The 144,179-nt window shown below is 44.5% G+C and overlaps 1 protein-coding gene across 1 annotated transcript; it reads left to right on the forward strand.

Moving 5' to 3' along the window:
- The first annotated feature begins 4,641 nt into the window (after positions 1-4,641).
- Positions 4,642-63,103, forward strand: fam83c (family with sequence similarity 83 member C). The gene is made up of 4 exons (XM_072279875.1): positions 4,642-5,172; positions 16,905-17,072; positions 41,010-41,134; positions 61,403-63,103. Exons 1-4 carry the CDS (start codon positions 4,642-4,644, stop codon positions 62,184-62,186), a joined length of 1,608 nt encoding a protein of 535 aa, XP_072135976.1. The 3' UTR covers positions 62,187-63,103.
- Positions 63,104-144,179: the final 81,076 nt, after the last annotated feature.

The raw sequence follows: 144,179 nt of genomic DNA on the forward strand, positions 1-144,179 counted from the left end.
GTACCTGTGAAGTAGGGTACTGTGCACAATCCTGATTTGATGGAGACAGCTGTGAGAAGCATGGAGGAACACCTGGAGAAACTTCTGAAATGCCTGCTTCGCTGCTGCTGCTACTGTGCGATCGAGAACCTCTGGAGTGGAAGGCCCCAAATCCTTGGCTTTGCCTATTGCCTGTTGCCGGGGCTGCGGTCGAAGCGCTCGGCAGAGATGGTGCTCAGTGCTCGGTGTCAGACAGCTGGTCAGAGGCTCGAAGTTTTCGGACAGACACAGAGTCGGAGTGTGGTCAGATGCTTCTGGGATGCTGCATCGGCAAGTTTGCGGCACTGGAGGTTTACCGCCTGTGTGAGATGATAGGACTTTCGAGAGACTTTGAGACTTTACCGTGCCCATGGTCTGTTCTTATCAAATTACTGTATTGCTTTGCACTGTTGTAACTATATGTTATAATTACGTGGTTTCTGTCAGTTTTTCAGTCTTGGTTTGTCATGTTTCTGTGATATCATTCTGGAAAAACATTGTATCATTTCTTAATGCATGCATTAATAAATGACAATAAAAGAGGACTGTGTGTCCTCATAATCTAATCTAGTCTAATTTGCCTTCCTCACCACAGACTCAACCTGTAAATTAACCTTTAGGGAATTCTGCACAAGGACTCCCAAATCCTTTTATGCCTCAAATTTTTGTATTTTCTCTCCATTTAGAAAATTGTCTACCGTTTATTTCTTTGCAACAAAGCCATCAATTCCATCATCCAAATCATTGACATATAACGTAAAAAGAATCATTCACGGCCAGACCTCTGTGGAATACCACTGATCAATGGAAGCCAACCAGAAAAGGCTCCTCTTATTCCCAATCCTTGCTCCTGCCAAACAGCCATTGCTCTATCCATGCTAGAATCTTCCCTGTAATAGCATGGGCTCAAAACTTGATAAGAATCCTCATGTGTGGCATCTTGTCAAAGGCTTCTGAAAATCCAAGTACGCAACATAAACCCAATCTTCTTTGTCTATCCTACTTGTTATTTTTTCAAAGAATTCCAAGAAATTTGTCAGACAAGATTTTCTCTTGAGGAAACCACAACCTTAACAATCGACTCCAGCATTTTCCCAACCACTGAGGTCTGAGTAATTGGCCTATAGTTTCCTTTCTTCTGCCTCTCTCCTTTCTTGAAGATTGGAGTGACATTTGCGATATATCAGTGCATTGAGCTAATTCACGGGAAAAGCAATAATAGAATAAAGAGTTAAGATTACAGAGAAAATGCAGTGCAGGCAAATGATGAAGGTAGGATGAGCTAGCTAAGGCTGTTCTCTATGAAGCAAAGGAAAATGAGAGGACCTCTACCACACAGGCCATACTCTCTTCACCTTGCTACCACCAGGAAGAAGATACGGGAGCCTCAGGACTCACATCACCAAGTTCAGGAACAGTTATTACTCCTCAACCATCAGGCTGCTGAACTAGAGGGGATAATTTCACTCGAGTTCACTTGCCCAGTCATTGAAATGTTCCCACAACCAATGGATTCATTTTCAAGGACTTCATCTCATGTTCTCAATACTTACTGCTTACTTATTTATTATTGTTATTTCTTTCTTTTTATATTTGCACAGTTTGTTGTCTTCTGCACTCTGGTTGAATGCCCAAGTTGGCTGGTCTTCCATTGATTCTGTTATGGGTGTTATTCTATTATGGATTTATTGAGTATGCCCACAAGAAAATGAATCTCAAGGTTGATCAGGGTGCTAAGCTGCTTTGGCACAAAGCGTATTAAGTCTTTGTAAAGAGCTGCCAGAGGAAGTGGTAAAGGTGGATAAAATTACAATGTGATGGGTTCATGGACAGGAAAGGTAGATGGGCCAAATGTATGGAAATGGAATAACTCAATCAGACAACATAGTCAGCATAGGTGAGTTGGGCTGAATAGACTGCTTCCATGCTGTATAGCTTGATGAATTTTTATTAACCGTCATGTCCCCTTTAAATCATTCTCCTCTCACCTTACAGCTCTGCCCTGTAATTTTACGATCCCCTACCCAGGGAAAAAGACTGTGACTGTTCACCTCATCAATGATTTTATAAACTTCTGTAAGGTCACCCCTCAGCATCCTACACTCAAAGGGATGGAGGTCATAACCTATCCAACATCTCCTAATAACTCAAGCCCTCTCGTCCCAGCAACACTGTTGCGAGCAACAGTTTCTCCTGTCCGCAGACCAGATTTCTGAATAGATGATGAACCCGTGAACACTATGTCATTATTTTGCTGTTTTTGCACTACCTATTTAATTTTTATATATATTTCTTATGTACTTTATAATGTATCTTAGGTATTGTACTGTACTTCTGCTGTAACACAACAAATTTCACAGCGTATGCCAATGATATTAAACACAATTCTGATCTTGATTTTGCACATTAGTTTTTTGTCAGTCTTTCTTCATGTATAATTTTTCATAATTTCTAATGTATTTCTTTATTTTTCATGTAAAGGCCTGCAAAGAATTGAATCACAGGATAATATATGATAAAATATACATACTTCGATCACAAATTTACTTTAAACTGAATTAAGTCAAGTTTATTGACATATGCACAGGTACAGTGAGTTACAGATACAATGAAAAACTCGCTTGTAGCAACATCACAGGTACGTAGGTACAGACAACACACTAAACATAAATTATACATCAATTTTTCAACACTGAAGAGAGAGGAAAAAGGCAATAAAAACAAGACCATAGTGCAAAAAAAGACACAATCAGGGACAAGTCAATTGTCACGGATCCCTCCCACCCGCCCCACAATCTCTTTGATCCCCTACCATTGGGCTAGAGTTACTGTAGCATTAGGACAAGAACTGTTAGGATGGAAAACGGCTTCTTCCCCCAGGCCGTGAGACTACTGAACTCCCTGCCACCACCTGGTCTCATCACGTATGAAGCACCAGTAGCATTATACTGTTTAGTTTTAACTTGTGACATGAATGCACCTTAGTATTTGCTAATCATTTGGTGGTGAACATGTACACAGCTGAATGCTAATAAGCTTGAAGAACTTGAAGTCTACAGTAATGGACTGTTGCTGAAGATTGGGTTTGGGTTGTGCAGGTCATTTGTAGCTGCTCCTGAACTTAGTGGGGTGAGACTTCAGGTGTCTGTCTGTACCTCATGTCCAAAGGTAGCAGTGAGAAAAGGTCACGGCCCAGATGGGGGGGGATCCTTGCTATTTCTTGAGGTAGAGCCCCTTGTAGATCATAAACAGGAGAAACTCAGCTGTTGCTGAAAATCCAAAGCAACAAAAAACAGGCAGCATCTATGGAAATGAATAAGCAGTCAATGTTTCTGTTCGAGTCTCTTCTTGCAGACTGGAAATGAAGGGGGGGAAATGCCAGAATAAAATGTCAGGGGGGAGGAGAAGAAAGACTAGCTAGAAGGTGATAGGAGAAGCTGGGTAGGTAGGCAAGGTAAAGGGCTGAAGAGGAAGGAATCTGATAGGACAGAAGAATGGACCATAGGAGAAAGGGGAGGAGGAGGGACCCAGAGGGAGATGATAGGCAGTATGATCTACCTCTTGTAGATGCTGTCCGTAGTGGAGAGGCCTGTGCCTGGGAAGTGTCTACTATTCTCTCCGACCTCTTGTGTCCCTGTGCATTGGAACTGCACCCTCTCCAACTTATTGTTATCTGGAGCTGGGCAAGCCACTGTCAAGACACAGGAGCCACCATCAAGGTCACCATCCAGAGGCTACCAAGAATGGTAGGTGCCGGAAGAAATAGATCACCACAGCTCAGTACAGGCCCTTTGGCCCACAATGTTGTGCCGACCTTTGAACTTATACTGAAATCGATCTAATCCTTCCCTCCCACGTACAATCCATGTGCTTATCCAGGTGCTTCTTAAATGCCTCTACCACCACCCCTGGCAAAGCATTCCACTCACCTTTCCCTGTGCAAGGACGCTGACACCCCCCCCCCCATACATTCCACCAATTACCTTAAAATTAGGCCATCTTGTAGTGGCCATTTTCACCCAGAGGACACTGCCTCTGGCTGTTCACTCTGTCTGTGCCTCTGATCATCATGTATGCCTCTTCCATGTCACATTTCATAACCCTTTGCTCCAAAGAGATAAGCCCTAGCTCACTCAACCTATCCTCATAAAACATGTTCTCTAATCCAGGCAGCCTCCTGGTCAAGCTCCTCTGCACCCTCTCTAAAGCTTCCACGTCCTTCCCATAATGAGGCGACCAGAGCTGAACACAATACTCGAAGTGTGATCTAAAGGAGTTTTATAGAGCTGCAACATTACCTCGTGGCTCTTGAATTCAATATCCCTAGTATTGAAGGCCTTCTTAACAACCCTGTCAATTTGTGCGGCAGCTTTGGGGTGTATCTCTGGACGTGGGCTTGCATTCACATAGCACCCGATACCTGCCCTGCGGTGGAGCTGTGATTGGCTGCTTGGGTAACAGGTGCAGGTGGGGCTCGGTGCCGCTCACAGCCATTGGTAGAGGAGCGAGTTGCTGGATTCTGGAGATGCTCAGACTGATCACCTGTCGAGGAAGTGACAGGTCTTCCCGGGTGGTAAGTCCTGGATCAGGAGCTGGAGGCATCAGGAGCCGCTGGTTTCCACGATGAACGTTAACGGTAGTTTTGATGCCACCTCGTTGCAGAAGCCCGCGTACCGCAAACCGCTGGGCAAACTGTGTCAGAGGCTAGAGGAAGTGAAATGTTCCTGGAGGCAGAGCTCCGCGCTGGAGCTCAGTCACAGTGAAGCGGCCAGACTGGCCACCGACGCGCTGCTGGAGTCCGGAGTCCCGGGTTACCAGCGAACGCTGGCTGACGAGAGGGAGCTGGGTTTCCTGTCCCAATTGGAGATCGACTACATAAGCCGGAGTGGAGCTGCCAGGCTGCCAAGCCCCACGGCGGAGCTCCGCGAAAAGGGCAGCCGCCAAAGCAACAGCGAGGGTGACGAGGTGTCGGAGCTCACCTCGGCCACCTACTTCCCCGTGCAGACGGACTCGGAGGCGCCGCTCCTCGACCTGGGCTGGTCCAAACCCCCGAGAGCTGTCTGCCTGCCCTCCGAGTCCCAGATCATCTTCCAGAGGGACAAAAGCCACAGCATCAAGGACACCATCCGGAGCCTGCTGAACAAAGCCAGGACGGTAGGTACACCATAGAGTGAGCATACTTGCATTCGTGTAGCACGCAGCCAGATCCCGGTGTGGCTTGGGTTCTTGTAGATCATAGGACACAGGAGCAGAATCCAGCCCATCGAGTCTGCTCCGTCATTCCATCAAGGCTAATTTACTATCTTTCTGAACCCCATTCTCCTGCTTCTCCCCGTAACCTTTGAGGCCCTGACTAATCAAGAACCTATCGACCTCCGGATTAAATACAGTATAATAAAACCACGAAGCTCTTTGGGCCATGGGGTTGACTCTCACACCTGTCCCATTCCCGCCCTCCCGAATCAAAATCAGATATTTTATCACTGACTTCTAGAAGGCTTTACAGAAAATACGTTCATTACAAAATACATTCTATAACAATCACAGAGACACCCATCACCCAGGACATGTCCTCTTCTCATTGCTACCAGCAGGGAAGAGTTACAGGAGACTGAAGGCACACACTCAACGTTTTAGGTACAGCTTCATCCCCTCTGCCTTCAGATTTCTGAACGGACAATGAACCCACTGCTTTTTTAAATCTTTTTGCACTATTAATTTAATTTTATTTTATTTACATATGTTATTGTAATTTATAGTTTTTTATTATTACGTATTACAATGTGCTGCTGCTGCAAAACAACAAATTTCACAACATATGCTGGTGATGTTAAACCTATTCTGAATAGCACAATCACTAATGCAAAACTAAATTAAAATGTTCCCAACCCTGTTAAGGATGGCATTTACCCCCTGTGGGTGCCCAACAGTCCCAGAATACCTCCATGGTACCCATGGACACCATGTGTTCCCTCTTCCACGATTACCCGGCCATGTACATACCCCTAGAACATCGCCAGTCAGTCTGATAGGCGGAACTCTCTGCTGCCCGCTTCTAGGACCCACAGGTTTCTATCTTTGCCAGTTCTGGGAGCACCCCTCCTCGCTAGCTGAAAAAATAATTGCTGTTTTGATGCAGCAGTATTTGTTTGTCTATTTTAAGATAATAATTAAATAAATAGAACAAATGAAAAGGAATGGTGAGGTAGTGTTGATGGACCATTCAGAAATCTGATGGCAGAGGGGAAGAAGCTGTTCCTGAATCACTGAGTGTGTGTCTTCGGGCTCCTGTCCCCCCTCCCTGATGGAAGCAATGAGAAGCGGGACGACCCAGATGGTGAGGGCCCTTTGCGATGGATGGCACTTTCTTCAGTCACCACACCTTGAATGTATCCTCAGTGGTGGGGAGGAGCTGGCTAAGTCTCCAATCCTCTGAACCTTCTGCAGTCTTGCTGTTGAAGAAGCTGTTACTGAAATGTTGAGTTCGTGTCTCCAAGCTCCTGTCCCTCTTCGTCGATGGTAACAATGCAAAGAGGGCATGTTCTGGTGATGGGGGTTCCTAATGATAGATACTGCCTTTCTGAGAATCACTTTTTGGAGGTATCCTCATTGCTGGGGAAGACTATTGCCCATGATTGACCTGGCAGAATTTATAACTTTCTGTAGCTTTTTTCCAACACTGTGCATGGCCTGTCCATACCAGACGGTGATACAACTAGTTAGATTGCTCGCCACAGTACCATCTATAGAAATTTGCGAGAGTCTTCAGTGACATACCAAGTCTTCTCAAACTCCTAATGAGACATAGACACTGATATAGAGATATAGCCTTCTTTGTAAGTGCATCAATATATTAGCCCCAGGGTAGATCATCAGAGATGTTGACATCCAGGAATTTGAAACTGCTCACCTTTTCCAGTTCTGGTCCCTTGGTGTGTGTGTTCGCTCGACTTCTCCTTTCTGGTCCACAATCAATTCCTTGGTCTTACTGACACTGAGTGTGTCGTTGGCAAATTTATAGATGGTATTTGATCCGTGCCTGGCCACAGAGTCATGAGTGTATAGAGAGCTCTACAAAGCAGATAAAAGCTCTTCACTCAGTTAGCATGACAATAATAAGCACTTGACAGTGACTAGTTAACCATTCACCTTTGGGATGTGTGAGGAAACGAGAGCACCCAGAGAAAAAACACAGGGTTGCAGGGAGAGCGTGCAACAGACTGCAGCCAAGATAGGGGTTGAACCTGGGAATGCTGGCGAGGAGAGATCACAAATTTAACCGCATGTGTCACCACGTCACTCCGGTGCAGTTCTTCCCACAAATGAGCCCATTCTGGACACTTTTTGAAAGGGTTTTAAAGTTCAAGGTAAATTTTATTATCAAAGTACCTGTATGTCACCCTGAGATTAATTTTCCTGTGGGCACATTCAATAAATCTATAGAATAGTAACTATAACCGATCAATGAAAGATCAACCAGAGTGCCGAAGACAGCAAACTGTGCAAATACAAATATAAACAGACAGTGATAAGTAACAAGAACATGAGATAATGAGATAAAGAGTCCTTAAAGTGAGATCATTGGTTGTGGGAACATTTCAATGAAGGGGTAAATGAGTGTAGTTATCCCCCTTTGTTTAAGAGACTGATGGTTGTGGGGTAGCAACTGTTCTTGAACCTGGTGGTGTGAGTCCTGAGGCTATTGTACTTTCAACTTGATGGCAGCAGCGTGAAGAGAGCATGACTGGTTGGTGGGGACCTCTGATGATGGATGCTGCTTTCCTATGACAGCATTTTTAATGTAGATGTGCTCAATGGTCAGGAGAGCTTTACCTGTGACGTACTGGACTGAATCCACTACCTTTTGTATGATTTTCCATTCAAAGGCATTGGTGTTCCCATACCAGACCATGATACAGCCAGTGGGCATAATCACACTCTAACATCAAGCCTCTTGCTCGGTAAGCTTTCCCAGTCTAAATCTGCAACTCCATAACAACAGATCTCTGGGAGCATCTTCTCTATGACTGTGGTGGATATTGTGAAATCTGTGTACTGTCAGGTCAGCATAAAAGGTCTTTGTCTGCAGTCTACAATCACTGCAGGACTTGTATGTGTCCAAGACAAAGAAGGGGGCAGGAAAAATCATTGCAGATATTACCCACCCTATGAAATGTCTTTTCCAAATGCTCCCTTCTGAAAAGTGCTACAGGGCTCTTAAAACAAAAACTTTACACCATCTTAAAAGTTTTTTCTCCCAGGCAGTCAGTCTGATCAATCATTCTAGTTAACCCCCTCCCTCACCCCCTCTATTACCCCAGTCACTGCACTGTAAACACTTCAAATCCCTTCTTATAATACTGTTTACACTGCAAATAGATGCAGGTATTTAGGCACGTTTTATTCCATAGCTATACTTTAACCTCTAACTTTATCTTTCATGTGAAACCTTAACCTTTCGAATTGCTGAATGTTGCTTTTTGCTGTATATCGCAGCAACACACCACAGCAAATTCCTGACATGTGTAAAATGTACACGATGAATAATGATGATCCTTCATCCTCGATTCGCTTTCATTGCTCAATCGGTGGACACATTCCACATCATCATTTCACACCTTTGATAAATCCAGTTGCAAATTCTGCGCCTGCATTGAACTGTAGACCAACTATTCCAGAAATTCAACATAATAGGAAACTCCACCATACGTTGACGTTGGCGAAAGTATGTGACATACTGTATTCAAAAATCTCCCCAATGCATACTTCTCTTTGATTGGATTTGACTGTGACATTAACAAATTCTATCAACTCGTGGGATGAAAGAAGTAGGGTAATCCATACCTCCACCCACCACCACTACTTTATCATTTCCTGTCAGGCGATCTTTGTACAGTGCCTATGAGAAGTATTCACCCCCCTTCGAAGTTTTCATGTTTTATTGTTTTACAAAAGTGATTCACAGTGGATTTAATTTGGCTTTTTTGACATTGATCAGCAGAAAAGACTCTTTCATGTCAAAGTGAAAACAAATTTCTGCAAATTTGTATAAACTTATTATAATTATTAAGCACAAAATAATTGATTGCATAATTACTCAGCCCTGTCAAGTCAGTATTTAGTAGCTGCACCTTTAGCAGCAATTACAGCCTTGAGTGTGTGTGGAGTCTTTGCACATCTGGACACTGCAGTTTTTCCTCCATTCTTCTTTACAAAACTGCTCAAACTCTGTCAGAATGCATGGGGTTCGTGACTGAACAGCCCTTTTCAAGTCCAGCCACAAATTCTCAATTGGATTGAGGTCTGGCCACTATAGGATATTAATTTGGTTGTTTTTAAGCCATTCCTGTGTAACTTTGGCTTTATTCTTAAGGTCATTGTCTTGCTGGAAAACAAATCTTCTCCCAAGTTGCATTTCTCTTGCAGACTGCATCAGGTTTTCCTCCAGGATTTCCCTGTATTTTGCTGCATTCATTTTACCATCTACCTTCATAAGCCTTCCGGGGCCTGCTGCAGTGAAGCATCCTCATAGCATGATTCATGGTAGGGATGGTCTGTTTTTGATGATGTGCAGTGTTTGGCATACACCAAACATAGTGCTAGTTTGATGACCAAAAAGCTCAGTTCTGGTTTCATCCCTCTTCCAACTAATCTCAGAGTCTCCCACATGCCTTCTGGCAAACTCTAGCCAAGATTTCATGTGAGTTTTTTTCAACAGTGGCTTTCTCTTTGCCACTCTCCAACAAAGCTGTGACTGGTGAAACACCCGGGCAACAGTTGTTGGATGCGCAGTCTCTCCCATCTCAGCCACTGAAGCTTGTAACTCCTCCAGAGTTGTCATTGGTCTCTTGGTGGCCTCATTCACTTCTTGCACGGTCGCTCAGTTTTTGAGGATGACCTGCTCTAGGCAGATTTACAGCTGTGCCATATTCTTTCCATTTCTTGATGATTGACTTAACTGTACTCCAAGGGATATTTAGTGACTTGGAAGTTTTCTTGTATTCATCTCCTGACTTGTGCTTTTCAATAACATGAGTTGTTTGGAATGTTCTTTTGTCTTTATGGTGTAGTTTTTGCCAGGATACTGACTCACAAGCAGTTGGACCTTCCAGATACAGTACAGGTGTATTTTTACTACAATCAATTGAAACACCTTGACTGCACATGGGTCTCCAAAACCAGATCTCCACTTAAATAATTACGTGACTTCTAAGATCAATTGGCTGCACCAGTGATATTTGGTGTGTCATATTAAAGGAGGGTGAATACATATGCAATCAATTATTTTGTGTTTTATATTTGTAATTAATTTATATCACTTTGTAGAGATCTGTTTTCACTTTGGCACAAAAGAGTCTTTCTGTTGATCAGTGTCAAAAAAAGACAAATTAAATCCATGGTGATTCAATGTTGTAGAACAATAAAAGATGAAAACTTCCAAGGTGAATACTTTTATGGCACTGTATATAAAGCTATCACATGTAACTATATTTTTTCATTATTGTGCTTTTTATCTTTTATTATGCTGCATTGGATCTTGAGTAACAATTATTTTGTTCTTTACACTTGTGTACAGGAAATAACCTCAAACAATCTTGAATCTCGAACCTTGAATTTCTTAGCAACTTCCTCAAGCAATGGGGTTCCCAACCTTTTCTAAGCCTACCATTACTCATTGAATGTTGAAAGGCCTCCATAGAGTGGATGTGGAGGGGATGTTTCCTATAGTGGGGGAGTCTACGACTAGAGGACACGGCCTCAGAATCGAGGCGCATCCTTTTAGAATGGAGATGGGGAGGAATTTTGGTAGCCAGAGAGTGGTGGATTTGTAGAATATGTTGCCCAGGTGGGTGTGGAGGCCAAGTCATTGGGTATATTTAAGGCAGGAGTTGATATATTCTTGATTAGTCAGGGTGTGAACAGATACGGGGAGAAGGCAGGAGATTGGGGGCTGAGAGGGAAATTGGATCAGCCATGATGAAATGGCAGAGCAGACTCGATGGGCCAAATGGCTGAATTCTGCTCTTATATCTTATAGTTTTATTAACCATGCCGTGCGTGGACTTCAGGTTGGGAAGGGAACCCCTGCTCTAACATTTCAAAGTCATATGTTAGTTTCAGACATCCCACCCTGCAAAAACTCATTTCAGGGAGGTAGTGCCATCAAATTGCGGAAGACTCCCGGAACTTCCGGGAGAGGTGGGATGTCTGCAATACAGTAGCTCCTTAGCAACTAGCCGGCTAGTTTAAATAACGTTAGCAATGCTAATGAACAAATGACACCTGTTAAACTCACCTCAACATGTCTTTTACAGTCTTAACTCACCATGGGCAATAGAAAAGTCACTGTTGCAAACAGTGCAGTGAGCAACACTGTCATTATTTTTGACCCCTATTAGGCAGAGGTACACTTTAGTGTAGTCTGGGGTGACGTACATTTTATATTTTCTCTTTTTGGAACACTCTGCCATGGTGTGTGCTCTCTCTGTCTCTCTGCCTCTGTCTCTCTCTCTCAAAAAAAATCGATTTACGGGATATTGTATATAATTTGCGGGCATCAGGGAGCCACTATCAATATGCGGGAGACTCCCAGAACTTCTGGGAGAGGTGGGATATCTGTAGTTTGCTCACCATTAATCATGTTACATTAACCTAGGAGAGAGCCTGTGAAATTAAAGTACAATGGATATTTATTTTGAAGGGCAGGTTGCTGGGTAGTGTACAGAAACATTCAGGAACAATGACTTCCCTTCAACCGTTCGGCTCTTGACTGACTGGCTAAACCCTAATCAACCATTTCTTTCCTCTCCATAGACACTGCCTACCTTTTAGAGTTCCTCCAGCGTTATGTATCTGTTAAACCCTAAACATTACCGTTCAGCAACACCGTGATCACTTTGGACAAAATAGGCTTTTTCTGTACTCATTGTGTGTTCCGTAAAAATTGTGTATAATTTATGATCTTCTCGTGAATGCGGTTTAAATAATGTTGTGTGCCTGTGATGCTGTGGCAAGTAAGTGTTTCATTGCACATACAGTAAAACAGTCATATAGAGTCATCGAAACAGGCTCTTCAGCCCATCTAGTCCGTGCCAAACTATTCACCTTCCTAGTTCCATCGATCTGCATCCGGACCAAAGCCTTCCCTACCCCTCCTATCCATGTACCTATTCAACTTTCTCTTGAGAGTTGAAATCGAGCCCCCATCCACCACTTCTGTTGGCAGTTTGTTCCACACTCTCACCACTCCCTGAGGGAAGAAGTTCCCCCTCATCTTTCCCTTAAACATTTCACCTTTCTCCCTTAACCCATGTCCTCTAGTTCTAGTCTCACCCAACCTCAGTGGAAAAGGCCTGCTTGCAGTTATCCTATTTATGTCCCTCATGATTGTATACATCTTATCAGATCTCCCCTCATTCTCCTACGCTCTGTGGAATGAAACCCTAACCTATTCAGTCTTTCCCTCTAACTCAGGTCCTCAAGTCCTGGCACGATCCTTGTGAATTTTCTCTGCACTCTTTCAATCTTTTTTATATCTTCCTTGTAGGTAGGTGACCATTGCACTGGGCACTGTACAAAAACACACAAAGTGCTGGAGGAACTCAGCAGATTAGGCAGCATCTATGGAGGGAGATGGGCCATTGACGTTGCAGGTCGAGACCCTTCCTCTGGAACCCTTCATCCGTTCAGGTGAAGAGTCTTGACCGGTACGTTGTCTGTCTGCTTCTTTCCACAGATGCTGCCTGACCTGCCGTGTTTTGTGTGTTATACCAAAGAGTGACAGAGCAGTACAGCATGGATACAGGCCCTACAGCCTAACACAGTGCACTCCCACTCCTGTACACGGCCCATAACCCTCTGAGCCCTGTGCCTCCATGAGTCTGTCCAGGTGCTCCTTAACTCTTACTGTTGTATCTGCTTGAACCACTTCCTCTGCAAGATCAACCCATATGTTAACCAAAGTTCAAAGTATATTTATTGTCAAAGTATATATAAATTATACAACCTTGAGATTTGTCTCCTTACAGGCAGCCACAAGACAAAGAAACCAAAAAGAACCCTTTCAAAAAGACTAACAAACACCCGATGAGAAATAAACACAAAACGCGCAACCTATCAAAGCAGGCAACAGCATTCAGAGCGAAAGTGAGTCCATAGACACAAAGGCCAGAGCAGCTGGAGCAGGCCACAGCCTCCCCTCAGGCCTCATCCTCCCCTCAGGCCTCAGCCTCCCCTCAGGCCTCATCCTTCCCTCAGCCTCATCCTCCCCTCAGCCCCACCCTCCCCTCAGCCTCACCCTCCCCTCAGCATCCCCTCAGCCTCAGCCTCCCCTCATCCTTCCTTCAGACTCAGCCTCCCCTCAACCTCTCCCTCCCCTCAGCCTCCCCTCAGCCTCAGCCTCCCCTCATCCTCCCTTCAGACTCAGCCTCCCCTCAGACAGCCTCCCCTCAGCCTCAGCCTCCCCTCATCCTCCCCTCAGCATCCTCATCCACCCCTCAGCCTCACCCTCCCCTCAGCGTCCCCTCAGCCTCAGCCTCCCCTCATCCTCCCTTCAGACTCAGCCTCCCCTCAACCTCTCCCTCCCTTCAGCCTCAGCATCCTCCCCTCAGTCTCCCCTCAGCCTCACCCTCCCCTCAGCCTCAGTCTCCCCTCATCCTCCCCTCAGCCTCATCCTCCCCTCAGCCTTAGCATCAGCCTCAGTGCTGTGAGAGTGCTCGCCTGACTCTCCATGGAAAATTTGCCTCTTGGTCTTTTTTAAATCATTGCCTTCTCACCCTAAATCTATGCCCCCCCCCCCCCAGTTTTGGTCTCCCCTACCCTTTGTTTACTCCCCTCGTGATTCTATAAGCCTCTGTAAGGTCACCCTTTGTTCTCCTGCTTCCCAGGGAATAAGACCTAGCCTCTCCCTTTAACTCAGGACTTCTAGTCTGGGTAGCTTCCTCCTAAATCTTTTCTGCACTCTTTCCATTTTAACCACATCTTTCGTATAACAGGTGCATAGTGTGGCCCCACCAACAACTTAAATAACTGCGATGTAATGTCCCTACCCTGAACTCGATGCCCTGACTGATGAAGGTCAGCATGCTAACTGACTATTTCAAAGGTCTCAAAGGTACATTTAATGTCAGGGAAATGTATACAATATACATCCTGAAATGGTTTTGCTTCACAACCATTCATGAAAACAGAGGAGTGCCCCAAAGAATGAACGACAATTAAATATTAGAACCCCAAAGTCCCCCCCCCAGCTCTCCCCTCCCGCATGTAAGCAGCAGTAAGCAACGATCCCCCTCTCCCCACCAGCGAAAGAAAAGCATCGGCACCCCCCACCGAACACTCAAGCATGAGCAAAGACACAGACTTGCAGTACCCCAATGACTACTTGTTCACCCAGTATTTGACATACCACAGGCTCTCTCTCTCCCTAATAAGGGAGAAAGAGGCATCTCCATTTCACAGCGAGAGGGGAGATATAACAAACAATTCGCTGGGATACGATGTTAAAAGTCCATTGCATTGCTTTTTCCAAGCTCTGTGCCCAAAGATCTTGGGTCTCTGGGCACACAGTCTTAGACCTTCCATCTCCCACAACACACCAGTCTCCTGCCCGGACACCGACCTTCGATCCGCCCGTCTCCAGAGGCATGAAATCTTGGCCCTCCGAAGGCGAGCTGAGCTCTCAGGCCGAGCCCTTGGCGTGCCGAGTAACAGCCAGTCGTGAAACCCCGAGAGTGGGTCCCATTCCCGCAAAGAGCCGTAGTCAGCGTGTAACTCCAGGTCAGGGTCTTCAAGAGAACCCTGAAAGGGAAAAATAGAGATATTAAAGATGGAAATAGAGCCGTTTCTGAAGACACAAGCAAAAGAGTCGCTGTTCACCACTCTGTTTAACTGTGGTGCCTCGTTCAATGAACTATGCATTTGCACTCCTAGGTTCCTCTAATCTATAATACTCTCTATACCCTGCCATTTATGGTGCAAGTCCTGCATTGGTTTCATTTCCTGAAATCCAACACCTCACAGTTACCTGTATTGAAACCCATTAGCCTGTCCTCAGCCCATCTCCCTAACTGATCAGACCACAATCTCCTCATCATCTATGATAACCCTCTTCACTATCAACGATACACAGAGAGTGATGAGTGGGAAAACTCCCTGCCAGGGGTGGTAGTAGAGGCAGATAAGTTAGGGACACTTAAGAAAATCTTAGATTGGCACATGGATGGTAGAAAAATGGAGGGCTATGTAGGAAGGAAGGATTCGATTGATCTTAGCGTAGGTTAAAAGGTTGTCACAACATCGTGGTCTGAAGGTCCTGTACAGTGTTGTACTGTTCTATGACCTATGGTCTAATGTGTCATGTCACAATTTATCAAGGCTTGTGCATTTGCATCTAAATCATTTGTATAAATAATGAATAACAAGGGTCCTTGCCAAACACTTACATTCCATTGCGTTCTTACGAAAGGCCACAAGGAGAGGAAGAAGAGGGCAAGGCAGGGGCGGGGACAAGGGGAGACGGTGGCAGAAACTTGGTGTGGTTCAAGGACTGTGTTCTGAGACCGTTCTCTGCTTCAAAGAGAATAAAATCCATCAAGAGTTCTGAGGATGTTTTCTCTGTGTTGCTGCAATTGTCTTATCGTTGCTCCCTTGTATTGTTTTCAAACGGACAGAGCCCATTTTGTTCCAGATACATAGTTGGAAACTATTCAGAAACATAGAACGTAGGACATTGCAGCACAGTACAAGCCCTTCAGCCCACAATGTTGTGCTGACCCTTTTAACCTACTCTTTAAGATCAACCCAACCCTCCCCTCCGACATAGTCCTTCATTTTTCTCTCATCTATGTGCCTTACTAAGAGTGTCTTAAATGTTACGAATGTATCTGCCTCCATCACCACCCCGGCAGAGAGTCCATGCACACACCACTCTCTGTGTAAAAAAACCTACATTTGACAACTCCCCCGCCATACTTTCCTCCAATCACCTTAAAATTATAGCCCCTCATATTAGCCATTTCCACCCTGGGGGAAATTCTCTGGGTGTGCACTCAATAAACGTTTATTTAAGGGCCCTGATGAAGGGTCTTGGCCCCAAACGTCAGCTGTTTATTTCTCTCCATTGATGCTGCCTGACCTGCTGAGTTCCTCCAGCATTTTGTGTGTCTTACTAAAAATTTCATTGCTGGATACACTGCAGAACACGCCTCTACTTTCCGTAATAATATTTTTCTTTCACCAGAAGAACATGCAAATATTAAAAGGATGCAATACTGAGGCTTTGTAAAGCCTTGGTCAGGCCACAGATGGAGTATTGTGAGCAGTTTTGAGCCTGTTACCTGAGAAACGATGTGCTGGCATTGGAGAGGGTTCAGAGGAGGTTCGTAAGCATGATCCTGGGAATGGAAAGGTTAGCATTTGAGAAGCATTTGATGGCTCTGGGTCTGTACCTACTGGAATTCAGAAGAATGAGGGAGATCTCATTGAAATCTATCGGACATTGAATGGATGGAATGGATATGGAGAGGATGGTCCTACACTGAGAAAGTCTAGGACCACAGGGCAGAGCTCAGAATGGAGGGACATCCCTTTAGAACAGAGATGAGGAGGCATTCCTTTGGCCAGAGGGTATTGAATCTGTGGAATGCATTGCCACAGATGGCTGTGGATGCCAAGTCTTTGAGTATATTTAAAGCAGAGAGTGATAGGTTCTGGGTTAGTCAGGTTGTCAAAAGTTGGAGGGAGAAGGCAGGAAAATAGGGTTGAGAGGGAGAATAAATCAGCCTTGACCAAATAGTGGAGCAGAGTTGATGGGCCGAATGACCTAATTCTGTTCCCATGTCTTATCACCTTAATATAACAACGGCTTCCCTTTCTATCGTCCTCAGCTGATTGCGATTGTGATGGATCTATTCACTGACATAGACATACTCTGTGATTTGCTGGAAGCTTCCAACAAACGAACAATCCCTGTCTACCTACTGCTGGATGAAAGTAACCTGGAGCATTTTATATCAATGTGCGATCAGCTCGACATACGAAAGGAACACATTAAGGTAAGTCCTGCTGAGTTGGCTGCTGTGTGCAAGTGAGCAGTTCAAAGGTCAAAGGAAATTTACTATCAAAGTACATATAGGTCACCATATACTACTTTGAGATTAGTCTTTTCCATGTATTCACAGTAGAACAAATAAATACAATAGAATCAATGAAAAAACTGACAAAGAACCAACAAACTGAGCAAATAAAATAATAATAATAAATATCACCGAAATGGCAGAAGAGATTAAAAAACAAAATTGGAACTTTAAGAGCAGAAATAGCTTGCCTAAGTGAGTATAAAAGTATAACCCGAGCAAGAAAGTTAAGAAAAAAATTAAGGAAATATAAGGTCCATGCAAGATATGATCAGCCTAACGAAAGCGTGATAGAGTTTATAGATATCACTGAAATAAAAGCTTGGTGCATACAAAGCCAGACTAAGTGGATACATGAAATGCACCAGACAGAAAAACAGAATTATCAGTTCAGAAAGAATGAAAATGGTTTATATAGGATATTGAAACTATGGCTATGTCCACACTACACCGGATAATTTTGAAAACACCGGTTTCGAGTAAAAACGACAGGCGTCCACACTAAGCATTTTTCAAAATATCTCCGTCCACATCAGGCGGCTATTTGGGCGAATCTCCTCCTACTGGGCATCCGCAGGACACACAGAAAACAAGCGAAGAGGAAACAGAATACTTAGTGCGCGTTTGTCCAGTTACAGAGTAGAAAAACTTTGAAGGAATTGCTCTTGGCTCTCTCGCAGGAGGACTTAAATCTTAAAAAAAACAAATACTGGAGTGTATGGAGGCAACCGACAGGGAGTTCACGGACAGTATAACCCAGCTGACGACGAACATTGAAAAACTGACTAACTCTGTTGCATTAATAAAGCACCTTGTTAAATGTATAAAACGTCTGCATCAGCGTTATCTTGTATTTCCATACAATGTTACATTAGGCTGTTACACATCTATTGTCAGAGAAGTACTTGCATAAATAGGTAAACCACCATACAAGCAAGGACAGAAAACAGGACGAAGTGAGTATACTTATTTATTCAGTAAGCTATGGGTCAAAGTACTTGGTGAGTACATTTCTAACCCTTCTGGTTTCAGTCTCGTCCGTCTGTTCTGAAATTGTTAGGTGGTGGCGTTCAAGAAAACAACAAACATCTGTTCCGGCACGTCATGACAGCGTTTTTAAATAGTCAAAAAAGCTCACTTTACAATTTAACTCTCACGCCGTTCACACCGACTGCGCGTTATAACAGCTTGCGCAGTACCAAGCAGAAGCAGAAAAAGCATTGTTGTGGTGTTGTCATTGACAACGTTTTTAAATCTCTCCGTTTACCCCGTACACACTACGCCGGATATTAAGTGTTTTCAGATTTATTCACTCTGGATAGCGTTTTCGAAAATCTCCATTTTCGGGGGCTGAAATCGCCGGCTCAGTGTGGACGGGAGGGCAAAAGGAAGAGAAAAAGCTTCGTTTTCAAAATTATCCGGCGTAGTGTGGACGTACCCTAAATTCAATGCACAAAAGCCTCACCAACCCGAGCACAGAATTACCAGCAAACACAGAGATAAGTGCTTCTGATCTAACATCCGGTCAAACAGGTTACACACAATCAACAAGCCAGTTGGATTGGGGAGGGAAAAGAACGCACTCACACAATTGAAGAAATGCAAACACTTGAAATTATAATGGATACACTGAAAGGCGTTACAAAAAATACCCACAACTGGAAAAGTACCAGTAGTGATAATATTGATAATCATTGGCATAAAAATTATTTGCCTTCATCTGTACCTATTAATATATATCAATACTTTTCTTGAAAAAGTGCCTGAACTTTGAGAGAAGGTAAAACATATCTCTTACCTAAAGGAGGAATCACAAAAGATCCATCAAAATGTCATCCTATCACTTGTTTAAAAACTATATATAAAATTGTAACATCGTGTCCTAGTCATAGTCATAGTCGTAGTCGTGGTCGTAGTCATGGTCATGGTCGTAGTCATGGTCGTAGTCGTGGTCATGGTCGTAGTCGTGGTCGTGGTGGTAGTCGTAGTCGTAGTCATAGTCACAGTCATACTTTATTGATCCTGGGGGAAATTGGTTTTTGTTACAATTGTACCATAAATAATAAATAGTAATAAAACCATAAATAATTAAATAGTAATATGTAAATTATGCCAGGAAATAAGTCCAGGACCAACCTAGTGGCTCAGGGTGTCTGACCCTCCAAGGGAGGAGTTGTAAAGTTTGATGGCCACAGGCAGGAATGACTTCCTATGACGCTCTGTGCTGCATCTCGGTGGAATGAGTCTCTGGCTGAATGTACTCCTGTGCCCAACCAGTCCATTATGTAGTGGATGGGAGACATTGACCAAGATGGCATGCAACTTGGACAGCATCTAATATCTTGTAATTAATCACCACTCACTTAGATAATCACAATATAGACCATAAGACCATAAGACAAAGGAGCAGAAGTAGGCCATTCGGCCCATCGAGACTGCTCTGCCATTTTATCATGAGCTGATCCATTCTCCTATTTAGTCCCACTCCCCCGTCTTCTCACCATAACCTTTGATGCCCTGGCTACTCAGATACCTATCAATCTCTGCCTTAAATAAACCCAATGACTTGGCCTCCACTGCTGCCCGTGGCAACAAATTCCATAGATTCACCACCCTCTGACTAAAAAAATTTCTTCACATTTCTGTTCTGAAAGGGCGCCCTTCAATCCTTAAGTCATGCCCTCTCGTAATAGACTCCCCCATCAAGGGAAACAACTTTGCCGCATCCACTCTGTCCATGCCTTTTAACACTCAAAATGTTTCTATGAGGTCTCCCCTCATTCTTCTAAACTCCAAGGAATACAGTCCAAGAGCGGACAAACGTTCCTCTTATGTTAACCCTCTCATTCCCGGAATCATTCTAGTGAATCTTCTCTGTACCCTCTCCAACGTCAGCACATCCTTTCTTAAATAAGGAGACCAATACTGCCCACAGTACTCCAAGTGAGGTCTCACCAGCGCCTTATAGAGCCTCAACATCACATCCCTGCTCCTATACTCTATTCCTCTAGAAATGAATGCCAACATTGCATTCGCCTTCTTCACTACTGACTCAACCTGGAGGTTAACTTTAAGGGTATCCTGTACGAGGACTCCCAAGTCCCGTTGCATCTCAGAACTTTGAATTCTTTCCCCATTTAAATAATAGTCTGCCCGTTTATTTTTTCTGCCAAAGTGCAAACCATACACTTTCCAACATTGTACTTCATTTGCCACTTCTCTGCCCATTCTTCCAATTTATCCAAGTCTCTCTGCAGACTCTCCATTTCCTCAGCACTACCAGCCCCTCCACCTATCTTCGTATCATCAGCAAACTTAGCCACAAAGCCATCTATTCCATAATCCAAATCGTTGACGTACAATGTAAAAAGAAGCGGCCCCAACACTGATCCCTGTGGAATACCACTGGTAACTGGCAGCCAACCAGAATAGGATCCCTTTATTCCCACTCTCTGTTTCCTGCCAATCAGCCAACATTCTATCCATGTATGTAACTTTCCCATAATTCCATGGGCTCTTATCTTGTTAAGCAGCCTCATGTGTGGCACCTTATCAAAGGCCTTCTGAAAATCCAAATATACAACATCCACTGCATCTCCCTTGTCTAGCCTACTGGTAATTTCCTCAAAAAATTGTAATAGGTTTGTCAGGCAGGATTTTCCTTTAAGGAATCCATGCTGAGTTCTGCCTATCTTGTCATATGCCTCCAGGTACTCTGTAACCTCATCCTTGACAATCAACTCCAACAACTTCCCAACCACTGATGTCAAGCTAACAGGTCTATAATTTCCTTTTTGCTTCCTTGACCCCTTCTTAAATAGTGGAGTGACATTTGCAATCTTCCAGTCCTCCAGAACCATGCCAGAACCTATCGACTTTTGAAAGATCATCGCTAATGCCTCTGCAATCTCCACAGCTACTTCCTTCAGAACACGAGGGTGCATTCCATCTGGTCCAGGAGATTTATCTACCTTTAGACTATTCAGCTTCCTGAGTACTTTCTCTGTCATAATTGTGACTGCGCACACTTCTCTTCCCTACCACCCTTGAGTGTCCGGTATACTGCTGATGTCTTCCTCAGTGAAGACTGATGCAAAATACTCGTTCAGTTCCTCTGCCATCTCCTTATCTCCCATTACAATTTCTCCAGCATCATTTTCTATCGGTCCTATATCTACTCTCACCTGTCTTTTACTCTTTATATATTTGAAAAAGCTTTTAGTATCCTCGTTGATATTATTTGCTAGCTTCCTTTCAAAGTTAATCTTTTGTCTCTTAATGACCTTCTTGGTTTCCTTTTGTAAGGTTTTAAAAATTTCCCAATCCTCTGTCTTCCCACTAATTTTTGCTTCCTTGTATACCCTCTCCTTAGCTTTAACTTTGGCTTTGACTTCTCGTCAACCATGGTTGCATCCTTTTTCCACTCGAAAATTTCTTCTTTTTTGGAATATACCTGTCTTGCACATTCCTCATTTCTCGCATAAACTCCAGCCACTGTTGATCTGCTGCCTTTCCCGCCAGTGTCCCTTTCCAGTCAACTCTGGCCAGATCCTCTCTCATGCCACCGTAATTTCCTTTACTCCACTGAAATACCGACACATCGGATTTCGGCTTCTCTTTTTCTAATTTCACAGTGAACTCAGTCATGTTATGTTACATAACTGTTTTTCAAGAGTTAATTATAAAACCAGGACCTAGCCATTATCATTAATGCCCAATATGATGAGCCTATTTATTCCTTTCACCTTCCTCAGCAATGTCATGTTGCAGGTGCCACTTGTGGTTACCATTGCTTTGGCACACTCAGTTTGAGGTTTATAATATGAGAAATCACAGACCCCTATGTTAGTCATGTTAGTTTCTTAACTCAACCCACAAGCATTCAATATCTTCCGATCCTATGTCACATCTTTCTACTGATTTGATACAGAAGAGCAGAAAGGATGCTGTAAGGGTATGAAAGGATGTAAAGAACAACTGTTAATAGATTCTTTAATTCTAAGTCAAGCCCAGTGGAAAAGTAAAAATCTTTCAAGTTGTTATATTGACTACTAAAAGACATTTGACTGTCCCAGTTTCATGGTTAATAGAAGTGGTGGTGGCATCCGTTAGTCTCACGAGACCGTGAAGGCGGTCCGACGTTGCCTTCAACCTGGTTAATAGAAGTTGTTAAGATATATAAACTACACCCAATATTGTGAAATTTCTACAACATCTAATGAAGCATTGGTGTACTGTACTCATCCTATCTATTATCGACCAAAAAGAACTTTTATCAAAATAAGCCGAGCATTTTCCAGGGCACGCTCTCCACCATCTATGGTTTGTCTCGCTTTAAACCTGCTCTCTAATTTACTGAATCGGGACAAAAATAGGATATCAATCACAGACAACCAAACAAATTATACCTTGGCACACCACCTGTACATGAACCATTTGAAATTCTACGCTCCCTTCATCAGTAAAGCTAAAGCAATTAATTCAAGTAAAACTGGTTTCTAAAGATATAAACACGAACTTTGAACTAGATAAATGTGGAACATTAAACATAAAGGAAAGTGTAATTGTGCTAGTAGAGCATAAATCAGAGCAGCAAAATACAATACAACCAATGGATGAATATGAAACATATAAGTATCTGGGATATCAACAAGCAAAGAAAATAGATCATAGTGCAATAAAGGGAAAACTCAACAGAACTTACTTCAAAGCTCAAGAAAATCTGCCAAACAGAGCTCAATAATAAAGATATAACAAAGGCAATAAACACTTTTACTATACCTATATTAATGTAACATTTTGGCATAATATCTTGGTCCAAAACTGATCTGGAAAATTTACCATACTTTACTATAAATACCAAGCCTCCCGGACGTCTACATCTGCGCCAAGTGCATCAAGATGCAGCTCCTAAGGGACCGCATTACGGAACTGGAGCTGCAGCTCGATGACCTTCGTCTGGTCAGGGAGAGTGAGGAGGTGATAGAGAGGAGTTGCAGGCAGGTGGTCACGCCGGGGCCACGGGAGGCAGACAAGTGGGTCACGGTTAGGAGGGGGAAGGGGAAAAGTCAGGTAATAGGGAGTACCCCGGTGGCTGTGCCCCTTAACAACAGGTACTCCTGTTTGAGTACTGTTGGGGGGACAGCTTACCCGGGGGAAGCGACAGTGGCCGTGCCTCCGGCACAGAGTCTGGCCCTGTAGCTCAGAAGGGTAGGGCAAGGAAGAGGAGGGCAGTTGTGATAGGGGACTCGATAGTAAGGGGGTCAGATAGGCGATTCTGTGGACGCAGTCCAGAGACCCGGATGGTAGTTTGCCTCCCTGGTGCCAGGGTCCAGGATATTTCTGATCGTGTTCAAGATATCCTGAAGTGGGAGGGTGAGGAGCCAGAGGTCGTGGTACATATAGGTACCAATGACATAGGTAGGAAAAGGGATGAGGTCCTGAAAGGAGAATATAGGGAGCTAGGAAGGGAGTTGAGAAAAAAGACCGCAAAGGTAGTAATCTCGGGATTACTGCCTGTGCCACGCGACAGTGAGAGTAGGAATGCGATGAGGTGGAGGATAAATGCGTGGCTGAGGGATTGGAGCAGGGGGCAGGGATTCAAGTTTTTGGATCATTGGGACGTCTTTTGGCGCAGGCGTGACCTGTACAAAAAGGACGGGTTACACTTGAATCCTAGGGGGACCAATATCCTGGCAGGGAGATTAGCGGGGGCTACTGAGGTGACTTTAAACTAGAATGGTTGGGGGGTGGGAATCAAATTAAAGAGGCTAGGCGTGAGGAGTTTTGTTCACTACAGGGGGATGGGAACCAGTGCAGAGAGACAGAGGGGTGTAAAGTGAGGGTAGAAACAAAAAGTACTATGGAGAAAAGTAAAAGTGGCAGGCCGACAAATCCAGGGCAAGCATTAAAAAGGGCCACTTTTCAGCATAATTGTATAAGGGCTAAGAGAGTTGTAAAAGAGCGCCTGAAGGCTTTGTGTGTCAATGCAAGGAGCATTCGTAATAAGGTGCATGAATTGAAAGTGCAGATTGTCATTAATGATTATGATATAGTTGGGATCACAGAGACATGGCTCCAGGGTGACCAGGGATGGGAGCTCAACGTTCAGGGATATTCAATATTCAGGAGGGATAGACATGAAGGAAGGGGAGGTGGGGTGGCGTTGCTGGTTAAAGAAGAGATTAACGTAATAGAAAGGAAGGACATAAGCCGGGAAGATGTGGAATCGATATGGGTAGAGCTGCGTAACACTGAGGGGCAGAAGACGCTGGTGGGAGTTGTGTACAGGCCACCTAACAGTAGTAGTGAGGTCGGAGATGGTATTAAACAGGAAATTAGAAATGTGTGCAATAAAGGAACAGCAGTTATAATGGGTGACTTCAATCTACATGTAGATTGGGTGAACCAAATTGGTAAAGGTGCTGAGGAAGAGGATTTCTTGGAATGTATGCGGGATGGTTTTTTGAACCAACATGTCGAGGAACCAACTGGAGAGCAGGCTATTCTGGACTGGGTTTTGAGCAATGAGGAAGGGTTAATTAGCAATCTTGTCGTGAGAGGCCCCTTGGGTAAGAGTGACCATAATATGGTGGAATTCTTCATTAAGATGGAGAGTGACAGAGTTAATTCAGAAACAAAGGTTCTGAACTTAAAGAGGGGTAACTTCGAAGGTATGAGACGTGAATTAGCTAAGATAGACTGGCAAATTACACTTAAAGGATTGACGGTGGATATGCAATGGCAAGCATTTAAAGGTTGCATGGATGAACTACAACAATTGTTCATCCCAGTTTGGCAAAAGAATAAATCAAGGAAGGTAGTGCACCCGTGGCTGACAAGAGAAATTAGGGATAGTATCAATTCCAAAGAAGAAGCATACAAATTAGCCAGAGAAAGTGGCTCACCTGAGGACTGGGAGAAATTCAGAGTTCAGCAGAGGAGGACAAAGGGCTTAATTAGGAAGGGGAAAAAAGATTATGAGAGAAAACTGGCAGGGAACATAAAAACGGACTGTAAAAGCTTTTATAGATATGTAAAAAGGAAAAGACTGGTAAAGACAAATGTAGGTCCCCTACAGACAGAAACAGGTGAATTGATTATGGGGAGCAAGGACATGGCAGACCAATTGAATAATTACTTTGGTTCTGTCTTCACTGCGGAGGACGTAAATAATCTTCCAGAAATAGTAGGGGACAGAGGGTCTAGTGAGATGGAGGAACTGAGCGAAATACATGTTAGTAGGGAAGTGGTGTTAGGTAAATTGAAGGGATTGAAGGCAGATAAATCCCCAGGGCCAGATGGTCTGCATCCTAGAGTGCTTAAGGAAGTAGCCCAAGAAATAGTGGATGCATTAGTGATAATTTTTCAAAACTCGTTAGATTCTGGACTAGTTCCTGAGGATTGGAGGGTGGCTAATGTAACTCCATTTTTTAAAAAAGGAGGGAGAGAGAAACCGGGGAATTATAGACCAGTTAGCCTAACGTCGGTGGTGGGGAAACTGCTGGAATCAGTTATCAAGGATGTGATAACAGCACATTTGGAAAGCGGTGAAATGATCGGACAAAGTCAGCATGGATTTGTGAAAGGAACATCATGTCTGACGAATCTCATAGAATTTTTTGAGGATGTAACTAGTAGAGTGGATAGGGGAGAACCAGTGGATGTGGTATATTTGGATTTTCAAAAGGCTTTTGACAAGGTCCCACACAGGAGATTAGTGTGCAAACTTAAAGCACACGGTATTGGGGGTAAGGTATTGGTGTGGGTGGAGAATTGGTTAGCAGACAGGAAGCAAAGAGTGGGAATAAACGGGACCTTTACAGAATGGCAGGCGGTGACTAGTGGGGTACCGCAAGGCTCAGTGCTGGGACCCCAGTTGTTTACAATATATATTAATGACTTGGATGAGGGAATTAAATGCAGCATCTCCAAGTTTGCGGATGACACGAAGCTGGGTGGCAGTGTTAGCTGTGAGGAGGATGCTAAGAGGATGCAGGGTGACTTGGATAGGTTGGGTGAGTGGGCAAGTTCATGGCAGATGCAATTTAATGTGGATAAATGTGAAGTTATCCACTTTGGTGGCAAAAAGAGGAAAACAGATTATTATCTGAATGGTGGCCGATTAGGAAAAGGGGAGGTGCAACAAGACCTGGGTGTCATTATACACCAGTCATTGAAAGTGGGCATGCAGGTACAGCAGGCGGTGAAAAAGGCGAATGGTATGCTGGCATTTATAGCGAGAGGATTTGAGTACAGGAGCAGGGAGGTACTACTGCAGTTGTACAAGGCCTTGGTGAGACCACACCTGGAGTATTGTGTGCAGTTTTGGTCCCCTAATCTGAGGAAAGACATCCTTGCCATAGAGGGAGTACAAAGAAGGTTCACCAGATTGATTCCTGGGATGGCAGGACTTTCATATGAAGAAAGACTGGATGAACTGGGCTTGTACTCGTTGGAATTTAGAAGATTGAGGGGGGATCTGATTGAAACGTATAAGATCCTAAAGGGATTGGACAGGCTAGATGCAGGAAGATTATTCCCGATGTTGGGGAAGTCCAGAACGAGGGGCCACAGTTTGAGGATAGAGGAGAAGCCTTTTAGGACCGAGATTAGGAAAAACTTCTTCACACAGAGAGTGGTGAATCTGTGGAATTCTCTGTCACAGGAAACAGTTGAGGCCAGTTCATTGGCTATATTTAAGAGGGAGTTAGATATGGCCCTTGTGGCTACGGGGGTCAGGGGGTATGGAGGGAAGGCTGGGGCGGGGTTCTGAGTTGGATGATCAGCCATGATCATAATAAATGGCGGTGCAGGCTCGAAGGGCCGAATGGCCTACTCCTGCACCTATTTTCTATGTTTCTATGTTTCTATTTTTCTAATACAAGCCTGATCAAGTTTTTGGAGTCAGAGTACTACATATTATATTACAACAGACCCATTATTACAGATAGGACAATACATAATAACCGTCAGGATGTAATATTACAGGATAAACAAGCAAGAACAACTTACTTAATAGATCTAGCCATTCTGAACACATATAACTTGCAGAAATCAATAAGCAAAAACATTAGAAATATGCTGAATTAAAAGAGGAATCTGAAAGACTATGGAACATGAACAGGGTACAGGATACATTGTTCCGATAGTAATATCGGCCACTGGTATCATCCCAAACTTACTACACAATAGCATTAAACAATTATGCCTCCACAGCAATATTTATGTGAATCTTCAGAAAGCTACTAGAATAGTCCAAACATTCCTAGCAATTGGCAAATGAGCGTGCTTGGCTATGACTGTACCTCAGGTTTTACCAGCTTCAGCTGAGAAAAAATAAATAATAATTAATAGTTACACAGGCCAGCCAATCACAGGCAAAGCCCTCCCTACCAGTCAGCACATCTACAAGTAATGCAGCCACGAGAGAACAGCATCCATCATCCAGGACCCGCACTATCCAAGTCATGCTCTCGTATCGTTGCTGTCATTGGGAAGGAGGTACAGGAACCTCAGGTCCCACACCACCAGGTTCAGGAATAGTTTTACCCTTCAATCATCAGGGTCCGGAACCAGTGTGGATAAATTCTCTCACCTCAACTCTGAACTGATTCCAGAACCTATGGACTGTGGGGTGGGAACCGGAGTGAAGGGATGGGACGGATAGTAAGAAAAGTAAAGATAGCATGCAGTCAGATTGTCAGGAAGGGCAAGCAGGTGATGGGACACAGTCATAGCTAACAGGGTGAGTATCAACTCATTAGGGATGCAGAATCAAAGACGGTACTCAGGGTGTTGTATCTAAATGCACATAGTATAAGAAATAAGGTGATAATCTTGTTGCGATATTACAGATTGTCAGGTATGATATTGTGGCCATCACTGAATCATGGCTGAAGGATGGTTGTAGTTGGGAGCTGAATGTCCAAGGTTACACGTTATATTGGAGGGATAAGAAAGTAGGCAGAGGGGGTGGTGTGGCTCTACTGGTAAAAAATGGCATCAAATCAGTAGAAAGATGTGACATAGGATTGGAAGATGTTGAATCCTTGTGGGTTGAGTTAAGAAACTGCAAAGGTAAAAGGACATTGATGGCAGTTATATTCAGACCTCCCAACAGTGGCTGGGAGGTGAACCACAGGTTACAACAGGATATAGAAAAGGTGGGTCAAAAGGGCAATGTTATGGTAGTCATGGGAGATTTTCACATGCAGGTCAATTGGGGAAATCAGGTTGGTAAAGGATCTCAAGAGAGTGAGTTTGTTGAACACCTAAGAGGTAGTTTTTCAGAACAGTTTGTCATTGAGCCTACTAGTGGATCAACTATACTGGATTGGGTGTTATATAATGAATCAGAAATGATTAGGGAGCTTAAGGTAAAAGAAACCTTAGGAACCAGTGATCACAATATGATTGTGTTCAACTTGAAATTTGATAGACAGAAAGTAAAGTCTGATGTAATTTCAGTGGAGTAAGGGAAATTACAGTGGTATGAGAGAGGAGTTGGCCAAAGTAAATTGGAAGGAGCTGCTGGCAGGGATGTCAGCAGAGCAGCAATGGCGTGTGTTTCTGGGAAAAATGAGGAAGGTGCAGGACATGTGTATTCCAAAAATGAAGAAATACTCAAATGGTAAAATAGTGCAACCGTGGCTGACCAGGGAAGTCAAAGCTATTGTAAAAGCAAAAGAAAGGGCGTACAACAAAGCAAAAGTTAGTGGGAAGATAGAGGATTGGGAAGTTTTTAAAAACCTACAGAGAGCAACTAAAAATCATTAGATGGGAAAAGATAAAATATGAAAGCAAGCTAGTAAATAATATCAAATTGGATAGTGAAAGTTTTTTCAAGTATATTGAAAATAAAAGAGAAGCAAAAATGGATATAGGACCACTAGAAAATGTGGCAGGAGAAATAATAACGGGGGACAAGGAGATGACTGATGAACTAAGTGAGTATTTTGCATCAGTCTTCAATGTGGAAGACATAGCAGTATACCTGATGTTGTGTGTAAAGGAAGAGAAGTGGGTGCAGTTACTGCTACAAGACAGAAGGTGCTCAAAAAGCTGAAAGACCTAAAGGTACAAAAGTCACCTGGACCAGAGGAACTGCACCCGACGGTTCTGAAAGAGGTAGCGTTAGAGATTGTAGTGGCATTAGAAATGATCTAATTTGTGGTTGCATTAGACAAAGATTATACAAAGTCAGCATAGTTTCCTTCAGGGAAAATCCTGCCTGATGTACCTGTTGGAATTCTTTGAGATTACAGGTAGGATAGATAAAGGGGGAGCAGTGCATGTTGTATATTTGGACTTTCAGAAGGCCTTTGACAAGGTGCCACACATCAGGCTGTTTACCAAGTTAAGAGCCCATGGTATTACAGGAAAGTTACAAACATGGTTGGACCATTGGCTGATTGGTAGGAGGCAGCGAGTGGGAATAAAAGGATCCTATTCTGGTTGGCTGCCAGTGACTAGTGGTGTTCCGCAGGGATTGGTGTTGGGACCACTTCTTCTTATGCTGTATATAAACGATTTAGATGATGGAATAGATGGCTTTTTTGCCAAGTTTGCAGATGATATGAAGATTGGTGGAGGGGCAGGTAGTGTTGAGGAAACAGGTAGGATGCAGAAGGACTTAGACAGATTAGGAGAATGGGCAAGAAAGTGGCAAATTAAATACAATGTTGGAAAATGCATGGTTATGCATTTTGGCAGTAGAAATAAATGCGTGGACTATTTTCTAAACAGAGAGAAAACCCAGGAATCTGAGATGCAAAGATATTTGGGAGCCCTGGTGCAGAACACCCTGAAGGTTAACTTGCAGGTTGAATCAGTGGTGAGGAAGGCAAATGCCATGTTAGCATTCATTTCAAGAGGTCTAGAATACAAGAGCAAGGATGTGATGCTGAGTCATAGTCATAGTCATAGTCATACTTTATTGATCCCGAGGAAAATTGGTTTTCGTTACAGTTGCACCATAAATAATTAAATATTAATAGAACCATAAGTAGTTAAATAGTAATATGTAAATTATGCCAGGAAATAAGCCCAGGACCAGACTATTGGCTCAGGGTGTCTGATCCTCCAAGGGAGGAGTTGTAATGTTTGATGACCACAGGCAGGAATTACTGCCTATGACGCTCTGTGTTGCATCTCAGTGGAATGAGTCTCTGGCTGAATGTACTCCTGTGCCCAACTAGTACATTATGTAGTGGATGGGAGACATTGTCCAAGATGGCATGCAAATTGGACAGCATCATCTTTTCAGACACCACCGTCAGAGAGTTCAGTTCCATTCCCACAACATCACTGGCCTTACAAATGAGTTTGTTGATCCTGTTGGTGTCTGCTACCCTCAGCCTGCTACCCCAGCACACAACAGCAAACATAATAGCACTGGCCACCACAGACTCGTAGAACATCCTCAGCATTGTCCGGCAGACGATGGAGCTCAGTCTCCTCAGAAAATAGAGATGGCTCTGACCCTTCTTGTAGACAGCCTCAGTGTTCTTTGACCAGTCCAGTTTATTGTCAATTCATCTCCCCAGGTATTTGTAATCCTTCACCATGTCCACGCTGACCCCCTGGATGGAAACAGGGGTCACCGGTACCTTAGCTGTCCTCAGGTCTACCACCAGCTCCTTAGTCTTTTTCACATTAAGCTGCAGATCATTCTGCTCACACCATGTGACAAAGTTTCCTACCGTAGCCCTGTACTCAGCCTCATCTCCCTTGCTAATGCATCCAACTATGGCAGAGTCATCAGAAAACTTCTGAAGATGACAAGACTCTGTGCAGTAGTTGAAGTCCGAGGTGTAAATGGTGAAGAGAAAGGGAGACAAGACAGTCCCCTGTGGAGGCCCAGTGCTGCTGATCACTCTGTCCGACACACAATGTTGCAAGCACATGTACTGTGGTCGGTCAGTCAGGCTTTATAATGCACTGGTAAGCCCTCACCTTGAGTATTGTGAACAGTTTTGGGCCACTCATCTTAGAAAAGATGTGCTGGCATTGGAGAGGGTTCAGAGGAAGTTCACGAGGATGATTCCAGGAATGGAAGTGTTATCATACGAGGAATGTTTGATGGCTCTGGGGTCTGTACTTGCTGGAATTCAGAAGGTTGAGGGAGGATTTCATTGAAACCTTTCGAATGTTGAAAGGCCTAGACAGAGTAGATGTGGAAAGGATGTTTCCCATGGTGGGAGAGTCAAGACGAGAGGGCACAGGCTCAGGATAGAGGGGCGCCCTTTCTAAACAGTTGCGGAGAAACAAAGGGTGGTGAGTTTGTGGAACTTGTTGCTACATGCAGCTGTAGATGCCAGATTGTTGGGTGTATTTAAGGCAGAGATTGATAGGTTCTAGATTGGACATCAAAGATTATCAAAGGATGTCATCAAAGGTTACGGGGAGAAGGCCTGGAACTGGGGTTGAGAAGGAGATAGAAAAGGATCAGCCATGATTTAATGGCAGAGCAGACTCGATGGACCAGATGGTCTAATTCTGTTCCTATGTCTTATGGTCTTATGGTCTCATGGATTCACTTTCAAGTACTCTACAACTCATGGTCTCAGTATTATCTATCCATTTATCTATCTGTCTATCTATCCATCTATCAATCTATCTATCTATCCATTTATCTCTTTATATTAGTTGCATGATTTGTCTCCTTTTGTACATTGGCTATTTGACAGTTTCTCTATGGTTAGTTCTTTATAAATTTTATTGTATTTCTTTATTTCCTGTGTATGCTCAAAAGAAAATGAATCTTATGGCAGTATATGGTGGCATATTCTGTGATCTTCGATATAGGTCATGCAATTTGTTGTTTTGCAGCAGCGGTCCGGTACAATACATAAAAATTACTACAGATTACAATAAGAAATACTTTTTAAGTAGAGAGTACAAAAAGAGGGCAAAGTGGTGGGGTAGTGTACATCAGCTAATGGCCCATTCAGAAATCTGATGGCAGAGGGGAAGAAGCTGTTCCTAAAATGCTGTGTATGGATCTTCAGGCCCCTGCACCTCCTCCTTGATGGTAGCAATGAGACGATGCCATATCCTGGGTGTTGAGGTTCCTTGGTTATGGGTTCACTAGAGGATTCACAGCCAGGGATATCTGATGGCAGAGGGGAAGAAGCTGTTGCTAAAACATTGAATGTGTGTCCCTAAGCTGCTGTCCTTCCTCTCTGATGGTAGCAGTGAAGGTCTATGGACCTTGGCCATGGCCCACTGGCAAAAACTATATGCATGAGAGGCTTTTCACTGTATCTCAGTACGTGTGGCAATAGTAATCTATGCCCCTGTCAATTCCCGTTCCACTCTTACTCAAGATCCTCTGAACCTCAGTCATATCTTTTGCTTGCCATCTTGGTCAATGTCTCCCATCCACTACATAATGTACTGGGTGGGCACAGGAGTACATTCAGCCAGAGACTCATTCCACCGAGATGCAGCACAGAACGTCATAGGAAGTCATTCCTGCCTGTGGCCATCAAACTTTACAACTCCTCCCTTGGAGGGTCAGACACCCTGAGCCACTAGGCTGGTCCTGGACTTATTTCATAATTTACTGGCATAATTTACATATTACTATTTAACTATTTATGGTTCTAATTACTATTTATGGTACAACTGTAACGAAAACCAATGTCCCCCGGGATCAGTAAAGTATGACTATGACTATGACTATCTTGATTGCAAACACTTAAAGGCAAATCTATCCCCTTTACTGTGTGGTGCCCGGAACTAGTGCAGGGCTGAATTCTTTTGCATAGCACCATGGCATTTGTACACCAGTGTGTTTTTAGATGAGCTGAACAAGAAAACCCTGTTATTGTTAACCAGTTTGCATATGGTGATCAGTTTGCTACGTGTTTAAATATGATGTCAAATAACATGACAGGCACACTTTTTTTCTCAAATTCATTTGGATACACAGTATGTAGCCAGTGCCTGCCAAACATGCAGAAATACTCCTTTACAATACGAGGCTCATCAGTGTAGCCTGTGGGACGGGTGTCAAACAAGGCTCATTTTAGTGGAGCTCTCAAACCACAAACAGTTAGCACCAACTGCCATAAGCGTGACTTCCCAGTGGACAAACGTTTAATTCCGATTCCCTTCCTTGTTCCAATGTGTCGATCCATGGCCTCTTCTAGTGCCAAGATGAGGCCACCCTCAGCGTGGAGGAGCAACATCTTATATTCTGTCTGGGTAGCCTCCAACCTGATGGCATGAATATCAATTTCTCTTCTGGTGAATTAATTTCACTACCACCTCCTCTGTTCCCCACTCTAACCTTTTACCTCTTCTCACCTACCGATTACTTCCCGTTGGCTCCCCTCTTCCTTCCCTTTCTCCTATGGTCCACTCTCCAATCCTATCCGATTTTTTTCTTCTCCAGCTCTTGACCTTTCCCACCCACCTGGCTTCACCTATCACCATCCATATAACCATATAACAATTACAGCATGGAAACAGGCCATCTTGGCCCTTCTAGTCCAGCCAGCCTCTTTCCCAACTCACCACTTTTTTATTCTGGCATCTTCCCCCTTCCTTCTCGGTCCTGAAGAAGGATCGAAACATTGACTGTTTACTCTTTTCCATAAATGCTGCCTAACCTGCTGAGTTCCTCCAGCATCTTGTTTGTGCAACTTTGGATTTCCAGCATCTGCAGACTTTCTCATATTAACGGTTAGGACAGGCCCTTGTCCCATTACAACCATTGAGGAGGAGGTACAGGAGCCCGAAGGCATATACTCAATGTTTTAAGAGCAACCCCTTCACCCTGCCATCAGATTTTTGAATGCACCATGAACAAACCTCACTTTTTGCTCTTGTTTTGCACTACTATTTATATAATAGACACATATTTCTTACTGTAACTTATAATTTTTTTATGTATAGCACTGTACAGCTGCCGCCCAAACCAACAAACTTCACGGCATGCATAACCGATAATAACCCTGACACTGGATCTGATTGTTTCTATTTCTGACCTCCTTCCTGAAGCAAGACTCGAAGCTAATAGGAGGTGGCGCTGTCATTTTTTTCCTCCCAGTCTCCTGTTAACTGCAACCAGGCCCTTCCCACATACTCCGCAAAGTTAGACTGATGGAGTGGATGGTGCAGGAGGCTGATACTGTCGCAGATATGCCTTGTATTTATTGAAGTTCTTCGGGTCGGAGGCGGGCATGCATGTGACACCATGCGTTTCTGGGTTAACTTGTCTTCCTGATGCTGCAATGCTCCAAACAATCTTTGATCAGAGTTGTTTTAACTGGGCTGAAACACATTCCCGATGTTTGAGCCCTCCAATCAAATGGAGGCTGAAGGTTAGCATTACACTATCCATGGCCAATCTTTTTCTGTATCTCACAACAATGTTTTAGTAATTTTTGTCAATGGCTTTCCTATTCCTAGACTTTCAAGTACTGGTAATCCAAAAGATCTGCAGAAACTTGGCTTTTTTTTTGTTCTAATTGTGTTCAAAGTTCAAAATTTGAAGTAAATTTATTTCCAAAGTACATAAATATCACCATATACTAACTCTGAGACTCATTTTCTTGCCGGCATTCACAGTAAGTACAAAGAAACACAATAGAATCAATGAAAAACTGCACAGAGCAAGATGGACAAACAACTGATGTGCAAAAACAACAAACTGTGCAAACACAAAAGGGAAAGATAATGAATAATTAAGCAATAAATATTGAGAACATGAAGTAAAGAGTACATACAGTTGAAGTCAGAAGTTTACATACACCTTAGCCAAATAAATTTAAACTCAGTTTTTCACAATTCCTGACATTTAATCGTAGAAAACATTCCCTGTCTTAGGTCAGTTAGGATCACTACTTTATTTTAAGAATGTGAAATGTCAGAGTAATAGTAGAGAGAATGATTTATTTCAGCTTTTATTTCTTTCATCACTTTCCCAGTGGGTCAGAAGTTTACGTACACTTTGTTAGTATTTGGTAACATTGCCTTTAAATTGTTTAACTTGGGTCAAATGCTTTGGATAGCCTTCCACAAGCTTCTTACAGTAAGTTGCTGGAATTTTGTTCCTTTCCTCCAGAGAGAACTGGTGTAACTGAGTCAGGTTTGTAGGCCTCTGTGCTTGTGCATGCTCTTTTAGTCCTGCCCACAAATTTTCTATCGGATTGAGGTCACAGCTTTGTGATGGCCACTCCAATACCTTGACTTTGTTGTCCTTAAGCAATTTTGCCACAACTTTGGAGGTATGCTTGGGGTCATTGTCCATTTGGAAGACCCATATGCGACCGAGCTTTAACTTCCTGGCTGATGTCTTGAGATGTTGCTTCAATATATCCACATACAAGAAAGTACACCAGTCCCTCCTGCAGCAAAGCACCCCCACAACATGATGCTGCCACCCCCATGCTTCACGGTTGGGATGGTGTTCTTCAGCTTGCAAGCCTCACCCTTTTTCCTCCAAACATAACAATGGTCATTATGGCCAAACAGTTCAATTTTTGTTTCATCAGATCAGAGGAAATTTCTCCAAAAAGTAAGATATTTGTCCCCATTAGCACTTGCAAACTGCAGTCTGGCTTTTTTATGGCGGTTTTGGAGCAGTGGCTTCTTCCTTGCTGAGCAGCCTTTCAGGTTATGTCGATACAGGACTCGTTTTACTGTGGGTATAGATACTGTCTATCTGTTTCCTCCAGCATCTTCACAAGGTCCTTTGCTGTTGTTCCGGGATTGATTTGTACTTTTCGCGCCAAAGTACGTTCATCTCTGGGAGACAGAATGTGTCTCCTTCCTGAGCGGTATGACGGCTGCGTGGTCCCATGGTGTTTATACTTGCGTACTATTGTTTGTACAGATGAACGTGTACCTTCAGGCATTTGAAAATTGCTCCCAAGGACAAACCAGACTTGACATCATTTTCTGACCTCAGTCCAATAGAAAATTTGTGGGCAGAACTGAAAAAGCGTGTGCGAGCAAACCTGACTCAGTTACACCAGTTCTGTCTGGAGGAATGTAACAAAATTCCAGTTGTGTACATACATCTATTGATGCTTCTGGACACATCTTCAGTGATGTTCCTGGAATCATCGGGTGTTTCGGGTCTTTCAACATCATACAACCTCCTCCAGGTGACCCAGCCGGGGCTGATCAGACCCCAGCTTGTGTCCAGATGGCTAGCTACTTATAACTCCATAGCTCCCCTCTTTTGAGCCACAGCCATCTTGAGGCCCTCTCTGCCGCATCGGTGGTACTGTGGATGGCTCTCCTCTTCCTCTCTCCCTCGATGTCCAAAATGCTGAAGGCCCTAACTAAAGAACGGGCTGTGAATCCCTTACAACAAACCTCCACTGGGAGACACCTCGCTCTCCATCCAGCCTGCTGACAGTTGCTGACCAGTCCTGCGTACTTGGAGAGCTTCCTTTCAAAGGCCTCCTCCAAGCTATCTTCCCATGGGACTGTCAGCTGCAGCAGCACCACTTGCTTAGTAGACTCAGACACTAGGACAATGTCTGGTCGCAGGGTGGTGGCTGCGATATGGTTGGGGAACTTCAGCTGCCCTTCAAGTTCCACCAACAGCTGCCAGTCCCTTGCAGAGGTCAGAATGCCTGCAGATGTTCTTTTGGCAGGTATTGGCTGCTCCCCAGCTCTGACAAAGGCAATGGTCTGCTTGGAGGGTCGGGACCGCTTCGCCCACTCAACTGCTGCGCTGACGACTTCAGCGATGGTCTTCAGGACCTGATCATGCCTCCACCTGTACCGTCCCTCACCACGTGCCCTTGCACAGCCGCTGAGGATGTGCTCCAGAGTTCCTCGCTTGGAGCACAGTGGGCACGCAGATGACTCTGCCTTACCCCATGTGTGCAGGTTTGATGGGTTGGAAGCACATCATACACTGCCTGGATGAGAAATTGGATGCGGTGTGGTTCGGCTTTCCAAAGATCAGCCCAGGTCACTTTCCTCTCAACCGCATTCTCCCATCTTGTCCAAGCTCCCTGTTGCTTCATTCCCACCGCCTTGCAGGCTCTCATCTCCTCCACTACTGCTCTCACCTCCTCCTGAACTAGACGACGCCTCTCCTTCCCTCTGGTGTCCATTTGGGGAGTTGGAAAGGATCCTAGCCCGGCTCGGCCTCATGTGACCACTCCCACCAGCCTCCTGTGACGCAGCCTCGCCTCTGCCTCCTGAACAGCTTTCTCTGCCCTCCACTTCCTGCCAGTACTTACTTGGATCCCTGCTCTAGCCATCTTCGGGTCACTTGAGTCCCTATACTGTAGCACTTCTCTGGCTCTTGTTACCTTGAATTCTTCCTCCAAGGATTTGAAGGGCAGTTGCAGTTTGTTGTGGTGTCCATAGAGTGCGATGCTGCTCAGGCTCTTTGGCAGCCCCAGCCATCTCCTGAGGTGGTTGCTAACCCTCCTCTCTAAGGTTTCGACTGTCAAGATCGGAACTGCATAGACGAGGAGGGGCCACAGGGTTCTGGGAAGAATGCTATGCTGATACACCCAGGCTTTAAACTTCCCAGGTAGGCCAGACTTGTCCACAGATTTCAGCCAGCCATCCAACTCAGTGCAAGTTGCCTGAATGGATGTTGTGTCCCTTAAAGAGCCGTCAAAAACTTTGCCTAAGCTCTTGACTGGCTTTTCTGTGCTGGTTGGGATGGCTGTGCCTACGATGCTGAACTGGAACTTGTTCTCTACCCTCCCTTTCCTCAGCACCATCAATCTTGATTTGGCAGGTTTGAAACGCATCCGGGCCCACTCCACCAGCTTTTCAAGCCCTTGCAGAATCCTCCGGCAGCCTGGGACTGATTCTGTGGTGACTGTGAGGTCATCCATGAATGTCCTGATAGGTGGTTGCCGTTGAGCGGAATTCATTCTGGGCCCTCCGGACTCTAGTTCAGCAGACTTAGTGAGCATGTTCATGGCTAGGGAGAACAGTGTCACTGAGATAGTGCACCCTGTGATGATGCTGATCTCCACCTTGTGCCAGGTTGATGTAATTGCTCCTGAAGAGACCCTCATCCTGAAGTTGCTGTAATAATCAGCGATAAGGTCTCTGATTCTGCTGAGGACGTGATATTTGGTCAGTGTGAGCTGCACCAGCTTGTGCAGAATGGAGCCATATGCATTTGCCAGGTCGAGCCACCACACTGACAGGTTGCCCTTGTTCTCTCTGGCCTCCCTGATGAGCTGTGTCACCACGCCGATGTGCTCCAGACAGCCCGGCATCCCTGAAATGCCACCCTTCTGGACTGATGTATCAATATAGGTGTTCTTTGCTAGGTAGGTGCACAACCGGTTGGAAACTGCACTGAAGAAGATCTTTGCCTCGACACACAGCAGGGAGATGATGCGGAACTGATCTATCTGGGTGGCACTTTCCTCCTTCAGGATCCACACCCCTTCAGCCACTCTCCACTGTTCTGGGATCTTCCCCCTTCTCCAGAAGATTCTCAGGATCTTCCACAGACGCAGCAGGAGTTTGGGGCAGTTCTTGTACACTTTGTACGAGGTGTTGCTTGGTCCTGGAGCCGAGCTTGCCCTTGCTTTGCGGACGACCTCTCTGACTTCCTTTAGTTGCAGCTCTGACATGTCGAACTGCACATCCTGTTCAGGTGGGTCTATTAGGATGTCGCACTCTCCCAACTCCTGCTCTCTTTCAGGATCATTATATATCTTCTTCAGATGTTGGTCTATGTCTTCCTGCGAACAGGCCAGTTTCCCACTGTGCTTCTCCCCCAGCAACTCCTTGGTGAACTTGAAGGGGTTGGTGATAAAGGCAGCACGTTTTCGAGCCCTTTCACGACGCCGCCTCCGATGCCACTCTGCCCGGCGGAGGACCCTGATCTTCTTTCGTAGTATGCACATCAGCTGGGCCAAGCCAATGCGCTCCTCTTCTCCAGCCTCCTTGTATTGGGACTTCAGTGCTTTCATCTCCTGCCTGATGTTGTGGATCTTCAATGCTCTTTGGTTCTTCGAGTAAGATGTTTTGGAGCCTTCCTTCTCCTCTTCTCCGAACTGTTCAGCTGCGATACTGACAATAATTGTTGTCATGGCTTGCAGCTTCCTATCAACCCCTCCCTTTGCCGTTGCCTCCAGAATTTGGTTAACATCGTCATCAAACTGCTTCCACAGTGAAGTCCTGTTAGCTGCAGGCCATTTGATCCACCTCCTGTTAGACTTCATGTTCGAGGGATTAGTTTGCAACACTTGGAGGTTCCGGGCACTATGGGGTGACTCCGGGCCTGGAACCTCCTTCGTCTCACCAGGTTGGACACCTGCGCGTTGTGCTGCTCCTGCTCCCACCAAACACATCATCCTCGCTTGGTGGATCTTCAAGCCGCGATCGTTCTTGCAGATTTTGCCACATGCACACTGCTTCCTCGTCGTTTGTTCGTTGCCTGGGTCTGATGTCGTTGTGTCCACCCGACTGGGGTGGTCATCCTCCCCCCCTCTCGGGCACCCCTGGGGGTATGTTTTCCTTAGATTCTTTAACTTGCTGTGAGAAGTTTGTGGAAGGCTACCCAAAGAGTTTGACCCAAGTTAAACAATTTAAAGGCAATGCTACCAAATACTAACAAAGTGTATGTAAACTTCTGACCCACTGGGAAAGTGACGAAAGAAATAAAAGCTGAAATAAATCATTCTCTCTACTATTCTGACATTTCACATTCTTAAAATAAAGTAGTGATCCTAACTGACCTAAGACAGGAAATGTTTTCTAGGATTAAATGTCAGGAACTGTGAAAAATTGAGTTTAAATGTATTTGGCTAAGGTGTAAGTAAACTTCTGACTTCAGCTGTAGATTGTGGAACAGATGGGGCAATGAAGTTGAGTGAAGTTACCCCTCTGGTTCAAGAGCCTGATAGTTGAGGGGTAATAACTGTTCCTGATCCTGGTGGTGCGAGTACCGAGCCTCTTGTACCTTCTTCCTGATGGCAGCAGTGAGAAGAGAGCGTCTCCTGGGGGGTGGGGGTCCCTGATGATCTGTTTTCTAATTGTATAAAAGTTGTGTTGAATTTATGTTTTTCTTGTGAACGCTGCTCACCTGACCCTTTGCACCTACTGCAAGCTCGTTGTTCATCACACCTGACCAGACATGTCAGATTCAGATCTATTGATCACATGTACATCCAACCATTGAGTGAGATGTGTAGTTTGCGTTAACAACCGATGATGCAGGTGTTGCCATGCATTCCGGCGTCAACATGGCATGCTCACAACGTTCAGCAGAACAACACAAGCAACCACAGCAAGGTAACACCCACCCACTCCCACACACATTCAGGCCTCAAACCTCAGGACTGGCCACCTTCGGCTCTCTGACTATCGGCTCTTGGCCCCAGACTCTCAGACGCGCTGAAATGTAAAACATGTAACATGCTCTGTTGCCACAGGCAGCTGCAGAGGCCAAGTCTTTGGGTGTATTTAAAGCAGAGGTTGATGATTCTTGATTGGACAGGGCATGAAGGGTTACAGGGAGAAGGCAGGAGATTGGGGCTGAGAACAAAATTGATCACCCATGACAAAATGGCGGAGCAGGCTGGATGGGCCAAATGGCGTAATGGTCTTATGGTAAAAAGGTCAAAGTCTTGGTACATTTTTACCACCTTTATGGTCATTGTTTTAATGCACGTTTTTATGATACTAGCTCATTCCTTATAAATGCTTAATTAGCATTGGTTAGTCTAATGGACAGAGCTAGCAAGTGTTTTCACTCGGAGACTGACTGGTTCTGAACCCATTCAACATTCACCACCCTAGATAATAGCAAATCCGACTGACAGTGTGTGGTACTGGCTCAGTCACCTCTCTGCTCTCAGCCCAGGTAAACATACTGTTGTTTTCTTTCTCCCTCTCTAGAACATGCGGATCCGGAGTGTGGTGGGAGACACCTACTGTACAAAGTCCGGGAAGAAATTTAGTGGTCAGGTCCTGGAAAAGTTCCTGATAATTGACCTGGAGAAGGTGGTGGCTGGTTCATACAGGTAAATATTTAAAGTGATTTAAACTGAACCCTTGAGCAATGCAAACAAAATGCTGGGGGAGCTCATTGCCAGAGTTTTATGGCTGTCCTCCCCCAATGACTCCCATTTTAATATACATTCAATGGCCCTTATTTGATACACCTAATTAATCCAAATATCTAATCAGCCAATCACGTGGCAGCAACTCAATGTATAAAAGCATGCAGACATGGTCAAAAGGTTCAGTTGTTGTTCAGACCAAACATTAGAATGGGGAAGAAATGTGATCGAAGTGACTCCGACCGTGGAATGATTGTTGGTACCAGGCAGTGTGGTTTGTGTATCTCTGCTGATCTCCTGGTATTTTCATGCATTACAGTCTCTAGAGTTTACAGAGAACCGTGTGAGAAACAAAAACATCCAGTGAGGGGCAGTTCTGTGGGTGAAAACGCCTTGTTAACGAGAGAGGTCAGAGGAGAATGGCCAGACTGGTTCAAGAGGACAGGAAGGCAACAGTAACTCAAATAACCAACAGTGGTGTGCAGAAGAGCACCTCTGAATGCACAGCATGTTGAACCTTGAAATGGATAGGCTCGAGCCGCAGAAAACCATGAACATACACTCACTTACTTACTAAAGCCTATCACCACTACAGGGGTACAGGCTGCTGACACCCTGCCTGAGTCCTGTACCCTGGGCCAGTCTTTCAGTTTGTCCCGGATGTAGCCAATCTTCAATGATCATTCCTCTCCATGGAGCTTCTGTTGGTGTTTCTGTAGCCCTGGGTTTTTACAGGGATCGCTCCCTACATGACTCCCTTGGGTCCATTTGTCCCCCCCATCCCTCCCCACTGTTCTCCGTCCTGGCACTTATCCTTGCAAGTGGAACAACTGCTACACCTCCTCCCTCACCAGCATTCAGTGCCCCAAACTGTCCTTCCAGGTGAGGCGACACTTCACCGGTGAGTCTGTTGGGGTCATTTACTGTGTCTGGTGCTCCCGGTGTGGCCTCCTGAATATCAGTGAGACCCGACATAGAATGGGAGACCACTTTACTGAGCACCTATGCTCCATCCGCCAGAAAAAGCGAGATCTCTCAGTGACCATCCATTTTAATTCCACTTTCCATTCCTATTCCAATATATCAATCCATGGCCTCCTCTACTGTCGTGATGAGGTCACACTCAGGTTGGAGGAACAACACCTTATGTTCCGTTTGGGTAGCCTCCAACTTGATGGCATGAACATCGATTTCTTAAACTTCTGGTAATGCACCCCCCCCCACTTCAGCTTTCCCCACCCCCTTTTTCCTCTCTCACCTTATCTCCTTGTATGCCCATTGCCTCCCTCTGGTCTTCCTCTCCCCTTTTCTTTCTTCCATGGCCTTCTGTCCTCTCCTATCAGATTCCCCCTTCTCCAGCCCTGTATCTCTTTAACCAATCAGCTTCCCAACTCTTTACTTCATCCGTCTCTTTCCCAGTTTAACCTTTCACCTTGTGTTCCTCCCTCCCCTCCCCCACTTTATAAATCTACTCCTCATCTTTTTATCTCCAGTCCTGCCAAAGGGTAATGGCCTGAATCGTTGACTGTACTTTTTTTCCATGCTGCTTAGCCTGTTGAGTTCCTCCAGCTTCTTGTGTGTGTTGCTTTTTATGGGATGGGGTTGCTAACCCCATGCCTAACCTTCCCTCTTTCGTGGCCAGGCTTGGGACGGTCCGTGATGGAGTTGAACATACGCGAGGTGTCAAATAAAGTGGCCACTGAGTGTATGCTTCCTCTGCATCAACCTCACATTCCAAGCATCCAACATTCCCAGGACTTCCTTGTCCCTCCTACTCTTTCCCTGTCCTCCATGCTTCTGAGCATTGAGAATGACATTGGTCAGACCACATGGAGTATTATGAGCAGTTTTGGGCCACTTATCTAAGAAAAGAGATGCTGCTGTTGCAAAGAGTCCAGAGGAATTTGATGAGATTGATCCTGGGAAGGAGAGGGTTAAGGTATGAGGAGTGTTGGATGGTTCTGAGCCTGTGCTTGCTGGAGTTTAGAAGAATGAGGAGGATCTAATTGAAACCTAGGGAGACGACAAGAGAATGGGGTTGAGAGGGTTAATAAATCAGCCATGATGGAATGGCAGAGCAAACTGGATGGACCGAATGGCCTAATTCTGTTCCTATGTGTTATAGTGGCTATCAGGAGATTCATACTTCATTGTGTCTTATGTTTATTCAAGACATGAGAACAAGAAATAGGAGCGGGAGTAGGCCATCCGGCCCATCGAGTCTACCCCACCATTCAATAAGATCATGGCTGATCTGTCCGTAAACTCAGCTCCATCTACCTGCCTTTTCCTCATAACCCTTAATTCCGTTACTATGTAAAAATCTATCTAACTGTTTCTTAAATATATTTAGTAAAGAAGCCTCAACTGCTTCCCTGGGCAGAGAATTCCACAGATTCACCACCCTCTGGGTAAAACAGTTTCTCCTCATCTTCATCCTAAATCTTCTCCCCTGAATCTTGAGGCAATGTCCCCCAGTTCTAATCTCACCTACCAATGGAAACAACTTTCCTACTTCTATCTTATCTATCCCTTTCAAAATTTTGTATGTTTCTATAAGATTCCCTCTCATTCTTCTGAACTCCAGTGAGTATAGTCCCAGGCGACTCAATCTCTCCTCACAGGTTAACCCCTTCATCCCTGGAATCAACCTGGTGATCCTCCTCTGCACTGCCTCCAAAGCCAGTATATCCTTCCTCAAGTATGGAGACCAGAACTGCACACAGTACTCCAGGTATGGCCTCACCAGTACCCTGTATAGTTGCAACATAACCTCCCTGCTCTTGAATTCAATCTTTCTAGCAATGAAGGCCAACATTCCATTTGCCTTCTTAATAACCTGTTGTACCTGCAAGCCAACTTTTTGTGATTCATGCACAAGCACTCCCAGGTCCCTCTGCACAACAGCATGCTGCAATCTTTCACCATTTAAATAATAATCTGCTCTTCTATTATTCCTTCCAAAGTGGATGACCTCACATTTACCAACGTTGTACTCCATCTGCCAGACCTTGGCCCACTCACTTAACCTATCTATATCCCTCTGCAGACTCTCCACATCCTCTGTACAATTTGCTTTTCCACTCAGTTGAGAGTCATCAGCAAATTTTGCTACACTACACTCAGTTCCCTCTTCCAAATCATCAATGTAAATGGTAAACAGCTGCGGGCCCAGCACCGACCCCTGCGGCACCCCACTCACCAAAGACTGCCAACCGGAGAAACACCCATTTATACCAACTCTCTGCCTTCTATCGGTTAAGCAACCCATTATCCATGCTAATACACTTCCTCCGACTCCATGCATCCTTATCTTATTTATAAGTCTCTTGTGCAGCACTTTATCGAATGCCTTCTGGAAATCCAAGTATACGACATCCACCTGTTCTCCTCTATCCACTGCACTCATTATGTCCTCAAAGAACTCCAGTAAGTTTGTCAAACAGGACCTGCCCTTTCTGAATCCATGCTGCGTGTTTAATGGAACCACTCCTTTCTAAATGTTTCACTATTCCTTCCTTAATGACAGCTTCAAGCATTTTCCCGACTACAGATGTTAAGCTAACTGGCCTATAGTTGCCTGTCTTTTGCCTACATCCTTTTTTAAAAATTGGTGTGACATTTGCTGTCTTCCAATCAGCCGGGACCTGCCCAGAGTCTAGAGAGTTTTGATAAATGATTACCAATGCGTCTACTATAACCTCCGCCAATTCCTTCAGCACCCTGAGATGCATCCTATCAGGACCAGGGGACTTATATACCTTCAGGCCCTCTAGTTTGCTCATCGCTATCTCTTTAGTGACAGTGATTTTATCGAGGTCCTCACCTCCCATTTTGTCCATAACATCCTTCTTTGGCATATTAGACATATCCTCCACCGTGAAGACTGACACAAAATAGTTGTACAATGCCTCAGCCATTTCCTTATCACCCAATATCAATTTCCCCTTCTCGTCTTCCAACGGACCTACGATGACTTTAGCTGCCCTCTTCCGCTTTATATATTTATGAAAACTTTTGCTGTCTGTTTTTATATTTTGTGCTAATTTACTTTCATACTCTATCTTCCCTTTCCTTATTTCTTGTTTAGTTGTTCTCTGTTGCTTTTTAAAGTTCTCCCAATCCTCCAGTCTCCCACTGCTCTTTGCGACTTTGTACACATGAGCTTTTAATTTGATACTATCTTTTATTTCCTTAGTTATCCAAGGCTGGCTCTCCAAACACTTACTGTCCTTAATTTTGACTGGAATATACTTTTGTTGAGCACTGTGAAAAATCTCTTTGAAAGTATTCCACAATTTCTCAACTGTCCTACCAAGGATGAGCAACTGTGCTCCCAATCCACATTAGCCAACTCCTCCCTCATCCTGTTGTAGTCTCCCTTGTTCAAACATAATACACTAGTTTTAGATCTAATTATTTCATCCTCCATCTGAATGCACAATTCAATCATACTACGATAACTCTTTCCAAGAGGATACCTGACTACAAGATTGTTAATCTTACCTGTCTCATTGCACAGGACTAGATCTAAGATAGTATTTTCCCTTGTAGGTTCACTGACATGCTGCTCAAGAAAGCCATCACAGATGCATTCTATGAAGTCCTGCTCAAGACTTCCTTGACCAACCTGATTCACCCAATCTATGTGGAAGTTAAAATCCCCCACGACCACTGTTCTTACAAGTCTCAGTTATTTCTTGGTTAATCGCCTCTGCCACTGCAATATTTTTATTGGGTGGCCTATAGACAACTCCCACAGTGATTTTTTCCCTTTACTATTCTTAATCTCTACCCAGATGGACTCAACATTCTGCTCCGTAGATCTTATATCATCTCTCACAATCGCCCTGATCTCGTCCCTAATTAGGAGCGCCACCCCACCTCCTCTGCCTTCCTGTCTATCTTTCCGTATTACCTGATACCCTTGGATATTTAATTCCCAGTCATCTCCACCTTGCAACCCAGTTTCTGTAATGACCACTAAATCATATGCCTTGGTACTGATCTGTGCCACAAATTCACTAACCTTGTTTCTAATACTACGGGCATTTAGATAAAGTGCCCTTATACTCATTGTCCTTTTAGAATCTAGTGACCTGTGCGATTTTTGCTTTTTACTTTTCTGCACTCTACTCTTACTTTTTTCTTCACTAGCTCTAGCTTTGGTCTCTGCATCACTTCCCTCTTCTTTTCTGTGTGGGTTCCCATCCCCCTGCCATATTAGTTTAAAACCCTCCCTAACAGCACTATCAAACTATCTCCCTAGGGCATTGATCCCGGCCCTGCCCAGATGTAAACCATCTGGACTACATCTCCCCCAGAAGTGGTTCCAATGCCCCAAGAATCTGAAACCCTCCCTCCTGCACCACCGCTCAAGCTACATATTCATTCTAGCTTTCCTGCTATTCCAACTCTGGCTAGCACATGGCACTGGTAATAATCCTGAAATGATTACCGTTGAGGTTCTACTCTTTAATTTATCTCCTAGCTCCCTAAATTCAGCTTGTAGAACCTCATCCCACTTTCTTTCTATATTGTTAGTACCTACATGCACCACAACAGCTGGCTGCTCACCCTCCCCTTTCAGAATGATCTGCAGCCTCTCCGAGACATCTCTGACCCTTGCACCCGGGAGGCAACACACCATACGGGAGTCCCATTTGCGGCCACAGAAGCTCCTCTCTACTCCCCTTACCATGGAATCCCCTACCACAACAGCTCTGCCACTCTGTAGCAGTTTTGTTTGATCAGTCAGGGTTGTTAGCCCTAGGCTGAACCTCCGAACCTGGAGGACTGGTGGGTCACTCATAGTCTGCCCTCTACCCTTTGACCTGTTTAGGTGGCCCTACCAGGAGCCAAAGCATAAATGCCTGACTCCAGCCATCATGGCTCTCTGGGTCATTGAGGTATGCAAGCCTCCAGACCACAACATGGTTGTGGTCCTCTTGGAGAGTCTGTGGAGAGTAGAGCAGAGTTAATATTCCAGCTTCAGTAACAGGGGAGAAAAATACAGAATGGAAATGATTGCAAGGGTAATGGTGCAGACTAAGAGATTGTGATGGGGCAAGTAAAGAAGTAGTTTGCGTGTGAATGGTGTTAAAGTGGAACTCCTCAGTGAGCTGCTTCTGGATTAATTGTGGATCAAGAGAGGAATGCTATGATTTATAGAGTAATATAGCACAGATACAGGTTCTCTGGCCCAACCTGTGCATGACAACCACGGTGCCTGCAGTCAGGTCATTTCACTCCAAGCCACCCTTCCACGTACCTATCCAAGTGTTTCTTAAATACACCTACTGTACTTGCCTCAATCACTTCCTCTGCCAGCTTCTTTCATATACTCCCTATCCTCCCCATTAAAAAAGTTGCCCCTCAAGTCCCTTTCTGGTCTTTCTCCTCTCACCCTAGCTCTATGCCCCCTAGTTTTAGACTCTCCTGCGCTGGAGAAAAGATTGTTACCATCCACTTTACTTGTGTTCTGATGAAGTGGCTTTGCCTGAAATGTCGACTGTTTATTCCTCTCCATAGATGCTGCCTGGCCTGCTGAGTTCCTCCAGCATTTTGTGTGTGTTGCTCTGGATTTCCAGCATCTGCAGAATTTCTTGTGCTTACGGTTTGCTGATCTCATTCATTTCAAAGACTGAAGACCAGCCTGGCCAATCTCTCCTTATAACTTAGGCCCTCTAGCCCTGGCAACATCCCCATAAATTTTTTCTGATTTCTCTCCTGTTCATAGGTGGCAGGGTGGATAGAGTTGACTCCATCATTGTACTGTGTCTGTTGGGCACACCCATCCTCTTCAAGAATGTTGAGAGTTCAAAGTAAATTATTAAACTTCGAAGTAAATTTATCAAAGTACATATGTGTCACCATGTACAGTCCTGAGATTTATTTTCTTGTGGGCATGCACACTAAATCCAAGAAATACAAGAGAATCTCACCCAACAGGACAGACAAACAGCCAATGTGCAAAACCAACAAACTGCAAATCTGACAGAGGAAAAAAACATATTAATAATAAATAAGCAATAAATGCTGACAACATGAAATGAAGAGTCATTGAAAGTGAGTCCATTGGTTGTGGGAACGGTTCCGTGACGGAGTGAGTGAAGTTGAGTGGTTATCCCCTCTGGTTCAAGAATCTGATGGTTGAGGGTGTAATAGTCATTCCTGAACCTGGTGATGTGAGTCCTGAAGTTCCCGTACCTCCTTCCTGATGGCAGCAGTGAGAAGAGAGCTTGACCTGAGTAGTGGAGAGTCTTTGATGATAGAAGCTGCTTTCCTACGGTAGCACTTCATGTAGATGTGCTCAATGGTGGGGAAGGATTTACCCGTGATGGACTGGGCTATATACACTACTTTATGAGGTATCTATGATCCAGGGCATTGGTGTTTCCATAACAGGTGGTGATGCAACCAGTCAATAAACTCTCCACCACACATTTACAGGTGGTTTTTAGATAAAATTTTGGATATGCTGAATCTTAGCAAACTTCTAAGGAAGTAGAGACACTGCTATGCTTTCTTCATCATTGCACTTACGTGCTGGGCCAAGGGAAGATCCTCTGAAATGATCACAATGAGCAATTTAAAGTTGCTGACTCTCTCCACCTCTGATCCTCAGTGAGGACTGGCTCATGGATTTCCGGTTTCCTCCTCCTGAACTCAATAATCAGCTCTTTGATCTTGCTGACATTCAGCCAGATTTTCAGTCTCCCTCTTATATGCTGATTCATCACCACCTTTGATTCGGCCTACAACAGTGGTATTGTCAGCGAACTTAAGTATGGCACTAGAGCTGTGCTTAGCCTCACAGTCATAAACAGAAAGTGAGTAGAGCAGTGGGCTATGCACACAGCCTTGTGGTGTACATATGCTGATGGAGACTGTGGAAGAGAGGTTGCTGCCAATGCAAACTGACTGGCGTCCGCAAGTGCAAAAGTTGGAGATCCAATTGCACATGGAAGTATTGAGGCCAATGTCTTGAAACTTATTGATTAGTTCTGAAGGGATGATGGTATTGAACGCTGAGCAGTAGTTGATAAAGAGCATCCTGATGAATGCACCTTTGCTGTCCAGATGCTCCAGGGTTGAAGAGCCAATGAGACGGTATCTGCAGTGGACGTGTTGCTCCGGTAGGCAAATTGGAGAGGATCTAAGTTGCTTCTCAGGCAGGAGGTGACATGTTTCATATCAGTCATAGAGCCATAGGAAAGTACAGTTCAGAAGCATGTCCTTCGGCCCATCTAGTCTGTGCTGAAACCATTTAAACTGCCTAACTCCCATCGACCTGCACTGGGACCATAGCCCTCCATACCCCTACTGTCCATTAACCTATCTAATCTTCACTTAAACATTGAAATTGAGCTTGCATGCACCACTTGTGCTGGTATCACGTTCCACACTCTCACAACCCTCTGAGTGAAGAAGTTTCCCCTCATGTTCCCCTTAAACCTTTCACCTTTAACCCATGACCTTTTGGTGTAGTCACCTAACCTCAGTGGAAAAAGCCTGCTTGCTTTAACTCTACCTATAACCCTCATAATTTTGTATGCCTCAATCAAATCTCCTCTCAGTCTTCTAGGTTGTAAAGAATAGAGTCATAACCTATTCAATCTTTCCTTATAACTCAGGTCCTCCGGACCCTGCGATATCCTTGTAAGTTTTCTCTGTACTCTTTCAAGCTTATTTACATCTTTCCTGTAGGGAGATGACCAAAACTGAGCACAGTACTCCAAATGAGGCCTCACCAATGTCTTATACAACTTCAGCATAACTGCCCATCTCCTGTACTCAATACTTTGAGTTATGAAGGACAATGTGCCAGTGAGGCAGGTTACCATGTTCTTCTCAGGCACGGGCATAAGGGAAGCAGGTGGGTACCTCAGACTGCTGAAGCAAGGATTTAGAGGTGTTAGTGAGCACTCCAGCCAGTTGACCAGCACAGGGCTTCAGTGCTCAGGTGCCAGACTCCTTTCAGCTCAGGCCTGTTCTGAAACTGGCTTAGAGACAGTTTTATATCAACTGGGAGAGCAGGTTTCTCAGCTTCCTTTCTGAATTGGTTTATCGTCATCACCTATCAACTTTGTTTTGCATGCCATGCATGCGGATCATTTCATTACAACAGTGCTTTGAGGAAAAGCAATAACACGATACAGAATAAATCGTTACATTGCCAGAGGAAGTGTGGTGCAGGCAGACGATAAGGTCTGGATGAGGAAGACTTTCAAGATTCAGATTTGTTTCATGTCATTTCCAGTCCACAAGTGTAAAGGAGAACAAAATCATTGTTCCTCTGGATCCGATACAGCACAAAAACACACAATAAGATAAAGAACACACTAATAATAAAAAGCATAATGAATATAAATATATACAATATTGTGCAAAAGTCTAAGGCACATAAATATGGCCAGGGTGCCTGAGACTTTTACACAGGACTGAAATAATTTTATGTATTGCACTGTATTGCTGCCGCAAAACAAGAACAGATTTCATAACATACCTGATTCTGATATGGTGCTCTATTGTGGACTGAGAGTGGGAAGGGGGCAGAGAGAGGGGAATCATGGTTGGAAGAAGGAAGGGGATAGGGGAGGGAGCAAGGAGCACCAGAGAGACATTCTGTAATGATCAATAAACTAATTGTTTGGAATCAAATGACCTTGCCTGGTGTCTCAGGGCTGTGTGAGTCTGAACCCACACTACACCCCCGCCCTATCACTCCTTCTCTGCCATCTGTCCCACACCACTCCAGCGACACTCCACCCTTGCCATTCTTAACATTCTTTGCTCCTGTCAGGTTTACAAACTCGCTCTCCGCTCCACGTTGACAAATACAGTACTGTGCAGAAGTCTTAGGCACCCTAGCTATATAAATGTGCCTAAGACTTTTGCACAGGACCATAAGGTACCTTACATACATAGATGGATTTTATGTCCATGAAGTGACACTAGGCTCAGGAGTGTCTGTACATAAGGTGACGGAAAAGAAATGATAAATTTGTGTTGGTTGGGAGTGTGGAGGGGTGGGAGAGTGAGTGGAGGGGTTGATTCGCCTTACAACTTGGGTAAGGAAACTGTTTTTGAGTCTGGTGGATTGACGTGGATGTGAGGTAGCCTCCTCTCTGATGGGAATGGGACAAACAGTCCATGAGCAGGGTTAATTTTACCTAATGAGGTCCATTCCAAAATCCTATAACAGTGGGATAGAATCTGTCCTTGGGCCTGAAAGGTTGAGTTTTCATGCCTTTCTATCTCTTCCTGATGGTAGGTGGGGAGAAGAGATGTGAGGGGTCTTTGATTAGGTTGGCTTCTTTCCTGAGGCAGTGAGAGGTGGAGGGGTGGTTGCTTTCTGTAATGTGCTGAGCTATGTCCACAACTCTGCAGAGTCTTGGGGTCATGGGAGAGCAGCTTCTGCCCCTTCTCCTGATGGTAGTAGCAAGAAGAGAGCATGGCCTCGATGGTGGAGGTCTTTGATAATGGATGCTGCTTTCTTGTGGCAGAGCTCCTTGTAGCTGTGCTCAGTGGTGTGGAGGGCTTTTCCTGTGATGGACTGGGCTGTATCCACCACAGTCTGTAGAGGAACTGGTGAGCTTTCTTGGGCCTTGCATCTACAGGGTTGGACCAGGCCACGCTGTTGGTTACATTCATACCTAGGAACTTAAAGCTCTCAGACATTACCAAGACTAAGGCAGGTGATTTTTGGTTGAATGAAGCAACGTGAATGGAATTCATAAAGTGGCAGCACACAAGACGTCCGATGCAGGTTCAGGAGCAATGAGCAATCCGTTAGAGGATCCTCAGCAGCATCTGTTGAGGGAGAGGAACTGACAACATAGTACAGCACAGAAAGAGGTCCTGGTCCACAATGTTGTGCCAAGCTGATTAAATCAGTAATCAAATGGCAAACTAAAGCAATCCTTTCTGCCTGCACAATATCAATATTCTTACGTTTTCCTCACATCCATGTCCATATCTAAACTTCACTTAAAAATGCCTAATGTACTTGCCTTTACCACTACCCTAGGCAGTGAATTCCAGGCACCCACCACTCTCGTACAAAAAAATTACCTCTCCTTTGAAATTACCCCCTCTCACCTTAAATGCATGCCCTCTGGTATTAGACATTCCAACCCTGGGAGAAAGATACCGTCCGTCTACTCTATCTATCCCTCTCATAATCTTATAAACCTCTATCATATCTCCCGTCAGCCTCCGCCACTCCACAGAAAATAACGCGTTTGTCCATCACATACCCTCTAATCCAGGCAGCATTCTGGTAAGCCTCTTCTGCACCCTCTCCAAAACCTCGACATCCTTCCTATAGTGGGGTGACCAGAACTGTGCACATTACTCCAGATGCTTCAGGTTGAAACCCTGAGCAGGACTGAGATAGGAGGCTTGGGGTCCAGAGAAAATCATGTTAAGATAAGATAAGATAAATAATACTTTATTTATCTCGAAGGAAATTATTGTTACAAGGTTGTTCAGTCAGAAATATATACTTTAAAATACAAAATGTAAGCATTGAGGTACGGGAAAAATACAAAATGTGCATTAAAAAGTAATAGTGCAAAATGCTGATGTGCAGTAAAACCACATACATATATACTTAAGGAGGAGGGGTTGTAGAGTCTTATAGCCATGGAGAAGGGATCTCCTGTGGCATTCAGTGGTGCATCTCGGTGTACAGAGCCTCTGCATTTTTAGTCCAGTCCAGTTTCTTGTTTAGGTGAGTTCCCAGGTATTTGTAGTCCCGGATGACTTCCACATTGATGGAGATGGGAATGCAGGGTGTTTTCACCTTCCTGAAGTCCACCACCCACTCCCTCGTCTTAGTGATGATGAGCTGCGGGTGATTCAGCCCACCACTCGACAAAGTTGTCCACCTCTCTTCTGTACTCAGCCTCTTGGCCCCGGCTGATACAACCCACAACTGCCGAATCGTCGGAAAACTTCTGCAGGTGGCAGGACTCTGAGTTGTTTCTGAAGTCCGAGGTGTAGATGGTGAACAGGACGGGGGACAGGACAGTCCCCTGAGGAGCCTCTGTGCTGCTAACCACTGTATCTGATGCACAGCTCTGCAATCTCACATACTGTGGCCGTCTGAACAGGTAGTCTGTAATCCAGGACACTAGTGGAGCGTTCACCTGCATCCCCGTGAACTCACTCCCTGGTAAAGCAGGTCGTATGGTGTTGAAAGCTCTGGAGAAATCAAAGAACATGATTCTCACAGTGCTGCCTGGCTCATTCAAATGGTGTCAGCCCATTGAAGCAGGAAGATAATGACGGGTCCAGTGATTTTCGATGGTCAGGACCAGTCTTTCTAATGATTTCAAACATGTGAGGTCAGTGCCACTGGTCTGTAGTCACTGGTCGTGGTGGGACATGTCTTCTTGGGTACTGGAATGAGGCAGAATGTTTTCCACAGCACGGGGACCCTCTCCAGGCTGAGGCTGAGTCTCAGATTAAAGATGTATTGAAAGACTGCACCTAGCTCAGTAGCACCCACCTTGAGTGCCCTTGGGCAGATGCCGTCCAATCCACAACCTGGCCTGGGTGAAGTCCGCTGAGCTCTCCCCTTACCTACTCAGCAGTGACAGGCCGTGTGTCTGTGGTCGTTGGCTCTCCGGTGTCCCTGGAGAGAGGCAGAGGAGGCTGAACGGTGACAGCCCATGTGTCTGTGGTCATTGGCTCTCCAGTGTCTTGGGAGAGAGACGGGAGAGACGAAGGGTGAGGGGTGAGAGGGGAGGAGCTGGGGGCGGCAGACGGGTTGTAGAGGGATGAACAGAAGCCTCCTCATCAAACCTGTTGAAAAACCCGGGGGTGTGTGATGAGATGGAGATTGAGGGATTGGTGGACTGAGGAGGGATGAAGATTGAGGTAGGGGAGGGGTGGATTGAGAAGTAGGGGCAGGTAGGAGATAGATGGAGGTAAACAAAAAAAAGCATGGAGTGAGGTGGGGAAGGCACTTACTGCTGCCCCTGAAAAGTAACAACTTGTCCCACCCCAGACAATCTTACTTCTTCCCTCTTCCATCGGGCAGAGCACACAAGAGCTTGGAGTCACAGAGCACTCACCATCATCATCGTGATGTGCATGTTGTATGACATAGGAAATCATGGACCCATCACCATAACTGTTCTTGGCAAATTTTTCTACAGAAGTGGTTTGCCATTGTCTTCTTCTGGGCAATGTCTTTACAGGACGGGTGACCCCAGCCGTTATCAATACTCCTCAGAGATTGTCTGCCTTGTGTCAGTGGTCGAATAACCAGGACTTGTGATATGCACCAGCTGCTCATATGACCATCCACCACCTGCTCCCATGGGTTCACGTGACCCTGATCAGCGGGCTAAGCAGGTGCTACACCTGCAGGCTAGCGGAGGGAAGGAGCAAGTTACACCTCCTTTGGTAGAGATGTACCTCCACCCCACCAGCCAACTCTGTACCTGTGGCAATGAAGGAACAGAAAGGACTATTGAGGAATAAACTGAGAGGAGAGGCTGTCTACTAGATGGGTCAGAGCCGTCTCTATTTCCTGAGGAGACTGAGGTCCTTTAACATCTGTTGGATAATGCTGAGGATGTTCTACAAGTCTGTGGTGGCCAGTGCGATCATGTTTGCTGTTGTGTGCTGGGGCAACAGGCTGAGGGTAGCAGACACCAACAGAATCAACAAACTCATTCATAAGGCCAGTGATGTTGTGGGGATGGAAATGGACTCTCTCACAGTGGTGTCTGAAAAGAGGATGCTGTCCAAGTTGCATGCCATCTTGGACAATGTCTCCCATCCACTACATAATGGACTGGTTGGGCACAGGAGGACATTCAGCCAGAGACCCATTCCACCGAGATTCAACTCTGAGCATCATAGGAAGTCATTCCTGCCTGTGGCCATCAAACTTTACAACTCCTCCCTTGGAGGGTCAGACACCCTGAGCCAGTAGGCTGGTCCTGGACTTATTTCCTGGCATAATTTACATATTACTATTTAATTATTTATGGTTTTATATTGCTATATTTATACTCTATTCTTGGTTGGTGCAACTGTAACGAAACCCAATTTCCCTCAGGATCAATAAAGTATGACTATGACTATGATTATGACTAATAATGGGAGCGATTAGGAGGGAACTGATTGGCATACGGCACCAACTCAGAGGGGGAGAAAGAAGGAGGAACCCATCTGAGAGGGAGAACATGTCCTTGCTACATTTCAGTTTCTTTACTGGAAGGAGTCGCTGTCCCGAGCACTGTGCTCATCTTCGGTTAGTGTTCAGTGTCCTGTAGATGCAGTGATACATGCTCGCTTTCCTGCCTACTCCCATCACACACCTTAATCAAAGTTCAAAGTAATTTCTTTTAATCAAAGTACATATATGTCGCCATATACATTCCTGGCAAACTGATTAAATCTAAGAATCATAATGCAATCAATGAAAGACCTCACCCAACAGGGCGGACAAACAACCCGTGTGCAAAAGACAACAAACTGTGCAAATATAAAATTCAAAAAATAATCAATATGGAGAACATGAGATGAAAAGTCCTTGAAAGTGAGTTCATTGGTTATGGGAACATTTCAGTGATGGGGCAAGTGAAGTCAAGTAAAGTCATCCCCTTTGGTTCAAGAGCCTGATGGTTGAGGGGTAATAACTATTCCTGAACTTGTAGTGTGAGTCCTGAGGCTCTTGTACCTTCTTCCTGATGGCAGTAATGAGAAAACAGCTTGGCCTGATGATGGGAGTCCTTGTTGATGGATACTACTTTCCTGTAGATATGTTCAATGGGGAGGGCTTTACTGATGTTCAAGGGAATTAGTGTTTACATGCCAGGCTGTGATGCAGCCAGTCAATATACTCTCCACTATACATCTATAGAAGTTCGTCAAAATTTTAGATGTCGTACCAAACCTTAACAACCTTCTAAGGAAGTAGAGGCCTGCCATGCTTTCTTTGTAATTGCATTTACAAGCTGGGCCCAGGACAGATTCTCTGAAATGATAGCACCAAGGAAATCAAGGTTGCTGACTCTGTCCACCTCCAATCCCCCAAATGCGCATTGGGTGTTGGTCTTTATTTTAATGGGTTCTTTCGAGTTTCTTCTTTTGTGACTGCCTTAAGCAGATGAATCTCAAGGCTGTACGATTTATACATGCTTTGATAATAAATGTACTTCGAACTTTGGTGAGGTCGGGTTCATAGACCTCCAGTTGCCTCCTCCCAAAGTCAATCATCAGCTCCTTGGACTTGCTGACATTGAGTAAGAGGGTGTTGCTGCCCCTCTCCACCGATGAAGATCCTTCCAAGCCTTCAAATACATCCGTATCTTTAAGAAACAGACAGCAAAAGACTTGCACATGACGTAGAGGTTAGCATGTCACTATTACAGCTGGGAGCATCAACCTTCAGAGTTCAATTCCGACACCGTCTGTACGATCTCCCTGTGACCACCTGGGTTTCCTCCAGGTGCTCCAGTTTTCTCCCACAGTGGAAAAATGTACTGGTTGGTAGGCTAATTGGTCATTGCAAATTGTCCTGTGATTAGGCTGGGGTTAAATTGGTGAATTGCTGAGCAGCGCAGCTTGTTGGCCCAGAAGAGCTTGTTCTGTGGTGTAACTCTAAATAAAATAAAACTAAACTAAAACCAAAACATTAAAAAAGGTGCTAGAATACCCAATAGTACACTATATTTCACCTCCATAGATGCTGCCCAACCTGTTGAGTTCCTCCAGCATTTTTTGTGTTGCCCTCGATTTCCAGCATCTGCAGAATCTCCTGTGTTTAAAAAATATCCAAAAAATCTTCTAGTGGCAAACAGTGAAGTGTTTTTCAAAATTCTGGAGGAACTCAGGAGGTCAGACAGCATCGAAGGAGAGGAGTTGATGTTTTGGCCGAGACCCTTCATCAGGACTGGAAAGGAAGCGGGAAGATGCCAGAATAAGAAGGTGGGGGAGGGGTATGGGAGGAGAAGGAGCACAAATTGAAAGGTGACAGGTGAAACCTGTGAGGGGAAAGGTGGGTGGGTGGGGCAAGGGGGGATGAAGTGAGAAGCTGGGAGGTGATAGGTGGAAAAGATGAAGGGCTGAATAAGAAGGAATATGATAGGAGACAAGAGTGAACCATGGGAGAAAAGGAAGGACAACTGTGGGAGACGATAGGCAGGTGAGGAGAAGAGAAGAGGTGAGAGGATGCCAGAATGGGGAATGGAAGAAGACAGAAGTGGGGGCGGGGTGTGGAAAGAAATTACGGGAAGTTAGAGAAATCAATGTTAATGCTGTCAGACTGGAGGCTACCCAGTCAGAATGTGAGGGTATAATGGATTGGTTAATCTTTAATTTTATTTAAGTTAATTGCTCTTGCATCATTACGGAAACATCAAAGGAGAGCCACTTCAACCCCAGATCCCCATGCCAACTCTCTGAAAGGAAGTCCAATTAGTTCCACCTGACCTTAGCTCCAAAATATTCAAATCTCTTTTTGAACGTTGCGACTGAATCTGCTTCTAAGCAATATATTCTTGATCACAGCAAATCACTGCAATCAGAAATTAAACAAAAATGTCCTCCTGTGCTTTTCCCAAACACTTTGGCCCTCCTGGGAATATGGGCTGGAAGATGGCAGCTGGAATTTAACTCAGACAAGTGTGAGGTGTTGTGCTTTAGGAGGTGAAACCAGGGTGGGACTGAGGAGTGCCCCAGAACAAAGAGATCTGGGAATATAGATCCACAATTCCTTTAAAGGGGTATCACAGGTAAATGAGGGTTCTAATGACAGCTTTTGGCACATTGGCCTCATACATCAAATCATTGAGAACAGGAGCTGAAATTGTTTAAGACATTGGTAAGGGTGAATTTGGAGTTGTATGTAGTTCTGATGAACTACCTACAGGAAAGACGTCGATAAGATTGAAAGAGTACAGAGAAAATTTTCAAGGATGTTGCCGGAACTTGAGGGCTTGAGTTATAGGGAACGATTGAATAGGTTAGGACTTTGTTTGCTGCAGTGTAGGAGAATGAGGGGAGATTTAGCAGAGGTATACAAAATAATGAGGGATATTGAGAGAGTAAATGCAAGCAGGCCTTTTCCCCTGAGGTTGGATGAGACTAGAACTAGAGGTCATGGGTTAAGGGTGAAAGGTGAAATATTTAAAGGGAACCTGAGAAGGAACTTCTTCACTCAGAGGGTGGTGAGAGTGTGGAACGAGCTGCCAGCGCAAGTGGTGGATGTGGGTTTGATTTCAACATTTCAGTAAGACAAGTTGGGATAAGTATTTGGAGGGCTAGGTGTAGGTATAGGTGTAGGTTGGTGGGACTATGTAGACTAACAGTTTGGCATAGACTAGACGGGCCAAAAGGCCTACTTCTGTGCTGTAGTGACCTATGACTCAAGCCCCATCCGCACCTCCCGCCCAGCTTATATCTAATCGATCTGCAGTTCCAATAAAATTTGATGTTGGCAATCAAGCACAGAAGGTAAGCAAAGCAGTGTGGTGATAAGGACTGGAGGGATAGTGAGTGTCTGTCAGTTAAGGATATGCAGATCAAGAACATTAATTAATGTGATTGGAACTATCTGTCCAGGAGTTTGTGCTGACTCGTGGCTGTGCCTTTATGTATATTTAAAGCAGAGGTTCATAGACTCTTGTTTGGGCAGGGCGTGAAGGAATATGGGAGAAGACAGGAGATTGGAGCTGAGAGGGAAATGGATCAGCCATGATGAAATGGGCCAAATGGCCTAATCCTGTTCCTATATCTTCTGGTCTTATGGATGATGTTTCTTCTTCTTCTTCTGAAGCCCGTCACCCCTACTGGGGCATAGGCTGCCGACAGCAGCTCACCAGAGTTCTCTGTCCTGGTCCGATAGGAGGTTGATCGACTCGGTGGCTTTCACTCACCACACAACTTCACACGCCTTCTAGGTGAAGATCCTTCTTGGAGCTCTAGTTGGCGTTTCTGGCCCCATGCCCAGCCCTCCTCCTTTTACATCTGGGCTTGGGACCATGCATGGCGGAGTTACTGGATGGAATCATTTGGGGAGAGATGTCAGCTGCTTGCCACTTATGCCTCAGGCTCATGTCCGTATTTACAAGAAATGGATGGGTCATTCAAAATAGGTCATGCTGCAACTATACAGGGTACTGGTGAGGCCACACCTGGAGTACTGTGTGCAGTTCTGGTCTCCATACTTGAGGAAGGATATACTGGCTTTGGAGGCAGTGCAGAGAAGGTTCACCAGGTTGATTCCAGGGATGAAGGGGTTAACCTATGAGGAGAGATTGAATCACCTGGGACTACACTCACTGGAGTTCAGAAGAAAGAGAGGGGATCTTATAGAAAATACAAATTTTGAAAGGGATAGATAAGATAGAAGTAGGAAAGTTGTTTCCATTGGTAAGTGAGACTAGAACTAGGGGACATTGCCTCAAGATTCAGGGGAGAAGATTTAGGACGGAGATGAGGAGAAACTGTTTTTCCCAGAGAGTGGTGAATCTGTGGAATTCTCTGCCCAGGGAAACAGTTGAGGCTTCTTCACTAAATATATTTAAGATACAGTTAGATAGATTTTTACATAGTAGGGGAATTAAGGGTTATGGGGAAAAGGCAGGTAGATGGAGCTGAGTTTACGGGCAGATCAGCCATGATCTTATTGAATGGTGGGGCGGGCTCGATGGGTCAGATGGCCAACTCCTGCTCCTATTTCTTATGTTCTTATGACTCATAGAGCGTGACTGCACAGATACAGATGTTTGGCCTACCAGTCCATGCTAATAACAGTGCCCACCCAGCTAGTCCTACCTTCCTGCCTTCAGCCCACATCCCTCCAAGTGCCTCTTAAATGAGCACACACAAAATGCTAGAGGAACGCAGCAGGTCAGGCAGCACCTATGGAGGAAAGTAAACAGTCAGCATCTCAGGCTGTGACTCTTCATCAGGACCTCGGCCTGAAAAGTCGACTGTTTACTCTTTTCCATAGGTGTTACCTGGCCTGCTGTGTTCCTCCAGCATTTTGTGTGTGCTGCTCTGGATTCCCTGCATCTGCAGATTTTCTTGTGTTTGTGCCTCTTAAATGATATTATTGTACCTGCCTCAGCCATTTCCTCAGGCAGCTTGTTCCATATACTCACCACCTTCTGTGTTAAAACAATATAAGGGGTCTCTTATAAATTGTTCCCCTCTCACCCTCAGTCTATGTCCCTGGAAGCTAGCCTCCCCTCTGTAGACTCTATCCACCCTTCTCACTGCCTCAGTAAAGCAGGCAGCCCTGGCTTTTCTCTCCACTCCCGTTGGACAGTAGATACAGAGGCCTGGAATCAAGGACAGCTTCTAACCAACTGTTGTCAAACTAATGAATGGCTGCTAGTACGGTAAGAAGGACTCTTGACCTCAGAATCGACCTCTTCATGTCCTTGCACCTTGCCAACCTGCACTGCACTTTCTCCTGAACTGTAGCATCTCATTCTGCATTCTGTTATTGTTTTCCCTTCTACTGTCTCAATGCGCTGTGATGAAATGATCTGCTGTATATAGAGGGCATGCAAAGCTAAACGTTTCACTGTATGCACTCAGTCTCCACTTTAGGAGTGGAATTCTGGTGTGGTCATCTGCTGCTGTAGCCCATCCACTTTAAGCTTCAATGTGTTGTGTGCTCAGAGGTCCTCTTCTGCACACCACTGTTCTAACACGTGGTTATTCAAGGAGTTACTGTCAGATTGAACCAGCCTGGCCATTCTCCCCTGACCTTTCTCATTAGTAAGGCATTTTCACCCACAGAACTGCCGCTCACTGGATGTTTTTTACTTTTCACACCATTCTCTGTAAACTCCAGAGACTGCTGTGAGTGAAAATCCCAGGAGATCAGCACCCTGATATTCAAACCACCCTGTCAGGCAACAACAATCATTCCATGATCAAAGTCACCTTTCTTTCTCATTCTGATGTTTAGTCAGAGCAACAGCTGAACCTCAACGGTATCTGATTGTTTTATGCATTGAGTTGGCTGGTTAGGAATTTGAATCAATGAGCAGGTGTACAGGTGTACCTAATAAAGTGGCCACTAGTGTATGTATATATAGTGAACTGAGTTACTAATTTAAATAGTGTGGAGCGACCACAGAGCTGGTTACCCATCTGTTACCATATGTGCAGGTCTGACGAGAAAATCCAGAATATCTGAAGATTTAGTTATGCAAGGAAACTGACTCTCTGTGTTCTCTCTTGCAGTTTTACCTGGCTGTCAGGACAGGTGCACTTCAACTTTGTCATGTTACTGACGGGAGAGCTAACCCAAGAATTCGATGAGGAATTTCGGAGCCTTTATGCTATGTCAAAACCAATCGATCGATTCTCCTCCTCTGCAGACGATGACCTTTCTTGTTACACATCCAAGCTCAGGATTGCCGCGAACCACCATTTCGCGAAGGAAAGGCTGGCAGACGTGGTCCACTCCAACCCGTCAAGCAGCTTATCTGGGAACAGTCGTCTCAGCAGCACCCAGGCAGCCACACCTGCGGCTCTGGTGCTGAGGGAACGCAAGCGCACCAGCCCGTGCACTTCCAACAACTGGAAATTCAGAGAGAGTGAGAGACTGGGCAATGGCTGGACTCCTGACACACTGTCCAGAGCAAGTCCACTGGGCCCCAAACCAAACCACATACCAGGTTTCCCCTTTGTACTCAATGCCCACCTTGCAGACCCAGCATTTGGGAACACGCTGCAAGGTCCTGGAGTCCCATCCAGAAACAAAATATCAAAAGATGATTCGGAGGACGAAAGCACCGTCTCTCTGCCATCACCTCCCATTATACTCAATCGTGGGGAATTACTCTATCAAACAGAGGAGGATGAAGGCTGCAAAGATTTGTATGACCCTCCGAAGGAGTTTATGAGAACAGGAGCGCGAATGACCCTCGGGCATAGTAAGCTAGAAATGATGAAGGAATACAATGATAAGATGAGGGCCAGGAACACTTTCAGCCGCTTTCAGTTGGTGAAGCACAACTCCTAAGGGTGGCTTTGTCGAACTGGCAGTGAGTCTGCGGAGTATGGCGTGGTCGGCGGGCAATCCAATCATCAAAGTCACCGTGAAGAGCCATTTCTGACATGGAGCCGCTGCCCGGAGTCTGCCAGGATTCTGCCTCATGGCAGAGTGGGGTCCCTCTGTGCTGAAATGCCTCAGAGCCCCGTGTGAAGATCTGAGATGCATGTGTTGGACCTTGGGTGGGAGGATGGCAAGAGAGACTCCGAAACACAGTGTACTGAGAACTACTTTTGAGAGCTAGATTAGTGATTGTTCAGTGGCAGGTGAGGACAAAAGTATCTTACACTTGCTGTTTGCTGACAGAGATGAAGAATTACTGTTCATTTTTATTTCCTCCCCTAAGTCTGCTTTGCAGTGTCAGCCATGGCTGAGCAAAATTTACACATTTGGTAGACATCCTAGCCGAGAAAGACACTCAGTTGCCACTTTATTAGATACCTCCTGTACCGAACGTGTGGTTATTTGACTTACTGTGTCCTTCCTGGCAGCTTGAACCAGTCTGGCCATTCTTCCCAGACCTCTCTCATTAACAAGTTACTTTCACCCACAGAACTGCTGCTCACTGGATGCTTTTTGTTTTTCACTCCGTTCTCTGTAAACTCTGGAGACCGCTGTACATGAAAATACCAGGAGATCGGTACTGTCTGAGATATTCAAGCCAACAATTATTCTACGGTCAAAGTCACTTAGATGACATTTCTTCCCCATTCTGATGATTGCTATAAACAGCAACTGAACCTCCTGACCATGCTTGCACGCTTTTATACATGGTATTATTGCCACGTGATTGGCTGATTAGAGATTTTGCATCAATGATCAGGTGTACAGGTAACATAGAAAACCTACAGCACAATACAGACCTTGCAGCCCACAAAGCTGTGCCTAACATGTCCCTACCTTAGAACTACCTAGGCTTACCCATAGCCCTCTATTTTTCTAAGCTCCATGTATCCATCCAGGAGTCTCTTAAAAGACGCTATCATTTCTGCCTCCACCACCATTGCCGGCAGCCCATTCCACACACTCACCACTCTCTGCGTAAAAAACTTACCCCTGACATCTCCTCTGTACCTACTTCCAAGCACCTTAAAACTGTGCCCTCTCATATTAGCCATTTCAGCCCTGGGAAAAAGCCTCTGACTATCCACATGATCAATGCCTCTCATCATCTTATACACCTCTACCAGATCACCTCTCATCCTCTGTCGCTCCAAGGAGAAAAGGCCAAATACACTCAACCTATTCTGATAAGGCATGCTCCCCAATCCAGGCAACATCCTTGCAAATTAGGTATACTAATAAAGTGGCCACTGTGTGTACATTTTGTTGGAATACACACAAAATGCTAGGGGAACTCAGCAGGTCAGGCAGCATCTACTGAGGAGAATAGTCAATGTTTCAGGACAAGACTCTTCATCAGGGCTGGAAAGGAGAAGGGAAGAAGGCAAAATAAGAAGGTGGGGGGAGGGGAGGAGCATAAACTGGCTCTCTTTGTCAAACATTCGATTGGACCGTGTACTGGCCTCACTTAAATAGGAAATATTGTGTTCCATTAAGAGATCTCAAACGTTCAAACAAAATGCAAAATTACTTACCATATTAAACCAGGCTAATATTATCAGAAATATTTTATAAATTATTCTTGGGAAGTGGGAGATGGCTCAGTACCTATTGTAGAGAGAGTTATTATATGTACATTGTGTAGAAGACGATGAGAGGCACAGAGGGAGAGAGGATAACCAGAGACTTTTTCTCAAGGTGGAAATGGCTAATATGAGGCAGCATACTTTTAAGGTGATTGGAGGAAAGTATCAGGGGATGTCAGATGAAAGGTCTTTATGCTAGAGGGTGGTGGGTGCATGAAACGCCCTGCCAGGGGTAGTGGCAGAAGCAGATACATTAGGGACATTTATCAGACTCTTAGAAAGGCACATGGATGATAGAAAAATGGAGGGCTATGTGGGAAGGAAGGGTTAGATGGATCTTAGAGAAGGTCAAAGGATAGGCACAAAGGGTGTGTATTGTGCTGTACTGTTCTATGATGTTTTTGGGAGCTTTATATTTGCATACTGGTTACTCTAAACACTGGTAAAGTTTGACTGAGGAAACTTTAATGTGCATATAGAAATACTATGTCTTGTATTTCTAACTTTTATCAGCCTAATCCTGTATATAGTGTCAATTCTGTAATTTTACAGCAGATCTGGTTGATGTTAAAATCTTCCACAGTTCACAAACATGATATAATTCTGTTCTGAATTTCAAGCTGTAATCCAATATTCTTTTGCACACTAGTTCTTTGTCACTCTTGTAGTTTTTTTTTAACTCTATCGCATTTCTTTATTTTTTTAAGTGCAAACAGGAAAATGAATCTCAAGGTAACATATACGTACTTTGATAATAAATTTGAACTTTGAATTTTGAATGAAGTCAAGTTCACTGCTATGTGTACAGGTATGTTAGCAGAGACTATATTGACTGACTGCATCACAGCTTGGTAGGGAAACACCAATGAGCTTGAACAGAAAATCCTTCAAAAGGTAGTGGATATGGCCCAGTCCATCACAGGTAAAACCCTTCCCACCATTGAGCACATCCACATGATATGCTGTTGCAGGAAAGCAGCATCCATCATCAGGGACCCCCAACGCCCAGGACATGCTCTCTTCTCACTGCTGCCATCAGGAGGAAGATACAGGAGCCTCAGGACTGACACAACCAGGGTCAAGAACAGTTATTACTCCTCAACCATCAGGCCCTTGAACCGAAAGAGGTAACTTCACTCAACTTCACTTGGCCCATCATTGAAATGTTCCCACAGCCAATGAAATCACCTTCAAGGACTCTTCATCTCATGCTCTCTATACTTATTGCTTATTTATTTATTAATTATTATTATTTCTTCTTTTTGTACTTGCTCAGTTTTTGTCTTCTGCACTCTGGTGGAATGCACTAATTAGGTGGTCTTTCATTGATTGTTATGGTTATTATTCCATAGATTTATGAGTGTGCCCACAAGAAAATCAATTGCGGGGCTCTATATGGTGACATATATGTAATTCAATAATAAAATTTTCTTTGAACTTTGAGGTACAGGGACAACAAAATACTTGCTTGCAGCAGCATCACAGGCATGTAGACACAGACAACACTCAGAACATAAATTATACGAGACTGAAGTGAGGGGGGGAGGGGGTGGAAGCAAAAAACACGATGAGAGAAAAAAGAAGATAATAAATTTACTTTGAACTTCAAAAGGCAGCCTGACCGGAGACGAAACTTCCTCTGAAAGTAGAAACTGTGAGCTTTTTCTGTGACAGAACCTCCAACTGAGATTAAATCTTAACTTGTGATCAGAAATGAATTGGCATTTTTAAGTAAAACTTGTCAAAAGAACGACGCAAAATATTTTAATTTTTTTCTTAGAGATACAGCACGGTTACAGGCCCTTCTGCCCAAAGATCCAGCGTGTCACCCAATTGCACCTATGGTTTGGTGCAGACTAGATGGGCTGAAGGACAAACACAAGGAAATCTGCAGATGCTGGAATTTCAAGCAACACATATCAAAGTTGCTGGTGAACGCAGCAGGCCAGGCAGCATCTCTAGGAAGGGGTACAGTTGACGTTTCAGGCCGAGACCCTTCGTCAGGACTAACTGAAAGAAGAGCTAGTAAGAGATTTGAAAGTGGGAGGAGGAGGGGGAGATCCAAAATGATAGGAGAAGACAGGAGGGGGAGGGATGGAGCCAAGAGCTGGACAGATGATTGACAAAAGGGATATGAGAGGATCATGGGACAGGAGGCCTAGGGAGAAAGAAAAGGGGAAGGGGGAAAGAAACAGAGGATGGGCCAGGGGTATAGTGAGGGGGGACAGAGGGAGAAAAAGGAGAGAAATAAGGGATAGGGTACGTGGGAGAGGTGGGGGCATTAGCGGAAGTTAGAGAAGTCAATGTTCATGCCATCAGGTTGGAGGCTACCCAGACGGAACATAAGGTGGTGTTCGTCCAACCTGAGTGCGGTTTCACCTTTACAGTCAAGGAGGCCGTGGATGGACATATCAGAATGGGAATGGGACATGGAATTAAAATGTGAGGCCACTGGGAGATCCTGCTTTCTCTGGCTGAAGGGCCTGTTTCTGTGCTGCATTTTTTCTATGACTCTGACACCCAGGGGAATCCCGTGGAGTCATGGGGAAAACATGCAAGCTCCTTACAGTCAGCAACGGGGAGTCACTGGGTCACAGGCATTGTAACAGCATTAGGCTAACCACTGCACTACTGTGCTGCCCTGAATGCTTCCAGGCAACGGAATAAAAACTTAAGAGATGACAGTAGAGCCACACAACATGAGCCCTTGAAACTGTATATACCATTCATTAAGTATGAATGGTAAAGCTGTATCAATTGGGGAGCCAAGGTACATAGCAATTACCATGAACGCTATCGTGCCTCAGGGAGTTCAGAGTTCATTTCCGGCATCCTCTGTAAGCAAATCTGTACATGCTCCACATGACTGCGTGGGTTTCCTCCAGGTGCTCTGGGTTCCGTCACAGTCCAAAGAAGAACCGGTTCGTAGGTTAATTGGTCATTGCAGATTGTTTTGTGATTAGCCTAGGGTTAAATATGTGGGTTAAATAGGTGGTGAGGATCAAAGTGCCAGAAGGGCTTGTTCCACTCTGTCTCTCCAAATGAGTAAAGTAGAATGTGGTCAGCCTGTACCTCAGATCTATGTTCCTGCTCACTGCCCCCCCTCCCATTCTGATCCACCTGAGATGCAGTCTCAACAAGTGAGGGGATTCACCCTCATTCGGAGTAGAGAGTTCCAAGGATTTACAGTGAAGCTCCCAGCCAAGGAATATCTCCTGGTTTCAGTACATGATGGAGTCTGTTCTGGACCCCTGTCAGACCACACAAAATGCACTGTCTGAAACGGACAGTGGAAGATATTCGGTAGTAACTTGCAATGGGAAGAGGAAAAACCTGGGAAACGTCAGGGAGTGGGGTTATATAGTTAACTACACGAAAGCTGGGCATATGCAAAATACACAGAGTGACTGCAGGCAGCATCTATGGAGAAAAGTAAACAGTGAATGTTGTCTGGTCCAGAAACATCGGCTGTTTTTGTTTTGCTCCATAGATGCTGCACGACCTGATTAAAGTTCACAATAAATGTATATGTGTCATCATATACATATAATCCATAATAGAATAACATAGAATCAACGAAAAGCCGCACCCACTAGGCGTTCGATCAGAGTGCAAAAGACAACAAAATGTGCAAATACAAAAAGAAAGAAATAATAATGATAATAAATAAATAGCCAATAAATATCAAGCATGTGAGATGAAGAGTGTTTGAAAGTGAGCCCTCCTGATGAATTCCTGCAGCATTTTGTGTGTTTCACATAAACCAAGGTGTTCACCCTTTGTGCTGTGTCGTCGATGCCACGCAGGCAAGGATTCATAATGGCCATGTTCAGAGACAGGGAGCATGGCAGTGAGAAACTTAAGTGATTTTTTTCAAATAAAGTAAGTTAAATTTGTAAAACATAGGGAAATAGTAAAAGTTGAGGAATGCATTTTTTCAATGTTTCTGCAGAATGCAATTGGAAAATCCATTCCTCGCAATGGGGGAGTGCAAACCAATCTGTGTGTTAAATGTTTTGCTGAAGGCGTTCCATTTTCAGAACAGAATCAGTTTTAAAATGCAATAAATAAGAGCAGGGGAGCACAGTAGCATAGGGGTCAGCATGACACTATTGCAGCTCAGGGCATTCTGGAGTTCTGAGTTCAATTCCAGCACCTCTCTGTACGTCCTCTTGAAATGAATAGGTTTCCTCCAGGTGCTCCGGTTTCCTCCCACAGTCCAAGGACTTACCGTGATTAGGTTAGGGCTAATAGGGGTTGTGGGGTAGCTGGGGTGGTGTGTCTCGTAGGGCTGGAAGGGCCAACTCCACATTTGTTGCTAAATAAATGAAACTAAAAAAAATTAAACCTCATTCAAAACTTAACTTTAAGCTTCAAAAAGACACAAGAGACTGCAGGTGCTGGACTCTGGAACTATAGGCAAAAGTATCAGCGGGTCAGGCAGCATCTGTGGAGAGAAGTGGACAGTCGGTGTTTCAGGCAGGACTCTATCCTGAAAGTTAAGAGCAGACAGCCGGTACAAATTCCCTGCTATGAGTCATGGTTCTGGTTCATCAGGGTATTTGAGGGCCAGTTTAGATGTGAAGAAAATGAAAATAAAACAGTGATTTGGCATGGGTCAATATTTATTTCTGCTTTGCACTGCAACATGAGACTAAAGTGAACACCAACATTTGACACCTTGGAGCAGGTCCCCCTGAATAATTCAGGAGAGTAATGAACTGAAATGAAAGGAGACTCTCTCTATGATTAGCCTTGCTCTTCAGAACTAGATGGTTGTGATTAAATTTTTGGCTCTGCGTTATGAGTAGCTGTTGATGATAGGGTAAGAAATATCGCCATGTGCTTGAGAAGTCAAATGAAGCTGAGAGGCTGAATGCACATCCACAGCTGACACTGAACCTTCAGGCCCAATGACAGCATCTTTAGTAATAAGTCAGCTTGAGCAGTAATGCCCTTCAGCCAGTTCTGGTGTAGATTTGATCAGGAAAATCAGATTGTTAAGACCAAAAGACATGAGAGCAGAAGTAAGCCATTCGACCGGTCGAACCTGCACTGTCATTCCAACATGGCTGACTTAGATTTCCCCTCTCAACCCCACTCTCCTTCCTTCTTCCCATATTTCACCTTATGTTTCAATGTACATGTGATTAATAAATAAATTTAATCTAATCTAAATAGTTTGCATAGACCAAACTCCTAGAAACAGTAATAATAACCTAATCAGTAATAGTCATGTTGGTCGAGGGTAAACATGGACTAAGACACCAGGGAGAACTCAACTCATCTTTGAATAATTCCATGAATCTTTTCCATCAATCTGAGGGAGCAGCCTGGCCTTGGTCAGCATCTCCAACACTGCAGCTTTCCTCTCCAGTTGCACTGAAGTCTCTGGAGCTGGTCTTGTCCTCGGAAGTGCACAGTGAAGGAGTAATGGAGAAGCTTATGAGGGAATCAGATGACATGGGAGGCAGGAGCTCAAAGCTATAGCTAACTAGGATGTGTCGGAGGCCAGAGCTGAAGGCATGTTGAAATCCCAAATGACAAGGTTATCAAGAGGGGGATATGAGTTCAATTACCTTTTCAGTCTTTTTTTTCTTTTGTACTTGTACAGTTGGTTGTCTTCAGGACATTAGCTGTGTGTCCGTCTTGTTGGGTGCGATCTTTCATTGATTCCATTCTGTTTCTTGGACTTACTGTGTATGTTCACAAGAAAACGAGAGTATCTGGTGGCACATATGTTCCTAGATAATAAATTTACTTTGAACTTTGTATTTGCTCTCTATTGTAGATCCTGTTGTTCCCATAAGCATTTTGTATCTATTCTATATAAAGAAATTAAAGATGAAAGGTTAGCTGTATTTGTCACATGTTCATCATAATATATAGTGAAATGTGTTGTTTGTGTCAAGGACCAATGCCTCCGAAGATATGCTGGGGGCAGCCAGCAAGCTTCACCATGCTTCCGATGGCAACATACCACTCGGACTCATACGTCTTTGGAATGTGGAAGGAAGCCGAGTACGAGGAGGAAACCCGCACAGTCGTGGGGAAGACACACAGAATCTTTACAGGCAGCCACAGGACGGCCGATCACCGGTGCTGTAATCGCATTGCACAAACCACTACACCACAGTGAGGCTCGATTCACCAAGGAGGTTCCAATTCCTTGTCTCCTATCGAAGTGTGTGTCATCGGCTGCAGTCTACCATCACTGTGTGTGTCCAGGACAAAGGTGTAGGCAGGAAGAATCATTGCGGACACTACCCACCCAACAAACCCTTTTCCTGAAGTTCCCTTCTGCATAGCACTATAGGGTTATTAAAACAAAAACTACATGCTATTTTAAAAGTTTTCTCCCCCCGGGAGTTAATCTGAAGATCCATTCTAGTTAGCCCCTTCTCCGTCTCTCTCTGTCACTGCACAGTGCTGTAACCACTTCAAAACACTGTTTATAAAGCTATTTACATTGTAAATACATGCTGGTAATTATGCATATTTATTCCTTATTTGTATTTTAACCCCTAGCTCTATCACTTTTTTTTATTCCATGTTACATCTTGACCAACACACCACAGCAAATTCCTAAAACACATGAACGCATATAACCATATAACAATTACAGCACGGAAACAGGCCATCTCGGCCCTTCTAGTCCGTGCCGAAATGGTGAATAAGGTTGAGTAGTTTCAAGTTCCTCGGTATACACATCACCGATGATCTCACCTGGACTGTACACACCTGTTTTGTGGCAAAAAAGCACAACAGTGTCTCTTCCAACTCAGGCGAACTGAAGAAGTTCGGCATGAGCCCCCAAGTCCTCAAGACCTTCTACAGGGGCACTATTGAGAGCATAATTACTGACAGTACTCACCTTTCCCCCAGTACGGTAACTTCACCAGCCTCAATCACTGGGCACTGCAAAGAGTGGTTCAGATGGCCCAGCACGTCTGCGGATATGAACCTCCCTCCACTGAGGACATTAATAGCAGGTGCAGAAAGAAGGCCTGGAAGATCATTGGGGACACCAGTCATCCCAACCATAAACTACTTCAGCTGCTTCCATCTGGCAAACAGTGCCACGGCATTAAAGCCAGGACCAACAGGCTATGGGACAGCTTCTTTCTACAAGCCATGAGACTTTTAAATTCATGTGTCTGTACATTACAACAGAATCATAACGCAAAGATTTTTACTCCCTCACATTGTGGGACGGATGTAAGATTTAAATAAATTCTAACTCCTTTTCCTAAAAAAATCCTTGACAATATCCATATCTTCTCCTCTTTGAATGTCTCCCGTCATTCAGTTACTAATTCCCTGAGTAATTTTTTTTAAGCAAACCAGCAGGACTTCATCTATCTCCATCTCACTGAAGATAAATAGAAGGTTAAATATTTTATGCTTAATCAGTCCCATCTTTTGTCAGAAAATTTTCGGGCCCATGGAGCTCGTCAGCCGTGGTTGGCAGTTCATCTAGGAGAAGGAAAACTGATCACAAATCTTAGCTGCCTTGCGGCTGTACCTACTCATGAGGAAGGTTTTTGGAGTGCACCCTGAGGAAAAGTCTGGAGCTAGAGCTCCTAAGGCATCCCATGTTGAGTTCAACACTGACTGCAAATTCCTGCAACATCACCGGTGTCAAATTGTATCAGTCCCTGCCGTACTTTGGGTTCTGTCTTCTGAATCAGGTCTAAAATCACATGGGATTGTATATCACATTAATAGGAATATTCTAGGGTTTTTGACCAGCTGTAATGTGTCATGGTAGACTATTGAGTGAGTAGCTTCAAGTTCCTGGGTGTCAAGATCTCTGAGGATCTAACCTGGTCCCAACATACTGACGTAGTCATAAAGAAGTCAAGACAGCGGCTATACTTTATTAGGAGCTTGAAGTGATTTGGCATGTCAACAAATAAACTTCTATAGTTGTACTGAGGAGAGCATTCTGACAGGCTGCATCACTGTCTGGTATGGAGAGGCTACGGCACAGGACTGAAAGAAGATGTAGAATGTCAGCTCCATCTTGGGCACTAGCCTACAAAGTACACAGGACATCTTTAGGGAGCGGTAGCTCAGAAAGGCAGCGTCCATTATTAAGGACCTCTGGCACCCAGGGCATGCCCTTTTCTCACTGTTACCATCAGGTAGGAGGTACAGAAGCCTGAAGGCACACACTCAGTGATTCAGGAACAGCTTCTTCCCCTCTGCCATCAGATTCCTAAATGGACATTGAAGCTTTGGACACTACCTCACTTTTTTAATATACAGTATTTCTGTTTTTGCACATTTTTAATTATCTATTCAATATACATTATTTATTTATTTATTTATTTATTTATTATTATGTTTTATTTTATCTATTATTATTTTTTCTCTCTCTGATAGATTATGTATTGCATTGAGCTGCTGCTGCTGCTAAGTTAAAAAATTTCACATCACATGCCGGTGATAAAAAACCTGATTCTGATTCTGATTCTGCATGAACATGGTAGGGTTGAGTTGTTCTCCAGTCTTGGCAACTTGCAAATGTTTCGTAACCATGAGAGGAGACATCATCAGTGGGCTGCTGATTGTGGTGTGTCCTCCGAATGCTTGCCCTTTATATACTTCTCAATCAGCTGACTGGACATCATTTCAGAAACTCGTCGTTGATTGGCTGTGTGGCAAACTTTGTGCGTTGTGGTCTGGCGTTTTGGCCACATCGGCTGATAAATAGGATCAAGGTCTACATGTTTGTTTCTGGAATTCTCCGCATAAAGCCATGCTTCTAGGAATTCTCTTGTACGCCAGGTGTTCGCTTGTGCCATGACTTTCATTAACACCCAGTCGAATTTGTGATCTTCTCAGTCTCCATGGGTAGAGACCAGGGAGAATTGGTCATGCCGTTTTGCCGCCAGTTGATGTTTCTGGATCATTATCGATAGTTTTCTCTCAGTGTGGCTGACGTAACACTTGCTGTGGTCCCACATTGGATTTTATAGACCACGTTGGTCTTGTCTAAAATTCCATTCAGAGGACACAGCACAGTCAACAGTGCACTGATGATGTCTCCTCGCGTGGTGACAAAACGTTTGCACGTAAATAGCCAAGATCAGAGAACAACTCAGCCCAACTATTAACCACTCAAGTACGCACCTTCCAAGTTATTTCCCTGCATGGACATGTTATTGTTGTTATGTGTGTGTGAGGAAGTATCAATCGGAGATTGTACTGAGAATTTTAATTTCATTTGGACATTCTAGCAGTTTCATTACTAATACTACCTTTTATTACAGATTTATTTATCAAATATCAAAACAGATTAATCATCAAAGCATGTATATGTCATCAAATTCTACTCTGAGATTCATTTTCTTGCAGGCATTCACAGCAGAACAAAGAAATACTTCTGGTTTAAGATGGCACTGGTGAAGCCCAGCAACTGCTTACCGGCGGCAAACAAAACGAAGAAAACAACTAAATACCTTATTAAGCAAAAGCAAAATGCTGGAGGAATTCAGCAGGCCAGGCAGCCTCTATAGAAAAGAGTAAACAGTCGATGTTCCGGTCTGAGACCTTCATCAGGACTGGAGATAAAAAGATGAGAAGTCAGAGTCAGAGCATACTGAAGCAACAGGGCCCGGGTCTGAGAGCAAGATACAACCTGATGTTTGGGTGATTTAAATGTTGGGCCAGACTGAAAAGGTAGGGTGTCAGGGCTAGAGGCAAGGGACAGGCTGGTTCTGCTCACTGCCTTGCCACGTTTACTCGGCTCTGTGCTGAACTGAGGCTCTGGCCTGTGGCCTGCTCTGGCTGCAGTGATGCCAGGCTTTGTGTCTGTAGATTCTGAATGGCATTTAGCTTACTTTTAATGTTTACACAATTTGTTTTTTTTTCTCTGCGCATTGGGCATTTGTTGTTGGTCTTTTTAATGGGTTCTTTTGGGTTTCTTTGTTTTGTGGCTGCCTGTAAGGAGACGAATCTTAAGGTTGTATATTGTATACACACTTGAATAATAAATGCACTTTGAAATACAATAGAATCAATAAAAAACTACAATGTACAAAAGAATTAAACTGTGCAAATACAAATAATGTTAACAATAATAATAAATTAATCATACTGAAATCATGAGTTGTAGAGTCCTTGAAAGTGAGTCTGTAGGGTGTGTTCAGTGATCCGTTCAGTGTTGTTGTGAGTGAAGTTATCCACTCGGGTCCAGGAGCCTGATGGTTGAAGGGTAGTGACTCTTCCGGAAGCTGGTGGTGTGGGCCCTTCCTGGTGGAGGTTGCAGTCAGCACCAAGCATTCAGAAGAGGGCATGTCCTGAATGATGGGTGCTGCTTTCTTGTGGCAGTGGTGATCAGTTGCCAGCTGCTCCTGTGTCAGAGCAGCTGATTTTCAAAATGAATTTACCCTGTGACCGATGGTTACTTCAGCCAATTTTCACTGATCGGCAGCAATTCTTTCTCTTCACCGTGTGGCTCCGTCACTGTTTGATTGGCTCTTTAAAAAGGGTAGCAATTATGTCTCATTCTCCAGTCATCTTCTCCTCTTTGGCATCAGGAGTGATTTGCTTCTGGCCAGTTCTGCAGCTTCTGAAGGCGACTGACGAGGGAAATGGAGACTGTCCCACCAGAAGGTGGCTGACGAGGCAGGCGGGTGGGTGGTTTGTGACACCGTGCCTCCCTTCTGCCACTTACACAGGGCTTCTGTGTCTGAATCAGGTTCAGATTTATTATCGCCGACATGTGACGTGAAATTTGCTAACTGCTCTCAATCGCCCTGAGCTTCCCAATGCCCATCCAGACTAATCACTTGCAATCGTGCACTCCATTGATCAAAGGCTCTACCACTGTCCAAACAACTTCCCTTCATTCACTGCCAACCTTGGTACGTTTGACAAACAAGATTCCAAGCAACAATTCAGATTTGAGAGCTGATGAAGGGTCTTGGCCTGAAACAGACAGCGGGGGGATTTGAAGTCTGCAGAACTGGCCAGAAGCAATCTTGTCCATAGATGCTGCCTGGCCTGCTGAGTTCCTCCAGCATTTTGTGCGTGTGGCTCTGGATTTCCAGCATCAGCAGATTTTCTCTTGTTTGTAATGCGTACTCCTGCAGCTTGCCAATTGTTATTTGAGGATGAGTCACATGAGAGGTGGATAAACTGGTTATTCAGACTATAACTCAGCACAAACAGCGAAGCTATTCTTTATTATTGCTTATTAACCGTGCCACCATACAGTGAAAAGCTTAGCTTTGCAAGCCAAAGTAGCATCATAGTTAGTGTAACAGTACAGCGATCAGACTTCAAATCCCCCCGCTGTCTGTAAGGAGTTCGTACATTCCCCTCGTGACCACATGGGTTTCCTCCAAGTGCTCCACTTTCCTGCCATAGTCCAAGGTTAGTAAAGGTTAAGGTTAGTAAATTGGTGAGCACGCTTAGTTGGTGACACTTGCAGGCTGCCCCCAGCACTTCCTTGGACTGTGTTGGTCATTGATACAAATGACGCATTTCACTGCCTGTTTCAATGTTTCAATGTATATGACTAATAAAGTTAATCTTTAGATTTTCTTTAACTTTATCTATTGGATAAATCCACAGTTGATCTCTATCTCAAGGGCAAGAGGGATGAATAAGAAATACTGGCTCTGTGAGTCATCCTAGAAATTAACTTACAAGTTAGCATCTTGGAGATAGCATCATTTCAGGTGGCACAATTAAGAAACAAGGAAAAGATCCAGAAATCAGAGGTGCAGAGGGACTTGGGAGTCCTCGTGCAGGATTCCCTGAAGGCTAACTTGCAGGCTGAGTCAGTGGTAAGGAAGGCAAATGCAATGGTAGCATTCGCTTTAAGAGAACTAGTATATAAAGTCAACCCAAGTCATCAGATGCCGAGGTGATGTCTCTACCAAAGAAGGTGTAAGGTGTTCCTTCCCACTGCTAGGTTGCAGGTCACATCTGGGCAAGGTGTAGCACCTGCTTAGCCCTCCTTTCCCCGATCAGGGTCAAGTGAAACCATAGGAGCAGGTAGTGGATGGCCATACGAGTAGCTGGTGTATATCACAATTCCCGGTGATGCAATCACTGACATCAGGCGGACAACCTCTGAAGGGTATCGATAATGGCTGGGGTCACCCGTCTTGTAAAGTTACTGCCCAGAAGAAACTACTTCTGTACAAAAATTTTCCAAGAACAATCATGTTCATAATATCATGACCATCCACATCATAAGACATGGTACATATTGGTGATGATGATGAGGATATAAAAGCAAGGATGTTATACTGAGGATTTATTGGAAAGACCACACTTAGAGTACTATAAACAGTTTTGGGTCCCTTATCGAAAGAAAGATGTGCTGGCATTGGAGAGGGTTCAAAGGAGGTTCACAAGAATTATCCCGGGAACAAAAGGGTTCATATATGAGGAGCGTTTGATGACTGTGGGCCTGTATTTGCTGGAGTTTTCAGAATCAGAATAAGGTTAAATATCACTGGCATGTTGTTAACTTAGCAACAGCAGTTGAATGCAATACATAATCTAGCAGAGAGAAAAAAATGAATAAAATAAAACATAATAATAAATAACAAGTAAATCAATTACATATATTGAATAGATTATTAAAAAATGTGCAAAAACAGAAATACTGTATATTAAAAAAAATGAGGTCGTGTCCAAAGTTTCAATGTCCATTTAGGAATGGGATGGCAGAGGGGAAGAAGCTGTTCCTGAATCGCTGAGTGTGTGCCTTCGGGCTTCTGTACCTCCTACCCGATGGTAACAGTGAGAAAAGTGCATGCCCTGGGTGCTGGAGGTCTTTAATAAAGGACACTGCCTTTCTGAGACACCGCTCCCTAAAGATGTCCTGGGTACTTTGTAGGCTAGTGCCCAAGATGGAGCTGACTAGATTTACAACCTTCTGCAGCTTCTTTCAGTCCTGTGCAGTAGCCTTTCCATACCAGACAGTGATGCAGCCTGTCAGAATGCTCTCCATGATACATCTATAGAAGTTTTTGAGTGTATTTGTTGACATGCCAAATCGCTTCAAACTCCTAATAAAGTATAGCTGCTGTCTTGCCCTCTTTGGCAACATCAACGTGTTGGGATCAGGTTAGATCCTTAGAGATCTTGACACCCACGAACTTGAAGCTGCACAGTCTCTCCACTTTTGATCCCTCTATGAGGATTGGTATGTGTTCCTTCGTCTTACCCTTCCTGAAGTCCACAATCAGCTCTTTTGTCTTACTGACGTTGAGTGCCAGGTTGTTGCTGCAGCACCATTCCACTAGTTGGCATATCTCACTCCTGTACACCCTCTCATCACCACCTGAGATTCTACCGACAATGGAGTTTTGAAGAATGAGGGGAGATCTCATCAAAGCCTATTGAATCCGCAAAGGTCTAGATAGAGTGGATGTGGAGAGGATGTTTCCTATCGTGGGTGAATTTAAGACTAGAGGGCACAGCCTCAGAATAGAGGGACATCCATTTAGAACAGAGATGAGGAGGAATTTCTTTAGACAGCGGGTTGTGAATCTGTGGAATACATTGCCACAGATGGCTGTACTGTACAGGCCAAGTCATTTGATATATTTAAAGCAGAGGTTGATAAGTTCCTGATTAGTAAGGGTACCTAAGATTATGGGAGAAGGCAGGAGACTGGGTTTAAGGAAAATATATCAGACCAGAGCCTGAGGAAGGCACACATTAGGAGAAAAGGTCTGTGCCCTGATTGTGAATGGTCTGTATTCTGATAGTGAAAGGTTTGTATTCTGATAGTGAAAGGTTTGTATTCTGATTGTGAAAGGTCTGTATCCTGATTGTGAATTCTGGAAGTTTAAAGGCTAATGTCTTCAACACATGAACATAATCATCACAACTAGTGCTAGTTAATTAAAATTCCTTATTAATTCACCAAAAAAAAACTTTTATTCAGTAATATTTAGCATCCAAACCGACTCCTCCTGAGGGCTCAGAGGAACAGCATGAAGGAAACTAGTATGAAGCCCATTAGCACACGAGGTTCTGCAGGTGATGGAAGTCCAGAGTAACACACACAAACTGCTGGAGGAACTCCAGCCTCAGCTGTTGAGTTCCTCCGTCCTTTTGTGCATCGCTCTGGGATAAACCCAGTAAAGACTGCCATATGGTAGGACTTTTGAATATTTTATTATGTCTCTTGAGAACATTTAGTGTATCATTGATATAAATATTTAACCGGGGCAAGAGGCATCAACCTACCAGGTGCCTTGGTCTCAGTTTATTTCCTTAAGGCAGTGGATTAAGTGAAAACTTCACAGTAATATCCTAAATTTATTTCTTTTTGTTTTTTATTAATTTTTATTCAGAGAACAGACCCTTCCAGCCAAATTAGCCATACCTCCCAGCAGTCCATCCATTTAACCCTAGCCTAATCACAGAAAAAGTTACAATCACCTACTAACCAGCACGTCTTTGGGCTATGGGGGCAAGGGTGGGACTGGACCACTTGAAGGAAATCTGCACGCTAACAGGATGGATTGAAAAACTTCCTACAGACGGTGTCAGAATTGAACTCAAAACTCCAACTCCCCAAGCTGCAGTGACATCACGCTAACTGCGACGCTAATTATTGTGGATCTTGACATAGAACTCCACTAGTGTCCACTATGCAGTGTCAAATGAGCATATGTTTGCTGTTATCTACTGCAGTGGCCACCTGTAACCATCTCAAGGTTCGACGCGCTCTTCTGCACACCACTGTTGTGACATGTGCTTATTTAACTTTCGCCTTCCTGTCAGCTTGAATCAGTCTGGCCAATCTCCTCCGACCTCTCTCATTAACAAGGTGTATTCACCCACAGAACAGCTGCTCAACAGATTTTTTTTGTTTTTCACACCATTCTCTGTAAATTCTAGAGACTGTTGTGCGTGAAAATCCCAGGAGGTCAGAGGTTTCTAAGATACTCAAATTATCCCACCTGGCACCAACAATCATTCTACAGTCAAAATCACTTAGATCACATTTCTTCCCCATTCTGATGTTTGGTCTGAACAACAGCTGAACTTCTTGACCATGCCTGCATGCTTTTATGCTGATTAGATATTTACATTAACAAGCTGGTGTACAGGCATAAAGTGGTCAGAGTATCAAAGAGCACAGCACAGAAAATGAATCTCAGGGTCGTATACAGTAACATATACATACCTTGATGATAAATTTACTTTGAACTTTCTACTTTAAGCTTTGGAAGAAGAGGGAGGTGTCAAGCATTCTTCCTTCGAATTTGAAAGGTGATCAAATAAATGTAAGACTGTCGAGAGGGTGGTTGGAATGGAGAAAAGAGAGGGAATGAAAGTTAACAAAAATGAAGATGAGAATCAGAATCAGGTTTATTATGTTGTCAAATCTGTTGTTTTGTGGCAGCAGTACAGTGCAAGACATAAATATTATTATAAGTTACAATTAAAATAAATCACTAAATAGTGTGAAACATTCACCAACAAGAGAAAATCTGCAGAAGCTGGAAATCCAAGCAATACACACAAAATGCTGGAGGAACCCAGCAGGCCAGGCAGTATCTACAGTAAAGAGTACAGTCGACATTTCGGGCCAGGGCCCTTCAGCAGGACTGGAGAGAAAAAGATGAGGAGTCAGAGTTAAAAGGTGGGAGGTAGGGAGGAAGAAGTACAAGGTGGAGAGTGATAGGTGAAACCAGGGGGGTGGGGGGTGAGGTAAAGAGCTGGGAAGTTGATTGGTGAAAGAGATACAGGGCTGGAGAAAGGGGAATCCAATCATTATTATATGGTGGTGATTATATGGAATGAGCAGCTAGAGGAACTGGTGGAGGCGGGTACAATAAGAACATTTAAGAGAGATTTGCGTAAGTCCTTAGATTGGATAGGTGTAGAAGGAACTGGGCCAACACAGGTAAATGGGACTAACTAAGATACCATCTTGAAGAAGGCCTGCCAACATCTCTACTTCATTATGAGTTTGAGGAGATTTGGCATGTCACCAAAGATTCTTGCAAATTTCTATGGGTTGCATCCCAGCCTGATATGGAGGCTTCAATGCACAGAACCACAAGGTGCTCCGGAGGGTTGTGGATTCGGCTATGGACACAACCATCCCCACCACCAAGGGCATTTTCAACATACACTATGTCAAGAAGGTGGCATCCGTCGTTATGGAGATGAAGAGGAACTTCATTAACCGGAGAGTAGTGAATCTGTGGCAATGAATTCCACAGATACACCACTCTGGCTAAAGAAATTCCTCCTCATTTCTGTTCTAAATGGATGTCCCTCTATTCTGAGGTTGTGTCCTCTGGTCTTAGGCTCCCCTACCATAGGAAAGATTCTCTCCACATCCAATCTATTGAGGCCTTTCAACATTCATAAATTTCAATGAGATTGCCCCTCATTCTTCTAAATTCCAGTGAGTAGAGGCCCAGAGTCATCAAATGCTCCTCATATGATAAGCCCTTTAATCCCAGAATCATTTTCATGAACCTCCTTTGAACATACAGTAACTATTTATGTATTGCACTGTACTGCAAGACAACAAATTTTTCGGTGACAATAAACCATTTGTTGCCACAGGTGGCTGTGGAGGCCAAGTCATTGGGAATATTTAAGGCAGAGGTTAATAGCTTCTTGATTAGTCAGGGCGTGAAGGGATACAGAGAGAAGGCAGGAGATTGGGGCTGAGAGGGAAACTGGATCATTGCATGGTGGGGTGGAGATACGTCTCCACCAACAGAGATGAAAGGTGATTCTTCCCTCCACAGGTCACCCTTGGACAAGGTATAGCACCTGCTTAGCCCCCGATCAGGGTTACATGAAGCCATGGGAGCAGATGGTGGATGGTCTTATAAGTAGCTGGTGCATATCACAAGTCCTGGTTATGTGACCACTGACACCAGGCAGACAATCTCTGAACAGTGTCGATAATAGTTGGGGTCACCCATCTTGTAAAGACACTGCCCAGAAGAAGGCAGTGACAAACCACTTCTGTAGGAAAATTTGCCAAGAATAATCACAGTCAAAGATCATGATTTCCCATGTCATATGGAACAGCACATAGAGCTGTTGGGGAGGGTTTAAACTAACTTGGCAAAGGGGTGAGAACTGGAGTGAAGGGACTCAGGATAGTACGGGCAATAAAAAAGTAAAGATAGCTCGCAGTCCAACTGTCAGTAAGGGCAGGCAGGTGATGGGACTTAGTTGCAGTTGAGTATCAAATCATTAGGGATATAGAATCAGAAAGGATAGCAAATACGGAACAAAGTGTTGTATCTAAATGCACGTAGTATAAGAAATAAGGTGGACGATCCTGTTGCAACTTTACAGATTGCCAGGTACAATGTTGTGACCATCACTGATTTATGGCTGAAGGATGGTTGTAGTTGGGAACTGAATGTCCAAGGTTACACGTTATATTGGAAGGATAGGAAGGTAGGCAGAGGGGGTGGTGTGGCTCTGCTGGTAAGGAATGGCATCAAATCAGTAGAAAGATGTGACAAAGGATCGCAAGATTTTGAAACTTTGTGGGTTGAGTTAAGAAACTGCAAGGGTAAAAGGACGTTGATGGCAGTTATATACAGGCCTCCCAACAGCGGCTGGGAGGTGGACCACAGATTACAACAGGAAATGGAAAAGGCAAGTCAAAAGCGCAATATTATGGTAGTCATGGGAGATTTTCACATGCAGGTCGATTGGGGAAATCAGGTTGTTAATGGATCTCAAGAGAGTGAGTTTGTTGAGTGCCTAAGAGATAACTTTTTAGAGCAGTTATTCATTGAGCCTACTAGGGGATCAGCTATACTGGATTGGGTGTTTTTTAAAGAACCGGAGGTGATTAAGGAGGTTAAGGTCAAAGAACCCTGGGGAACCAGTGATCACAATATGATAGAGTTCAACTTGAAAGTTAATAGGGAGAAAATAAAGTTTGATGTAGCAGTATTTCAGTGGAGTAAGAGAAACTACATTGGTATGAGAGAGGAGTTGGCCAAAGTAAATTGGAAGGAGCTGCTGGCAGGGATGTCAGCAGAGCAGCAATGGCTTGCGTTTCTGGGAAAAATGAGGAAGGTGCAGGACATGTGTATTCCAAAAATGAAGAAATACTCAAATGGTAAAATAGTGCAACCGTGGCTGAGAAGGGAAGTCAAAGCTATTGTAAAAGTAAAAGAAAGGGCGTACAACAAAGCAAAAGTTAGTGGGAAGATAGAGGATTTGGAAGCTTTTAAAAACCTACAGATCAAAAAAAAAGTCATTAGAAGGGAAAAGATGAAATATGAAAGCAAGCTACCAAATAATATCAAAGTGGATAGTAAATGTTTTTTTCAAGTATGCTAAAAATAAAAAAGAAATGAGAATGGATATAGGACCACTAGAAAATGAGGCAGGAGAAATAATAGTGGGGGATAATGATGCAGCTGATGAACTAAATGAGTATTTTGTGTCAGTCTTCATTGTGGAGAACATGAGCAGTATGCCTGATGTTATAGTGTGTGAAGGAAGAGAAGTGGGTGCAGTTACTGTTACAACAGAGAAGGTGCTCAAAAAGCTGAAAGACCTAAAGGTACAAAAGTCACCTGGACCAGAGGAACTGCACCCTAGGGTTCTGAAAGAGGTAGCGTTAGAGATTGTAGTGGCATTAGAAATGATCTTTCAAAATTCATTGGACTCCGGCATGGTGCCAGAGGACTGGAAAATTGCAAATGTCACTCCACTCTTTAAGAAAAGGGGAAGGCAGCAGAAAGGAAATTATAGACCAGTTAGCCTGGCCTCAGTGGTTGGGAAGATGGTTGAGTCAATTGATAAGGATGAGGTGATGGAGTACTTGGTGACACAGGACAAGATAGAACAAAGTCAGCATGGATTCCTTCAGGGAAAATCCTGCCTGTCGAACCTGTTGGAATTCTTTGAGGAGATTACAAGTAGGATAGTTAAAAGGGATGCAGTGGATGTTGTATATTTGGACTTTCAGAAGGCCTTTGACAAGGTGCCATACATGAGGCTGTTTACCAAGTTAAGAGCCCATGGTATTACAGGAAAGTTACAAACATGGTTAGAGCATTGGTTGGTTGGTAGGAGGCAGCGAGTGGGAATAAAAGGATCTTTTTCTGGTTGGCTGCCAGTGACTAGTGGTGTTCCGCAGGGGTCAGTGTTGGGACCACTTCTTTTTATGCTGTATGTAGATGATTTAGATGATGGAATAGGTGGCTTTGTTGGCAAGTTTGCAGATGATATGAAGATTGGTGGAGGGGCAGGTAGTGTTGAGGAAACAGGTAGGATGCAGAAGGACTTAGACAGATTAGGAGAATGGGCAAGAAAGTGGCAAATGAAATACAATGTTGGAAAATGCATGGTTATGCATTTTGGCAGTAGAAATAAATGTGTGGACTATTTTCTAAACAGGGAGAAAATCTAGGAATCTGAGATGCAGAAGGACTTGGAAGTCCTTGTGCAGACCACTCTGAAAGTTAATTTGCAGGCTGAGTTGGTGATGCCATGTTAGCATTCATTTCAAGAGGTCTAGAATACAAGAGCAAGAATGTGATGCTGAGGCTTTATAAGGCACTGGTGAGGCCTCACCTTGAGTATTGTGAACAGTTTTGGGCCCCTCATCTTAGATAAGATGTGCTGGTATTGGAGAGGGTCCAGAGGAGGTTCACAAAGATGATTCCAGGATTGAAAGGATTATCATACGATGAAAGTTTGATGGCTCTGGGTCTGTACTCGCTGGAATTCAGAAGGATGAGGGGGAATCTCATTGAAACCTTTTGAATGTTGAAAGGCCTAGACAGAGTAGATGTGGTAAGGAGGTTTCCCATGGTGGGAGAGTCTAGGACAAGAGGGCACAGCCTCAGGATAGAGGGGCACCCTTTCAAAACAGAAATGTGGAGAAATTTCTTTAGCCAAAGAGTGGCGAAATTGTGGAATTTGTTGCCACATGCAGTTGTGGAGGCCAGTTCATTGGGTGTACTTAAGGCAGAGATTGACAGGATCTTGATTGGACATGGCATCAAAGGTTATGGGGAGAAGGCTGGGAACTGGAGTTAAGGAGGAGAGTGATAAAAGGATCAGCTATGATTGAATGGCGGAGCAGACTCGATGGGCCAGAAGGTCTAATTCTGCTCCTATGTCTTATGGTCTTACAGTCTTATAATGATGTTGATGGATAAAGTTGATTGTGATTCTTTAATTTTTCTGCCTCCTAGGCATTTGTAAGAGGTGTTTAAGTGGCTCCTAGATACGTACACAATAGAAGATGCAAGTTTGTTTATCGTCATTGTTCAGTACATAGGTGTCAAGGAGAACAAAATAATTGTTACTCTGGATCGGAAGCAACAGAAAAACCACAATCACATAAAGAACACAATAAAATTACAATAAATACAAATAAGATTAGCTTGTATACATAGACAGACAGCATAGACATAAATGATACTAGGTAGAGGAGTATTTGTGCATACTGCAAGGAAATGAAATGTAGTGGTGGTGGGCTGGGTCAGTGCGTGGAGGTGTTGATCGGCCATACAAGGGCCCTCGCCATCCAGGACATCTCGATAGGCACGTCTATGGAGGAAATGGAGGGACATGGACATGGTGCAGGCAGGAGGTGTCGTTAGTTTAATCGGTTCAGTACAACATTCTGGCCAAAAGGGCCCGTGTCTGTGCTGTTCGGTACTGTGCCCCACAATATGTGAGACTGTTCTGAGTCCGTGAGGTTCCTAGTGTGAGACAGTCCTGAGGCATCCATTTTAATTTACCTTATGAATATTTAACAAAGGAGTAAAAAAGAAAGATATAATATTCAGCTTAATCATTCACCCCACTAAGTTTCTGACAGACCGATGATATCATTAACTACAGACCTGTGTTGAAATCTGGGCAGACTTTTCTATCTCAATAATCACCTTAAACTGGCAGGCCAGCAGGTGAATAATGAAGCAGTACGTGTTATTTTCCACCCCTCAAGCTCTGACGATAGGAACCTACCCTCAGGGCACAGAGTGGGCAAAAGTCACATCTCAGAAACTATTGCAATGCCTGACATGTCAGTAATTTTTATGGTCATCTGCATCTTTATTTTTGGCCTGGGAAGCTGCGAATCTGCCAAGGATCAAGGATCATATTTACTTGCCAGAAAAACTTTGCATCTACTAGAATATCAAAACAAGCTTTTAATACTAAGGCATTGGTGACCACACTTTGAGGACTGTGAGTAGTTTGGGACTCTTTAGCTAAGGATGTGTTGGCATTGGAGAGGGTTCAGAGGAGGTTCATGAGGTTCCCAGGAATGAAAGAGTTAATCTATGAAGAGCATTTGATGTATTTGATAAAGGGTCTGTACTTCCTGGAGTTTAGAACAATGAGGATCTCATTGAAACCTATCAAATATCGAAAGACCCTGACAGAGTGGACGTGGAGAAAATGTTTCCGATAGTGGGAGAATCTAGGACATGATGACACAGTATCAGAAAAGAAGGATATCCCTTTAGAACAGAGATTAGAGGGATTTCTTTAGCCAAAGGGTGGTGAATCTAGTCATAGTCATAGTCATACTTTATTGATTCCGAGGGAAATTGGTTTTCGTTACAGTTGCACCAACCAAGAATAGAGTACAAATAAAGCAATATAAAACCATAAATAATTAAATAGTAATATGTAAATGCCAGGAAATAAGTCCAGGACCAGCCTATTGGCTCAGGGTGTCTGACCCTCCAAGGGAGGAGTTGTAAAGTTTGACGGCCACAGGCAGGAATGACTTCCTATGACGCTCTGTGTTGCATCTCGGTGGAATGAGTCTCTGGCTGAATGTACTCCTGTGCCCACCCAGTACATTATCCAAGATGGCATGCAACTTGGACCGCATCCTCTTTTCAGACACCACCGTGAGAGAGTCCAGTTCCATCCCCACAACATCACTGGCCTTACGAATGAGTTTGTTGATTCTGTTGTTATCTGCTACCCTCAGCCTGCTGCCCCAGCTCACAACAGCAAACATGATCGCACTGGCCACCACAGACTCATGGAATCTGTGGAATTCATTGCCACAGGTGGCTGTGAAGGTAAACTTCTTGGATGCATTTAAAGTGAAGGTTGATAGGCTCTTAATTAGAAAGGGTGTCAAAGATCATGAGGAGAAGGCAGGAGACTGGAGCTGAGAGGGATAATAAATCAACCATGAAATGGCAGAGCAGACTCAATGGGCTGAATGGCCTAATTCTGCTCCTGTGTCATAAGGTCTTAAAGAATTTGCTGTGGAATGTTGGCACAACATGCAACAAAAGTGACATCATTCAATAAGTATAAAGAATAAGAATTATATAAAATATAAAGTTAGAGGTTGAAGTACAGATATGGAATAAAATTTGCATTAATACATAAATACCATCATGTATTTACAATGTAAACAGCTTTATAAAAGATGACACACACAAAATGCTGGAGGAACTCAGCAGGTCAGGCAGCATCTATGGAAATGAATAAGCAGTCGATATTTCAAGACAAGGCCCTTCTTCAGAACTGAGAAGGAAAGAGGAAGATGCCAGAATAGAAAGGTTGGGGGAGGGGAAGGCCACAAGCTGGAAGATGATAGGTGAAGTCGGTTGGGTGGGAAAGGTCAAGGGCCGGAGAAGAAAGTATTTGATAGGAGAGAAGAATGGATCATAGGAGAACAGGAAGGAGGGGGGACTCAGGGGGAAGTGACAGACAGGAGAGAAGTGATTTAAAGTGTTTACAATGCAGTGACTGAGGTAACAATTCAGAATACCTCTAAGTTGTGGCATCAAAGGTTACGGGGAGAAGGCCAGGAACTGGAGTTGAGGAGGAGAAGAGAAAAGGATCAGCCATGATTGAATGGCGGAGAAGACTCGATGGGCCAGGTGGCGTAATTCTGCTCCTATGTCTACGTACTTAGCGACCAATGAATCGACGATTGGTCACAACTGTGGTTGCCTGTTTGTACTGAGTGAAAATGTCAGGTAGCCAATCAGAGCTCAATCTGTCCTAATGACGGATGTGCACTTGATAGGCTGTTCATTTCTCAAGACCATTTCACAGGAGCCTGGATCAGAATCAGGTTTATCATAGTCATAGTCATACTTTATTGATCCCGGGGGAAATTGGTTTTCGTTACAGTTGCACCATAAATAATAAATAGTAATAAAATCATAAATATTTAAATAGTAATATGTAAATTATGCCAGGAAATAAGTCCAGGACCAGCCTATTGGCTCAGGGTGTCTGACCCTCCAAGGGAGGAGTTGTAAAGTTTGATGGCCACAGGCAGGAATGATGCTCTGTGCTGCATCTCGGTGGAATGAGTCTCTGGCTGAATGTACTCCTGTGCCCAACCAGTACATTATGTAGTGGATGGGAGACATTGTCAAAGATGGCATGCAACTTGGACAGTATCCTCTTTTCAGACACCACCGTGAGAGAGTCCAGTCCCATCCCCACAACATCACTGGCCTTACGAATGAGTTTGTTGATTCTGTTGTTGTCTGCTACCTTCAGCCTGCTGCCCCAGCACACAACAGCAAACATGATCGCACTGGTCACCACAGACTCGTAGAACATCCTCAGCATCGTCTGACAGATGTTAAAGGACCTTAGTCTCCTCAAGAAATAGAGACGGCTCTGACCCTTCTTGTAGACAGCCTCAGTGTTCTTTGACCAGTCCAGTTTATTGTCAATTCGTATCCCCAGGTATTTGTAATCATCCACCATGTCCACACTGACCTCCTGGATGGAAACAGGGGTCACCGGTGCCTTAGCTCTCCTCAGGTCTACCACCAGCTCCTTAGTCTTTTTCACATTAAGCTGCAGATAATTCTACTCACACCATATGACAAAGTTTCCTACCGTAGCCCTGTACTCAACCATATCTCCCTTGCTGATGCATCCAACTATGGCAGAGTCATCAGAAAACTTTTGAAGGTGACAAGACTCTGTGCAGTAGTTGAAGTCTGAGGTGTAAATGGTGAAGAGAAAGGGAGATAAGACAGTCCCCTGTGGAGCCCCAGTGCTGCTGATCACTCTGTCAGACACACAGTATTGCAAGCACACGTACTGTGGTCTGCCAGTCAGGTAATCAAGAATCCATGACACCAGGGAAGCATCCACCTGCATCGCTGTCAGCTTCTCCCCCAGCAGAGCAGGACGGTTGGTATCATCAAGGACATATGATGTGAAATTTGTTGTTTTGCAGATTAGTACAAATAAAGACACAAAATTACTACCAATTACAAGTGTAAATAGATAGTGCAAACTAGAAATGATAAAGCCTGTGATAAATGTTGTTTTCTGAACGGAGCCCCTGCATGTTCTTCCAGGTGGATGTCAAGGTTTCTTATCATTTTTTTAGTAGTCCTTTAGGACTACGAAGTGAGAAGTACTACTGTACTGTTCTGAGATTCTTTTTCTTGCAGGCATTCACAGTAGAACAAAGAAATAGAATCAATAACAAGCTACGCACAAAGGCAGACAAACAACTAATGGAGAAAAGACAAACTGTCCAAATACAAAATAAACAGACAGGTAGTTAAAAATAAATAGACAGAAAACATGAAAATAACTAATACCGAGTATATGAGTTGTAGAGCCCGTAGGTTGTGCAATCCGTTCAGAATTGAGGTGAGTGAGGTTATCCGCGCTGGTTCAGGAACCTGATAGTTGAAGGGTAATAACTGTTCCTGGATCTGGTGGCATGGGATCTAAGGCCCCTGTATGCCCTGCCTGACGGTTGCAGCAAGCAGAGAGCATGGTGCGGATGGTGGGGGTCCTTGATGATGGATGTTGCTTTCTTGTGACAGTGCCCGATGGTGGAAATTTCTCCTTTTGCAAAGGCACGACTGAAGTGTATTCAAGCTCACGATGTCAGAGCAATTCTCATCTCTCTCCTGTCAGGTTGGTTTCCTATCCCAACGAACTAACAGGCAGTTTCTCAACGTGGAGCAAATTATCCCAACATCTCTTGTCAAATACTTTCATGAATAATCATACACTGGGATGGCTGGTTCTTATGAATTATGTAGCGACAGAGTCATAGAACACTACAGCACAGAAACAGACCATTCGGCCCATCTAGTCCATAAACCTGCACCCAGACCATAACTGTCCACATGCTCCCGTCTCTGAACCTGGTGGTGTGGGAACTAAAGGCTCTTGTTCCTCCTGCCTGATGGTAGTCATGAGAACAGGGCATGACCTGGATGCTGGGGGCTTCCTGATGATGGCAGCACTCTGTGTAAGTGTTATATGTTCTTGTAAATGCGGATGTCATTAAGCTGGAAAGAGTGCAGAGGAGACTTACAAGTTTGCTGCTGGGACTTAATAATGTAGCTTTTCTGCCATGAAAAAAGCTCCACGCCTACTGGTTTAACAGTCCTTCTCTGTAAAGCCAAGATAATTTTTAAATGATTAATACATGTAGTACTTGGCAGCGTTTAGTGCAACGCTATTACAGCTCGGGGCATTCCGGAGTTTGGAGTTCTTTTCCAATGCCACCTGTAAGGAGTTTGTACGTTTTCCCCGTGAGTGCGTGGGTTTGCTCCGGGTGCTCCGGTTTCCTCCCACAGTCCAAAGACGTACCGGTTAGTAGGTTAATTGGTCATTGTAAATTGTCCTGTGATCAGGCTAGGGTTAAGTAGGTGGGTTTCTGGGTGGTGCGGCTCGTTGGGCCAGAAGGGCCTGTTCTGCTCAGCATCTCTCAATAAATAAGTAAGTAACACGTAGTCATGCACTACTTGGAGGGGTGGACAGAAATTACAGAAGGTTAACCAGCTGGTCTAGCAAGCAGTCAGGAGAGGAAATGTCATCTGAGTCTCATTGCAAGAAAGTTAAGATTAGAATGAGGAAGTCCAGCTCTGATGAAACCACACCTGGATTGCTGTAATCTTATTATCAAAACAAATTCCTTCATTCAGTAGAATGAGAAGGCAGGCCTTAAGGAGACATTGAGTAGAGTCATGCAGCATGGAAACAGGCCGTTCAGACCATCTCGTCCATGCCGACTGTGTTGTCCAATGAGCTAGTCCCATTTACTCACACTTGGCCACAGCTCTCGGAACCTTCCCTGGCCATGTACTGAACCAAGATGGATTTTAAAAACCGTCTCAAACACTACTTCAGCCAGTCATTTCAAATATGCATCACCATTTGTGTGAAGATGCTGCCCCTTTAAATCACTCACCTCTGATTTTTATTTTTATCTATTAAGATAAAGGGCAGAACAGGCCCTTTTGGGCCTTTGAGCTGCACCACCCAGCAATTCCCAATTTAACCCTAGCCTAACCATGGGACAATTCACAATGATAGCTAACCTACCAACTGGTACATCTTTGGACTGTAGGTGGAAACTGGAGCACCCAGAGGTAACCCACATGGTCATGGGGAGAACTTTCAAACTCCTTACAAGCAGCATTGGGAATCTCAAACCCAGTCCCTGTTTTTAGCAATCCCCTTTCCTGGGAAAAAGACCACGTGCCTTTACCCTGTCTATGCCGCTCCTCACTTTACATACCTCTCAGGTCACCACCTCAATCTCCTTTATTCCAGAAAATACATCATGGGCTTATATTTTCCCAAGAGAGGTCATATAATAGAGCAAAAATTAGTGGGAAGTTAGAGGACTGGGAAGCTTTTAAAAACCAACAGAAGGCAACTAAACACGTCATTAAGAAGGTAAAGATAGAATACAAAAGTAAGTTAGCCAATAATATTAAAGAGGATACCAAAAGTTTCTTCAGATACATAAAGTGTAAAAGAGAGCTGAGAGTGGATATCAGACCGCTTGAAAACGATGCTGGAGTGATAGTAATGGGGGACAATGAAATGGCAGATGAACTGAATAAGTACTTTGCATCAGTCTTCACTGTAGAAGACACTAGCAGTATGCTGGAAATTCCAGGTGCCAGGAGGCATGAAATGTGTGAAATTACCATTAATAGAGAGAAGGTTCTTTGGAAACTGAAAGGTCTGAGGGTAGGTAAGTCACCTGCAGCAGGTGGTGTACACTCCAGGGTTCTGGAAGAGGCGGCTCAAGCGATCGTGGAGGGATCAGTAATGATCTTTCAAGAATCTGTAGATTCTGGAATGGTTCCAGAAGACTGAAAAATTGCCAATGTCACTCCACTCTTCTAGAAGGGAGAGAGAGGCAGAAGAAAGGAAATTATAGGCCAGTTAGTCTGGCCTCAATGGTTGCGGGGATGTTGGAGTCATTTGTTAAGGATGTGGTTTCAGGGTACTTGGAGGCACATAATAAAGCCAGAGAGTGGTGAATCTGTGGAATTCATTGACACAGACAGGTGTATATGTATATTTAAGGCAGGGGTTGATAGATTTTTTTATTGGTGAGGGCATGAAGGGATACGGGCTGGAGATTGGGGCTGAAAGGAAAATTGGACCAACTATGACGAAATGATGGAGCAGAGTCAATTGGCCAAAAGGCCTTATGGTCTTTTCAAAACCTAGAATAAGAGATTGTTTTTCCCATGGCAGCTTAGAAACTTAACATCACGGGGCGTATCCTGAAGAATTTTTATTCAGCCATCATTGAGAGTGTTGTGACCACCTCTATCACCGTTTGGTTTACCACCGCCTCCTCGCTCTCCAAGTTCAGGTTTCAGTGAGTGATCCACTAAGCAGAGAAAATCATGGGCTGTCAACTACCGACATTAAAAGACCTGTTCATCGCCAGAGCGAAGAAAAGAGCTGAAAAAATTACTGCTGACTCCACCCACCTCCAGTCACCTATGTGCCAAATTATCATTAGGGAAACACTACAAGTCCATCGCCACTACTTTACTTTATTACATTATTGTCACCAAACAATTGATACTAAAGTGTACAATCATCACAGCGATATTTGATTCTGCGCTTCCTGCTCCCTGGAGTACAAATCGATAGTAAATATAATAAAAATTTAAATTATACATCATAAATAGAAAATAAAAAAGGGAAAGTAAGGTAGTGCAAAAAAACTGAGAGGCAGGTCCGGATATTTGGAGGGTACGGCCCAGATCCGGGTCAGGATCTGTTCAGCAGTCTTAACACAGTTGGAAAGAAGCTGTTCCAAAATCTGGCCATACGAGTCTTCAAGATCCTGAGCCTTCTCCCGGAGGGAAGAGGGATGAAAAGTGTGTTGGCTGGGTGGGTCGTGTCCTTGACTATCCTGGCAGTACTAGGACGACACGTCATCTCCGAAGCTTCTTTCCTGTAATTATCCAGCTTCTCAACAAAACTCACTCAGGTGTAATACCCTAACTGTCCCTGCATAGGATCCATTCAATGGTCTTTCCTGCTCTCCTTGGTCTGTTGACAATTATTTAATCTGTTCATATGTTCACATTTATTTAAATTTGATTATTTACATTTGTACATGTGACCATTCTGCTAATTGTTGATTGTTCAGGGCTGTTTGCACAATTGTCTTGTGAATTGTTGAATGTTATTGTGTTGTCTGTAATGATATTATCCTGTGTTTTATGCTTGGCACCGAACCACAATCAATTCTGGGATGTTTCACTTACAGGCAATAAAGTGATTCTGATTCTGAAGTGGAGATTTCATTGAGACTCTGGAAATCCCAGTTGGAATCAGAGTCAAAATCAAGCTTATTGCACTGGAAAACAAAGATTTGCTTCCTGAATACTGTTGGGTGTATCGTCTGCTTGTTGGGCTCCTGATCATGAAAATCACCATGAAATTTCCATATACGCAACTTTTTTTTTAAATCGCCGATATTTATAATTTCAATTTTTAATTCAAGACAGAATAACTGATGCTAATATTAAGGAAGGCAATTTTGTTGGTCCACAAATCAAACAGGTCATCAATGACAGGCAATTTAAAGAACTTCCCCTGGGCCTGGAGAAAGTCCCATGGAAGTATAGGCCACGACGGATTTAAAATGTTGAACTCGAATGGGTTAAGGACAATGGAAGGAGACAGAGCAATTGTCTTTGTTCCTGCCATGTGCCTGGAGACAGAGACTACAATTTTGTGGAACTGTTTTACATCCTCCATTTTGTCAGATGGAGTTGCTTTGCTCTCTGTGTTTTAAAATAGAGACAATGATGTCTCAGGTCATCTGCTGGGCTGGAGATCATTTCAATTAACAAGTTATTTGTGAGGTGTTCTTTGATTTAACATAATGTGCAGGTTTGTGAATGTTGGGGTTGGGGTTGGTGCCTGCCTGGAGTGATTTGAACTGGTTACTGAAGAGGACAAAGAGCTGTCACTTGCTGGGAAGAGGGCAATAAGTGGATGCTGACCTGGAGCAGAGCTAATAAAACATGTTTAAGGGTCAATCGGATGACCTACAGCCAATGACACTGGAATGCAATATTTGAATTGGGAAGGAATAGATATAAAAGTGGACACTTCAAATGCGCTATCAGCAATAAGTCTCTCAAGAGACCCACCACCACAAGGAAGAACCACCATGCCAGGGGCCGGGTGAAGAAGGAATCAATCATCTGGCCAACAGAGATCCCCTATGTCGGTGTTATAAATTGGACAAGTTGTCCGAGTTATTATTGGTAAAGAGGGGAACAGTAGAATTCATGTTCTAAGCTTTTGGCCCGGGGTCAACATAGTTACGTTGTTGTTTGTACAGAGACAATAAAGTGCAAACTTCAATTAATTATGAGTTGTGTAGTGTTCCCTAACCTAGTTCCATTGACGAACGGTCAACAGAAGGGATTCAAGGATGTTGTTGAAAACTTTCTTGGCAACTACAGAGCACCAGACTACACACAGCTGGTTGATAAAATGCTTCAAGCATACAAAACCCTGAAGTGCAACATGTCACTAAAGATTCATTTTCTGCATTCCCATTTAGACTACTTTTCAGCAAATCTTGGCAGTCAGTGGTGAGCATGGTGAAAGGTCCACTTTTATATTTGTTTCTTCCCAAGACGTTGCGGTCATGGAGAAACAGTATCAGGACAAATGGAATCAATCAAAGCTGGCTGATTATTGTTGGACGCTGAAGCAAGAAGCCTCAGACACTGATTATAAATGAAAATCATCAGCAAAACATTTTTAGCTTAGTTGAACTATGGCAGAGTGTCAGCACCATTATGCAACTAAATGCTTTATATTCAATAAAAGTTAATTTCTCACTTCTCCAAATTCCTACATGATACAAGTAGTCTGAAATGATATGTGTTCAGCCTCAAGTGGTCTATCATAAACAAAAATAAAATTCTGAGAAAGCAACACTTTTGAAAAAAAACTTGTCCTGAATGTTCTGAAGTTTGTTGTTTTACAGCAGCAGTACCATGCAAGGCACAAAAAAATCAGTAGAAGTTAGAATAAGAAATAAAAAAAACTTGTTCAAAAAGTGAGGTGGTGTTCATGGGTTCATTGTCCATTTAGAAATCTGACAGAAGAATCAGAACCAAAATCAGCCTGATTATCAGCAACTACAAGTTTGCAGAGATTAAGCGTGATGTCTAAAACTTTGACAAACTCCTATAGATGTGTATTGGAGAGAATATTGTCTGGCTGCATCACAGCCTGGTATGGAAACACCAATGCCCTAGAATGGGAAATCCTACAAAAGGTAGGATCAAGGGTACAGCTCTCCCCACCATTGAGCACATCTACACGAAGCATTGTTGCAGGAAAACAGCATGCAACATCAGGGACCTCTATCATCCAAGACATGATCTCTTCTCACTGCTGCAATCAGGAAGAAGGTAGAAGAGCCTTAGGAATCATACCATCAGGAATAGTTACTACCCCTCAGCCATCAGACTCTTTAACCTTCACTCAACTTCACTTGCCATCACTGAAATGCTCCCACAACCAAAGGGCTCACTTTCAACCTCTCTTCATCTCACGTTCTCAACAATTATAGCTTATTTATTTATTATTATTAATTTTTCTTTTGCATTTATGGGGTTCATTGTCTTCTGCACTCTGGTTGAATGCCCTAGGTGCTCAGCCTTTCATTGATCCTGTTATAGTTACTATTCTATAGACTTGCTGAGTATGCCCACAAGAAAATGAATCTTGAGGTTATATTTTAGAATCAGGGCTATTATCACCAGCATGTGACGTGAAATTTGTTAACTTAGTAGCAGCAGTTCAATGCAATACATAATCTAGCAGAGAGAAAAATAATAATAAAAAATAAAATAAAACATAATAATAAATAAACAAGTAAATCAATTACATACATTGGGTAGATTTTTTAAAATGTGCAAAAATAGAAATACTGTATATTAAAAAAAGTGAGGTAGTGTCCAAAGCTTCAAAGTCCGTTTAGGAATCAGATGGCAGAGGGGAAGAAACTGTTCCTGAATCGCTGAGTGTGTGCCTTCAGGCTTCTGTACCTCCTACCTGATGGTAACAGTGAGAAAAGGGCATGCCTGCGTGCTGGAGGTTCTTAATAATGGACGCTGACTTTCTGAGACACCACCTCCTAAAAATATCCTGGGTACTTTGTAGGCTAGTGCCCAAAATAGAGCTGACTAGATTTACAACCTTCTGCAGTTTCTTTCGGTCCTGTGCAGAAGCCCATCCATACCAGTGATGCAGCCTGTCAGAATGCTCTCCATTGTACAACTATAGAAGTTTTTCAGTGTATTTGTTGACATGCCAAATCTCTTCAAACTCCTAATAAAGTATAGCCACTGTCTTGCCTTCTTTATGACTACATCAGTTTGTTGGGACCAGGATAGGTCCTCAGAGATCTTGACACCCAGGAACTTGAAGCTGCTCACTCTGTCCACTTCTGCCCCCTCTATGAGGATTGGTATGTGTTCTTTCATCTTACCCTTCCTGAAGTCCACAATCAGATCTTTCATCTTACTGACGTTGAGTGCCAGGTTGTTGCTGCAGCACCACTCCACTAGTTGGCATATCTCACTCCTGTATAGCCTCTCGTCACCATCTGAGATTCTACCAACAATGGATGTATCGTCAGCAAATTTGGTGACATATAGGTACTTTAATAATAAAATTTACATTGAACTTTGATATGTTATGAAATTTGTTATCTTGGGGCAGTAATACAGTGCAAGACATAAAAATATGAAAATTACAAAATAAATAAATAGTGCAAAGGAGGAATAGTGAGGCAGTGCTCATGGACCATTCAGAAATCTGATGGTGGAGGGGAAGAAGCTGTTTTGAAATTTCTGAGTGTGTGTCTTCAGGCTCCTGTACCTCCTCCCCAATGGTACTAACAAGAAGAGGGCTTCTCCTAAATGGTAAGAGTCCTTAATGATCGATGTCGCCTTCAGGCCTCTGCAGAGAGTGGTGCGGACAGCCCAGCGCATCTGTAGATGTGAACTTCCCACGATTCAGGAAATTTACAAAGACATGTTTGTAAAAAGGGCCCAACGGATCACTGGGAACCCAAATCACCCCAACCACAAACTGTTCCAGCTGCTACCATTTGGTAAACGGTACCGCAGCGTAAAAGCCAGGACCAACAGGCTCCAGAACAGCTTCTTGCACTAGGCCATCAGACTGATGAACTCCCGCTGATACAATTGTGTTTCTATGCTATATTGCCTGTTCTGTTGTACATACTATTTATTACAAATGACTATAATTTGCACATTCAGACGGAGATGTAACATAAAGATTTTTTCTCCACACGTGTGAAAGATGAAACCGGCCGTCGGATCTTATTCAGTATCGTTAAAAGTGTACTTAGGCGTCCATCCGGGTAATGCTAGAATAGTTGTCTGTGCCTTTAAGGGCGACGGTGATGTCATTATGCACATGCGGGATAGTGGGGAGACCATTTTGTTTCTGCTGAAGACGCTGGTGGGGCGTTGGAATCTGGTCTCCCCCAGAGTGTGCTGGGCATGGTGAGGAAAGGTGAGCATTAATTGACAATATCCATGTGAATTCGTTTATGCTTGTTAGCAAATTGAGAATATTGGTAGTTTGACATGTTTTACATGTGGATGCTTTAGATTTTCTTGATTGAATGACTCAACGCTGGATCGCGTGGCTTGGGCAAAGTTTCTCACCATCAGGCTTCCTGTAATTTAACTAGCAGGCAATACCTTGTAAAAGTTGTGCCAAAGTGTATCTTCTGTCTAACTTTATTGTATCAGGACTGATTGTGAATGCAACTGCATAGCATGAATGTTTAGTCTCTGTTCGGGAGTTCAGCACGCATGTACGTCTTAGATGAGATGTATTCGCTTACATTTTTCGTTGTTATGTTTAAGATGCAGGGTGGGTGGGATTCTAATGTTGTCTGTATTGTGTTCCTTCAGGATTGCCACCACCGTATTTGTACCGGATTTGTTCTGGTGTTTTTTTTATACTGCATACGCGATTCTGTTCATACACAAGAGTGTGAATCGGAAGTTAAACTGAGACTGTAATAGCAAGAACTGGTTGTAAATTAGTTTGTTTTGTTTCGCGACCTCTTCTGGCACGTAAACATCGAAAACCAATAAAGGAATTAAAACCCGAAAAAGTCTTTGTTGTCCTCAGTGTGTACTTTTCCCCAGGCTACAAAGGTGTACGCAATAAAGTCAATACAATTCAATTCAATTGAGACATCGCCTTTTGAAGACGTCCTCGATGGTGAAGTTGTTTGTGCCTGTGATGGAATGGCTGAGTCTACAGCCCTCTGCAGTCTCTTGCGATCCTGTGCTTTAGAGCCTCCATTCCAGGCTGTGATACGCATTATTGACTCCTTCTAGTGGTCAGACAAAGACAGAAAATAGTTTTGTGCAGGAAAGCATATGATTAAACCATGAGAGAATTTCTATGATCATTGCAATCTGCAGCTGTGATTTCCCTTTAACTGAAGTACTTTTGAATCAACTAAACAAACTTCTGATTTTATGATTCAGTAAATTTGACTCCTGGGAATACAGGTATGACACCTTGAAGATGAAGGCTGGCCACTGACAGGGCGGCCATTGCTGGGGTGGACCAGGCCACATGAAAGGATTGAGGCCCAAGGTCGGAATATGAACCAGTGTTCAGCTCACTACTCCATGCCAACCAAGATCCCTCCATCTGAGCCGGTCCCATCTGCCTATGTTTGACCATCCTCGCTCTCTTCTCACTTTCTCCCATCGGGTGGGAGGTGTGACAAGTCTTGGGTCTCACCTCACGCTACCATGTTCAGCCATTGGGCTCTTGAAGCCACTTAACCAGCTTCAGCACAGAACTGACCCTTCAGCCTGTGGACTCACTTTCAGTGTCTCTGCAGCCTGTGGACTCACTTTCAGGGTCTCTGCGGCCCGTGGACTCACTTTCAGGGTCTCTGCGGCCTGTGGAACCACATTCAGGGTCTCTGCGGCCTGTGGACTCACTTTCAGGGTCTCTGTGGCCTGGGGACTCACCTTCAGGGTCTCTGCAGCCTGTGGACTCACCTTCAGGGTCTCTGCGGCCTGTGGACCCACTATCAGTGTCTCTGCAGCCTGTGGACTCACCTTCAGGGTCTCTGCAGCCTGTGGACTCATTTTCGGTGTCTCTGCGGCCTGTGGTCTCACTTTCAAGGTCTCTGAAGCACCTTCAATAACTCCAAAAGACTGAGGTTTGGTAAAATACTAAAAGGCTTTTATTCGCTGTACAACACGACCTCCACGACCACCACGGTGAGTGTCTGGCCCCGGACTGAGGGGGAGGGGCAAGGTGAAATCCCTTTATACAGGACTCTGTGGGAGAAGCCACAGGGGCAGTCAGCAGAGGGACGTGTCCAGACAAGTAACCGAGTTACAACATATATACATGGTTTACCACATTCACCCCTCCTTTTTTTAAAAAGAGTCCCGCGGGGTGAAGTGACTGACAATATTTACAACAAGTATATTTACAGGTTAAGTCTATCAGGCGGTCGAGTCCGTCGCTGTGATCTACGTAGCACCAGTGGTGATTACATCGGCGACGGTGGTTGTGATGGCTCCGGCCTGACTTGAGGTGCCAGCACGTTAGGCGTTGCTAATCCCTCGTGCGTGTGCGTCGCGCCCGGTATGGGAGTGTCGTGTGGTGTCTGTGTAGGGCTTGGAGTGCGCGGTGTCTCGTGGGTACATACATCGGTGGGTACAGGGTCAATAGTCACCACGGAGTGTTCAGGGTAGGGGCCCTCCCGCCCATCAGGTAAAACCATATAGGCATACTGGGGGTTCGCATGAAGTAAGTGAACCCTTTCGACTATCGGGGAGTATTTATTGCTCCTCGCGTGTTTCCAGAGCAGCACTGGCCCCGGGGATGTCAGCCAAGTTGGTAGGGTGGTTCCAGTGGTTGATTTTCTGGGAAAAGAAAGGAGTCGCTCATGAGGGGTGGCATTGGTGGCCGTGCATAACAGGGAGTGGATGGAGTGGAGTGCCTCGGGAAGGACCTCCTGCCAGCGGGAGACCGGCAGTCCCTTTGACCTGAGGGCTAAGAGTGTGGCTTTCCACACCGTGGTATTCTCCTTCTCCACCTGTCCATTCCCCTGGGGATTATAGCTCGTGGTCCTACTGGTTGCAATTCCCCTAGCCAGTAGGTATTGGCGCAGCTCGTCACTCATAAACGAGGACCCTCTGTCACTGTGGATATAGCATGGGTATCCGAACAGAGTGAAGAGCTTGCGTAGGGCTTTTATAACTGACGTGGTAGTGGTGTCGGGGCAGGGGATGGCGAAGGGGAACTGCGAGTACTCATTGATAACGTTAAGAAAGTACACATTGCGGTCGGTGGAGGGAAGGGGGCCCTTAAAGTCAACACTCAGTCGCTCAAAAGGGTGGGTGGCCTTGATGAGTGGTGCCTTTTCGGGTCGGTAGAAGTGCGGTTTGCACTCTGCGCAGACTTGGCAGTCCCTGGCCATCATCCTGATCTCCTCAAGGGAGTAAGGCAGGTTCCGGGCTTTCACGAAGTGGAAAAGCCGGGTGACCCTCGGGTGGCAAAGATCTACATGTAGGGCGTATAGCCGGTCGATCTGCGCGCTGGCGCATGTTCCCCGGGATAGGGCATCGGAGGGCTCGTTGAGCTTCCCAGGCCTGTATATGATGTCATAGTTGTAGGTGGACAGTTCGATTCTCCACCTCAGAATTTTATCATTTTTGATTTTGCTCCGCTGCTGATTATTAAACATGAATGTGACTGAGCGCTGAACAGTTAGCAGGGTGAACCTTTTGCCGGAGAGATAGTGCCTCCAGTGCCTAATAGCTTCCACTATGGCCTGGGCCTCTTTCTCTACCGCAGAGTGCCGAATTTCAGGGCCTTGAAGAGTACGGGAGAAGAACACCACTGGTCTTCCCACCTGGTTGAGGGTAGCAGCCAGTGCAAAGTCAGAGTTGTCACTCTCTACTTGGAAGGGAATGGCCTCGTCCACCGCATGCATTGCTGCTTTGGCAATGTCCCCTTTTATGTGGCTGAAGGCCACGCGGGCCTCGGCTGAGAGGGGGAATGTGGTGGACTTGACCGGGGGCAGGCCTTGTCTGCGTACTTAGAGACCCATTGGGCGTAATATGAAAAGAAGCCCAGGCACCTTTTGAGGGCTCTGAGGGTGTTGGGAAGAGGGAGTTCCAACAGGGGGCGCATACGGTCGGGGTCAGGGCCAATGACTCCATTCTCCACGACACACCCAAGGATAGCAAGTCAGGTGGTCCCGAACACACACTTGTCCTTGTTATAGGTGAGGTTGAAAGCTTTGGCCGCTTGGAGAAATTTTTGGAGGTTGTTGTCGTGATCCTGTTGGTCCTGACCGCAGATGGTGATGTTATCCAGATATGGGAACGTGGCCTTCAGTTGGCACTGGTCCACCAGCCGGTCCATTGCCCTCTGGAAGACAGATACACCATTCGTGACACCGAAGGGGACGCGCAGGAATTGATAAAGCCTGCCGTCCGCCTCGAAGGCAGTGTAAGGGCGGTCCTCCCAGCGGATGGGGAGCTGATGGTAAGCGGATTTTAGGTCTATGGTCGGGTACACCTTGTACTGTGCTATCTGATTGACCATATCCGCGATGTGGGGTACAGGGTATGCGTCGAGCTGCGTGAACCTATTGATGGTCTGGCTATAGTCCACGACCATCCTATTCTTCTCCCCGTTCCAAACAACAACCATCTGCGCCCTCCAAGGACTTGTGCTTGCCTCAATGACCCCCTCCCTGAGCAGCCGCTGCACCTCCGACTTAATGAAGGCTCTGTCCCCCGCGTTGCACCTCCTGCTCTTAGTTGCCACAGGTTTACAGTCGGGGGTCAGGTTGGCAAACAGCGGTGGGGGAGGGATCCTGAGGGTGGAGAGGCCGCAAGTGGTGTCAGTAGTGTGGCAGTTGGCATGGTGTTGGGTGGGATGTGCGGGTCGGTGTGTGTGTGTGGTCAGTAGCGGGATACGTGACATATCTCTACAAAACTGGGGATTTACAACAGTAATTGGTGGGAGGGGCCCATCATACTCCATTGTCATGCTTTTCAGGTGGCTCTGGAAGTCGAGCCCCAATAGCACAGGGGCACACAGTTGAGGCATAACCAGTAACGTAAAGTCCCGATATTCTGTGCCCTGCACCACTAGCGTCGCTACACAACCCCCCCGGATGTCTGTTGTATGCGACCCGGAAGCCATGGTGACCTTCTGACTTACCGGCCGTATCACGAGTCCACAACGCTGCACCGTGTCCGGGTGGATAAAACTCTCCGTGCTGCCTGTGTCAAACAGGCAGCTTGTCCTGCGCCCCTCCACCAGGATGTCCATCATTGACCTTGCGAGCTGGTGGGGAGCGCTTTGGTCGAAGGTCACGGAAGCCAGTGTTGGGTCGCTGTCTTGGTCTGGCGCGGTGGGGTGCCCTGTGAGCACCCGTTGGTCATAGGCAGTGGGAGGTGGCGCTGACCAAGATGGCTGCCCCCATGTCTCGCACGTGGTGGCGGTGTGCAGGGAAGATGGCAGCAGGCAAGATGGCGACCCCCACGTCTTGCACGCGGTGCTGCTCAATCCCGCTCGCGGTTTTGACTTACAGACCTTGGCGAAGTGGCCCTTCTTTCCGCAGCTGAAGCAGGTAGCTTGTCGGGCCAGGCAGCGTTTCCAGGGGTGCTTCTCCAGTCCGCAGAAGTAGCACTTCGTGGACTCACGATTGGCGGCAGCCAAGGTCGATTCACTGGTGGGTTGCGGGGTGTGCGGCGCCCACCAGGCCATCGGGGGATCGCGTGCCTGGAGAGCCTCAGAGTTGTGCAGAGCAGCCTCCAGCATATTGGACAGCTCGATCGCTGAACTTAGGGTAAGATTGGCTTTTTCCAGCAGCCGCTGGCGCACATACGCTGACCTGGTCCCCATGACGAAGACGTCTCTCACTAGGAGCTCTGCATGCTGCGCCGCCGTCAGCTCCTGGCAATTGCAGGCTCGCACGAGCGTCTGTAGTGCCCGGACAAACTCAGCACTCGATTCCCCGGGCCGCTGTTGCTGTGTCGCTAAGCGGTGCCGAGCATAGACGCTGTTCATCGGCCGCAGGTATTGTCTTTTGAGTGCGCTCATCGCGTCGTCGTAGCTCGGCTGGTCTCTGATCAGCGAATAGACCCGTGGACTGACCCTGGAGAGTAGAACTCTCTGCTTCGCTACTGGGTCGGTCGCTTTAATCTCCTCTAGATACGCTTCGAAGCAGGCCAGCCAGAGTTCGAAAGCCTTTCCAGCTTCTGGCGTTTGTGGATCGAGGTCTAATTTGTCTGGTCTCAGTGCATGTTCCATGCTTTAAAATGTACAGTGAATAAAATTGAAGTACCTTCAATAACTCCAAAAGACTGACGTTTGGTAAAATACTGAAAGGCTTTTATTTGCTGTGCAATACGACCTCCACGACCTCCACGGTGAGTGTCTGCCCTTCGGACTGAGGGGGAGGGGCAAGGCAAAACACCTTTATACAGGACACTGTGGGAGGAGCCACGGGGCAGTCAGCAGAGGGGCGTGTCCAGACAGTTAACCCAGTTACAACATATATATATGGTTTACCACAGTCTCTGCGGCCTGTGGATTAACTTTCAGGGTCTCTGCACCCTGTGGACTCACCTTCAGGGTCTCTGTGACCTGTGGACTCACTTTCATGTTCTCTGCGGCCTGTGGACTCACTATCAGGGTCTCTGCGGCCTGTGGACCCACTTTCAGGATCTCTGCGGCCTGTGGACTCACCTTCAGGGTCTCTGCAGCCTGTGGACTCACTTTCAGGGTCTCTGCGGCCTGTGGACTCACCTTCAGGGTCTCTGTGACCTGTGGACTTACTTTCAGTGTCTCTGCAGCCTGTGGACTTACTTTCAGGGTCTCTGTGGCCTGTGGACCCACTTTCAGGGTCTCTGTGGCCTGTGGACCCACTTTCAGGGTCTCTGTGACCTGTGGACTCACTTTCAGGGTCTCTGCGGCCTTTGGACTCACTTTCAGTGTCTCTGCGGCCTGTGGACCCACTTTCAGGGTCTCTGCGGCCTGTGGACTCACCTTCAGGGTCTCTGCGGCCCGTGGACTCACCTTCAGGGTCTCTGCGGCCCGTGGACTCACTTTCAGGGTCTCTGCGGCCCCTGGACTCACCTTCAGGGTCTCTGCGGCCCGTGGACTCACTTTCAGGGTCTCTGCGGCCTGTGGACTCACTTTCAGGGTCTCTGCGGCCCGTGGACTCACTTTCAGGGTCTCTGCGGCCCGTGGACTCACTTTCAGGGTCTCTGCGGATGTGGACTCATTTTTGGGGACTCTGCAGCTTTTGTTCCATGTTTTATTTGTTTACTTTTTTATTATTTGCATGGTTTGTTCACTTTTGCACATTGGATGTTTGTCGGTCTTTGTTGGGTGTGGTTTGTTGTGGGTTCCCTTGTATTTCTTTGTTTTGCGGCAGCTTGCAAGAAGACAAATCTCAAGGTTGGATGGGGTATACATACTCTGCCAATAAATTTACTTGGAATTTGAATTACTCAACTTTTACAGGTTCTGAACTGAAATCAGCAACAATAAGCAGCAAGGATTAACCCTGCTGTTTTCAGAGTCAGTATTGTTTATTTTTGATGGTATCTTGTGGACTTAGTTTTGGAACTTTACTGAGATTTGAGCTGAACTTTATTTGCCATTGTATTGGTACGTCACAGCAAAAACCTGCCAGGCAAGATGGGTCAAAAGAATCCAGTTTTTCTGCTGAATGCTTTATTCACTTTACAGACTCACAATCAATCTACTGTATTGCACCAGGGTAGCTGTAATAGTGCAGTGGTTAGTGCAATGCTCTTTAAGCTCAGGCCATTCCGGAGTTCAGAGTTCAGAGTTCAATTCTGGTGCCAGTCTATAAAGAGTCCCGTGGAACCAGAGTTTCCTGCGGTCGGAGAGCCTAAGACCAGAGGACACAGCCTCAGAATACAGGGGCGTCTTGTTAGAGCTGAGATGAGGAGGTATTTCTTTAGCCAGAGGGTGGTGAATCTGTGGAATTCATTGCCACAGGCAGCTGGGGAGGCCAAGTCATTGGGTATATTTAAGGCAGAGGATGATAGGTTCCTGATTGGTCAGGGCATGAAGGGATACGAGGAGAAGGCAGGAGATTGGGGCTGAGAGGAAAATTGGATCAGCCATGATAAAATGGTGGAGCAGACTCGATGGGACTAATTCTGCTCCTATATCTTGTGGTTTGCTGGTCTTATGGAATGCGTGGGACTCCCCCTGGTGCTCCAGTTTCCGCCCACAGTGCAAAGACATATCAGGTAGGTCAATTGGCCGTTGTAAATATGGGGTTAGGATAATGGGGTATATTGGGGGTTTCTGGGGCCAGAAGGGCTACCTGTACTGCATCACTAAAATAATTAAATATGTACATAAGCTATCTTGAGTAATTATGCTTGATGTGCTTTTTAAAATTATTATTGTGTTCCTTATCTTACTGTGTTTTTTTTTGTACTGCATCAGATCCGAAGTAACAATTATTTCATTCTCCTTTAGGCTTGTGTACTGGAAATGCATTAAACAATCTTGAATTGGTTACTTAGATTAGTTCAACCAAGCCATGTGTTGAATAAACTGAAACAACGGATCACTTGTTTTCCATAAGTAACTAAAGAAATCTCGTTACTAGCTTTTGTTTGCTGCAAACAATTACAATTCAATCAAAAAAATATCTAGACCAGCTCCAGCTAAAGTGGGAGAGAAGATATTTGAAGAATTGTTGACATTCATTCAGGACCAGCTTCTTCCCCCACTGCAATCAGATTTCTGAATGGACCACGAACCCATGAACACTACCTCTGTATTTTGCTCTGTTTTTGCACTACTTACTACTATCAAATGGTGAAAAGCCTCGATAGAGTGGATGTGGAGAGGATGTTCCTTATGGTGGGAGAGTCTAAGACCAGAGGACACAGCCTCAGAATAGAGGGATGTCTATTTACAATGGAGAAAAGGAGGAATTTCTTTAGCCAGAGAATGTTGAATGTGTGGAATTAGTTCCCACAGGCAACTGTGGAGGCTGGATCGTTCGGTATATTTAATGCAGAGGCTGATAGATTCTTGATTGCTCAGAGTGTGAAGGAACATGGGGAGAAGGCAGGAGATTGGGGCTGAGAGGGAAATTGATTCTCCATGGTGAAATGGCACAGCAGACCCGATGGGCTAAATGGCCTAATTCTGCTCCTACATCTTATGGTCTTAATTAATGAACACAGAACATAACACAGAACATAAAGCACAGTACAGGCCCTTTTAACTTACTGTAACAGACATCCCACCCTGCAAAAATTCATTTCAGGGAGGTAGCACCGCCGAACCCCACCCCCACCCCGGTCGACCTCCAAGGGTGTATGTAATACTTTGTTTAGTGATTTTGTAAACCAAGTTGGGTATATGCAGAAAATGTGACATTAAAATATGTACTTATATTATATCAACCGTCTCGACTTCACCGCACCTTGTTCCCATTCCAACCTCACTCCTTCAGAACACTCTGCTCTCCACTCCCTCCGCACTAATCCTAACCTTATTATTAAACCCGCCGATAAGGGGGGTGCTTTTGTAGTCTGGCATACTGACCTCTACCTTGCCGAGGCACAGCGACAACTCGCAGATGCCTCCTCTTATTTACCCCATGATCGTGACCCCACTAAGGAGCACCAGGCCATTGTCTCCCACCCCATCACCAACTTTATCCGCTCAAGGGATCTCCCATCCACCGCTACCAACCTTATAGTTCCCACACCCTGCACTTCCCGTTTCTACCTCCTACCCAAGATCCACAAACCTGCCTGTCCTGGCAGACCTATTGTCTCAGCTTGCTCCTGCCCCACCGAACTCGTTTCTGCATACCTCGACACGGTTTTATCCCCCTTGTTCAATCCTTTCCTACCTATGTTCGTGACACTTCTCACGCTCTTAAACTTTTTGATGATTTTAAGTTCCCTGGCCCCCACTGCTTTATTTTCACCATGGATGTCCAGTCCTTATATACTTCCATCCCCCATCAGGAAGGTCTCAAAGCCCTCCACTTCTTTTTGGATTCCAGACCTAATCAGTTCCCCTCTACTACCACTCTGCTCTGTCTAGCGGAATTAGTCCTTACTCTTAATAATTTCTCCTTTGGCTCCTCCCACTTCCTCCAAACTAAAGGTGTAGCTATGGGCAGCCGTATGGGTCCTAGCTATGCCTGCCTTTTTGTTGGCTTTGTGGAACAATCTATGTTCCGTGCCTGTTCTGGTATCTGTCCCCCACTTTTCCTTTGCTACATCGACGACTGCATTGGCGCTGCTTCCTGCACGCATGCTGAGCTCGTTGACTTTTTTAACTTTGCCTCCAACTTTCACCCTGCCCTCAAGTTTACCTGGTCCATTTCCGACACCTCCCTCCCCTTTCTAGATCTTTCTGTCTCTGTCTCTGGAGACAGCTTATCCACTGATGTCTACTATAAGCCACTGACTCTCACAGCTATCTGGACCTCCTGTCCCATGATCCTCTCATATCCCCTTTGCCAATCAACTGTCCAGCTCTTGGCTCCATCCCTCCCCCTCCTGTCTTCTCCTATCATTTTGGATCTCCCCCTCCCCCTCCCACTTTCAAATCTCTTACTAACTCTTCCTTCGGTTAATCCTGACGAAGGATCTCAGCCTGAAACGTCGACTGTACCTCTGCCTAGAGATGCTGCCTGGCCTGCTGCGTTCACCAGCAACTTTGATGTGTATTGCTTATAATACATTATCATGGAGTCGTTTTTTTTTATTCTATTACAACTTTAAGCAAGTCTACAGGGAGTTTGGCCTCATCACGTGGGACATCAATAGCGTAGCTCCTTAGCAGCTAGCCAGCTAGTTTAAATAACGTTAGCTATGCTGATGAATGAATGACACTTTTAAAGTCACCTCAACATGTATTTTACGGTCATTTAACCCACCATGGGCAATAGAAAAGTCACTGTTGCAAACAGTGCAGCGAGCAACACTGTCATCATTTTTGACCCCTATTAGGCAGGAGTACACTTTAGTGTAGTCTGGGGAGAAGTACATTTTATATTTTCTTTTTTTGGAACACTCTGCTATGGCGCAGCAGGACACTAAACTGAACTCATGGACAATGAAAGAGAGAGAGAGAGAGAGAGATGTCAACTGTAAAGCCCGCCCACAGAGAAAACTGGTAGGTCTACTTAGCACGAAGAAAGACCAATCCGGGTGCTCCTCTCACTCTTGCTCTTCCTCTTCCTCTCCCTCTCCCTCTCCCTCTCAAAAAAATCGATTTCTGGGATATTGTATATAATTTGCGGGCATCAGGGAGCCGCTATCAATATGCAGGAGACTTCCAGAGGTTCCAGGAGAGGTGGGATGTCTGCTGTAAGATCAGAACCAGAATCAGGTTTAATATCACCGGTGTATGTTGCGAAATTTGTTAACTTAGTGGCAGCAGTACAAGGCAATGCATGATAAATATCAAAAAAAGTAAATCAATTGCAGTAAGTACGTATATGTATATTAAATAGTTAAATTAAAAATAGTGCAAAAACAGAAATAATGCAAGTGCGGTAGTGTTCATGGGTCTAGAAATTAGATGGCAGAGGGGAAGAAGCTGTTCCTGAATCACTGAGTGTGTGCCTTCAGGCTTCTGTACCTCCTTCCTGATGGTAACAGTGAGAAAAGGGCATGCCCTGGGTGCTGGAGGTCCTTAATAATGGACGCTGCCTTTCTGAGACACCACTCCCTGAAGATGTCTTGGATACTACAGAGGGTAGTGCCCAAGATGGAGATGACTCATTTTACAACTTTCTACAGCTTCTTTCAATCCAGAGCAGTAGAACCCCCACACCACACCACCACCCCCTCCCCCATACCAGACAGTGATGCAGACTGTCAGAATGCTCTCCATGGTACACCTACAGAAGTTTTTGAGTGTTTTAGGTGACATACCAAATCTCCTCAAACTCCTAATGAAATATTGCCACTGTCTTACCTTCTTTGTAGCTGCATCGGCATGTTGGGACCAGGTTAGAGCCTCAGAGATCCTGATGCCCAGGAACTTGACGCTGCTCACTCTCTCCACTTCTGATCCCTCTGTGAAGATTGTCATGTGTTCCTTCATCTGAAAGCGGTGAATCTGTGGAATTCTCTGCCACAGGAAACAGTTGAGGCCAGTTCATTGGCTATATTTAAGAGGGAGTTAGATATGGCCCTTGTGGCTAAAGGGATCAGGGGGTATGGAGGGAAGGCTGGTACAAGGTTCTGAGTTGGATGATCAGCCATGATCATACTGAATGGCGGTGCAGGCTCGAAGGGCCGAATGGCCTACTCCTGCACCTATTTTCTATGTTTCTATGTTTCTCTCTTACCCTTCCTGAAGTCCACAATCAGCTCTTTCACCTTACTGACATTGAGTGCCAGGTTGTTGCTGTGACATTACTCAACCAGCTGGTATATCTTGCCCCTAAAATCAATCTGACCTTTCCATTTTTCTACAATCCATGTGCCTGTTTCAGAGATGTTTCAATGCCCCTAATGTATGCATATCTACCACCCCTCCCGGCAGTACACAATAAGCTCCACACACAACTAACCCTGACAAATATCCCCAAGTGTAAAAGAGGACAAATTGTGCAAATAATGAAAAAGTAAACAAATAGCACACAGAACGTGAACTGCAGAGTCCCAGAAAGTTACTGGCCCTGTTCCAGCACCCTTCTGTATATATGTCCTTGATGGCATCCAGAAAAAGTTCAGGGCATTTGTAATGCTTTGCTGGGAGCAAAGCCTCCAGACCTGCGGGAAGAATTTAAAAAGAGATAATTTTGTCTTCAGCCGTTCGATCGAGGCACACTTGCGCAGACGTGTGGACGTCAGCGAGCTAGACTGGTGGGAAGAATTTAAAAGGAGATCAGTTTTTTCTTCAGCGATTTGACTGAGGCATGACTGCGCAGGTGCGTAGACATCAGCCAGTTAGACCTGCGGAAAGAATTTAAAAAGAAGACACCTTTATAGAATGGGTGCTGGAGTAGAGGGAGTCAGAGCAAGAGGGCTTTGGCTCAACGGGGCTTCGGCGATAATGGGTCGAGGCAATGTAAGTTTCTTGTGAAGAATAGGAATAGGAAGTATGTGAATGAGGCTGGTGTTCTATACTTGGTGCCGGATGTGGGATATCCGGGAGACTCCCAGCATCCCAGACAGCCACATCTGCACCAGGTGCGTCGAGCTGCAGCTCCTGAGGGACCGGGTTGGGGATCTGGAGCTGCAGCTCAATGACCTTCGTCTGGTCAGGGAAAGAGAAGATCTATAGGCAAGTAGTCACACTGGGGCCTCGGGAGACAGATAAGTGTGTAACAGTCAGGAGAGGGAGGGGCAAGAGGCAGATACTAAAGAGTACCCCTGTGGCTGTCCCCATTAACAATAAGTACTCCTGCTTGAGTACTGCTGGGGGCACAACCTACCTGAGGGAAGCAACAGTGGCCATACCTCTGGCACAGAGTCTGGCGCTGTGGCTCAGAAGGGTAGGGAAAGGAAGAGAATGGCAGCAGTGATAGGAAACTCTATAGTTAGGGGGTCAGACAGGTGATTCTGTGGACACAGGAAAGAAACACGATGGTAGTTTGCCTCCCATGTACCAGGGTCCAGGATGTTTCTGATAATGTCCACAATATCCTGAAGTGGGAAGGTGAACAGCCAGAGGTCGTGGTACATATTGGTACTGACGACGTAGGTAGGAAAAGGGAGGAGTTCCTGAAAGCAGACTACAGGGAGTTAGAAAAGAAGCTGAGAAGCAGGACCACAAAGGTAGTAATCTCGGGATTACTGCCTGTGTCACGTGACAGTGAGTATAGGAATAGAATGAGGTGGAGGATAAATGTGTGACTGAGGGATTGGAACAGAGGGCAGGGATTCAGATTTCTGGATCATTGGGACCTTTTTTGGGGCAGGAGTGACCTGTACAAAAAGGACGGGTTGCACTTGAATCCAAGGGGGACCAATATCCTGGCAGGGAGGTTTGCTAAGGCTTTTGGGGAGAGTTTAAACTAGAATTGCTGGGGGGTGGGAACCAAACTGAAGAGACAGAGGAAGGGGCGTTTGGCTCACAAATAGAGAAAGCTTGTAGGCAGTGTGAGAAGGAGGATAGGCAGGTTATAGAGAGAGAATACGTTCAGACTGATGGTTTGAGATGTGTCTATTTTAATGCAAGGAGTATCATGAACAAAGCGGATGAGTTTAGAGGGTGAGTTGGTACTAGAATCTAAGAAGTTGTGACCATTATAGAGACTTGGATGGCTTAGGGGCAGGAATGGCTACTTAGAGTGCCAGACTTTAGATCTTTCAGAAAGGACAGGAAGGGAGGCAAAAGAGGTGGGGTGTGGCACTGTTGATCAGAGATAGTGTCACGGCTGCAGAAAAGGAGGAAGTCATGGAGGGATTGTTCTACTGAGTCTCTGTGGGTGGAAGTTAGAAACAGGAAGGGGTCAATAACTCTACTGGGTGTTTTTTATAGACCACCCAACAGTAACAGGGACATCGAGGAGCAGATAGAGAGAAAGATTCTGGAACGGTGGAATAATAACAGGGTTGTTGTGATGGGAGATTTTAATTTCCCCAATATTAGAAACATAGAAAACATACAGCACAATACAGGCCCTTCGGCCCACAAAGCTGTGCCGAACATGTTCCTACTTTAGAATTATCTAGGCTTTACCCATAGCCCTCTATTTTTCTAAGCTCCATGTACCTATCCAAAAGTCTCTTAAAAGACCCTATCGTATCCGCCTCCACCACCGTTGCCAGCAGCCCATTCCACACACTCACCACTCTCTGCGTGAAAAACTTACCCCCGACATCTCCTCTGTACCTACTTCCAAGCAGCTTAAAACTGTGCCCTCTCGCGCCAGCCATTTCAGCCCTGGGGAGAAGCCTCTGACTATCCACATGATTAATGCCTCTCATCATCTTATACACCTCTATCAGGTCACCTCTCATCCTCCGTCACTCCAAGAAGAAAAGGCCAAGTTCACTCAAGCTATTCTCATAAGTTATGCTCCCCAATCCAGGCAACCTCTCCTCTGCACCCTTTCTATTGTTTCCATGACCTTCCTATAGTGAGGCGACCAAAATTGAGCACAGTACTCCAAGTGGGGTCTGACCAGGGTCCTATATAGCTGCAACATTACCTCTCGGCGCTTCAACCCAATCCCACGATTGGTGAAGGTCAATGTACCGTATGCCTTCTTAACCACAGAGTCAACCTGCACAGCAGCTTTGAGTATCCTATGGACTCAGACCCTAAGCTTCACACTGCCAAGAGTCTTACCATTAATAATATATTCTGCCATTAAAATTGATTGGCATCTCCCTTGAGCAAGGGGTTTAGATGGGGTGGAGTTTGATAGGTGTGCTCAGGAAGGTTTCCTGACACAATATGTAGAAAAGCCTACAAGAGGAGAGGCTGTACTTGATCTGGTATTGGGAAGTGAACCTGGTCAGGTGTCAGATCTCTCAGTGGGAGAGCATTTTGGAGATAGTGATCTATAGAAAAGGGCTTTGGCAATTATAGGAATGACTTACAGCAGACTGAAAAGCTTGAGCATATAGACATTAAGAAAGAGGATATGCTGGAGATTTTGGAAAGCATCAAGTTGGATAAGTCACTGGGACCAGATGAGATATACCCCAGGCTACTGTGGAGGCAAGGGAGGAGATTTCTGAGCCTCTGGCGATGATCTTTGCATCATCAATGGGGATGGGAGAGGTTCCGGAGGATTGGAGGGTTGCGGATGTTGTTCCCTTATTCAAGACAGGGAGTAGGGATAGCCCAGGAAATTACAAACCAGTGAGTCTTACCTCAGTGGTTGGTAAGTTACAAACATAGAAACATAGAAAACCTACAGCACAATACAGGCCCTTCGGCCAACAATGCTGTGCCAAACATGTACTTACTTTAGACATTACCTAGGCTACCCATAGCCCTCTATTTTTCTAAGTTCCATGTACCTATCCAGGAGTCTCTTAAAAGACCTTATCGTATCTGCCTCCACCACCATCACCAGCAGTCCATTCCACATACTCACCACTCTGTATCTTCATCAATGTGTTTAATCACATCCTCAAAAAATTCAATCAGGCTGGTAAGGCACGATCTACCTTTGACAAAGCCATGCTGATTATTCCTAATTATATTATGCCTCTCCAAATTGACCCCTTCCTGTTTCTAACTTCCACCCACAGAGACTCCGTAGACAATCCCTCTATGACTTCCTCCTTTTCTGCAGCCGTGACACTATCTCTGATCAGCAGTGTCACGCCCCACCTCTTTTGCCTCCCTCCCTGCCATTTCTGAAACATCTAAAGCCCGGCGCTCTAAGTAGTCGTTCCTGCCACGAGCCATCCAAGTCTCTGTAATGGCCACAACATCATAGCTCCAAGTACTGATTCACGCTCCAAGCTCATCCGCTTTGTTCATGATATTCCTTGCATTAAGACAGACACATCTCAATCCATCAGTCTGAGTGCATCCCTTCTCGATCACCTGCCTATCCTTCCTTTCATACTCTCTACAAACTCTCTCGATTTGTGAGCCAACTGCCCCTTCCTGCATCTCCAGTTTGGAGAAGATCCTGAGAGGCAGGATTTATGAACATTTGGAGAGGCATAATATGATTAGGAATAGTCAGCATGGCTTTGTCAAAGGCAGGTCGTGCCTTACAAGCCTGATTGAATTTTTTGAGGATGTGACTAAACACATTGGTGAAGGTAGAGCAGTAGATGTAGTGTATATGGAGGCATTTGACAAGGTACCCTATGCAAGGCTTATTGAGAGAGTAAGGAGGCATGGGATCCAAGGGGACATTGCTTTGTGGATCCAGAACTAGCTTGCCCACAGAAGGCAAAGAGTGGTTGTAGATGGGTCTTAGTCTGCATGGAGGTCAGTGACCAGTGGTGTGCCTCAGGGATCTGTTCTGGGACCCCTACTCTTCGTGATTTTTATAAATGACCTGGATGAGGAAGTGAAGGGGTGGGTTAGTAAATTTGCTGATGACACAAAGGTTGGGGGTGTTGTGGATAGTGTGGAGGGCTGTCAGAGGTTACAGCGGGACATTGATAGGATGCAAAACTGGGCTGAGAAGTGGCAGGTGGAGTTCAACCCAGATAAGTGTGAGGTGGTTCATTTCGGTAGGTCAAATATGATGGCAGAATATAGTATTAATGGTAAGACTCTTGGCAGTGTGGAGGATCAGAGGAATCTTGGGGTCTGAGTCTATAAGACACTCAAAGCTGCTGCTCGGGTTGACTGTGTGGTTAAGAAGGCATACAGAGTATTGGGCTTCATCAACCATGGGATTGAGTTTAAGAGCTGAGAGGTAATGTTTTTGAGGAAAGCACACAGAGAATGCAGAGGGGGATAACAAAGTCGAGGAAGGTGTACCAGGTTGAGACAACAGAGACTTATGGAGAAGAGGAGTTCGGTGAGTAACAAAACGGATGAGTTCACGGCGCTAGCCAGGCATCAGAGAACATTTCAGGAGTGCAGTGTTATGTGTTTCACTGGAACGGGGCTGCACGAGGACATACCCGATCAAAACTTCTCCATGGACGGCTTCCAGACCGTTCCGGCTGACCAGAAGTGCACTGAGAGCGGTAAGCGTAAAGGGTGCTTACTGTTCTGGTTAACAACAGATGGTGCAAGCCGGGTCATATTACGATCGAGGAACGTGTTTGTAGACCGGATATTGAACTTTTTACTGTTGGACTTCGGCCACATTCCACCGAGATTCAACACTGGGTGGCACAGGAGGTCGTTCGTGCCTGTGGCCATCGAACTTGCAGCTCCTCCCGTGGAGGGTCAGACACCCTGAGCCAATAGACTGGTCCTGGACTTTTTTCCATCTGGGATAGTTTGCATTTTGTTGTTTGATTGTTTGTGGTTTTTGTATTGCTATATTTATGCTCTATTCTTGGTTGATGCGGCTGTAACGAAACCCAATTTCCCTCGGGAGCAATAAAGTATATCTATCTATCTATCTATATAGGACCCTGGTCAGGCCCCACTTGGAGTACTGTGCTCAGTTCCGTTCAGCTCATTACAGAAAGGATGTGGAAGCTATAGAAAGGGTTACAGAAGAGATTTACAAGTATGTTGCCTGGATTGGGGAGCATGCCTTATGAGAATCGATTGAGTGAACTTGGCCTTTTCTTCTTGGCGCGACGGAAGATGAGAGGTGACCTGATTGAGGTGTATATGATGATGAGGGGCATTGATTGTGTGGATAGTCAGAGGCTTTTTCCCAGAGCTGAAATGGCTAACATGAGAGGGCACAGGTTTAATGTGCTTGGAAGTAGGTACAGAGGAGATGTCAGGGGTAATTTTTTTACGCAGAGAGTGGTGAGTGTGTGGAATGGGCTGCCGGTGACAATGGTGGAGGCGAATACAACAGGGTCTTTTAAGAGACTCCTGGATAGGTACATGGAGCTTACTAAAACAGAGGGCTATGAGTAACCCTGGATAATTTCTAAAGTGAGTACATGTTTGGCACAGCATTGTGGGCCGAAGGGCCTGTATTGTGCTGTAGGTTTTCTACGTTTCTATGACTAGAAATGGCAATCTCGGACAACCAATCACCGTGAAGCCCATTGGCAAAATTGAAAGTCAGCATATGCATAATCTTACTTCTCATCTCTCAATTTCTCACTTCAACCCCACCCACCCACTTTCCTCCTCACCTGGTCTCACCTATCACCTTCCCCTCGCCCCACCTTCTTGTTCCTGCTTTTCTCTCCTTCCTTTCCAGTCCTGATGAAGAGTCTCAGCCTGAAATGTCGGCTGTTTATTACCCTCCATGAATGCTGCCTGGTCTGCCGAGTTCCTCCAGCATTTTGTGTGTGTTGCTCTGGATTTAAACATATGCTGGTCTCCCACTCTTGATGTTGTTGCAGGAGTGATCTCTCCTTCCCTCACTAGTGAGAGAGAGCCTGTCTGAGATACTGAATTGTTGGGACAGACTGTGGAGTTTTGATGGATTCTAGATCAAGGTCTCTTTGGGAGCTTTTCTGTTGCTTGCGTGGTGGGGGGAGGAGGTCGGTGCTTATGCTGGTGTAAGGGGGGAAGGTCAATGCTTTTGCTAATGCTCATGTGTGGGAGGGGGTAGGGGAGGTTTTGGAGTTCTGATGTTTCTGTTATTCATTCTTTGTTTCGTGGATGTCTGCGGAGAGAAAGAATTTCAGGTTGTATATTGTGTTAGAGTGACTTTTGGGTCATATACATTTAAGAATTAATTTTGGCTACCAGTCTTCACATCTGAAAATGCATTGTGGATATAATTTGGAGTGCAGTTCTGAACAAGGGGTTCCTAAAAGCTGTGAATCCCTGACCAGACAATGCTGATTAAAATTCATTTGGATGGCTGTGGTGTGGATGTAAATCAGGAAGTGTGAAATTTCTGTGTAGTTTCAAAGAAAGCATTGTAAATCTGCAATTATCTTTTGATGTTTGGCACATAAAATATCGAGTCCCCTGTTGGGCCAGCAGACCTTTCAACCAGAAGCCTCTCCATATGTTGAAAGGCATAGACAGAGTGGATGTGGCAAAGTTGTTTCCCATGGTGGGGGAATCTAGTACGAGAGGGCATGACTTAAGGATTGAGGGGCACCCATTCAGAACAGAGATGCAAAGAAATTTTTTTAGCCAGAGGATGGTGAATCTGTGGAATTTGTCGCCACGGGCAGCAGTGGAGGCCAAGTCATTGTGTGTATTTAAGGCAGAGATTGATAGGCATCTGAGTAGCCAGGGCAGCAAAGGTTATGGTGAGAAGGCAGGGGAGTGGGACTAAATGGGAGAATGGATCTGCTCATGATAAAATGGCGGAGCAGACTCGATGGGCCAAATGGCCAACTTCTGCTCCTTTGTCTTATGGTCTTATGATGCCTGCAGTACCTTGCTTTGTTGAATAAAGAAACTGCTTTGTATCTACCAGTAATTTTCTCCAACAATTTCATTCATGCAACCACATACTGTACGTATTCTCTGATATTAAATTGAAGCATTGAACCACTGATATGAACTTGATGAAGGTGAAAATGCAATTGCATCACGTGATTCAACTGAATCATTCTGCACGTAAGTTGATATCGAAGACAGCAGACATTCTCATGCTGGTGCATGAAGGACAATTCAGACCTCATTCTATATCACCGCATGGTAGCACAGCGGGGCACAATTACAACTCGCGGAAAAAGAGTTCATTTGTTAATCCTGGCGTCCCCGTACGTCCTCCCCGAGGAATGCATGGGTTTTCTCCAGGTGCTCCAGTTTCTTCCCACAGTCCAAAGGTGTATTGGTCAGTCAGTTAACTGGTCATTATATACCGTTCCATGACTAGGCTAGGGTTAAATCAGAGGTTGCTGGTCCGCTGGTCCGCGTGGCTCGAAGGACTGGGAGGGCTTGTTCCAGACTGTATGTCAGTAAATAAATAATCCTGTTTCAGTCGCCTGTACCTCCTCCCTGATGATAGTAACGAGAAGAGAGCAGCGTAGTGTAGCAGTTAATGCATCACTTTACAAGGCCAGTGATTGTGATCAGGGTTCTGTTCCTGCCACTGTCTGCAAGGAGTTTGTATGTACACCTGAAGAAGCATGCTTGTATATTCTCCCCATGACTTTGTGGGTTTCCTCAAGGTGCTCCGGTTTCAAAGTTCAAAGTAAATTTATTATCAAAGTACATATATTTCACATGTACAATCCAGAGATTCACTTTCTTGCGGGCATACTCAGTAAATCCAAGAACCATAATAGAATCAATGAAAGATTCCCTCTAATCCAAGCAGCATCCTGGTAAACCTCTTCTGCACCCTCTTTAAAGTCTTAACATCATTTCTATAATGGAGTGACCAGAACTAGATGCAATACTCCAGATGCGGCCTAACCAGAGTTTTATAAAGCTGCAACATAACTTCCTGACTCTTGAACTCAATGCCTCAAAGAATAAAGGCAAGCCTGCCAAATGCCTTCTTAACCACCCTATCAACCTGTGGAGCTATTTTCAGAGAGCTATGAACTTGGACACCAAGATCTCTCAGCTCATCAACATCGTTAAGGGTCTTCCTGTACGCTTTTGATTACATTTCATGCATACTTATTTTAATCTACACTGTGAGGGAGGAACTGTGGCAATCCTTTAGAGAAAGTTTGTTTAAAATTATTGTGAATCTACTCCCTCTAGTGGTCAGATGATCACACAATAAAGTGGCTTCGTCTATGTTAAAGTTTGTAGGTAAAACTGCAGGGACCTATGGATCCATACTACTGTTCCCTCTATGCTCCATGGGTGTGTGGCAGCGCAGTGACTGAAATGCCCCCACACACATAGCCTTTGTTGCCATGCAGCTGGAATATTATTTATATAGTATTAATATAATTTTAAAATTATGTTAACATAATTTTGAAATCTATTTTAATTTAATTGTGAAGTACCCTGTAATTAATTACATGTTAATGAATATAATCCATGAATTTTCTAATGATACAATCAGCAACGGCTGTCTGACGATTTTGTTCAAAACTGTCTTTAATGATGTTTTAGATGATCTGGCAGACCTGGAAGATTCCTTCAAAAAAGCTGTTGAAGCACTTGAAGCACTGCAGTACACAAAAGCAAAATTTACAAAATTACTCTCATAGTATATTGGTGATACTGTTTATTGAATTAGAATCAGGACCAGAATCAAGTCTATTATCATCGGCATATGCTGTGCATTTGTTTACTTAGCAGCAGGAGTACAATGCAATGCATGATAAATTTAGAAAATAAGTGAATAAATAGATAAATAAAGTACATATATATATATATATATAAAATAGTTAAATTAAAAATAGTAGTGCAAAAGCAGAAATAATAAAAAAGTAGTGAGGTGGTGTTCAATGTCCATTCAGAAATCTGATTGCAGAGGGGGCGAAGCTGATACTGAATTGTGAGTGTAATTTTTTCTTCAAACTTCTGTACCTCCTTCCTGACAGTAACACTGAGAAGAGGGATACTACGGAAGATAGTACCCAAGATAGGGCAGACAAATTTACAACTTTCTGTACCTCCTTCCTGATGGTAACGCTGGCTAGTACCCAAGGTAGAACTGACAAACTTTACAACTTTCTGTAACTCCTCTCCCCCATACCAGACGGTGACGCAGACTGTTAGAATGCTCTGTAAGGAGCATCTGCAGAAGTTTTCAAGTGTTTTAAGTGACAAACCAAATCTCCCCAAACCCCTAATGAAATATAGCTGCTGTCTTGCCTTCTTAATAGCTACATCGACATGTTGGGATCAAGTTAGATCCTCAGAGAGATTGATACCCAGGAACATGAACTTGCTCACCCTCTCATTCCTGTACACCCTCTTGTCTCCATCTGAGATTCTGCCAACAATGGTTATCATCAACAAATTTATAGATGGCATTTCAGTTATGCCTAGGCACACAGTCATGGGTATAGAGAGAGTAGGGCAGTGGGCCAAGCACACACCCCTGAGGTGCACCAGTGTTGATTGTCAGCGAGGAGGAGATGTTATCACCAATCCGCACAGATTGTGGTCTTCCTGTTAGTAAGTCAAAGTTCCAATTGCAGAGGGAGGGACAGAGGCCCAGCTTCTGTAGTTTTTCAATCAGGACTGTAGAATTGATGATGTTGAATGCTTAGTTGTAGTGAATAAACAGCAACCTGACATAGGTGTTTGTATTGTCCAGGTGACCTAAGGCCACATGAAGAGTTGTTGAGATTGTGTCTGCCGTGGACCTATTGTTGTCATAGGCAAATTGCAGTGGGTACAGGTCCTTGTTGATGCAGAAGTTCTTTGTAGCCATGACCAACCTCTCAAAGCATTTCCTCACCATAGATGTGAGTGCTACTGGGCGATAATCATTAAGGTAGCTCACACTACTCTTCTTGGGCACCGTTATAATTGTTGCCCTTTTGAAGCTGGTGGGAACTTCTGACTGCTGCAGTGAGAGATTAAAAATGTTTTTGAATACAACTGCTAGTTGGTTGGCACAAGTTTTCAGAGCCTTACTAGGTACTCCAACAGGGCCTACCGCCTTGCGAGGGCTCACCCTCCTGAAAGGCAGCCTGACATCGGCCTCCGATACCGAGATCACAGGGTCACCAGGTGCAGCAGGGATCTTCACAGCTGTAGTTATACTCTCTTTTTCAAAATGGGCATAGAAGGCTTTGGGCTCACTCTCTCATTTTAACAAAGTGAAATATCTGCTTGTATCTATAAATTCTGACGTTAATACTGCCTCTATTGTTCAATTCATTCAACGTGTGTGTAATCACTTGGATAATAGATTTCCTGATGAAGAGTTAGGAGAATGACAAGCTTTTGACCCCGCTGCTACTGCAAATGCAACCCATTTTAAATGTGGAAAAGAGAATGTTGTATGACTGACAAAAATTACTCAGCTACTATTACAAACTATAAAGAAAGTATTGCCTCAAAAATATCACAGCTAAACTGTGATTTCAAATTTGACGTTTCTAAGAAAGTTAAGACTGGTTGAATTAAGATGTACAGGGGTTCCCAACCTGGGACCCACAGACCCTTGCCTGTTGGTCCCCGGTGTAAAAAAGGTCGGGAGCCCCTGTGAGATGATATGTTGAACTACGTGCTTAGAAATGAAGAATTGGAAGAAGCGTCAATTCTTGTTAACATTGTTGGAACACTTCAATCTTCTAGTGCTGATTGTGAACGTGGATTCAGTCTTATGAATTCAGTCAAATGTAAATCGAGAAACAGACTAGAAGTGGAACGATTAGACGATCTAATGAGAATTAAGATTTATCTTTCATCTGGTTATGAAATTAACCTGGACAGTGTTTACAGACGATGGATTTGTAATAAAGACAGATGAGAAAAAGTTTATGAAACGTAAAAGATTTCTTTTGTTGTACTGAATTTCATTATACCCTTCAATTAATAAATAAAATCAAAAGTATGTGATTTTTTAATTTTCATTCTAAATATTCATAGTATGCATATTACTAAAAAAAATTTAAAGTGTTGATGAAGGCCAACATACCAATTGCTTTCTTTCCCATCCTCTCCACCTGTGGCAACACTTGCAGCAAGCTGTGCATGTCTCTTTGTTCCACACCAGTCTAATCATTCACTGTACGAGTCTACCTTGGTTTGACTTTCCAATTACAATACCTCACACTTGCCTGGATAGAAAGCCATTGCCCATCCTTGACCCACTTACCCAGCTGATCAAGGTTTCCCTGTAGTCTGGGATCACTTTCTTCACTCTCTGTGCCACCACCTATTTTAGTATCATCTTCAACCTTAGTTTGTACATTCACACCCTAATTGTTTATGTAAATAGCAAAGAGCAAAGGCCCCAGCATGGGATGCCACTTTCTGCAGACAACAAAGATTTAATTTGCTGGTATCGGCTCTCAATAAGCTACGTGGACATGTCCTATCTGATGTATTCCATATTTTCTAAAGATTCCCTCCCAACCCCCACACAGGTTTTCCCTGCTGAAAATTCCCTCATATTCTGATAAAGAAAATCCCAGCACTAACATATTAACTGTTTCTCCTTCTACAGATGCTGCCTGACCTGTTGAGAAATGAGCTGGAATGCCTGCTCTGTTCCTTTTCCTGCAGGTGCAACTTATTCTGCAGAATCTTTACCAGCATTTTCTGTTCTTATTTTAAATTTCCAGTATCTGCAGCAATTTTTTAAAAAAAATTACTTTCGAGGCTATGCAGCTTACATACAACTATCTGCCAGACCACAGCATGAGTTATCATCACTATGTGCCATGTCAAATGACATGGGTGATCATGGTCTATAGGTGACCATGATAGTTCTTGGCAAACTTTTCTACGCAAGTAGCTTGCCATTGCCTTCTTCTGGGTGGTGTCTTTACAAGACGGGTGACCCCAGCCATTATCGAGACTAATGTGGTAAACTATCACTACAAAGAATGAAGAGGCAAGTGAAGACAAATCGAACTCAAGAGATGTACCCTTCTGGTTTGTTGCAAAATTGGCGCGTGGAGTTGGAGCAGTCCTGGTTGGAGTGAACGTCTCAGAGAGGAGAGGATAAGGCAGAAGAGTTCTGATGCCCGTCCAAATGACCTGGGTGCAAGGGTAGATCATTTTAAGCACCAAGCCAATTTGGAGAGGTTGAGAATGGTTTCTACAGCAGCGGAATCTAGGCCCGGAATGATTTGCCACGGCAGAGCTCGGGTCCTAATGTGAGGTACAATCTGCTGTTCGGACAGTTTAAACGTCGGCCCAGATAGACTGGGTCTCCTTTCTCCACAATGTTAAGGCTGTGAGGCTGCTGCTGGCAGCTATGCTTAGTGTCTGTGAACTTTGTGGTGATTTATCCTGCTAATATGATGAACTGATACCGAGGAGTTGGGCCAACTCCAGGGATTTGGATCTAAGGGCTCAGTTTGGTTTGGAATGCTGTTGCTTTTGCTCGCTTCTAGTGTTTGCATGTTTATTTTCATGTTTTTTTCTCTTTCTCTGTGTGCATTGGGAGTCGGTCTTTATTTTCTCAATTGGGTTCTTTCAGGTTTTTTTGCTTTGCGGCTGCCTGTATGCAAACAAATCTCAAACTTGCATAATTTATATATTCATTGATTATAAATGTACTTTGGATCTTCTGAATCTTCAGCGACTGTCTGCCTGGCACCAGTGGTCACATAACCTTGCCCAAGGGTGACCTGCAGGCTGGTGGAGGGAAGGAGCACCTTACATCTCCACCCCACCACACAAACTGCATGAGCAGGATGTACAGTTCTGATCAATACACTACAGGGTAGATTGTGCTTAAGAGGAATTAAAGGGGATTGGTGAGAATGTTACCAGGTTTGGAAATATTTAATAGTAGTTCAATCACTCAAGTCAAGCATGATATTCTCCTGAGGGGTTGTTGTCTATTGGTGGGTCCTCAGGTGGCTGTAGATACCCACCAGGATTGACATAACCAGGATGTTAGGGTGGATTTCCTTAATGGAGAATGCCCGTGTGTGACTTTGTTGTACACGAAGTGCCGAAGCCACCATGCGGTCCCTGAAAGATGGGGGTCAGGGTTCAGTGGCGGGAAACGCAAGACAACAGGGGACCCTTCTCTGCTGCAGCTTGCCTCCACCTTCACTGCTGTTGTGGTGTGTTATCGTCATCCAGAAACTACACAAGTCTTGATTGAATTGTTCTCTGTCACCTTACCACCACCGGTGACCCTAACATGCAGACTCTCGGGATCTCAGAAATTCGCAAGCCTCTCCACCACAACAAGATGACGATCTTCGGAGACAATTGGGACTATTAGAAAAATAGAGCATGCTATTTTTTTGGGAACGTATTTGTCTGATCTCTATAACTGTAAAGTTCTGAGGTGCTGTGGACAAACAAAATAGTGAGAACCTCCTTCCCTTAGTGGACAGGTCAATTTGACATCATTGGCTGAAGAATTAGAGAGGAAATGAGAGAAACTTTTCTCAGGCAGAGAGTATTGGGGGTCTGATGCTCACTGCCTGAAGCAATGAGAAAAACAAGAACTCTCATCACTCTGAAACATTACTTGGATGTGAACTTGAGGCACCATAGTTTGTACGTTCTCCCCGTGACCACATGGGATCCTCCGAGCACTCCAGTTCCCTTCATTCCAAAGAGACACACAGTACAGGTAAGGGGCAGTAAGATGTGGGCAGGCTATGTTGGCACCGGAAGCATGGCGACACTTTGTAGACCGCACAGGTAAGGGGCAGTAAGATGTGGGCAGGCTATGTTGGCACCGGAAGCATGGCAACACTTTGTAGACAGTACAGGTAAGGGGCAGTAAGTTGTGGGCAGGCTATGTTGGCACTGGAAGCACGGCGACACTTTGTAGACAGTCCCTAGCACTTCCTCAGACTGTCTTGGTCATTGACACAAACGAAGCATTTTCCTACGTTTTGATGCTTTGATGTGCATGTGACAAATAAAGCTGATTTTAACTTTTAATCAGCAGGGCTACAGAGCAAACACTGGAGGGCAGATTAGGCTGAGTAGTTTTGCTTTTTGGCCAGTGCAGTTTCAAGAAGCCAGATAGAATTTTTCTTGCATCCTTTACAACGTTGCCTCTGTTCCCTCTAATTATTTTTATAGCTGTGCGGACCAACCATTGCTCCTAGCAGGAAATTTTTACACACACTGAAAACTGTGTGGCACTTTCAATGTTTCTTTTTTGTAATCAAACAAATACAAACCAAAATGCACAACACAAGTAAACAATGTCAGGCAGACAAAACAACTGACAGGCTCAATGGAAAAAGTAAAATGTTTTGACGAGGCAGATCGGCATTCAGCATATTGGTGATTTATTAACAATGAGTTACCAACTTCCATTCTATGTTTTTTGTTACAATTTGTAACAGTGCTGTAACTTGAAACAGTGACAATGGAAATACATAGAAGCTTTAAAATGTTTCAAAGAAAATATTTATTATTTAGAAAATTTATAGATCAGATTATATTAACACACTTAATTACAGGGCATTTCATAATTATATTAACATAGATTTCAAAATTATATTAGTATCATTTCAAAATAGTATTATTATATAAAAGGAAATTTCAGGTATGTGGCAACAAAGGCTATGTGTGTGGGAGCATTTCAGTTACTGCGTGGCCACAAAAACCTTGCAGGTTAGAGGGAACAATGGTCCTTGACAATGTTCTCACATAGGGCCTTGGGATCTTTGTTGTATTAAAGGCCCAGATAAGGGGAGAGTTATCATGGACATACAGTATATACAGAAAGCTGTATAATAAGAACATATATACAGGAAAGGGCCAGCAACATCATAAAGGATCCCACCCACCTGCTCATGGACTGTTTGTCCTACTCCCATCACACGCTAGGACCACCAGACTCAAAAATAGTTACTTTCCTTAAGCAGTAAGGCTGATCAACATCTCACCCAAGAACTCATCCCTCTACACTCCCCGCCCCCACCACTACTTTATCATTTCCTGTCAGAGTCTTCTTCCGTACAGATACTTCTGAGCCTAGTGTCACTCCATGTGTTTTACTTCTGTTGCATCGGATCCAGAGAAACAATTATTTCGTACTCCTTTACACTTGTGTATTGGAAATGACATTGAGTAATCTTGAATGTTGACACAGCAGTCTGAAATTCCGCACTGTCTCTTCAGCAAGCTGACTGAGCTAAGACAGCAGGTGCCCTCAGTTCAGTCCTTGCACTCAAATGGCAGCAAGGCTAAATACCAGGTACTCAGTCAGACAGAGTGGCACTTTCACTCTGCAGTGTCCCAGAGAGAGATGGAGATGTGGGTGTGAGGAAATATTCTGGGCTTATGTGAATATAGCCAATATTGAAGAACCACTCTTCAGTTCTTAATGTAAATTGTAAATTGCGAGCAGTGACCAGTTTGAAGTCAAAAAGACATCTTTGCAAATAAACAATACTGTCTGCAGAGCACCATTTGGCCTGCCTTGGGCAGGTGACTGCCAAGGGATATGGTTAGCAAAGTGATCATTCTTGTATGCAATTGGGTGATGTTAACAGGCCAGCATCAACATGTTATTTGCACTGTTGTGACCGGAGTTCAAGCTGGCAGACCAGACTGATGTTGACACTTAGCATATCAAACATGGTCACAGGTATCGTTGGAATCAATCGTTGGTTTATTTGTGTACTCATTGTCAGCCCTGACAACATTACTTTTGGGTGTCTGAGATCTCTGTCCCCAGAAGCAGAAATGAATTACTTTGTCCTAGCATAGGTATTTCAATATTCAGAGGTGTCTCCCACCGTAGATGTGTAAATCAAAGGAAGGATGTCAACCCAAAATATTGAAGTAAACAGTATCATTGCATTGAATCACCTGCTGTTAGCTTTCAATTTAAGGGAATAAAAATGTGACGTATTTTGAGTTTGTAAGACTCAACCTAATTGTGTGGCCTAATTTGGAGTGATCTTTTGTGAGGCTTAATTTGGAGTATTATGTGCTTCTTTGGTCACCTACCTAAGAATGAAAGAGTGCGGAGAAAATTGACAAGGATGTTGCTGGGACGGGAGGGTCTGGGTTATAGGGAAAGATTGAATAGGTTCAGACTTTATTCCCTGGAGTGTAGGAGATTAAGGGGAAGTTTGATAGAGGTATACAAAATTATGAGGGGTATAGTTAGGGTAAATGGAAGCAGACATTTTCCACTGAGATTGGGGAAGACTACGACTAGAACTTATGGGTTAAGGGTAAAAGGTGAAATGTTTAAGGGGAACATGAGGCAGAAGTTCTTCACTCAGAGGGCGGTGAGAGTGTGGAACGAGCTGCCATTGCAAATGGTAGATACGGGGTCGACTTCAACATTTAAGAGAAGTTTGGATAGTTACGTGGATGGGAGTGGTATGGAGGGCTATGGTCCAGGTGCAGGTCAATGGGACTAGGCAGATTAATGGTTCAGGCTGGACCAGATGGGCTGAAGGGCCTGTTCGTGTTCTATGACCACTCTATGTGTCTCCAGAAGACCGCCTGCTTGTTGTGCTGAATAAAGACTTCTAAATCGCCAGCTTCAGAGTCTCTCTGGTGACCATTCACAGTCACAACAGTGGGAATTTGGCAAGGATGGTAAAAAAAAACATGGTGCAAATCAAGTGGAGCTCTGTACTTACCTAAAATGGGAGTAGGAATTCTTCAAAGAGTCTGGAGTCGAGGCCTGGAGTTCGAGGTCCTCACCTAGGGTCCTTATTCATCGAAATTAGTGAGTCCTGGGGTCCATACAGAAGATCAAAGCCGGAAGGTCAGTCAGAAGTTGAGGTCTGATGACCAGAGCCCTGAATCCATGGTTCCACTGGAGGCTGGAAATGGGCTGTCCTAGGGTTAGAGGACTGTGTATGTGCATGGGTGGGAGGGAGGAACGGGGCCTGTTTGCTGACTTTCTGTTGCTGAACATTGTGGTCATGCTCGGTTGGTGCTGGAATGTGTGGCAACACTTGTGGGCTGCCCCCAGCATACCTTTAGTCTGCGCTGGTTGTTAACACTAATGACACATTTCACTACATGTTTCAACATACACAAATCTGAATTGAAATCTGGATATGCATCTGAACCTGAACCTGAATCTGAATCTGAATCTGAATCCAAAACTGTATCTGAAACTGAATCTGAATTAGAGTCAGAAGCTGAACATGAATCTGAAACTGAACCTGAACCACAATCTGAATCTCACATTGAACCTGAACCTGAATCTGCACCTGAATCAGAATCAGAATCTGAATCTGAATCTGAATGTGAATTGGAATCTGAATCCACCCCAGTAAGTAGAGAAGACCTTGCTTTAGCAGCTTAACTGAAGCACAGTGCTGTATGCTCTCAGTACAGACCATGTAGATTGATGTGTTTAAATCTATGAGAGATTAACTTTCCCTGCCCTTTCCGGGAGTCCTTGGGTTAATGAGGCTTCTGCCACAGCCAGCCAGTAAGGCAGCTTCACTGAACATCATCCATTTTCTGGGACAGCTGTTGTCAGTTAAAGATGTTCTGCTGTGAGGGACTGGCGGTGTGTTTGATACAGGGCATCAATTAAGAAGCCGTCATTAGACTATAGGGTCATAAGACACAGGAGCAGAATTAGGCCATTCAACTCATCGAGTCTGCTCCACCATTCCAGCATGGCTTTTTTATTAACCCTCTCCTGCCTTCTCCCTGTAATCTTTGACACCCTGACCAATAAAGAACCTATCAACTTCTGTTTTAAATATACCCAATAACTAGGCCTCTACAGCCATCTCTGGCAATAAATTCCACAGATTCACCACCCTCTACTTAAAGAAATTCCTCCTCATCTCCATTCTAAAGGGGAGGTCCTTCATTTCTGAGGCTGAACAACACCAAGGCCTGACCAGAGATAAGAAAGCCAACTGTTACCGAGCATTCATATACAATTACTTTGCTTGGATTTCTTGCAATATAAAAGTACAATTATCTACTTTTGTTTGATTCTTTCACCAAGAGCTTGTCCTGATCCAACCATGTAGACATTATAGCAAATAAAACACACCAATGCTTCTACTTCCTCGAGAGGGTAATGAAATTCAACATGTTTCCTTTAACATTCACCAATTTTTACCCTGATGAAGGGTCTTGGTCTGAAATGGCAATTGTTTAGTCCTCTCTATAGATGGTGTCTGACCTGCTGAGTTCCCCCAGCATTTTGTGTATGATGCTCTGGATTTCCAGCATCTGCAGAACCCCTTGTGTCTACCAGCTTTCATCAGTGCACATTGAACGAACCCTGTATGGGTGCATATGGCAACTGCTCTGCAGGACAACACAAGAAATTGCAGAAGTCACAGACACGGTTCAGCACATCACAGAAACCAGCCTCTCCTGCATGAGCTCTGTCTACACCTCTCACTGCCCCAATAAAGCAGTCAATATAATCAAAAACCCCACCCACCCCAGACATTCTCTCTCTTTCCCTTCCCGTCAGAAGATACACCTACCACCAGTCTCAAGAACAGCCTCTAACCCGCTGTTATAAGACTATTGAAAGGATCTCTTGTATGAGTGGCACAGTGGTGTAGCAGATAGCTCAACACTTCACAGTAACCAGTTATAAGATCAAGATTCAATTCCCCCTCTGTCTGTAAGGCATTTGTACATTCTCATGAGTTCCCTCTGGATACTCCAGTTTCTGCCCACGTTCCAAAGAGCTGTGGGTTAGGATTAGTGGGCTTTGAACACGCCACATTGGCACCAGAAGCTTAGCGACACTTGCCCAACAGAACCTTCGCTGATTTGATTTTGATACAAACGACACATTTCACTGTTTGTTTCCATGTACATGTGATGAGTAAATCTAATCTTTATCTTTAATCTCATAAGATGGGCTCTTGGCCTCACTGTCCACCTCGTCATAACCTTGCACATTATTGTCTGCCTGTACTGCACTTTCTCTGTAATTGTAACACTTCTGCATTCTGTTATTGTTCTCTTCTGCGCAAACTCAATGCACTGTTGTAGTGAAAGGTTCTGTAGGGTTGGCGTGGAAAATGAATGTTTTCACCGTGCCTCAGTACATAGGAAAATAATAAACTAATTTACCAGTTTGCCTTTCCTACCTGACTCAAAGGAAGGCAGATAACTCATTAACAGAATGGTTGGTGCCATGGTACTGCAGCAATTAGTTCAATGCTACTACAGCTGGGCGCATCCTGGAGTTCGGAATTACGAGCGGTGATTGAGAAGTTCGTGGCCTAAGGTAGAAGAAGTCAATTTTAGAAAACCTAGCACATTTATTTTTCAACATTGTCCCCTCCTACATTTACACACTTAGTCCAGTGGTCGTGGAGCATATGGATCCTTCTTTGTAGAAGTGGTCCACAGCAGGGCTGATTGATAAGTTTGTGGCCTAAGGTAGAAGTGGATGAGTTATTAACTTCAAACTTTCTGCATTAACTTCAAATGAGTTGTTAACTTCAAACTCAAAGAGCTGAACTGCATGTGCATGTAACGAGAGCGTCTTGGACCTCCAGGTGGTCCCCAGCAGGGGTGATTTATACATTTGTGGCCTAAGGTAGAAGGAGATGAGTTATACAGTTTTCGTTACATGCATGTGCAGTTCAACTCTTTGAGTGATAATGCAGAAAATTTGAAGTTAATAACTCATCTCCTTCTACCCTAGGCCACAAACTTATCAATCACCCCTCGTAAGTTCCAGTGCCATTTTGTAAGGATTCTCTGCATGTCCTCCCTGTGGAATGCATAGGTTTTGTGGGCCCAGCACATTGATGCAATCAAAGCAGACTCCTTTCCTCCCCACCCTCCCAGACCGTTCCCCCAGCTCCCGATCAGGCCTCTCGGTCTCTCGCTTCCAGCAGACACGCGGACAAGCACCTGAGCGGAAGTTTAGCCTTCTAACTTTGTGCCAATGCTGTTTTCAAATCTGCTTGTGCTGTGGTAATCTTGGAACAGTAGGACCTTGTTAATACTACTCTTCTGAGGCGGAATATGCTTCTGAATTCAAAATAGTGCTGACGACTGTGTAGGGACGACTCAGATCACACGAAACAATGAGAGAGTTTGGTTTGATTGAATGGAGTAATTATGTCACTGGGTGAATCACAGCTGACATCAGCAGGGACTAGAGTTAAAATTGTAGGGTTGCCAGTGCGACACACAGCAGTTGTTGATAATAACAATGAGCGAATGCTGTTGAAATCCACCCTTAGGTGGAGCAATAGTTGTGGGCAGGATGAACAATTTAAAACCCAGATAAAGTCTCAGAAAGACGGTGAAGAATATTGTACACTGTACACATCACTCATGACTGAGACACGCTGTGGAGAAAAGTGGACACAGGTCAACAGATCGCAGAAACCTCCATGGACTCTGTCTACACTTCTCACTGCCTCGGTAACGTACCTCTCTCCGTCCACCACAGCAGGCAGGACTTCCTGGTGGCCATTCCTATCTCCATTCTGAAATGTTGGTCAACAGCCTCCTCTGCTACCATGATGGGGCTACTCTCAGGTATGAGAAGCAACACCTCGTATTCTCTCTCAGTCGCATCCAACCTGCTGGTGGGTGAACCTTGATTTCTCTATCTTCAACCTTATTCACCTTCCCCTTCTCCCTTTTTCAATTCCCTATTCTGGATCCTCTCTTCCCCCTTCTCTTCTCCTCACCTGCCCATCACCTCTCTCTGATACCCCCCTTCCTTCCTTTTCTCCCATTCTCTCTCCTCCCTGTTCTTCTCCTATCAGATTCCTTCTTCTTCTGACCTTTACTTTTTCCACCTATCACCTCCCAGCTTCTCACTTCCCACTCACCCACTTTCCCCTTCACCTGGCCTCACCTATCACCAGCAAACTTAAACACCCACCCCTTCCCTCCACCCCCACCTTCTTGCCCCTTCACTTCCAGTCCTGCTGAAGGATCATGGCCTGAAATATCGACTGTTTATTTCCCTCCGTAGTTGCTGCCCGACCTCAGCATTTTATATGTTGCTTCATATAATCAAAGATCCCCCTCATCCCAGAGATTCTCTCTTCTCCCTCCTTTCATTGAGCAGAAGATACAAAAGCCTGAAGGAATATACCACCAGGTTCAAGAATAGCCTCTCTCCCACAAGATTCAAAGAGTCAAAGTACATTTATTATCAATGTATGACAATGGATTTCTGGGTATTCAAGGAATCAAGGGATGGGGCGGGATAGGAGATCTCGTAGTCAGAGGAACAGAGGTGAGGTTCTTTGGGTGCAATAGAGACACCCATATGGTATGTTCCCTCCCTGGTGCCAGGATTAGGGATGTCTCGGATCAGGTCCATGGCATTCTCAAGAACAAGAGTGAGCTGCCCGAAGTCCTGGTGCTTATTGGTACCGATGACATAGGTGGGCAAGGTGAGGAGGTCCCAAAGAGAGATTTTAGGGAGCCAGGTAGAAAGCTGAGAAGCAGAACCTCTAGTGTAGTAATTTCTGAATTGCTGCCTGTGTCATGGTCCGGATCAGGGTCCCTTTAAATTTACTTTGTTTATGTTACGATCCGGACCATTGATTCCCTGTTTTCCTGTGTCCCTCGGCCTTGGTGATTGGAGGCAATTTACTCTCGGTTGAACCGGTGGTTTATAGACTCCGGCTTTCAGCTGCTCGGCACGAGAGCGTCTGCAAAGTCACCAAAGGTACGGCGTGCCAATGTCATCTGGCCGGAGCAAGCCTAGTCTCCGCCCGAAGCGAGTGCCAGTAATTCGCCTTTCCTCACCGGAGCAACCCTGTCAAGTTACCTCGCCAAAGCGAGCCTGCAAAGTTCCTCACCGAGGTGGGTCCATCAGTTAACCCACCGGAGGGAATCAAGTACCGCTGTCTACTGTTCCCGGGCCGAGTCGAGAGCTCCACTACCCGGAGGCTCCAAGTCAAGTCCTGGCTCCGGGGGCATTCAAGTACCAAGTTAAGTCCCGGTCCTGGCGGCATCCAAGTACCGAGTAAAGTCCCGGTCCTGGCGGCCTCCAAGTTCAGTCAAGTCCTGGCCCTGGCGGTCTGTGATTCTTGTCCTACCCCCCCACCGTCTGAATTCCTTCTCTGCCCCTCTCGCCTCTAGCCCTCGTCTGCAGCCGTCGCCTGCACCTTGGTCTAGTTCTATCGCCAGGAGCTAGATAGGTACTGTCTGGTGTTCTTTCGTGTTAGTCTTGTCTTGTCCTCGCCGCCATGGGGTAAGTCAGGCCATCTTGCCATTGCCCTGCGAGGGGTCATGTCTTGTCGTGTCTTGTCCTCGCCTCCATGGGGTAAGTCAGGCCGTCTTGCCGTTGCCCTACAGGGGGGGTCATAAGTCCTGGCCCTATGTCCTGTACCCAAGGAGGGGTCCCAGCTCTGTGTTCTGTGTATGTGTTCATGGTTCCATGTACCTGCTTTCCCGAGACCGAGGCTCTGTTTTTCCATGTTCCTCCTCTCCCTAGCCCATGTCATGTCCATGCCTGGTTCTGGGGTCCAAGCCCGAGGCAAGACCCAGGTACTGGGTCCTTGCCCAGTCTCTGGCTCGGAGTCCATACCGTAGCCTCTTCATGTCGCCGCTAGTTCTGGGATCCGATTCCAAGTCCTAGCCCAGACCCCTAGTCCCAGCCCAGTCGTAGTCCTGAGTCCTTGTCCAGGTCGCTATTCCTGCTTCTGCTTTGCACTCCTGGTATCAAACAATAAACTCAATTTAATTAACCTCACTAGGTGCGTCTTGCATTTGGGTCCACCCTTGCTCCCAATGCCCCCCACTCCGCCATTGTGACAGCCTATACCATGTGCCAGTGAGTTTAAGAATAAGATGATTTGGCAGGTGAATGTGTGGCTGAGGAACTGATGCAGGGGGCAGGGTTTTAGACTTATGGACCATTGGAATCTCTTTTGGGGAAGGTATGACCTGTACAAAAGGGACAGGTTACTCCTGAACCCGAGGAGATCCAATATCCTTGTGGGCATGTTGGCTAGCGTTGTTCAGATGGGTTTAAACTAATCTGGCAGACGGATGGGAACCAGAATGATAGTGCTAAAGATAAGGTAGTTAGTTTACAAATCGTGACAATGTGTAGTGACACTTCTAGTAGGGAATCAAAGTTGGTGGTGAAAACAGCAATAATTTCAGATATGCGGATGACACTGTGTTAATTGCAAGTACAGAGGAAGAACTACAAAACTTAATTGATGTAGTTGTTGAAAAAAGTGCAAAAATGGATCTATCTATCAATTGCAAAAAGACAGAATTTATGGTGATATCCAAAAAGAAGGAGAATCCTAACTGCAGGCTGAGAATAAATGGGGAAGACATAAAACAAGTACAGAACTTTTGCTACTTAGGAAGCTGGGTGACACCAGATGGCAGGTGCGACATGGACATCAAAAGAAGAATAGGGATGGCAAAAGACACCTTTATGAGAATGAAGAGTATACTGACCAATACTAAACTTGGCATGACAACCCACCTCAGAATACTGAAATGTTATGTTTATCCAGTTATGTTATATGGCTCAGAATGTTGGACAATACCTAGTAACATGAGGAAACAAATTGAAGCAGCAGAGATGTGGTTTTTGAGAAGGATGCAAAGAATATCATGGACAAAACAATTATCTAACGAGGATGTCATGAACAGAGCAAACACGAAAAGAGAAATAATGTATGAGATCATGAAAAGGCAACATAACTTCATTGGACATGTAATTAGGAAAGAGGAGTTAGAATGCACGGTAATTATGGGAAAGATTGAAGGGAAGAAAGCAAGAGGAAGACAAAGACAAATGATGATGGAGATAGCAGCCAGAGAACTGGAAATAAATACCAATGAATTGATCCACTTGACCCGAAACAGGAGTGTGTGGGCCATGGTAGTCAAAGTTCAAACTGGGCACGGCACCTGATGATGATGAGGAGGAGAAAGTGATCAGAATATGATTGAATTTACCCTGAAAGTTGAAAAGGAGAAGCTAAAGTCAGATGTATCACTATTACAGCGGAGTAAAGGGAATTACAGAGGCGTGAGAGAGGAGTTGACCAGAATTGATTGGAAAAGAACACTAGCAGGGATGACGGCACAGCAGCAATGGCAGGAATTTTCTGATGCAATTCGGAAGGCACAGGATATATATATCCCAAAGAGGAAGAAGTATGACACAACTGTAGCTAACTAGAGAAGTCAGAGCCAACATAAAAGCCAAAGGGAGGACATATAATATAGCAAAAAATGGTGGTAAGTTAGAGGATTGGGAAGCTTTTAAATACCAACAGAAGGCAACTAAAAAAGTAATTAAGAAAGTAAAGATGGAATACAGAAGTAAGTTAGCCAATAATATTAAAGAGGATACCAAAAGTTTCTTCAGATACATAAAGTGTAAAAGAGAGGTGAGAGTAGATATCAGACTGCTGGAAAATAATCCTGGAGAGGTTGTAATGAGGAACAAGGAAATGGTGGACAAACTGTGGAAGGCACTGGCGGTATAGTGGAAGTTTCAGGTGTCAGGGGTCATGAAGTGTGTGACGTTACCATTACTAGGGAGAAGGTTCTTGGGAAACTGAAAAGTCTGAAGGTAGCTAGGTCACCTGGAGGTGGATCTGAAAGAGGTAGCTGGAGAGACTTGTGGAGACCTTACTTATGATCTTTCAAGAATCACCAGATTCTGGAATGATTCCAGAAGACTGGAAGATTGCAACTGTCACTCCACTCTTCACGAAGGGAGAGAGGCAGCAGAAAGGAAACTGTCAGCCAGTTAGTCTGACCTCAGTGGTTGGGAGGATGTTGGAGTCGATTATCAAGGCTGAGATCTCAGGGTGATTGGAGGCACATGATAAAATAGGCCGTAGTCAGTATAGTCTCCTCAAGGGAAAATCTTGCCTGACAAATATGTTGGAATTCTTTGAAGAAATAACAAGCAGGATAGACAAAGGAGAATAGGTTGATGTTGTGTATTTGGACTTTCAGAAGGCCTTTGACAAGGTACCACATATGAGGCTGCGTAACAAGCTACAAGCCTATGATATTATAGGAAAGATCCTACCAATGATAAAGCATGATGGGCAGGCGTGAGAATAAAGGGAGCCTTTTCTGTTTGGCTGCTGGTGAATAGTGGTGTTCCACAGTGGTCTGTGTTGGGACCAATTCTTTTTATGTTTTATATTAATGATTAGAATGCTGGAATTCTTGGCTTTGTTGCAAGGTTTGTAGACGATATGAGGATAGGTGAAGGGACAGGTAGTTTTGAGGAAACAGAGAAGATACGGAAGTCTCACACAGATTAGGAGAATGAGCAAATAAGTGGCAGATGGAATACAGTGTCAGGAAGTGTATGACCATGCACTTTAGTAGGAGAAATGAAAAAGTTGACTATTTTCTAAATGGAAAGAAAATATAAAAATCTGAGGTGCCATGGGACTTGGGAGCCCTTGTTCAGGATTCCCTAAAGGTTAATTTGCAGGTTGAGTAGGTGGTAGGGAAGGCAAATGTGATGTTAGCATTCATTTCAAGAGGACCAGAACACAAAAGCAGGGATGTAATGTTGAGACTTTATAAAGCACAGTTGAGGCCTCACCTAGAGTATTGTGAGCAGTTTTGGGCCCTTTATCTTTGAAAGGATGTGCTGAAACTGGAGCAGGTTCAAAGGAGGTTCACAAAAATGATTCCAGTTTTGAAAAGCTTGTCAAATGAAGAACGTTTGATGGCTCTGGGCCTGTATTCACTGGAATTCAGAAGAATAACAGGTGACCTAACTGAAACCTATCAAATAGTGAAAGACCTTGATAGAGTAGACGTCAAGAGGATGTTTCCTATGTTGGGAGAGTCTAAGACCTGAGGACATGGCCTCAGAATAGAGGGGCATCCTTTTAGAATGGAGATGAGGAGGGATTTCTTTCGTCAGAGAGTGGTGAATCTGTGGAATTTGTTGCCACAGGCAGCTGTGGAGTCCAAGTCTGTATGCATATTTAAGCAGAGGTTGATAGATTGTTGATTGATCAGGGCATGAAGGGAAATGGGGAGAAGACAGGAGTTTGGGGCTGAGAGGAAAATTGGATCAGTCATGATGAAATGGTGGAGCAGACTTGATGGACTGTTTGTCCTACTCCCAACAGAGAGGAGGCTACGTAGCATCCACGCCAAGACCATCAGACTCAAAAACAGTTACATTCCCCAAGCAGTAAGGCTGATCAACCCCTCTACACCCCCAACCACCACTACTTTATCATTTCTTGTCAGAGTCATCTTGTGTACAGACACTCCTGTGCCCAGCATCACTTTATGGACATACAATCAATCCATTTATAGAAACTATCTTATGAATTTATATTTTTTTTACTATTGTGTTTTTTTAACTTATTGTGTCTTTCTGCGTGGCATCGGATCTGGAGTAACAATTATTTCGTTCTCCTTTATACTTGTGTACTGGCAATGAACTTTCTGACCACAGAGTAGTGTCAATGCAAGTGAAACTGAGCCTGCGGCAACCTAAAGCCATAGGTCCCAAGGAGAAGGTAGACTGGAAGGCATTCTCCTCACAACCTGTTCTTCAAGCCCAGTACACAGTGGAGGTGAGAAATTGCTTCAGCCCACTGGAAAGGGAGGAGGAAGACACTGCCACCAACGGCTCATAGACGCACACACAGATGCAACAAAGAGTTTGCCTACTGTGAAGCGAATCAAGAAGAGCCGGATCTCAAAATACCCTGATGTCGTCGCAGCAAGAAGTGTGGTCAATGCTTGTCATGCTGAACTTAGAAGGAGCGAAACAGAAGAGCTAAGAGACAGGTTCAAGACAGCATAGAAGAATCTCTTTGCCACCTACGACCAGCTGAAGGAAGAGGAACTAGCTGAGAGGATTAGAGAGATATAAGCTGCTAATGAAGACAAGCAGCATGGAGAAGCATGGCGCCTAGTCAATGAGATCAGTAGACGGAAGAAGTGCCCATCAGGTTAAATAAGTGGTAAAACAGCAGAGGACCATGGCCTGACATGGTTTACCAACTTTAAGAACCTGCTGGGAAGCCCTCCAACGATCACGGAAGAAGAGGACATATCCACAATACTAACGCAAGTTGACATCGATGACGGCCCATTCACTATTGAGGAACTGAAGAAGGCCAAATATGCACTCAGACAGGGCAGGAGCGCTGGACCAGATGGGATACCACCATATGTCCTGAAGAACTGCGACCTGGACGACATCTTGCTGGACACATGTAATACGGCACTGATGAAAGACAACAAACCAGAACAGTGGTCACTCTCAAACATTATCCCAGTCCTCAAGTCTGGATCCCTCACAAAGACAGATAACTACCGCGGTATCAGCTTGACCTGCATCTTAGCATAGTTATACAATCGGATGATCTTGAACAGGATTCGCACCGCCATTGACCCTAAGCTAAGATTCAATCAGAATGGTTTTCAGCAGAAGTGCACAACAGTAATGCAAATACTTGCTCTCCGTAGGATCATCGAGGAAGTCAAGAAGAACAACCTACCAGCCGTGCTTACTTACATCGATTTTCACAAAGCTTTTGACTCCATTCACCGAGGTAAAATGCTGCAGATCCTGAAAGTTTACGGAGTGCCAGACCATCTCCTGAGAGCAACAGAGTCCAGCTATACCAAAACCATGGCGAAAGTTGTATCACCAGACAGAGAAACAGCAGTGTTCGTGCTCCTAGCTGGTGTGCTGCAAGGAGACACCCTGGCACCCTACATCTTTATAATCGTTCTTGATTACGCTCTGCGTCAAGCTACCAAAGATCATGATAAGCTTGGTTTTACCATAAAACCAGGACGAACCAAAAGGGTCAGACCAGTTACGCTCACAGATCTTGATTTTGCAGATGACATAGTCCTGCTCTCTGACCAGATGGAGGAAGCACAGCAGCTACTGACAAAAGGGGAAACTGAGTACAATAAAGTTGGACTTCACCTAAACGCTAAAAAGACAGAGTACATGGCATTTAACTGCAACGAAGGTACTCTCAAGACCGTAGAGAATGATACCATTAAGAAAATCTTTGACTACAAGTATCTCGAGTCAAGAATGATGAGTTCGGAGAAGGACATAAAGATACGGAAGGCGCTGGCATGGAGGGCTATGAACGACATGAAGGAAATCTGGAAGTCGAACCTGACCAGAGGGCTTAAAAAGAGGATTTTCATAGCAGTCATAGAGTCCATCCTCATGTACGGATACAAGACGTGGACACTATGCGGAAGTCTCTGGATGGTTGCTATACACGAATGCTCCGGATGGCTCTTGTCGCGAATTGGCAACAGTACATGACGAACATCAAGCTCTATAACAACCTACCGATGCTCACCAATAAAATCGAGGTGAGAAGACTGCAACTAGCGGGGCACTCTCTACACCACCCCAAGCTACCTGCCAGCCTAGTCATCATATGGGAGCCCAAGCACGGGAGGATGAACCCTGGGCGCCTTCCCAAGACTATGATCAACACGCTCCTAGAAGACAGCGGCACGGCTAATATAGTTGAACTGAACACACTGATGAGGGAGAGGGAGAAGTGGAGAGTCCGTCATCGTGCCCGACGCCGGCCCCCTAGGCCTGAGTCAACGTAGCAGTAGTAATAGTACTGGCAATGACATTAAGCCATCTTGAATCTTGAATCTAATTGTTACTGTAGTGTTATGACAGATTGACCTGGCACCTCTTTGTAATTACCCATCTTTTCATCGTGTCAAATCCCTTCTGTATCTCCTTTCTAGTGGTTTACCTATCACTTTAAGGTTACTTTGATCTGTTCAAAGCTTAGCAGAACTCTCTGCTGTCTGCTTGTTGCCCAGAAAGCAGGTTCATCAGTAAGATTAGCCAATGGAACAAGATTTAAATTAAGCACTAGTGGTCGAAGTGCATGCTGTGATGTCAAATTAAAGGTAATTTCTATGACAGAATGACTGCAGCAAAGGTCAAAACAATCAATCATGTAATCTATCCTCAGTTTGGCCAGCTAACAATCAAGCAGTTCATTCATTGATGTGCAGGGCAGGTTTTTTTTACACACAGAGGGTGGTGGATGTCTGGAATAAGGTATTGGGATGGTGGTGGAGGCATATGTGATAGAGGCATTCAAGAAGCTCTTAGATAGGTACATGAATGAGCAAGAAATGGGAGAGTATGGATGTTGTAGGCTGAAGGATTCAGTATGCATCAATTTCTCAACGATTCAGGAACAGCTCCTTCTCCTCTGCCACCAGATTCCTGAATGGATATTGAACCCATCAACACCACCTCACTACTTCTTGCAGTACTTTTTAATTTAACTTTATATACATTATTATTATAATATATATTAAAAAGTATATTAGAGTAGTACTTCTTACTGTAATTCAGTTTTTATTATTATGTATTGCAAAGTACTGCTGCAACATAACAGATTTCACTGATTCTGATTTCTCTAATGTAATTTCTTCTCTAATTTTCCATTCCCCTTCCTGATTCCACCCTAATCCTGTCTCTTCTTCTCAGTTGTCCACCACCTCCTTCTAGTGCCTCCCCTCCTTCCCTTTCTCCTATGGTCCACTCTCCTCCTTCCCTTTCTCCCATGGTCCACTCTCCTCCTTCCCTTTCTCCCATGGTCCACTCTCCTCCCCAATGAGATTCTTTCCTTTATCTCTTCCATCTAACACCCTCCCCAGCTTCTTATTTTACCCCCCTCCTGCACCCACCCAACCTCCCCCATGTCTGGTCTCACCTATCATCTGCCATCTTGTGCTCCTTCCCCTCCTTTCTACTTTCTTATTCTGGCTTCTTTCCCTCTTCCTCTCCAATCCTGATAAGACTATAAGACCATAACATATAGGAACAAAATTAGGCCATTTGGGCAATTGAGTTTGCTCCACTATTTCACTATGGCTAATCCATTTCCCCTCTCAGCCCCAATCTCCTGCCTTTATGCCCTGACTAATCAAGAATCTATCAAACGCTGCCTTAAATATGCCCAATAACTTGGCCTCCACAGCCGTCAATGGCAACAAATTCCACAGATTCACCACATCTCTAGCTAAAAAAATTTCTCCACGTCTATTCAGAGGCTGTGTCCTCTGGACTTGATTCCCCCACCATAGAAAACATCCTCTCCACATCCATTCTATCAAGGCCCTTTAACATTCGATAGGTTTCAATGAGGTCAGCCTTATTTTGAATTCCAGTGAGCACAGGCCCAGAGCCATCAAAGGCTTTTTACATGACAAGCCTTTCAATCCCAGAATCATTTTCATGAACTTTATTTGAACCCCCTCGAATGTCAGCACTTTCTAAGGTAAGGAGCACAAAACCACTCACGATATTCCAAGTCCTCACCAGTGCTTTATAAAGTCTCAACATTACACCCTTGTTTGTATACTCTAGTCCTCTTGAAATGAATGCTAACATCTCATTTGCCTTCCTCAGCACTGACTCAAAGTGCAAATTAACCTTTAGGGAATCCTGCACGAGGACTCCCAAGTCCCCATGCACCTTGGATTTTTTTTTATTTTCCTCTCAGTAGAAAATAGTCTACATAGAACATAGAACATAGAATAGTACAACACATTACAGGCCCTTCGGCCCACAATGTTGTGCTGACCCTCAAACTCTGCCTCCCATATAACCCCCCACCTTAAATTCCTCCATATACCTGTCTAGTAGTCTCTTAAACTTCGCGAGTGTATCTGCCTCCACCACTGACTCAGGCAATCCATTCCACCCACCAACCACTCTCTGAGTAAAAAACCTTCCTCTAGTATCCCCCTTGAACTTCCCACCCCTTACCTTAAAGCCATGTCCTCTTGTATTGAGCAGTGGTGCCCTGAGGAAGAGGCACTGGCTATCCACTCTATCTATTCCTCTTATTATCTTGTACACCTCTATCATGTCTCCTCTCATCCTCCTTCTCTCCAAAGAGTAAAGCCCTCGCTCCCTTAATCTCTGATCATAATGCATACTCTCTAAACCAGGCAGCAGCCTGATAAATCTCCTCTGTATCCTTTCCAATGCTTCCACATTCTTCCTATAGTGAGGCGACCAGAAATGGACACAGTACTCCAACTGTGGCCTAACCAGAGTTTTATAGAGCTGCATCATTACCCCATGACTCTTAAACTCTACCCCTCGACTTATGAAAGCTAACACCCCATAAGCTTTCTTAACTACCCTATCTACCTGTGAGGCACCTTTCAGGGATCTGTGGAACACCCCAGATCCCTCTGCTCCTCCACACTACCAAGTATCCTGCCATTTACTTTGTACTCTGCCTTGGAGTTTGTCCTTTCAAAGTGTACCACCTCACACTTCTCCGAGTTGAACTCCATCTGCCAGTTCTCAGCCCACTTCTGCACCCTATCAATGTCTCTCTGCAATCTTCAACAATCCTCTACACTATCTACAACACCACCAACCTTTGTGTCGTCTGCAAACTTTCCAACCCACCCCTCTACCCCCACATCCAGGTCGTTAATAAAAATCACGAAAACTAGAGGTCCCAGAGCAGATCCTTGTGGGACACCACTAGTCACAGTCCTCCAATTTGAATGTACTCCCTCCACCACAACCCTCTGTCTTCTGCAGGCAAGCCAATTCTCTATCCACCTGGCCAAACTTCCCTGGATCCCATGCCTTCTGACTTTCTGAATAAGCCTAGTGTGTGGAAACTTGTCAAATGCCTTACTAAAATCCATATAGATCACATAGACTGCACTACCCTCATCTATATCCCTGGTCTATGCTATTCCTGCTGAAGGATCTTGGCCTAAAATGTTGACTGTACTCTTTTCCATAGATGCTACCTGGTCTGCTGAGTTCCTCCAGCATTTTGTGTGTTACTTGGACTTCCAGTGTCTGCAGATTTTCTGTTGCCTACACTATTATTTCTTCTACCAAAGTGCATGACCATACACTTCCCAACACTGTATTTCATCTGCCACTTCTTTGCCCATTCTTCTAATCTGTCTAATTCCTACTGTAGCCTCCCTACTTCCTCAAAACTAACTGCCCCTCCATCTATCCTTGTATTGTCTGCAAACCTGGCCACAAAGCCATCAATTCCTCATCCAAGGGTGACAGGTGTTAACCTGCAACGTTGACTGTTTATTCTCCTTCAGAGAAGCTGTCTGACTTCCAAAGTCCCTACAGCATTTTGTGTGTGGTGCTCAAGATTTCCAGCAGAACTATGTCTCAATAAATGTTGTGTTTGAGCCAAGAAATATCTGATTAGATATGTTGCCTCTTAAACCTGTCACAAGCTTTTATCTTAAAGCAGCAAATCAAAAAAGCAAAAAATCGTAAACACTAGAAATCTAAATTAAAAATATTGGCAGGTCAGGCAGCTTCTGCAAAGGGAAAGCAGAGATAATATTTTGAATCCATTAATTTCTTCAGAATGATTAAAAGATAGAAATTGAACATTTTTGAAATTTCAATATTTGATAGATTTATCTCAAAGTTCAAAGTAAAAATTTTATTATCAAAGTACATATACGTCACCACATACAACCCTGAGATTCATTTTCCTGCAGGCATAATCAGCAAATCTATAGGACAATAACTATTACAGGATCAGTGAAAGATCAGCTGGAGTGCCGAAGACAACAAACTGTGCAAATACAAATATAAATGAATAGCATTAAATAATGAGAGGATGAAATAACAAGATAAAGAGTCCTTAAACGAAAACCGTCAGTTGTAGGAATGCCAGAAATAGAAATAAGTGTAGTTATCCCCTTTTATTCGAGAGCCTGATGGTTGAGGGATAGTAACTGTTCTTGAACCTGGTGGTGTGAGTCCTGAGGCTCCTGTACTTTCTACCTAATGGTAACAGTGAGAAAAGTGCATGGCCTGGATGCTGGGGATCTTTGATGAAGGATCCTCCTTTCCTACAACAGTGTTTCATGTATTTTTGCTCGATGTTTGGGAGGGCTTTACCCTGATATACCGGGCCAAATCCACCACCTTTTGTAGGATTTTCCATTCAAAGGCATTGGTGTTCCCAGACCAGGCTATGTTGCATCTACAGAAGTTTGTCAAAGTTTTTGAGGTCATGTCAACTCTCTGCAGACTCCGAAGGAAGTAGAGGTGCTGCCGTGCTTTCTTTGCAATTACACTTATATGAAACCCATCGAATATTGAAAGGACTAGATAGAAGTGGACGTGGAGATGATGCTTCCAATAGTGGGGAAATCTAAGGCCAGAGGGCACAGCCCCAGATCAGCCATTCGCAACCTTTTTAAAGCAATGGACCCCTACCATTAACCCAAGGGATCTGTGGAGCCAGGTTGGGAACCCCTGGAATAGAGGGACATCCATTTAGAACTGGGATAAGGAGAAATTCCAAAAGCCAGAGGGTGGTGAACCATCCCCTAAGCCGTAAGACTGCTGAACGCCCCCCCCCCACCGCCGCCACCATCCAGGTCTCACTATGCATGAAGTGCCAATGATGTTATACAGTTTACTTTTTAACATGTGTCATAAATGCATCTTATTACAGTATTTGTTAAATTACTAGTGGTAATATTTCTGTATGTGTTTTGAGTGAGTTATATGTACTGTGTTGTGCACCTTGGTCCGGAGGAATATTGTTTCATTTGGCCATATACATGTGTACAATTGAATAACTATAAACTGAACTTAAACTTGAACTTGATCAGTGGAATTCATTGCCACAAACAGCTGTGGAGGAGTGGTCTTTGGGTATATTTAAGGCAGAAGTTGATAGATTCTTGTTTAGCAAAATGTCAAAGGTTATGAGGAGAATTGGATTGAGAGGAATAGAAAATCAGCCATGCTAGCACAATGGTTAGCACGCACAATTACAGCTTGGGGTCTTCTGGAGTTGGGAGTTCATTTCCAGCGTCACCTGTAAGGAGTTTGTACATCCTCCCCATGACCATGCGGGTTTCCTCTGGGTGCTCCGGTTTCTTTCCACATCCTAAGATGTACTGGTTAATGGGTTAATTGGTCATTAGAAAATGTTCAGTGATTAGGCTAGTGTTAAGTAGGTGAGTTGCTGGGAGGTGTGGCTCATTGGGCCAGAATGGCCTGCTCCACAATGTGTCTCTAAATAAAGTAAATAAATAAACATAAGGTATTCTACAGATGCTGGAAATCCAAAGCAACACACACAAAATGCTGGACGAACAACAGGTCAGGTGGCATCCTTGGAAATGAACAAAGAGTTGATGTTTTGGGCCAAGACCCTTTATCAGGACTGGAAAGGAAGGAGGCAGATGCCAGAATAAAAAAGTGGGGAGGGGGGAGAGAACACCATAAATAAAGAAATAATTGAATGGCAGGAACAGACTCGATGGGCTAATTCTACTCCAGTGTGTTACAGTCTTATGTTTTAAGTTGTGGATAAGGAGGTGACAGGTTATTGGAAAATACACAGAGGAAAGTTCTGTGATCGGGGGAGTCGAAGAAAGTGTGAATAATGCAAGGTGGTAACATTCACTGTGAGAGGCTGATGAGGGGTTTATATTATTTGAAATAATGAACCTGAGCATTACACTTTTCAAAATTATGGAGAGCTTTTTTGGGAGAAATAAGATGTTACCTCCATTGGCAGGAATATTGAATTCCACATGAAGGTATTATTTGAAATATGACGTAACATCCAACAGAAATGGTAAATGGGATATAATTTTGTAATATAAATGAATACATACAGAACAGTTCTTTCCATATGTGAATGATAGGGAAATTACTAATCAACTCCATTCTGGACAAAATGACACCCAGTGAGCATTATATTAGATATACCTGTACACCTGCTCGTTAATACTGATCTAATCAGCCAATCATGAGGCAGCACTCAATGCATAAGAGCATGCAGACATAGTCAAGATGTTCAGTTGTTGTTCATACCAAACTCCAGAACTGGGGAGAAATGTGATCTAAGTGTCTTTGACTGTGGAATGATTGTTGGTACCAGGCAGTGTGGTTTGTGTATCGCAGAAA

This window comes from Mobula birostris, chromosome 2 (assembly GCF_030028105.1).
Source record: "Mobula birostris isolate sMobBir1 chromosome 2, sMobBir1.hap1, whole genome shotgun sequence".
Lineage (NCBI taxonomy): Eukaryota > Metazoa > Chordata > Chondrichthyes > Myliobatiformes > Myliobatidae > Mobula > Mobula birostris.

What these genes read in the sequence shown, in the direction of transcription:
- fam83c (XM_072279875.1), top strand. Translation starts at nt 4,642, where the DNA reads ATGAACGTTAACGGTAGTTTTGATGCCACCTCGTTGCAGAAGCCCGCG. An exon ending in TACGAAAGGAACACATTAAG is followed by an intron (nt 17,073 to 41,009) that starts GTAAGTCCTGCT and finishes CTCCCTCTCTAG; the next exon opens with AACATGCGGATCCGGAGTGT. An exon ending in GTGGTGGCTGGTTCATACAG is followed by an intron (nt 41,135 to 61,402) that starts GTAAATATTTAA and finishes TCTCTCTTGCAG; the next exon opens with TTTTACCTGGCTGTCAGGAC.